This window comes from Zingiber officinale, chromosome 11B, assembly GCF_018446385.1.
Source record: "Zingiber officinale cultivar Zhangliang chromosome 11B, Zo_v1.1, whole genome shotgun sequence".
NCBI classification, from domain to species: domain Eukaryota; kingdom Viridiplantae; phylum Streptophyta; class Magnoliopsida; order Zingiberales; family Zingiberaceae; genus Zingiber; species Zingiber officinale.
The window spans coordinates 68,336,159-68,480,337 of record NC_056007.1 but is presented as its reverse complement, the minus strand read 5'-3'; the positions used below and the strand labels follow the sequence as shown (position 1 = coordinate 68,480,337).

At 38.1% G+C, this 144,179-nt stretch overlaps 6 protein-coding genes, 2 long non-coding RNA genes and 3 pseudogenes across 11 annotated transcripts; 4 read left to right on the top strand and 7 right to left on the bottom strand.

The window, feature by feature from the left end:
- Window positions 1-5,475: 5,475 nt before the first annotated feature.
- On the bottom strand, window positions 5,476-5,619 carry LOC122035462 (annotated as a pseudogene).
- A 1,461-nt stretch (window positions 5,620-7,080) lies between these two features.
- LOC122033603 lies at window positions 7,081-13,343 on the bottom strand (annotated as a pseudogene).
- Window positions 13,344-41,833: 28,490 nt separating this feature from the next.
- LOC122033993 lies at window positions 41,834-42,565 on the top strand. The gene is made up of 2 exons (XM_042593132.1): window positions 41,834-41,932; window positions 42,110-42,565. The coding sequence occupies exons 1-2, from the start codon at window positions 41,834-41,836 to the stop codon at window positions 42,563-42,565; spliced, it is 555 nt and encodes a 184-aa protein (XP_042449066.1).
- A 7,197-nt stretch (window positions 42,566-49,762) lies between these two features.
- LOC122033555 (heme oxygenase 1, chloroplastic-like) lies at window positions 49,763-52,475 on the top strand. Its single transcript, XM_042592597.1, has 4 exons — window positions 49,763-50,263; window positions 51,016-51,239; window positions 52,019-52,126; window positions 52,235-52,475. The coding sequence occupies exons 1-4, from the start codon at window positions 49,858-49,860 to the stop codon at window positions 52,325-52,327; spliced, it is 831 nt and encodes a 276-aa protein (XP_042448531.1). The 5' UTR covers window positions 49,763-49,857; the 3' UTR covers window positions 52,328-52,475.
- A 420-nt stretch (window positions 52,476-52,895) lies between these two features.
- LOC122033556 (ranBP2-type zinc finger protein At1g67325-like) lies at window positions 52,896-55,433 on the bottom strand. Of its 2 annotated transcripts, XM_042592598.1 has the most exons (5): window positions 55,279-55,425; window positions 53,959-54,128; window positions 53,384-53,775; window positions 53,220-53,290; window positions 52,896-53,132 (listed from the first exon to the last, which is right to left on the bottom strand). In XM_042592598.1, exons 2-5 carry the CDS (start codon window positions 54,052-54,054, stop codon window positions 53,119-53,121), a joined length of 573 nt encoding a protein of 190 aa, XP_042448532.1. In that variant the 5' UTR covers window positions 54,055-54,128; window positions 55,279-55,425; the 3' UTR covers window positions 52,896-53,118. The 2 variants fall into 2 exon arrangements, with proteins under 2 accessions (XP_042448532.1, XP_042448534.1); XM_042592600.1 differs by lacking the exon at window positions 53,959-54,128 and having other exon boundaries at window positions 55,279-55,433.
- A 684-nt stretch (window positions 55,434-56,117) lies between these two features.
- LOC122033557 (cytochrome c oxidase subunit 5b-2, mitochondrial-like) lies at window positions 56,118-58,535 on the bottom strand. Its single transcript, XM_042592601.1, has 6 exons — window positions 58,289-58,535; window positions 58,083-58,168; window positions 57,934-57,987; window positions 56,609-56,675; window positions 56,335-56,414; window positions 56,118-56,209 (listed from the first exon to the last, which is right to left on the bottom strand). The coding sequence occupies exons 1-6, from the start codon at window positions 58,461-58,463 to the stop codon at window positions 56,174-56,176; spliced, it is 498 nt and encodes a 165-aa protein (XP_042448535.1). The 5' UTR covers window positions 58,464-58,535; the 3' UTR covers window positions 56,118-56,173.
- A 4,424-nt stretch (window positions 58,536-62,959) lies between these two features.
- LOC122034810 (peptidyl-prolyl cis-trans isomerase CYP95-like) lies at window positions 62,960-73,097 on the bottom strand. 2 transcript variants are annotated; one of them, XM_042594165.1, is made up of 14 exons: window positions 72,955-73,097; window positions 72,121-72,242; window positions 71,930-71,984; window positions 71,511-71,599; window positions 71,267-71,291; window positions 70,139-70,177; window positions 67,871-67,988; window positions 67,239-67,390; window positions 66,724-67,084; window positions 66,480-66,592; window positions 65,625-65,820; window positions 64,687-65,529; window positions 64,519-64,599; window positions 62,960-63,628 (listed from the first exon to the last, which is right to left on the bottom strand). In XM_042594165.1, the coding sequence occupies exons 2-14, from the start codon at window positions 72,196-72,198 to the stop codon at window positions 63,271-63,273; spliced, it is 2,508 nt and encodes an 835-aa protein (XP_042450099.1). In that variant the 5' UTR covers window positions 72,199-72,242; window positions 72,955-73,097; the 3' UTR covers window positions 62,960-63,270. The 2 variants fall into 2 exon arrangements, with proteins under 2 accessions (XP_042450099.1, XP_042450100.1); XM_042594166.1 differs by lacking the exon at window positions 72,955-73,097 and adding an exon at window positions 72,882-72,901.
- A 14,739-nt stretch (window positions 73,098-87,836) lies between these two features.
- Window positions 87,837-90,291, bottom strand: LOC122034401. The gene is made up of 3 exons (XR_006126703.1): window positions 89,902-90,291; window positions 88,888-88,947; window positions 87,837-87,897 (listed from the first exon to the last, which is right to left on the bottom strand). It is a non-coding gene; the product is annotated as an uncharacterized LOC122034401 (long non-coding RNA).
- Window positions 90,292-92,884: 2,593 nt separating this feature from the next.
- On the top strand, window positions 92,885-100,571 carry LOC122034853. 2 transcript variants are annotated; one of them, XR_006126796.1, is made up of 4 exons: window positions 92,885-93,051; window positions 93,154-93,349; window positions 94,515-94,529; window positions 100,340-100,571. It is a non-coding gene; the product is annotated as an uncharacterized LOC122034853 (long non-coding RNA). The 2 variants fall into 2 exon arrangements; XR_006126795.1 differs by having other exon boundaries at window positions 94,515-94,587.
- LOC122034852 (zinc finger MYM-type protein 1-like) lies at window positions 94,596-97,034 on the top strand. Its single transcript, XM_042594216.1, has one exon. The coding sequence runs from the start codon at window positions 95,508-95,510 to the stop codon at window positions 96,492-96,494; it is 987 nt and encodes a 328-aa protein (XP_042450150.1). The 5' UTR covers window positions 94,596-95,507; the 3' UTR covers window positions 96,495-97,034.
- A 15,253-nt stretch (window positions 100,572-115,824) lies between the features above and the next one.
- On the bottom strand, window positions 115,825-120,060 carry LOC122033992 (annotated as a pseudogene).
- Window positions 120,061-144,179: the final 24,119 nt, after the last annotated feature.

Below are 144,179 nucleotides of genomic sequence, written 5' to 3'. Positions count from 1 at the left end.
TTGGATGGATGGACTTATAAAACATTGGGTTGTTGAACTTTGTATCATATTTTCTAGTAGCTTGAACAAGATGGATATTGTAAACTTTGTTGAAATCTTTATATTTCTTGAATTATGAGTTGATCGATGTGTTGAATGTTAAATTTGGATGTGTTGAATGTTAAATTAGGATGTGTTGAATGCATATTATTTGTTATTTGAATTTGGTTTGTATGTATTTGGATTGTATTGTAGAAAGAAATTGAAGCTGGAAAAAATTATTTGAAATAGGGACGAATTTGGCAACGAAAATTATTTGTCCCAATTCTATCGTAATTTGGGACAAAATTATTTTCGTCCCAGAATTCGTCTCAGATTTTGGGACGAATCCACAAAATTCGTCCCAGATTCTGGGACGAATTTTGGGACGAATCCACAAATTTCGTCCCAAATTTCGTCCCAGAATTTGGGACGAATTCTGGGATTAAAATTTATCTGTGCAAAGAATTTGGCAAGTTTTTGTTGCCAAATTCGTTGCCAGTTTTGCAACAAATTTATTATTCGTTGCAACATTAGGAACAAAGATGGCAACAAAAATAATTTTGTCACCGAATTTGTCCCTAAATTCGTTGCAATATTAGGGACAAACTTGGCAACAAAATATAATTTGTCACCGAATTCGTCCCCAAATTTGTTGCAAAAATCATGACAATTTTGGCGGAAAATTTATGTAAATTCGTCCCTAAATTTGTTCCTAAGTTTGCAACAAAAAAAGTTTTCGTTGCAAATTTGTATATTTTTTTGCAACGAATTTGGGGACGAAAATTTTTTTCGTCGTCAAATTCGTCCCCAAATTTGCAACAATCCATAATTCGTTCCAAAAGTTGGCATCAACCATTTTGGGACGAAAAAATTTTCGTCCCAAATTTTGTCGCAAAAATTTTTGCAACGAATTTTTTTTTAAAATTCGTCCCCAATTTTGTCCCGAAATCCTTTATTTTTTGTAGTGATGCTCGTGTCAAGGGGGAGCTCCAATGGTAGATAGGAAGGTAGTCCCTAACTTGATCTTTAATCCTAATATTAATTCAAGTTTTAGAGACGTGCATGCTAGAGATAACAATGTAGGTTATTTACTCATACATAATTTTTGATTTAGGTATAATGATAGGAATAGAATTAACAAGTTGGATAACCCTAGGAAATCATACTCTAAGGTTAGACCTAATAAAAAACAACCCACTTTGCCTAAGGAGAGGAATGTGGTGGAAAACGTTGGTGTTAATCCCAAGAAGGGGAGACATATGCCTAGAAAGGATAGGTCTAGGAGTGTCCACGGTAGATATGTTGATTCTAGGATTAAGAACCTAGAAGTGGAGAATCAATCTTTAAGGAAAAAACTTGATAGGTTAGAGAAATCCCTTGAGAAATTCAATGTTGAATCTAAGGGATTAGGTATGATGTTGGGTAGTCAAAGACCCAATGGTGATAGATTCGGGTTGAGATACTGGTCTTCATCAAACAAGGGGAAGGGAAAGTTACCCATGGATCACTTTGGCAGGTATGCCATAGTAGAGTTCCCTAAGGCCAAAAGAATGTCACATACAATTATTGCAAGTACAAATGACAAGGGGGAATCCTCCAAGGCTAGAGAAGTGTCATATGTTAGGGTAACATATGACTATAGCAAGGAGAGGTAAAGAAATGGCAAGGAAAAGTCATTTAAGGATAAGGAGGAATTAATCAAGGATAAGATGTTTAAGGTAAAGAAATGGCAAGGAAAAGTCATTTAAGGATAAGGAGGAATTAATCAAGGATAAGATGTTTAAGGTTAAGAAAGTCAAGTTTGTAGGTCAAATGTCACCCGAGGTGCACCGTTGTGGCATCATATTTTTAGATGAGTCACTTAGGGAGGTGACTAGGGTTAAGAGCTCTAGGGGAGTTCAAAAAGTCAAATTGGGACTCATGATCAATAGATCTCAAGTGAACCTTGCTTGGGATTCTAGATGGGTCATGGAATGTGTCAAAAGGGTTAGAGATGAGCTTAAGTCTCTAATCTAATTGGTTGGCATATCAGAAGATGAGATTCATGCATAAGAATTTGAATAGAGTTCATATTGCATGATAATTAGTTTTAGATATATAGATGTCATATAAACTAATGCTAGGGATGCGTTATGGTTTAGTATGGACAGATATATCAAGAGAGAGCCAAAACTAGGACTTTAGGTCCAAGTTCAATTGAACCATTTAGACAGTTTTGGATTTTGTGTCAATCTTAGATCCATGATGACTATATTTTTAAATATATTTTTTCCAAATAGATAAGGGTAAAATAGACCTCTTCATAAAATTTGAGAATTTTTGAAGACCTATGAAATTTTTAATGTATTTCTGAAATTTGGTTCAGAATGTAGTTTGGGCTGAAAACAGGTGTCAGTCGATTGACTTAGATACCAGTTGATTGGTAACACTGTTCATTGAATATAGAATGGTTCAGTAAGATTGTTTCGACGAGGGCAATCGACTGGGATCTATGACAGACGACTAATACAGTTTGAAACTGTTTTTCAACAATAGAAAATGGCCAAAAGGATTATGTATATATATGTAATCTAATGAGAGATTAATACATGATAATTATAGTCATAGAGGTTAAAGAGTCCAATAATTAGGATATTGTTGGAGCTCCTTTTGATATATGGTAAAGGGGGGAAATTTAGCTTTAAGTGGGAAACCTAAATACCTTTGCGGGAAATCCTAGCTCAAAGGAGAGCTTAAGTGATTGGAGAGCCTATAATTAGGTTCCATGATATATGCATAAGTAGATTGCATATTTATTTGCATGTTATTGCATTATATATTTTTCCTAACTTAAATGGATTGTCAAACATAAAATAAAAGGATATTGTTGGAACAATCGGTGTACTCCTAGGTTTTGATGTTAGGGCAAAAGTTTAAGTTAGGTTATTATTATATTTGATATGCGCTTGTGAGTGTTCATGATGCATATACAACAAGGCAGAGTCCAAGTGTGATCTTGACAAAAGAAAGTCCAAATATGATCTTGGCAAAAGCAAAGTCTAAGTGTGGAGACTTGGCGGTGTAAGTCCAAGTGTATAGTCTTAGTAACGTAAGTCCAAGTATGACTTGGAAAGGTTGAAGCCCCGAAGCAAGGAGCTCTTGGCAATGGAAGACCTGACAACAAAGGGCATGGCCAAAAGAAGCACTTGAAGGTAAGGCATGAAGAATGGGAAAGCATCCGAGGGATGCAAGGCTAATGGAGGAAGCTAGAAGGCAACGTCGAGATTGTACGAGTGAGGACGAGTGCATGAGAGATTATACTCAGGGTAAAATCCTAACTTTAGGGCTTACCAGTCGATTGGTGACTTTACTAGAAACTAGTGGGAGCGAACATAATATTTCTGTTCTTTCAACTAAAGTGAATCAATCTACTAATCCTGGCACCAGTCAATTTGTATTGAGTCGTTGGGGCATAACGATCGAATTATCATAGAGGTCAGTCGACTGATGACTTTACCAATTGACTGGTAATGAAAAAACAGTTTGAATATTTTCCCCTAAGCTCTATATAATGGAGCTTGAGGCTGACTCGGGAGACGAAATTAGAGATGGTAAACTCCTAATTAGAGTCTCCAAACTCTCATGATCCAAGTGTGTATGATCAAGTTTGTGGCGAGGTTTCTCCACCGAGGAGTCGTTCACTAGCCAGAGTTAGTCGGGGATTGATCCACCGAAGGATCACTGGGATCATCCATCTTAAGGACACGTCGTGAAGTAGGAGCTTTAATTTTCGAACCACATTAAATCAACATATTAGGTTTGCTTTCTTGTTTTAGTTTAACTTTTATATTTTCGTTGTACGCTAACGAGTGTAGGAAGCAAATGAACGATTTAGGGTGGACCGTCTATTCACTCCCTCTTTAATCGGGTCAAAGGTCCCAATACTTTCCCCGCTCTCGGCATCCATTACGACGAGCCTCCCATCCTTCCCTCCCTCCACCTCCAAGCCTGCCTTCGTCTGAGCCAGAGCTCATCAGAATGCAACCGAGAAGCGAGGCGGAAGAGTAGTCAGAGGAAGTAGGGGAGCACCATTTTTGAACACCTCGTGACCCTCCACAGAAAGGTGACCCACCGACCCAAGACTCGGACGCCTCTGCAACATGTCGCCTCCCGGCCTCCGACAAAGTCATGGCCGGTGAGAGGCGATCGTGGTGGGTTGAGCAACGACGTAGACGAATTGTGAAGAAGCATCATTGCGTTGAGTGGGCAATGGAAGGCGTGGCGATGGTCCATTTAAAGTCATGGATCCTGAGATGGAGAAGGTAACTCCACCATCTGTCAGACGAGCAGGCTCATGTCATGGCCACTTAACAGGGAAGGTACACTTGGCGGGTCTTCATTTCATATACAAGAAAGAAATAGTCAACTTCATTTTGTGGCATTGGCTCATGGATTTGTCATTTGTGGCACACTCTGTATTTTATCTCAAAAATATCATCAAAATTAATATATACTAGCGATCGTGCACATGCATGGCATGAATTTGACTTTTTATACCAAGTGAGGTAATATAAAGAGAGATTTGAGGGAAAAATTATTAACCTATAGAAAATAGTTTTAATTTTTAAGTATTGCCCCTACCTTTTTTTAGTAGGGTAAGATTCTAATATTTTTATAATTTTATATACCTCTAGGGGTACTTACAAAAAAACTAAGGTGGAGCAACTGTCCCACCAAAGTTATACGTGGCTCCGCTCCTAGTTGCATGTGTAATATAATACATGAATGCGTGTGGATAATGTACTCTCCTTTATAAAAAAAATTAATTTAATTTTTTATATCAAAGATATTAAATTGATAAAAATAAATACTACACTTAATCTTAGCCAAAAGGTCATCCATTAGGATTGTAAACGAGCCGAGCTGATCTGAGATTTGGGGTGTTCAAGCTTATTTGATAAGGTAACTTAGCCGAGCCGAGCTTAAAATGAACCAAGCTTTTGAAATGATTGTTCAAACTTGACTTGGTTTATTTTTTATGAGCTTGAGCTTGTTTGAACCTTGGCTTGATTTTGGTTGATTTAAATGTTATCGAACTCTCAATTCAAGCTTGACTTGAGCTTGGTTCGAGCTTGGCTTGAGCTTGGTTCGAGCTTAGTTCGTTTAGATATTATCGAGTTCTCAATTCAAGCTTGTTTGATTATTTGAAACTTTTAGTTGTTTGATTGGTTATTGAGCTTAATAATTTAAACTTATTTGTTTATTTTATTGTTTATTTAGTATATTGAAAAAAAATTTATTAATGAATATGATTCATGAACATTGTTCACAAATATTGTTCACGAGCTAAACGCATATGTATTTAAGCTTGTTTGTTTAGTTTAACGAGCTATTCAAGCTTGTTTATTTAATTAATCTTGTGTATATTGAACGAACATAAATAAACTTTTACCAAGCCCTACCACATAAATTGGATAAGAGTGCGGTAAACCCATGCAATAGTGTAATACTAGGGTGACGCTCGAGAATCCTAGCAGCAAGCTACTGTAACAGACTCACCCTTATAAAAAATTAATTTAATATCATACTTGATCTTAGTCAAAAAGCAGAAAAAAGTATATTTTTTAGCTTCTTCGACCCAAAGTATTTATAAAAACTTCTCTACTCGTAGTGTTGTCAATTATAAGATGTGAGACTAAAGAGAACTCTAGATTTCTAATTGATTAATGAGAAAAATTCTCAATAATACGCCGCATCTGAGTCTCGAACACTAGATCTCTATCCCTAATTGATTAATGAGAAAATTTTCTAATAATACACTGCGCCTAAGTCTTGAACTCTAAAATATTGATTGATTAATGAGAAAAAATTTCAATAATATACCAAGTCTTGAACTCTAGATCCATGATTGATGCGTTTATGGAAATTACTAATAAATCTTGAAATTATTTCGATATAAAAAGAAAAAAAAAATATTAACATAATTTTATTTTAAATTTCACTAAAATTAGTTAGTAAAATCACATATTCTTAATAAAATACTAACATAACACACTTTTATATTAAAAAAATATATTAGAATATGTTAAAAATATTCAAATGTATTAAAATAACTTTAAAGATATAGATTATAATATTTTAAAAAAATCGTTAAACAAGATTATTATTTCTAAGTCTAACTTAATAATAAATCTTCTTTAAAATATTATATGTTGATCAATTTAGGAGATCATTCCGTACATGATTTATCTTTTTTATCCTGCTATAAGATCGATGATAAAAGATACTTAGGATGAGTAACATTTATGCTTTAATGATAAAAGGCAGTATTTGGGTGGTAGATTGTAATTGAGAACTAGAATTGAATCCTCAAGGAATAATTCTTTAGAGAATAAAATCTTTCTCATTTAGAGAAGTCACTCAGTCACTATAATTTATTCCCTTCATCTTGCTATAGAATCATCGGTGACAGATGTTTGGAATGAGCAAGTCACATTTTGCCGCATGATAAAAGGGACAATCTTTACCCCGTGATTGGTAGATAAATTTCATAGGATCAGATCAGCTACTACCAGATAAATGAAGGACAGAAATATTTGAACACCTAAGTTTTAAAAATGATAAAAGGGACAATCGCCCTGGGCACAGCAAGTTGGTCAGAGGAGTGACGGCTGAATCTCAACTTCAAATGTTCAATTCTCCAACAGCATATTTATCAAACGTCTATGATGTCGAAAACCTAGTGTGCAGGGCCGCCAGACTATGAACCGACTTATTTCGTAGATTTACTTGATGGACATAATATGAAATTGGACCATCTATTTAAAATTAATCGCATTGTAAAATCTAAATACCTAATATAAACAAAATGGTAAAAAGAGTAATCCAATACACAAAATTCCCACTAATACAGATATAAGGAAGGAGCCCACTGAATCTATTGTACATCATCTTACTTTAAATTTTACAAGATATTATTTCCGTGACATAAAATAATAATTTTACTGTTAAGCAAAGAAAACTCCCATTCGGCATGAATCACGAAGATCGAAGATCTGCCTCTCCCTGAAAAATTCATGGTGCAAAACCACTCGCCCTCCTCGGCCATCAAAATATTATCAATAAAATTCAACAACTTTTTGATACACTAACTGGCAAGTTATTCCTTAAAACAAAGAACTATATCCAAGATGATTATGGTTCTTGATACTTAATGATCACTAATGGCCATGCTAGGCTATCTCAAAAGACAAACCAACATGTGTAGATAAATACATAAATAGATAAACAAATAGTTGGCCAAACACATTAATATCATCATGCACTTAAGTAGTGAGGATGGGTGGAAGATAGTCAGACTTAGTACCAAGGACGGGGGCCTTGGTATCAGGAAAGCATTTCATTCCAGGCAACTCTGTAATTGTACCATCAGCAGTGACGTCAATGGGATAGCTAAGAAGATGCCCTGGGAGGTCACGGTCTAAGTTATCACTTGCATATAAATCCCAGTATTTATCTGCAATTCTATTGATCCTCTGAGCACATTCTAAACTCTCTGGTTGGAGGAAGACATTGTCAAGCATTCCAAGGTGCTCATACCATAGAGCCAGCCGGAAGCCATGAATTTGACCTCTTGCTGGCTCACGAGTCGATAGATGATATGGTTGATATGCCCCCATTGCAATTTCAGAGTCCCTACCTCCATCCATTGACCTCTGGTTGATGTTAGCTGACCCAATTATGATATACTCATCATCCACTGAAACACAAAAGTTTAAAAGTAATTAGGTTCTCATCCGTGTTAAACAATTTAGTGTCAGACCAAAACCATATACAAAATGCTTGACTTGATATGACATAGAAATAGTAGCTTGTTGACAAGACAAAAAATAGTGAAACCCACAACTTTCCCACAGGCAAAAGTCACTTCAACCAACAAAGCATAAAAGTGGAAAAAGTGTAGCGTGACTAGCATAAGAGTTCTAGTTTAAAAGATATTAAGACTTACAGATTTTCAACAGAATGATTTCCAAATTAGAGAAACATTTGTGTCCGGCAATAAAGTGTACCAAGGGAAAAAAAGGGCAGTTCCAAGATTAAGCAAGTGAATAATAAGGGTGGAGAGAAGGTACCTATCATCATCTTTGTATGAACATAAATCATGAACCGCCTAGCCTCTTGAGCCCTACTATAATCAGTGTCTGGTTGTGGTTTCTCTACAGGTTCATACTCTCCACTATTCTTTACCTCGCGATTTCCTAAACAGAAAAATTTCAGATAATCTTTTGGATTTGCTTCAATTCCTTTCGCTTGGAGAGCTTCTATGATGTCATTATACATCATCTCCATTGTTCGCCGTTGCCAATCTAAGATTGCTTGAACTGAAGCACTTTCTGGCACACCCTCTGGCCACATTGGAATAACAACATAGACAGCAAACCGTTCTCCAGATTCAATCTTACTAACAATCTTTAAAGACAGCTCCTTAGGGATAAGATGCAATGCATCAATTTCCTCACGCCTGATGCCATCAGCTTTCCATGCAAAAGAGCTACCAAGGAAGTACTGGTTTTCAATATAGATAAAGTTCTTAGCTCTGCGGATAGCATGTATGTAAGCATCTTGAATACTTCTATCAATGATATGATCCTTGCCACTTACAAGTCCAACTCTAGCAGCATCCTCTGGTTTATCAGGGAAGCCAAAAGCAGCACCTCCATCAATAGACCTGAAAAGTTGCACATTCCAAGTTTCTTTGTCCTCTGGGAACATGACAGGAGAAGGAGAAATTATGATATCAGAGAGATCCCGGAGCTCGACAAGTACATCTTTTCCTCCCTGCTTTCTCCATCTTTGTTCAAGTTATATAAAACATCCCAAGCAATAGGTCCTTCAAGTCTTGAGTGAATATCATGCCAAGGTTCTCTTGGACCACCTTTTCTTATCGATGACTCACCAAAATTTGGCTGATGGAAGTCATCGTGATGAGCAGTGTCCAATGTCCTGAACAGAGAATGATATTGTGTGTCATATCTGCCATCACAAAGATCAATTCCCCCAACAAAGGTCACTATCCTTCGTCGCTGTGAAGCCTTGTTAGGCATCTCATGATCAACAATGACAATCTTTTGATGATGAGTAAACATGGTCGCAATTTGGAGCCCTTTAACAAAGCTTCTACTATCATCAGGATTTCGTGGGCACAAAACACAGTGCACATCTGTATCGCGGAAAAATAATGCAGTATCCTCATCATGGGTTGCCATAAGACCATCTTTGTTTAGCAATCCTCCTGAGGTTCTATCATCCCAAACAAGCATTAGGACCTTCACACCTTCACTAGACTTCCTCTTTAGTAGCTCTCCAAGAGTGACATCTCCACCAGGCCTAGGCCTCTTTAAGTCCCTTAACAATGTAATTTCTGCGTACACAGACCACCCAGCAATGTATATAAGATGTTGAGCATTGCTAATTGCATCAAAAATATCCTCCCAGCATCTACCAGGCATGTAATAGTTCCCATCGGCAAGAGGTATTTGAGGAATAAAGTTGTCGGGGACGTGAGCATCCTGATAAAGAGTGACTTTGCAACCCTGCCTCTGAGAGAAAAATGAATAAGGCACACCAGGATATTTTGAACTTCTGACCCCCTTTGCCCAGTTTTGATCAGTTAAAACATTGAAAAATTGTAGTTTCACATGAATTTTAGCTTCTCCAACTGGATTCTGATTTTGATCACATATCTCAAGCCATCTGTCAACCTCACAACCAGGAAGGATCTCCTTGACAGACAAATAAGCTCTTCCAATTAATGTTGCTCCAATAGGATTGTCAATTTTTACAGTGAAGATGACATTTGCTGCCAAATGGGCACAGTATATGTGAAACGATTCATACCAACGTGGATTAATAGGCTCATCTGAAATTGTTCTGGTTCGACCAACTCGTGCCTTTTCCAAATCGATGGTGGCATAAAGTTTGGTAGAACCCTTGCCTATACCCACAGTGTCCTCAATGCCTTCAACAAGCTGACAAAAAATTCACGGAACAAACAATTGTTGGGAAAAAAAGGAAGGAACCAAAAAACAACATGCTGCACCAATAAGAACACCACGCTGTTGAAAAATGTATTATTGCTAAAAGTTAGCCCACAAAGAAATAGAAAAATATCATCGATGAGAAAGAAAACACAACTAGTTGGGAAGAAAGAAGCAATTTATGAGATAACACCTTGGGTCAAAATAATTTTGGTTTCATGGCTTATAATGGTTTGTATAAAGTGAGTAGAACTGAGAGTTTCTTCAGTGTGATAGACTAGCAGCCTTCACAGGCAGTCAGTTCAATGAAAACAAGAAAGGTGTCCTGGATAGTTGTTGCAGGATTAAGATTTAAGTCTTCAGTATTTGGAAATATACCAGATGACACTTTGGTTTCAAAAAATTTCGAAATTTGGATGAACTAGCATAGAAACTTAACCAAGTTTTCACTATAAAAAGGAAACTTAACCTAGTTTTTCACTATAAATAAATTTCTGATCTCTAAAAATTAATTAGGACAAAAGTCACACTTGCAATTTTTACTTAGAATGTTTCTGTAAAAAATTAGCAAATGTTATAACTATACTAATCAGAAGTGCAATCTAATGAAAGGTAGTATTATCAACCTTTTATATCAATCGCTTACCTTCCTATGTCTTTTGTCTGAGCAGAGAATTACATTCTTAGAAATTAAGTAACTACTAAAGAGATTTGGCTAGACAAAGTTGGTATGTATTTTCTCCTAAATTCCCGTTATGATTAATGGAGACATTGTTAAGGTTTATTTCTTTTGGGTAGCCACCTCTATTTATGTGATTACTTAGTAATCACATAACCAAGGTTATGAGGAATAAAACATAATCAAATGTTATTTGGTTCAACTTAGTAATCCAACAAAAACTTGTTTGTTTGAACGTTTTAATGAATAACCTAGTTTAATATTTTACTGTATCACCCTTACAAAACCAACTATATATTATTATTATTATTATTTAAACTTTACGTCTTTTTTACTTTTTCTTTTTTTAATTTTTTACGTTTCTATTTACTTTTTTCATGTTTTTAATTTTTTTTTTATGTTTTTCTTTTTTATGTTTTTTATGTACTTTTTTAATTTTTTTTTCCTTTTAAAAGTTTTTTTTAATTTTTTTTTACGTTTTTTTACATCTTTTTTCATTTTAAAGTTTTTTTATGTTTTTCTTTACGTTTTTCTTTTTTTTTTCATATTTTTCTCTTAGCGGAGGGTATTTTTGGTAAAAAAAATTATTAACCCCGGAATAAAAAAAAATCTCAATTTTCCGAGATTTCCGATTCCGGGTTGCATGCCCCTTTTGCTGACGTGTCAGACATAGAATATTACTCGGGAATCATCGATTACCTAAACCAAATAGGTTTCATTAATAACCTTGGATGGATAACCAAGGTTATCAAGGATAACCCCCAACCAAACGCACCCTTAGGGATTTCATTTAATGTTGCTCTAATAGAGTTGGTCTATATTATATTATGCAAACCCACCCTGTTGCAGATATAATAAATTGTAGGACCCTAGGAATTTCATTAGCAAATTTGTTAGACGATCGTTGGAGATGATAAATGAGGTAATACTTTCTCTACTTAAGTGACAGCCTTTTCTGTGTTTTGTCTCATCACACATTGAACTAAAAGTTATATGCATGACAACTTGGTTGTCACACTATAGCTTGATAGGCTCATGGGTGAATGTCCTAATTCAGTCATTAGTTATTTGATCAGGCTCATAAATTACTCAGTCCATAGTCCTGTAATCTTCCTTGACACTCAATTTATAGGTGGGACAATTTGCCCAATCATCCCTGTACCCCACAATTAGAAGCTAACTCAGATCTTGAAACAAGAGATTTTTTTTTATGCATTCTTAATGCTCCAGAGAATTCTTAAGGCTGCTTCTTGGTGATGATCACACTAACTGCAAATGAGATGTTTAATCTTGTAACTATGAGTTAAATTTTCCTACTAATCTCTTGTGATTCATTGGGCCACATGCAGACTACGTTGGATAGTGTCATGGGTTCTCATGTGCACCACAAGATGTCACACTAGAAGTGTAGAAATCCTCTGTTATTCACAGATAATGTTGAGATGTGTGATGGAGAAATGTTGCCGATTCACATAAGGAACAATATTTGGGATGCTAAAAGATTGACATGAGGTATCATGGATGAGACTCTGATACCATGTCAGGATTAATGGAGAAATTATTAGTGTTCCTTTTGCAAGGTAGCTCATTCTACCAGTAACTTGGTTCAGTATAGTAAATTTACACTTTACACCCTCCACAATGTGATTTTTACACTTAGGTCCCTAGTCTATAAGAATTCCCCTTTTCCCAATTCTATGAAAACATAAAACAAGGGAATGGACATGACAAGCGAGTAACCAAACCAAAGTAGCAAGGTCTTTTTTTATGTTATTTTAGCGAGTAATGGAAGATTGGTAAACCATCTCAGACATAACATCACAAATGGTTATCAGTTTCAGTGGAAGTTTCAATCTACTTCACAAAAATTGAGGTGGAAATTATTTCTCGTCTTTGGCTGGTTCCAGGTGAGTGATTTTGGTAATGGCCTTCAGAATTAGATGGCTTATACTTTATAGCAAAGTTACCTTCAAGTCAGTTAGCATCTTCTATTAAAATCAGCATTCAGCATCATCTACAAGACTAGCATCGACAAGTAGAAGCAAAGAGATGTCACCAAAAGTACAATTGATATGTGTAATATCGAAGTCATAACTTTGGATCAGTTATTAGCCATATTCAAGGTGGCAGATCAAAGCGAAAAGTCAGTAGCAATCACAAAAACTCAGCAGCATTTGTATACCTTGCGGAGAAATTTAGGAGCACCACCAGAAGCTCTGTATGGGTTTGTAAGGGAATCTGCCTCGTAGATCGTAGCGTGTAGGTTTCCATGTAACAAGATATGCGCCATCAGTCACCTAGAACAAGGACAATCGGATCACTATGGCTGTCCCACTCGAGGTAAAGAGGGGGGAAATGGATCCGAATCGAAACCAAATGGATTCTTTTAATTCTACGGAATGGTAGAAAGAATCGAAGTACGACAAGTTGCGAATGGTGTAGAGTTCTTACCAATCGAAAGATCGGCGAGGGAATCAAGACGACAACGAAACAGACGCGAGATTGGGATTCTGATGGGAAGAAGGTAAGCGAGGATCACAAGTCAAACGAGGCAGCGCCGCAGCGGAAAACTCGCCTGAGAACTCACCGATCATTCCACGACCCCTCCTTGCAATACTGTGCTCATACGGGGCAGTAGAAGTGTTAACGGGCCGGGTCCTGAACATCTAGGAATTGCACCGTGCCAGGTCCGGCTTGGGTCATTTCCGGCCGTGCTCCCACCGGGCTGGGTCCAATCTAATCGGACCCAGAGTCCAACAATAAGTTTAATATTATTTATTTATTTTACATGTTGTGACCATTTTAGGTACGACAGGTTTTATCGGAATGAGGATTATATGTAAAATTCAAGTTGTTGTGATTAGAAATTTTTTTTCTACTTTACCGTTTCATCATTATTTCCATTTTCCCTACCTAACTTTTGTGATTTTAAAAATATATAGCACATTTTTATTATATCTCCATTTAGATTTAGGTACATTTTCTTTATAAATCCATATGAGTTTGTTAAAAATTTACTACTCTCATTTTATAATTTATATGATCGTATTAAAAAGACTTTCATTAATACATTGATTTTTATTTGAATTCATTCCGAATTTTCTAGGTTCGGCAAACTAGCTGATACCATTCATAAATTCAAAATATTAATATCTTTTGAACCCAAAAAAAACTCTAAGTCATTAATAGTGTTAATATCTTATAAATCAGGATAGTCTTAGAAAGTTATTAATAGTATTAATTAGTAAATATCATTATCCTAGGTTTTATAATAATAAATCTCCTTAAATCTTTATAAGTTTTTAAAAATTCACTACTCAATTTATGCTATTGAATTTAGATACTAGGGTATGGATATATTAAGAAGACTTTCAAAAATATATTAATTTTAATTTAAAATATTTCAAAATTTTCTAAACTTATCTCTCAATTGCTAACAAATTGACTAATAGATCTACCTCCTAAATGATAAATCTAAAGAATTCTAACTTATTTCAATTTAAAATCAATGTGTTTTTAAAAATTTTTTAATGTATCCATATTCTCAAATCTGTATTCAACTGCATAAATTATGAGAAATGAATTTTTAAAAAACATACAAAAGTTTGAGAAAATTTATTAGAAACTCCAATGATATTGCCTATAACCATCGTTAATAGATTTTTAGCTCTCAAAAATTTCTAACTTTTAAATTTTTAAAAACTATAAGTCCATTTTGTTGGATCGTGAGAGTTCGATAGAGGGGATGAATATCGATTCGAAAAAACAACGAGTATAAAATAGTTAAGCGCAGCGGAATAATAAAAAACTTAGACAAACTGAACACGATATTTTTTTACTTCGTTCGGAGCCTTTGACGACTCCTACTCGAAGGCCCGTACTCCGTGAGCACTTTCGTTGGGCAATTCACTAGCAATTCGAAATAATGATTACAAAATGCAGTACAAGGAATGCTAATGAAAACTAAAACAAAGCTATACCGACAGAAAGAAAACCACAAGAACAAGAGAACGTTGTCGGAGCTTCGTTGGCGTCGTTGGAGCGCAGAGCAGCAGAGCAAGCAGTCTAAGAGTTCTGAGTTGATTTTGGTCTCTGCCTCCGCCCCATCTTTTATATGAAGCTCGGGGCGCCCTGGATCCCTTCCAGGCGCCCTGGTGAGACGTGGCAAGTCCAACCAGCGAGCTCCAAGTGGCGACGCGCGATCAGGATAATTTTTGCCTCCAGGGCATCCGGGTGCCTCCCGGGCGCCCGGACCTCCGGGCGCCCGGACCACCTTTTTCCAGCGAACAACTTTTCTGCAAAACAAGATTAGTCCGAGACAAAATAGATCCTGTAAAACAAAGTGTTAGCATAATTAAAGTTCAACAAAGTAATAGCAAAGAGTATGACTTAGATTCCGTCTTTCCGAGACCGGAATCTAGTCACGATCTCGACTTAGATATCCGAAATGGATCTAAGCCGGATCGACGCCTAATGTTCCCTTCCCGGGAATGCGTCCTCGCAGTCACTCCCCTCCAGTGACTTACCTCACTTACCTGCCAGACGTCCGGTCAGCCCTTCGACCCATCTGGACTTCTCGCCAGCTATCCAGTCAGCCCGTCGACCTAGCTGGACTTCTCGCCAAGCGTCCGGTCAGCCCGTCGACCTAGCTGGGCTTCGTGCCAGACATCTGGTCAGCCCGTCGACCTGTCTGGACTTTTCCTGCACACTCGATCAGAGTGTTTAGACAACAACAAGCTAACTTAACCTGATTTGTCATTCATCAAAACTTGGGTTAAATCGTTAGTGCAAACCGCACCAACAATCTCCCCCTTTTTGATGAAATGACAACCTGGTTAAGTTAGTGTAAACATATGCATAAACCAACATGCATTTAATGTGGTTTTTAAGTTAGTTTGTATTTTTAAATGGGTTTAGCTAACTTAACCACCTAACCCTCCCCCTTTGACATTCATCAAAAATAAGCATTGATTAAGTAAACATAGATTTTTGAAATGTCAAGATAAGCAGATAAAAAGAATGTCACGATAATCTGGGGGAGTTTAAATTTTTGAAAAACTTGTTTAAAGCATTAGCTTTTAGCTTTTAGAAAAACAGCTTTCAAACATAAGTGTATAAGTTCTAAATTTCAAGATCAAGTTTTAAATTTTCAAAACACGTTTCAACTTTGAAACGCTTTTCAAACATAAGTTTTCAAAATCAAAATTCCAAAACTAAGTTTGAAAAATCTAGTTTTCAAAACTGATTGAAATTAATTTTTCAACACTAAGTTTGTAAAAGATTCAATTTTCAAAATTAAGAAAAATGATTTTGAGAAGCTTAGTTTGTAAACTTAAGTTTGAAAAATCTAATTTCCACAATTTTCAATAACAAAGCAATTTTTAAAACTAATTTTTGTAAAATTTAACTTTCAAATTAAGTACAATCAAATTTTGAGAAGTAGATTTTTAATTTTCAAAACTAAGTTAAATTTAATATTTAAAATCAATTTTCAATAAAAAGTGAAACTCAAAACAACTTGATTGTATAAGAGTTAGTTTGCAAACATGGTTTTAAAATATTCAAAGTAGACAAAGGAGTTTTCAAAATCTTTTTCAGAATCAATTTTTAAAATTTTTTTGCATATTTTTAATCAAGTTGAGTCAAAAATAATTTTAAAGTTTAATTTGAAAAACTGAAGTAGTTTTATTTCTCCCCCTGAACCTGACATTAGATCAAATGTCTAACCATTTTGTTACTGATTGACTTATCAAAAGATAGCAGCTTTCACTTGGTTAGTCAAGTTAAGGTCAACCTTAACTTGATTAATATATATTTTGTATTTAACGCCCAGACTTATGTTGATGCACTGAAATAAGCATCTTAAGTCTTAGGCAAGTGGCCTATGCATCTCACCCCTTTCTATGTTCGTCAAACACAAGCAAGGTAAACCTAGGGTTTTGGTGAGATGCTCAAAACTAGTCCTATGGGTACATGTTCTCTAAGGATTTGAAACTAGTCTAAGGCTAAAAATTTATTTAAAAATCTAAAAATAGGAAAGTTTTGAAAACAGAATATGTTTTAACCTATAGTTTGAGAATAAATATTTTTGAAATTTAAAACTCCTAGTCTATTAAGCACATTCCTAGTTTTCTACGTAAATGGCTAAATTCATTTTCAGGGAGTGGTTTAGTGAATATGTCAGCTAAGTTTGACTTGAACTCAACGTATTGGAGCTCAATGTCACCCTTAGTAACATGATCCCTGATAAAGTGGTGCCTGATTTCAATGTGTTTGGTTCTTGAATGATGCACTGGATTTTTTGTTAAATTTATTGAGCTAATATTGTCAATTAAAACTTTTACATTTGTGATTTTTAAGTTGAAATCTTTTAAGTTGTGCATCATCCATAATAATTGGGCTACACATTCTCCTATGGCTATGTATTCTGACTCAGTTGTAGATAGTGCAACACAATGTTGCTTTCTAATAAACCAGCTAACAAGTGATGGGCCTAGTAGTTGACATCCACCACTTGTTCTTTTGCGATCTAATTTGCATCCAGCATAATCTGAATCAGAATATCCTATTAATTCAAAGTCACTGGTCCTAGGATACCAAATTCCTACGTTTGTTGTTCCCTTAATATATCTAAAAATCCTTTTGACTTGAGTCAAATGGGATTCTTTAGCACAGGTTTGGTATCTTGCACACATACTAACTGCAAATAAGATATCAGGTCGGCTTGCAGTTAAGTAGAGTAGACTACCTATTGCACTTCTATAATATTTTAGATCTACTGGTTTTCCATTTGGGTCATTGTCTAAGATTGTGTTTACTGCCATGGGTGTTTTTATTTCTTTTGTATTTTCCATTCCGAATTTTTTAAGTAATTCTTTAGTGTATTTATGTTGATAAATGTAATTTCCTTCATTTGTTTGTTTAATTTGTAATCCTAGAAAATATGTCAATTTTCCTACTAAACTCATTTCAAATTCTTGTTCCATTAGGTTGATAAATTCTTCTAAAAAGTCTGAGTTAGTTGAACCAAATATTATATCATCTACATATATTTGTGCTATAAATATGTCATTTTTTAGTAATTTAACAAACAAGGTTGGGTCAATTTGACCTTGGTTGAATCCTTTGGATGTTAAGTAAGATGTCAGCCTTTCATACCATGCCCTAGGTGCTTGTTTAAGTCCATATAATGCTTTCTTTAATTTAAAAACATAATCAGGATGTTCTAGATTTTCAAATCCAGGAGGCTGACCTACATAAACTTCTTCTTTTATTAGTCCATTGAGAAAGGCTGATTTAACATCCATTTGATATAGTTTGAATCCCTTATGTGCTGCATAACTTAGTAACATTCTAATGGATTCTAATCTGGCTACTGGGGCATAGGTTTCATCGTAGTCAAGTCCTTCAACTTGACTGAACCCTTTGGCAACTAGCCTAGCTTTATTCCTAGTAATTTCCCCATATTCACTTAATTTGTTTCTAAATACCCATTTTGTTTCTATTATTTTCTTATCTTTAGGTGGTGGTACTAGATCCCAAACTTCATTACGCTCAAATTGAGCTAGTTCCTCTTGCATAGCGATGATCCAATCTGGATCAAGTAGGGATTCAGCTACAGTTTTGGGTTCAATTTTTGAAATCAGGGAAATTTGACTTAGGTTCCTAAAGGATGATCTGGTCTGAACCCTTAGGTCTGGTCACCAATTATTTGATCAGTTGGATGGTTAGGGTTGATTCTTATAGTTCTAGGAGGTTGATTTGCTTAAGTGTGTTCATCTTCTTCATGATCTAGGGATTGATTGGTTTCTTCAGAATTATTATTTTCAACAGGTTGAAGTTGAGTTTGTTCTTGGGTTTCTTCAAATTTTACATTTGTGGTTTCCTCGATTTTTAGCGTAATTTTATTATATATTCTGTAACCCCTACTGTTTAGAGAATATCCTACAAAAATTCTATTTTCTACTTTAGAAGTAAATTTTCCTAAGTGTTCTCTAGTATTTAAGATGTAGGCTGGACACCCAAATACTTTAAAATATTTTATATTGGGTTGTTTGTTATAAAATATTTCAAAGAAAGCTTTATTATATCTTTTATTTAATGTTGTTCTATTTTGCACATAGCAGGCTATACTTACAGCTTCTGCCCAAAAATATTTAGGTAGGTTATATTCATTTAACATAGTTCTAGAAGCTTCTAGTAAAGTTCTATTTTTTCTTTCTACAATTCCATTTTGTTGGGGGCTTTTAGGACACAAAAATTCGTGATGGTAGCCATTCTCAAGACAGAACTTGTTGAAACTATGATTTTTAAATTCTCCCCCATTGTCACTCCTAATTCTTTTAATTTTAATATCTTTTTCGTTTTCAATTTGTTTGCAAAAGTTTGCAAAGATTTCAAAAGTTTCGTCTTTATGTTTTAAGAATTTAACCCAAGTAAACCTAGAATAGTCATCTATTATTACTAAGCAGTATAAGTTTCCATTTATGGATTTGACCCCATGGGAGTCAAAAAGATCTAAATGTAGAAGTTCTAATATCGAGTAGGTTTGTGGTTGATTGGTTGGTTTGTGAGTGGATTTTGTTTGTTTACCTTGTTGACAAGCATTACATATGGTTGAATCTAGGTTAGGTAACTTCGGTAAGCCTCTCACTAGTCCATTTAATTTGCTTATATTTCTAAAGTTGGTGTGAGACATTCTCCTATGCCATAACCAAGTCTCTTCTTTTTGTGTTAAATAACACTTAATTGAAGAGGTGGTTAAGTTGATAGCATAGATGTTGTCTTTTCTAAAACCTTTTAGGCTTATAGTAGGATTATCTAGATGTTTGATTAAACACTCTGTGGATAAAAATTTAACCTTATACCTAGTATCGCACAATTGACTTATACTCAGGAGATTGTATTTAAAATTCTCGACAAGTAGAACATTTGTAATTATAAAATCTATTTTTAGTTCAATATTACCTATTCCGATCACCTTGAGTTTGCCGTTGTTTCCAAAGGCAACTGTTCCTAAGCTTTTGTAGGTGAGTTGAGTGAACTTGGTGTGATCTCCAGTCATGTGTTTGGAGCAATCACTGTCCAAAATCCACTTGGTTTCCTACAATGAGTAGGATTAATGTTAGTCTTAAAAATAGTTTTTCAGGTTAATTTGGTTTTAAAATAATTTTAAAATAGTTTTTTAAAGTTTAAAAATAATTTTTTTAAAATAGTTTTTGAGGTTAATTTGGTTTTAAAATTAAAAATAAATTAATCGTAATTCATTTTAGTTATTTAATTCGAAATTTGATTAGTTCAAAATTTAACTAATTCAATTCGAAATTTAATTTGATTAATTTAATCTGAAATTTAATTTAATTAACTTAATTTGAAATTTATTTAATTTGAATTTTAATTTGAATTTTAATTCGAAGTTTAATTTAATTTGAATTTGAATTTTAATTAATTTGATTTGAATTTGATTTTGATCCTTAGTCATCTCACCTGATCTAAATTTTCAATCAGGGAATCCTATAATTTTGTGAGATGAATTGGATTTTAATTATGGAGTTTGGTTTAACTTGGGTTAGATTCAGATTTAGTTTTGGTCTCTACAAATAGGCATTCTTCGGATAAACTTCTAAGCTTGGTGAGTCACATGGACGTCATTAGAAGTAACCAACCTTTCGAGGTTTTCCGAATAGTCCTATCCACGGAGCTTAGTACTAAATCTTGGTCTAACTAGTTAGGATCCATTTAAGGGTAGCTTCGGTCAGTTCCACTTGGCCAAATGCATCAGATTGAAACCATATCTTTCTAGACATGCGATGCCCAAGCTTCCCTAACGTACTATCATCCAAAAATTTCACCAGTACCATGATTCAAGTTAAACTTGATCTCTTTTTAACTAATCCTAATTACCCTGCCGGGTTAGTTTGTTTAGGTTACCTTGTCGGGTAAGTTAGTTTTGGAGGTGCCAGCTACTCTGGAGCCTCCCCTGAATTATTGGCCTTTAATTTAAATTAGGTTTGTGTCGATTCCTTTTATAGTTATAATTAACTTGGTGATAATTTATATTTTGTTGAGTTTTAATATTTTTAAATTTTGATTTCTTTGATTTGTGTTTTGGTTTTTGATTTAGTTTATTCGAGTTTATATAATGAATTTTTTCTTTAGGTATGTAATATTGATTAATTCCTACTTGCGTGGTCAAACACGCTTTCGGAACCCAAGCTTGATTGGTTGATTTGTATTGGGTTATTAATGATTTAAAGGTTTTATTTGAGTTCGACTTGTATCCAAGTCCGGTTTTATTATAACATGTTTTTTGATTGTTCAGGATTAAGTCTAGATTTTTTGATCTTGTAGTGAATTTTTCTAGTATTTCTTTTAAGTTATTAATTTCTGATTTTAGTGATGAATTCTCTTCAAGTATTAGATCTTGAGTTGGATTTAAATTTTTTATTTGTTCCTTGAGGTCTTGATTTTCCTCAAGGAGTGATTTGTTTTCATTTTCTATTTTAATTAACTTACTATTTAAGCAGGAAATAATTTTAAAAAACTTTTTGTTTAAATTAAAATGTACCTCATCCGGGCCTTCGGAAATGAGTACAGACTCGTGGCTTGATTCGGGTTCAAACCCGTCTTCATCTTCCGACTCGTCTTCCGTTTCAGCTTCGCGGGCCATCAGCGCGAGGTGGCTCTGGTGTTTCTGCTCTTCTGCCTCCGATTCGTCCGAGGAGTCGTCCCACGTTGCTTTGAGGGCCTTCTTTTTGGTTGGCTTCGGTTTGTCGAACTTCAGTCTTGGCCATTCGTTCTTGTAGTGCCCCTTTTTGTTGCATCCGAAGCACGTCACGTTCTTTTGTTCCGAGGGAGAACTGATCTTTTGAAGGTCCTTCTTGCTGAAGCTTCTTTTTCTCCTGGTGAACATTTTTCTTACCAGGTTCACCAGGTGTTCTTCGTTTTCGGTATCTTGATCAGAATCTTCTTCAGATTCAGGCTTGTTCTTCTTTTCTTTGGATGAGTCTGCAAATAAAGCAATACCTTTCTCGGCTCCAGCATTAGTTTGTTCATGTAATTCTAACTCACAAAAAAGCTCGTCTAATTTTAACTTAGATAAATTTTTCGAAATTTTGTAGGCATCTACAATTGATGCCCACAAGCTATTACGAGGAAAAGCATTTAGTGCGTACCTTATTAAATCTCTGTTTTCCATCTGGTGGCCTATCGCGTGGAGTCCGTTGAGGACGTCCTTGATTCTTGCATGCAGTTGACTTGCCGTTTCCCCTTCCTGTATTTTTATATTAAATATTTCATTTAAAAGTAGGTCTCTTTTTGTTACCTTCGCGTCGCTTGTTCCTTCGTGCAACTCAATCAGTTTGTCCCACAATTCTTTAGCATTCTGATGTGGTCCGACGTGATTCAGCTCTTCTCGTGTTAGTCCGCAATGCACCGTGTTGATTGCCTTGTTTTCTGTTGATGCCTTTTTCCTCATGTCCGGAGTCCATTGTTCCGGGTCTAGTGGTTTTCCGGAGTTGTCAGTTGGAGCTTGGTAGGCCTTTATAACGCTGAACCATTGATCGTAATCCGTCTTTAGGTACACCTCCATTCTTTTCTTCCAGTACGAGAAGTCATCCCCGTTGAATAGGGGAGGACGTACTGTGCTGAAGCCTTCTAGTTGAGACATGCTGCACACAAGTAAATAACGAAAAAATATTCCAAGACTTGGTCTTGGATTAGTAGTGCGGAAAAAAATAATAGCTGTATCTAAATTAGTGTTGCACCAATTTAGATTTAATTACAACGAGAAGAAAGAAAAAAAATTCCTAAATTAATAGTAATATCAATTTAGAATTAAGCGAAGAGAAAAAAAATATTTTCACCCCCTGTCTGATTGGTGGTTGCACCAAGTCAGAGCGGTGCCTGCTCTGATACCACTTGTTGGATCGTGAGAGTTCGATAGAGGGGGGGGTGAATATCGATTCGAAAAAACGAGTATAAAAGAGTTAAGCGCATCGGAATAATAAAAAACTTAGACAAACTGAACACGATGTTTTTTTACTTCGTTCGGAGCCTTTGACGACTCCTACTCGAAGGCCCGTACTCCGTGAGCACTTTCGTTGGGCAATTCACTAGCAATTTGAAATAATGATTACAAAATGCAGTACAAGGAATGCTAATGAAAATTAAAACAAAGCTATACCTACAGAAAGAAAACCACAAGGATAAGAGAACGTTGTTGGAGCTTCGTTGGCGTCGTTGGAGCGCAGAGCAGCAGAGCAAGCAGTCTAAGAGTTCTGAGTTGATTTTGGTCTCTGCCTCCGCCCCATCTTTTATATGAAGCTCGGGGCGCCCTGGATCCCTTCCAGGCGCCCTGGTGAGACGTTGCAAGTCCAACCAGCGAGCTCCAAGTGGCGACGCGCGGTCAGGATAATTTTTGCCTCCAGGGCGCCCGGGTGCCTCCCGGGCGCCCGGACCACCTTTTTCCAGCGAACAACTTTCCTGCAAAACAAGGTTAGTCCGAGACAAAATAGATCCTGTAAAACAAAGTGTTAGCATAATTAAAGTTCAACAAAGTAATAGCAAAGAGTATGACTTAGATTCCGTCTTTCCGACACCGGAATCTAGTCACGATCTCGACTTAGATATCCGAAATGGATCTAAGCCGGATCGACGCCTAATGTTCCCTTCCCGGGAACGCGTCCTCGCAGTCACTCCCCTCCAGTGACTTACCTCACTTACCTGCCAGACGTCCGGTCAGCCCTTCGACCCGTCTGGACTTCTCGCCAGCTATCCGGTCAGCCCGTCGACCTAGCTGGACTTCTCGCCAAGCGTCCGGTCAGCCCGTCGACCCGTTTGGACTTCTCGCCAGCTATCCGGTCAGCCCGTCGACCTAGCTGGGCTTCGTGCCAGACATCTGGCCAGCCCGTCGACCTGTTTGGACTTTTCCTGCACACTCGATCAGAGTGTTTAGACAACAACAAGCTAACTTAACCTGATTTGTCATTCATCAAAACTTGGGTTAAATCGTTAGTGCAAACCGCACCAACACATTTTACTAGAAATTAATTGATGATGTTGATTAATGAATAATGATGCGGTGATGAGGGGCCTTATCCTGTGGAAGATAGTGGTCACGGTAGAGGTCAAAATTAAGACGATCAACGCGCAAATAGCATCGGTCAGTCGGGCGAGCATATCCCGACCGGGGGAAGAATGTCCTGGTCCGATCTCGCCTTCAACTGGGGGAGCTGTCAAATCACAGACGCTCAATAGAGTAGGGGACGCCAGAAGGAGGAGTCTATGTGCAAAAGTCGGGCCGAATGGCTATCCCACTCGGCCAGGAAGCAGGATTTGGCAACGGCAAAACAGAACTTCTGCCGAGCAGCTACCCCGCTCAGCTAGGCAGCAGGATGTGGTACAAACACGGTTGAGTTTCGACCGAGCGGACGAGATACAGGAACAGCAAAGTTTCAGCCGATCGACTAGCCCGCTCGGCCTAACAGCATACTCTCTCTGGTATCCATTGACATCCCTTTGGGAGTTAATGCCGACCACACTGGTCATGGACAGCCAAAAGAGCGTACGACGGAGCCTTCCACTATAACCTTAGAGATATGCTCGACCCATTAAGGTACTGTGTCAAAGACACTTTACTGATAAATCTTTTTAAGAAAAACCTTGAGAAGCGTGCTCGCCTTGGGGAGCGTGCACACGCGCTACAGGAGCTCTATATAAAGGGGGTCCAAGCATCGGCGAAGGTATACAGTATGCGATATTCACTGTTTGTGCTATAGTCTTCTTGTTGCTTCACCTTATACTTCATCGTCGATGACTGACTTTAGCGTTGGAGGGTCAATGCTGGAGACCCCTTCCCTGGCTCAGCACTGACGTCATCTGTATTGCTTGTCAGAGCAGAGTCTACAGGTGGTCAGCGGGAGCGCCACATCCCCAGCTTTCCATCTCTTCGACTTTCGAACAGGATCATATTTGACGCTGTTTGTGGGAACTTGACCTGCATCCGAGCCAAGAAGATGGAGGACGCTGGACGACTCACCACCGTGACGCTCACCTAGGAAGAGCTCGACATGCTCGTGCAAGCCCGAGCGACAAAGATGATCGAGTAGTAACAACAACAGGCGTTAGTCGATCGACAAGCGCAGCAGCCTGCGACATCGGCGGCCGAGAGATGAGCGGGGCAGGAAGACCGAGTAGCAAATCTCCGTATAGGGGCAGAATAGAAGGCCGACTGACACACAAGGGGAAGCGCTCGAGCCGATCCCCTTTCATCGTGCCTTGTTCCAAGCCCCCTCAGAAATAGTCCAGGCAAATCAAGAACGGGGATCGTCTTCAGATGATGCTCCCGTTCGGGATGCACAAAAAGGCAAGGCACCGCGAATCAATGCGTCGCCTGAATGGATCAATCGATAGTTATTGAGGAGATCTTAAAAGACCCTCTGCCCAGACATTATACCCCGCTGGCAATCGGGGCATACAACGGATCGACCGATCCGGATGATCATCTAGATAGATTCGATAATGAAGTCATGCTGCACTAGTATACAGATGGGGTAAAGTGTTGGTGCGGTTAGCACTAACGATCTAACTTAGGTTTTGATAAATGAAAAATCAGGTTAAGTTAGCTTTGTCGTTATCTAACACTCTGATCGAGTGTACACGCTAAGTCCAGACAGGTCGACGGGCTGACCGGGTGTCTGGCATGAAGTCTAAGCGGGTCGACAGGTTGACCGGACACTTGGCATGAAGTCCAAATGGGTCGAAGGGCTGACCAAACATTTGGCACGAAGTCCAGCTAGGTCGACGGGCTGACCGGATAGCTAGCGAGAAGTCCAGACGGGTCGAAGGGCTGACTGGACGTTTAGCAGGTGAGAAAAGGTAAGTCACTGGAGGGGAGTGACGGTGAGGACGCGTTCCCGGGAAGGGAACATTAGGCGTCGATCCGGCCTAGATCCATTTCGGATATCTAAGTCGAGATCGTGACTAGATTTCAGTCTCGGAAAGACGGAATCTAAGTCATACTTTTTATGTTGAACTTATAAACTGTGTTAACACTTTGTTTTGCAGGTTATACATTATCTATTTGCCTCGGACTAACCTTGTCTTGCAAGAAAGATGTTCCCTGGAGAAAGGTGGTCCGGGCGCCCGGAGGCGAATTCTATCCTGATCTCGGCGTTGACATGTGGAGCTCACTGGTTGGACCTGCTACGTCACACTAGGGCGCCTGGAAGGGATCCAGGCACCCCGAGCATCATATAAAAGAAGGGTCAGGGCTGGAGCTTTAAACACAACTCTGAATTGAAGAACTCGCTCTACTGTGCTTCTGCGACGCTGCAAAGCTCCGACAAACTCGCTGCTTCTTTTTTTTAAGTCTCTTATTTTGTCAGTATTACTTTAATTCTTTCATTAGCATTTTCTGTACTTAGTTTGTAATATCTTTCGAACTGCTAGTGAATTGCCCATCGAAAGCACCCTTGTGTGCGGGTCTTGGAGTAGGAGTCGCCAAAGGCTCCGAACCAAGTAAATCCTTGCGTTCTCTTTGGCTTGTTCTTTTCTTTTCCGCTGCGCTTATTCATTTCAAAATTTTTGTAATCGATATTCACCCCCCCTCTATCAAATTCACGATCCAACAAGTGGTATCAGAGCAGGTACCGCTCTGATTTGGTGCAACCACCAATCAGACAAGAGGGTAATCTGTTTTAATTTTTTTTTCTTTTTTCCTTCGGATTTCAGTTTTTTGTATAATTCCAAACTGGTATTATTACCTTTTTGGAAATCTTTTTCCGTTGCAATTAAATTGATGCAACACCAATTTAATTCCCTTTATTTTTTAATTCTTTCCGCATTACTAATCCAAGACCAAAGTCTTAGGATATTTTATCGTTGTTTACTTATGTGCAGGATGTCTCAAATTGAAGGTTTCAGTACGGTGCGTTCTCCTCTATTCAACGGAGACGATTTTCCGTACTGGAAGAAGCGAATGGAAGTGTACCTCAAGACGGACTTCGACCATGGCTAAGCATCACAAAACCCTACAGAACACCGGTCGACAACTCCGGAAATCCACTAGATCCGGAACAGTGGACTCTGGACATGAAGAAAAAGGCATCGACGGAAAACAAAGCAATCAACACTTTGCAATGCGGACTAACAAGGGAAGAACTGAACCGGGTAGGACCGCACCAAAACGCTAAAGAGCTGTGGGACAAGCTGATTAAACTACACGAAGGAACCAGCGACGTTAAGGTAACGAAACGCGACCTGCTATTAAATAAAATATTTAATATAAAAATGCAGGAAGGCGAAACAGCGAGTCAGCTGCATGCGAGGATCAAGGATATCCTCAACGGACTCTACGCGATAAGGCATCAGATGGACAACAGAGACCTAATCAGGTATGCATAAACGCGTTTCCACGCAATAGTTTGTGGGCATCGATCGTGGATGCCTACAAAATTTCTAAGAATTTAAATAATCTTAAATTAGATGAATTGTTTTGTGAATTGGAGTTGCATGAGCAGACTAACGCCGGAGCCGAGAAAGGCATTGCTTTTTATGCAGGTTCCTCCAAGAAGAACAAGCCTGAACCTGATGAAGACTCTGACCAAAGCTCTGAAGATGAAGAGCACTTGGTGAACCTGGTAAGAAAGATGTTCACCAGGAGGAAGAGAAACTTCAGCAAGAAGGATCTACAAAAGATCAGTTCTCCAGCTGATTCGAGGAACGTGACATGCTTCAGATGCAATAAAAAGGGGCACTACAAGAACGAGTGCCCAAGACTGAAGATCGACAAACCGAAGCCGACCAAAAAGAAGGCCCCCAAAGCGATGTGGGACGACTCCTCCTCGGAAGAATCGGAAGCAGAAGATCAGAAGCACCAGAGCCACCTCGCGCTGATGGCCCTCGAAGCAGAGTCGGAAGACGAATCGGAAGACGGGTCCGAACCTGAATCGAGCCACTAGTCCGTACTCATTTCCGAAGGTTCTGAAGAGGTATTCCTGACCTTAAACCGAAAGTTTTTTAAAATTATTTCTTGCTTAAATAATAAGTTAGTTAAATTAGAAAATGAAAACAAATTGCTCCTCGAGGAAAATCAAATCCTCAAGGAACAAGTTGTAAATAATAAACCAACTCAAGATCTAACACTTGAGGAGGAAAATTCATCATTAAAATTAGAAATTAATAATTTAAAAAATATGTTAGAAAAATTTACTACCAGATCAAAAAATTTAGATTTAATCCTAAATAATCAAAAAGCATGCTATAATAAAACCGGACTAGGATATAAGTTGAACTCAAATAAAACTTTTAAATCATTAATAACCCAATACAAACCAACGAATAAAGCCTGGGTTCTGAAAGCGTGTTTAACCACGCAAATAGGACATAACCAATATTATATCCCTAAAGATAGAATATATTACGTAAAGTCAAATAAACCAAATACAAAACCAGAATACAAACCTAAACCAAGAAATTTAAAATCTAAATATGTTAGAACTCAACAAAACTTAAACTATCACCAAGTAAAATATAATTATAAAAGAAATAGACATAAACCTAGAACTAAAAATTAAATTAATGACCATTAATTCAAGGGGAGGCTCCAGAATAGCTAGCACCTCCAAAATTAACCTACCCGGCAGGGTAACCCTAACCAACCTACCCGACAGGGCAATTAGGACCAGTTAAAAAGGGTTCAAGTTTAACTTGAAAAATGGTACTGTTGAAATTTTGGATGATAGTGCGTTAGGGAAGCTTAGTCTATGCATGTCTAGGAAGATATGGCTTCGACCTGGTGCATTTGACTAAGTGGAACTGACCGAAGCTACCCTTTATGGATCCTAACCAGTTAGACCAAGATTTTATACTAAGTCCAGTGGATAGGACTATTTGGAAAACCTCGAAGGCATGGATACTCTAATGATGTCCAAGTGACTCACCATAACCTGGAAGTTTATCCAGAGAACGCCTATTTGTTGAACCCAAAGCTAAACCTAAATTTAACACAAGTTAAAAATAAACCCTAAAATTAAACCTAATTCATCTCATAAAATTATAGGATTCCCTGATTGAAAACATAGATTGGGTGAGATAACTAAGGACTAAAATTAAAATTAAATTAAATTAATTTTTTTAACTTAAAATTTATTTTAAAAATTAAACTTAAATTTTTTTTCAACTTAAAATTCTATTTTAAAAATTAAACTTAAATTTTTTTTTTAACTTAAAAATTATTTTAAAATTAAACTTAATTTTTTTTCTTAAATGATTTTAAAATTAAACTCATTTTTTTTTAACTTAAAAATTATTAAACTTAAATCTTTTTTAACTTAAAAATTTATTTTAAAAATTAAAATTAAATTTATTTTTACTTAAAAATCTGTTTTTAAAATTAAACTTAATTTTTTAAATTTTTTCTACTTAAACGTTTATTTTTTTTTAAACTTAATTCTTTTTAACTTACAATTTTTTTTAACTTAAAAATTTATTTTAAAAATTAAACTTAATTTTTTTAAAAAACTTAAAATTTATTTTAAAAATTAAACATAAATTTTTTTTAAAACTTAAAATTTATTTTAAAAATTAAACTCAAATTTTTTATAAACTTAAAAATTATTTTTAAAAATAAACTTAAATTCTTTGAACTTAAAAATTTATTTTAAAAATTAAAACTTAAATTTCTTTTTACTTAAAAATTTATTTTAAAAATTAAACTTAAATTTTTTTAAAACTTAAAATTTATTTTAAAAACTAAACTTAATTTTTTTTTAAAACTTAAAATTTATTTTAAAAATTAAACTCAAATTTTTTATAAACTTAAAAATTATTTTTAAAAATAAACTTAAATTCTTTGAACTTAAAAATTTATTTTAAAAATTAAAACTTAAATTTCTTTTTACTTAAAAATTTATTTTAAAAATTAAACTTAAATTTTTTTTAAAACTTAAAATTTATTTTAAAAATTAAACTCAATTTTTTTAAACTTAAAATTTATGTTAATAATTAAACTTAAATTTTTTTAACTTAAAAATTATTTTAAAATTAAACTTGATTTTTTTTAACTTAAATGATTTTAAAATTAAACTCATTTTTTTAACTTAAAAATTATTAAACTTAAATCTTTTTTAACTTAAAAATTTATTTTAAACATTAAAGTTAAATTTCTTTTTACTTAAAAATCTGTTTTAAAAATTAAACTTAATTTTTTAAATTTTTTCTACTTAAATGTTTATTTTTTTAAACTTAATTCTTTTTAACTTAAAAATTAAACTTAAATCTTTTTTTAAAACTTAAAATTTATTTTTAAAATTAAACTTAATTTTTTTTAAACTTAAAAATTATTTTTTTAATTGAACTTAAATTCTTTGAACCTAAAAATTTATTTTAAAAATTAAATTTAAATTTCTTTTTACTTAAAAATTTATTTTAAAAATTTAACTTAAATTTTTTTAAAACTTAAAATTTATTTAAAAAAAAAATTAAACTCAATTTTTTTAAACTTAAAATTTATTTTAAAAATTAAACTTAAAAAAAATTTTATTAAACTTAATTTTTTTAAAAAAATCTCTTTCAAAATTAAACCTAAGTTTTCACTTAAAAAGTAAAAAAATAAAAGGAAAACCGGAGTAAAAAACCAGGAGAGGACGCCCCTGGTATACTGACCCGGGGCACCTGGAAGGGACTCCGAGCGCCCCGCCCCACTTGACCCCGGGCGCTCGGAATGGATCCGGGCGCCCGGAACCCCCTATATATAGGGGGGCAGGGGCGCCCCCTCCTTTCACACCACATATTTCTCACTTTCGTCAAGGCTCCTTCTGAGCTTTATTACGAGAGTGATTAAAATTAAAATTTTACTTCGTTCTGCGGTTAATACGTTGTGCGAATCAATCGGGGTCGTCATTTCTAAATATATTCTGCGATGGCTCCTCGGTAAAATTCTTGTTCTATGTTTAAATGTTTTTAAATTTGTTGCATGTCTGTTCTTTTAATTAGTATACTGTTGCTTCATAATTTAGGAAACGTTCTAAATCTAGTGTTGGACCCTCGACTCCTAGCATTGACCCTAGGTTTCCCACTGACGAGCTTAGGATTAAGTTTGAGTCGACCATTTACATGGCCATTAGGACTAAATGTGTAGATAGAGCATTCTTTTTACGTTCTTGCGTTCCAGCTATAGAGGCTATAAACCACTATAACTTGCAAAACCTTGTTGAATGTACTAGTCCAGTAAACATAAGTTTGTGTGTCAAATTTTATAACAACCTAGTGAAAGTAGACGACCTTACCTATACTACTAGGGCAGCTGGCACTGATATCACGCTATCCCCTACTACCATCCGAGACTTTTTGGAGGTACGGCCATCTACCTATCCCTTTCAGTGCTATCCTCCCAAAGATCTACCATTTGGAGATCCCTACTCGCATATTACTCTTGATATGATTTATTCGTATTTTTTGGGGGGCGAGCGAGTACCCATTGTGACCCAGTTTAGGTCAGTTGTCATTCGAGTTCAGGACTACGCCCTTTATAGGGTCTTAGTCTTTTGCATTCTACCACTGAGCACTCGCGACATCGCGATGATGCGTCCATTCCACTCTTTTCTTCTCTATGCCCCATGTCATAGGTTAGATATTGACATTAGCCTACATATCTTTTCCACCATTATTTACTCGACCAAATACGTGACTAGTGGGCAAGTTCATATGCCCTACTGTCACATTCTGACAGCATATATGTCCTCTTTGGACATTGATGTCACCAAAGGTGACATCCGCTATATGACTGAGTATGACGTTATAGGAGCTAGGAATTTTTCCCTAGCTGGTATTCATATAGATGGTGAGGGTATCATGACTTGGCAGATGGGGGCACAACACCAGCCTGACCCAGATGCCCAGCAGGAGGAGGTAGAGCAGGATGAGTTTTTTCTCGCACTGTTTCCTGACGAGGCCGCTCCTGCCCCAGCACCAGCTCGAGCACCACGTCACGCTCCTCGCACTCTGGCCGATCGAGTATCCAGACTAGATAGAGCTATGTCGAGCCTCCAGCAAGAGTCCTCCGAGTTTCATCGAGACATACGGCGAGAGGTCTCCGATCTACGACGAGAGGTGCTACAGGAGGTCTCCGATTTGCGATGAGATGTGCGGCAGGAGATCTCCGACCTGCAACGAGACCTACGAGAGGACGACCAGACTCGTCACACTGAGCTATTGACACTGCTTCGGTCGTTGGGTTCTGGACCACCTCCTTCATCATCTCAGTAGTCGTGATTGTTACATAGTTCTGTTATGACTCTATTACAACTTTTGTAGTACATCTTGATCTATTGATTTTCATTTCAGATCTGATTTGTTCTACTCTAATTTAATAGACTAGGGTTTTTCAAAATTCAAAAACTATTTTCAAAAATAATTGTTTTAAATTCTAGGTTAAAATGGTTTTATTTTTTTTTTAAACTTTCCTACTTTTAAAATTTTAAAACAATTTTAGCCTTAGACTAGAAAAATCCCCTTAGAAATCATGTTCTCCTAGGACTAGTATTTGAGCATCTCACCAACACTCTAGGTTTACCTTGCTTGTGATTGACAAACATAGAAAAGGGTGATATGTATAGGCCAGTTGCCTGGACTTAAGATGCTTATGTCAGTGCATCGATATAAGTCTAGGAGTTAAATACAAAACATACATTGATCAAGTTAAGTTATTCAGTTTAGTCAAACACTAACTAATTACAATGCACTTAACTTGACTAACCAAGTGAAAGATGCTATCTTCTGATAGTCAGTAAGTATCTAATTGGTTATACAGCTATTTTGAATGTCAGGTTTAGGGGGAGGGTTAAATCAACCTACTTTTAGCACAAAAACTATTTTCTCCACTTTAAAAATAATATCTTTTCTCAAATTTTTTCAGTTTTGAGTTTGAAACTAAGGTTTTGAAATTTGAAGTTTATACAAACTTCGTGCTGAAAAATCTTAATCAATTTTGTAAAACTAGACTTTTCAAACTTAGCTTTGAAATTTTGATTTTGAAAACTTATGTTTGGAAATTTTTTAAAAAATTAGCTTTTATAAACTAAGTTTTTTGGATTTTTATAAACTAAGGTTTTGAAAACTGATACTTTTACAAACTTATTTTGAAAATTAAAAAAAAAATAGATTTTTCAAACTCAGCTTTGAAATTTTGATTTTGAAAACTTATGTTTGAAAAGTGTTTCAAAATTAAAACTCATGTTAAAAAATTTCCCTAAACTTATACTTGAATATTAGCTGTTAAAAACTTTTTCTTTGAGTTGGCAAATTCATCTAATTTTACAAAAATTACTCAAAATATACTAAGTTATGTTGCTAAATTAGATATTTTTTCAAAACCTAGTTATGTTACAAAGGTTAAAGTACTATATGGTGAAATTTAAAATTCCCCCAAATTAACTTGACATCATTTCTTACAAGTTTTACTTTGTCTGTATTCCGTATTTTTGATTGCTTGACTTATGTCCTTGTTTGATGAATGCCAAAGGGGGAGGGATAGGTGGTTAAGTTAGAGAAACAAAAATGTCAAAATTAAAAACTAACTTAAACCCTAAAAATCATGCTGGTTTTGTTACATGCATACTTTTTCACTAACTTAACCAGGTTGTTATTCCATCAAAAAGGGGGAGATTGTTGGTGCAGTTAGCACTAACGATCTAATTCAAGTTTTGATGAATGACAAATTAGGTTAAGTTAGGTTTGTTGTTATCTAGCACTCTGATCAAGTGTACAAGCTAAGTCCAGACAGGTCGACAGGCTGACCGGATGTCTGGCACGAAGTCCAAGCGGGTCGACGGGCTGACCGGACGCTTGGCGAGAAGTCCAAGCGGGTCGACGGGTTGACCGGACGCTTGGCACGAAGTCCAAATGGGTCGAAGGGCTGACCAAACATTTGGCACGAAGTTCAGCTAGGTCGACGGGCTGACCGGATAGCTGGCGAGAAGTCCAGACGGGTCGAAGGGCTGACCGGACGTCTGGCAGGTGAGTAAAGGTAAGTCACTGGAGGGGAGTGACGGTGAGGACGCGTTCCCGGGAAGGGAACATTAGGCGTCGATCTGGCCTAGATCCATTTCGGATATCTAAGTCGAGATCGTGACTAGATTCCGGTCTCGGAAAGACGGAATCTAAGTCATATTTTTTATGTTGAACTTATAAACTGTGCTAACACTTTGTTTTGCAGGATATACATTATCTATTTGCCTCGGACTAACATTGTCTTGCAAGAAAGATGTTCCCTGGAGAAAGGTGGTCCGGGCGCCCGGAGGCGAATTCTATCCTGATCGCGGCGTTGACACGTGGAGCTCACTAGTTGGACCTGCTACGTCACACCAGGGCGCCAGGAAGGGATCCAGGCGCCCCGAGCATCATATAAAAGAAGGGTCAGGGCTGGAGCTTTAAACACAACTCTGAATTGAAGAACTCGCTCTCCTGTGCTTCTACAAAGCTGCAAAGCTCCGACAAACGCGTTGCTTCTTTTTTTTAAGTCTCTTATTTTGTCGGTATTGCTTTAATTCTTTCATTAGCATTTTCTGTACTTAGTTTGTAATATCTTTCGAACTGCTAGTGAATTGCCCATCGAAAGCACCCTTGTGTGCGGGCCTTGGAGTAGGAGTCGCCAAAGGCTCCGAACCAATTAAATCTTTGCGTTCTCTTTGGCTTGTTCTTTTCTTTTCCGCTGTGCTTATTCATTTCAAAATTTTTGCAATCGATATTCACTCCCCCGCCTTCTATCGAAATTCACGATCCAACATAAAGTGCCTAGTCTTTCTTACTGCCCTCTCCGGATTTGCGCAGTGTTGGTTCAGAAGATTGCTGGACAGATCTATACACAGCTTCAAGGACTTCCGAGCTGCATTCTTACATCATTTCGCCAGTAGCCGACGCTATCAAAAGATGAGCATCAGCCTCTTCTCCCTGAAGCAAGGATCAAAAGAAACGCTCCGGGCCTACATACAACGTTTCAATCAAGTAGTCATGGACATTCGAGATAATGATGAACGCCTTTACTCAGGGGCTCGTCGAGGGAGATTTCTTCAGATCGCTCATTGGAAGCCGCCCAGGGACTTCGACCACATACTCAAGAAGGCCAACGAATATATAGACGTAAAAGAAGCTCAAGCTGCTTAGGGGTGTAAATGAGCTAAGCCGCTCGTGAGCTATTCGAAACTCGATTTGATAAAAGCTCGCTTGAGCTCGTTTAATAAAGCTCGTTAAGATAAACAAACCAAGCTCAAGCTTCACAATATTCGGCTCGTTAGCTCGTGAACATGTTCGTTAAGCTCATAAATCAACTTTTAAATAAAAAAATAATAGTTTTGATATTAAATTATAGATTTTACACTTTATTATGAAAAACATAGACAAATATATTAAATTTATTTATTAGAATAAAATTATAAATTTTAACAAGAATATTATAATTTTTTAAAATATATAATTTAATTTTTAATGAATATTTAAATTTAAAATTTATATTTATTAAGCTCGTTTAGGCTCGATAAAAGCTCGAATAAGCTTGTGAGCCATGAATATATTCGTTAAATAAAGCTCGAGCTCGGATCGATTATAAACGAGCCAAACTCAAACATTTAAGAGTTCGGCTCGGCTCGATTACACCCCTACTCAAGCAGCAAGAATAAAAGAGGCGTCGACCGAACCCTCAGCGACGATCGATCGCCGACCATCGAGCAGCCATTAGTCGCCCAAAGGGCCAAGGGCCAAAGGAGTGTGGTCACACTTGGAGACCAGGACACATGCCGTGCAACATGTGGCTTCTGGTCAGCGGAAGGCGGTAAAAGGCAAGGTGTGGATGCTGATGTTCTGCTCTTTCCACCAGTCGGCGACCCACACCACGCGTGATTGTAGCGGTCGAACACCAATCGTCAGCCGACCGACTCCAAAAGAATACCGTCGCTGATCTCCTTCTCCCGATCAACGACAAAGGCATCGATCTACTAGGCAGCGAGAGGACGAAAAAAGGGTGTTCGAGCGGCACCATCAACACCAGCGAAGGGATGACACTGATGTAAGACCGTTGGGCCGGCTAGAAGGGAGGGGGGTTGAATAGCCCTGAATAAAACACAACACTTTCTCGACAATTAAGATAACACTTGAAAAATAGATTAAGCAGAAAATAAGGCATAAAAATGAGGCACCGGATTTGACTTGGTTACTGTTGGTGCAACCTTAGGTCAAGGTTGACCTGGTTGACCAGACTCGAGTTGACTTGACTCGAGTTGTGTTTTGATGTTTGACGAGTTATGTTTGACAATGTTTGACGTGAACAGAAAAGTTGTATCTTGATGTTTTATAAGGATACAAGCTTGGGGGATTGTGGGTGCAACCCGTGGTCAAGGTTGACCTGGTTGACCCGAGGTGAGTTAACCTGACTCGGAAAAGTCCAAGCAGGGAGCTTGGCACGGGAAAAGTCCAAGCAGGGAGCTTGGCATGGGAAAAGTCCAAGTAGGGAGTTTGGCATGGTGAAAAGTCCAAGCAGGGAGTTTGGCATGGTGAAAAGTCCAAGCAGGGAGTTTGGCATGGTGAAAACTCCAAGCAGGGAGCTTGGCACGGGGAAAGTCCTGGTGAGTGAAGCCAGGCAGTGGGAAAGTCCTGGTGAGTGAAACCAGGCAGTTGTGAAAACCCTAGTGAGTGAAGCTAGGTGAAAGTCCTGGTGAGTGAAGCCAGGCAGTGGGAAAGTCCTGATGAGTGAAGCCAGGCAGTTGGAAAGTCCTGGTGAGTGAAGCCAGGCAGACGGATAAGTCCTGGTGAGTGAAGCCAGGCAGTGGGAAAGTCCTGGTGAGTGAAGTCAGGCAGTTGGAAAGTCCTGGTGAGTGAAGCCGGGCAGATTGGAAAACCCTGGTGAGTGAAGCCAGGTAAAAGTCCTAGTGAGTGAAGTTAGGTGAAAGTCCTGGTGAGTGAAGCCGGGCAAGGGAAAAATCCAGATGGATCAAGGGTGATCGGACATCTGGTGTTGAGAAGGTCAAGTAGGTCAAGGGAGTGACCGGATACTTGACACGAAGAGAAAAGTCCAAGTGGGTCAAAGGGATTGACCGGACACTTGGTGGGGAGTTTTAGCAGGTCAAGGGAGTGACCGGATGCTAAGCATGATGTACCAAGAGGTCAAGGTTGACCTGATATTGGTTTGGACTTGGTTTGGGCAAAAACCAAGACTTGGATCGGTCTGGAGACCGATCAGAAAGCGATCAGTGTGCCTTTGTGAGCTTACTGATCGGTCTGGGGATCCGATCAGAAGGAAGCCTGATCGGTCCCCGGGACCGATCATGGTACGCACAGAGAGTTGGGCAACTCTCTGTGAAAGCATTCTGATCGGTCTGGGGACCGATCAGCATAGAGCCTGATCGGTCCCCATGACCGATCAGCAGCACCCTGGACCGATCAGGGTGGAGCCTGATCGGTCCAGGCCTAGCCGTTGTGACTCAATGACTAGGCTATTTCGGGCTTCTGTGTTCTGGCCTTTTTGCCTTGCAGGTTCGCAGGTTGACTCAGGATATCAGAGGTTATAAAAGGATCGAGAGGCACTACAGAACTGCCGCTACTTCTTTCTCTTCTTCCTACTGACTGCTGAAGTATTTTCTGCTTGAGCTTTGTTGAGCTCTTCTTCACTGAAGCTTCGCGTGAGCTTCCCTCGGCTGGGACTTCAACTGGACAGTTGGTGCTGTGGTTGGATTCCCGTGAAGTTGCTGCTTCATCCAGTCGACAAGAAGGCAAGCTAGGGTTATTACATTTTTGTATTGTACTTAGTTTCCTGCTGTATTATTGTACTCCTGTTTATCTTGCTGTTGCAAGACATTGTGGCGAGGTTTCTCCACCCAGAAGAAGTGTTCTTATTAGCCGATTTTCCGGGGACTCATCCACCGACGGATTGATAGGCTTCGTCCACCTTACGGACACGCCGAGGAGTAGGAGTTTCATCTCCGATCCTCGTTACATCGACGAGTTTGAGGTTTGCTATTCTCCGTTGTCGTTTCTATTGTTTATTTCCGCTACGCTAACCTTGATTTGTAGAAAGAAACGCGAATTTGGGGGCGGCTATTCACACCCCCCCCCTCTCTAGCCGCGACCATCGATCCTAACAGTTACAACCTGGGAGGTTGTTAATCCAAGGAAGATGGTTGCACTAAGAACTCCTTCAGGCGAAGAAGCCTCGTTTACAGCAGTGTAGGCACAAAAAGAAAGAAGCTAATCAAAGCAATGGAAGCACACAAGTGTTGTTACAATTTATGAATGGATGAAAAGCTTCTGGACCAAGGCTATATTTATAGCCTTGGTCGGGACGCCTAGAAGGGGTTCCGGGCGCCCTGGGGGGATAAAATTTTTTCCCCCAACGGTTGGATCGAGTCAAAGCTCGATCCTGTGAAAAAGTCACTTCCGGGCGCCCGGAAGGGTTCCGGGCGCCCCGAACAGCTCCGGGCGCCCCGGACAGTTCCAGGCGCCCCGGAGCCAAAAGTCAACCCAGTTGACTTTTGGTCCGTGCTCTCTTCTCCGGTTTAGCTCGCCTCTGGTCCGGGTCTTTCTGCTCCGGCTCCGCTTTGCTTGGGTGATCTCTGACATCCGGAATAGGGCTCACCCGAACCCAACTTTCGGTTTTCTCGAGCGGGCTTCCCTCTGGCTTCTCGTCCCTCAGAATCGCCACATGTTTCCTTCTCGTCCGCCGGCGTACTCATCCGCAGTCTTCGTCCCTTGGACGCACCGCGTGCCGTCCTTCTCGATAGCTGCGTCTCTTGCTCCCTGAGCAATCTTCCGCTCCGGCTTTCGTCCCTCGGAACCACTACACGCTTCCTTCTCGTCCACCGATGTACTCTTCCGCAGCATCTCGTCTCTCGGACTGTCGTCTTTCTCGCTAGCTGCGTCTTCCGCTCGACTACCTGTGTTCCTAAGCTCCTGCTCACTTAGACACAAGGTTAAAACAAACAGGACCTACCTTAACTTGTTGATCACACCAAAACAACCTTGGGGTTCCAACAACTGATACCTCCCGAGTCCCGGCTGAGCGAAATAGACCCTCCGAGCGGGAAGAAGAAAACAGAAGCAACGCATCCCAAGGAGAAATAGACATGATCGTCGGAGGGTCGACCGGCAGCGACTCCAACAGAGCCAGGAAGTCGTACGCTCGAGGGCTAAAGATCCACGCGGTGGGATGCAGCAAGGAGAAGGTCGAAGGGCCCGAGATCAGCTTCGGCCCCAACGACTTAGAGAGAGTGGAGATCCCTCATGACGATGCGCTGATCATTCGAGCGGTAATCGCTAATTACACTATTCATCGAACTTTTGTTGATACAGGGAGTTCAGTGAACATCGTCTTCAAGAAGGCATTCGATCAATTACAAATTGATCGGAATGAGTTGCTGCCCATGACGACCCCTCTTTACGGTTTCACAGGCAATGAAATGATGCCGCTCGAACAAGCCCAACTAACCATCTCGCTCGAGGAAGAACCATTGAGGAGAACCAGAATCATGAATTTCATCGTGGTGGACGTACCGTTGGCTTACAACGTCATCTTGGGCCAACCGACCCTCAATGAGTTTCGGGAGGTAGTGTCTACTTACTGTCAAAAAATCAAGTTTCCGGTAGACGACCGGGTAGGTGAGGTCAAAGGCGATTAGCTGGCTGCTTGACGATGCTACATCAAGATGGTCAAGTTCAAGGTGAGAAGCGCTCGAAAGAATCCACGCTTTGAGGTGAACGCAATCACTGAAACGCCTCCTACATTGGTGTACGAAGAAAAGGAGGAGGTTCAGATCCACCCCAATCGAGCGAAAGCAACCACCTTTATTGTCGTCGACTTGGAGGTGGAGAAGAAGGCAGAGTTGGTCGCCTATCTTAGACAAAATCACGATGTGTTCGCCTGGTCGATACATGAGCTTCCCGGTATCTCCCCGAGTGTGGCTCAGCATGAGCTTCATGTCCGACCGGACGCTCGGCCGGTGAAGCAAAGAAAGAGGGACTTCAACACAGAGCAAAATTTGATTATCCGGGTGGAGATAGAAAAGTTGCCGGAAGCCAGCCATATTAGGGAAGTTCAATTCCCGAGTTGGCTATCCAATGTCGTGTTAGTCTCCAAGCCTGGCAATAAATGGCGGGTCTGCATCGACTTCTGCGATTTAAACAAGGCATGCCCAAAAGACTTCTATTCATTACCCAGGATAGACCAGATGGTGGACTCAATGGGTGAGCTGCGAGATGATCTGCATGCTCGACGCATACCAAGGGTATCACCAAGTGTCGCTCGCCTACGAGGACCAGAAGAAGGTTAGCTTCATTACGACCAACGGAATGTACTGCTGCAACGTCATGTCGTTCGAACTCAAGAATGCCGGAGCCACTTACCAGAGACTGATGAACAAGGTGTTCCGACGGTAGATCAGACGTAATATGGAGGTATACGTTGACAACATATTAATAAAATCCCTCCGAGCTGCTGACCTGTGCATAGATATCGAGAAGACCTACTGAACGCTGAGGGCTTATGGCATAAAGTTGAACCCGAATAAGTGTTTGTTCAGTGTGAAAAGTGGCCACTTCCTGGGATACATTGTTACCGAGCGGGGCATAGAAGCTAATTTGAGCAAAGTCAGAGCGTTGCAAGATATGTCGCCACCTCGGAATTTGAAGGAAACTCAACGGCTAATCGGTCGGATCACGGTGCTGTCTAGATTCATATCCAAGTCGTCCGACCGAAGCCTGCCATTCTTTAAAGTGCTTCGCCGAGCTACGAAATTCTAATGGGACGCTGAGTGCGATCGGCATTGGAAGAGCTGAAGGAATAACTTAACTTCTTGTCTATATTAGCCAAGCCAATTGTTGGTGAGCCGCTCTGGATCTATTTATCATCCAACGAGTATGCGGTCGGGTCGGCTCTAGTTAGGCATAATGGCCAAGAGCAACAACCTATACACTTTTTAAGCCATATATTGAAGGATGCAGAGTCTCGCTGCACCGGTCTTGAAAAATTAGCTTATGCTTTGATTCACGTCGCTCGGAGACTTTGTCTGTACTTTCTAGTGCACACAATCATTGTTCTAACTAACAACGCCTTGGGACGAGTCTTTCTCAACCCCGAAGCATCAGGAAGGCTAATCAAATAGATGACCAATCTAAGGGAATTCGACATATAATATCAACCCCGAGCGGCAATCAAGGCTCACGCCTTAGCGGATTTCGTCATAGAGGTCCAGAATGTCGAGCCAGAGGCAACATGGAAGATATATGTTGACAGCTCATCCACTCGGCAAGGCAGAGGAATCGACATATTGCTTATCTCACCACGGGAAGACCGGATGCAGCTTTCCGTTCGGCTAGAATACCGCACCACTAATAATGAAGCAGAGTATGAGGCATTGATAGTCGGTCTATAGGCAGCTCGGCATGTGAGAACCGTTAAAATCCTCATCCACTTGGACTCTTAGTTGATCGCTCAGCAGCTATCAGGGACGTTCGAGATAAGCAACGCCTGCCTCAGGCTCTATGCGAAAGCCTTCGAGAAGCTGAAGACAAACTTTCAGGAGCTCATTATACAAAATATCCCTCGATCGGAGAACCAAGTGGTAGATGAGTTGGCAAAATTAGCAGTTGATTATCGTTGATCGTCATAGGACAGCCGATCGAACAGGTCTCGCTTATGGCGCATATTGACCGAATGGATCGAATAACCTTCCCCAACGACTAGAGAACGGCCCTGATAGAGTTCTTGCGATCGGGAACCGCACATGCCTATCCAGAAGAAGCTTGCTTGTTGAAGAAGAGGGTCGGACGATTCACCTTGGTTGGGGACTAGCATTATAAGAGAGCCTTCTCTGGGCCCCTACTCAAATACGTCGGATCGGAAGATGTCGAGTACATTCTGCTGGAGGTGCATCAAGGCTTCTGCAGAGGCCATCCAGGAGGCCATGTGTTAGCTCGAAAGATACCCCTGGCCGGATATTTTTGGCCAACCCTCCAAGAAGATGTCATTCGGACGGTGGCCACCTGCTTGTCTTGCTAGAAGTATCACAACCTTCCGTATCGGCCGATCAAGGAAATGAAGGCGTCCACAGTATCTTGTCCGTTCAACCAATGGGGCATGGATATCGACGAGTTATTCCCCATGACAACCGACCAACGGAAATTTTTGTTCGTCGCGGTGGACTACTTCTCGAATTGGGTGGAAGCCAAGCCGCTTGTAAGAATAACCGAGTAGATAGTCATTAAGTTTGTTTGGCAAAACATCATATGTCGATTCAGCATCCCACGCCGACTCATATCAGATAATGAGAGACAATTCGCCGGTCAAGGGCTCAGAGAGTGGTGCGAGGGCTATGACATCCAGCAGACCTTCACCTCTGTGGCCTACCCCTAGAGCAACGAACAAGTCAAAGTCGCTAATCGGGAGATCCTCAAAGTCCTACGCGCTCGGCTCGATCACGTCGGAGGCAGCTGGGTCGACGAGCTTCCTAGTGTGTTGTGGGCCCTTCACACAACCTCGAAGGAGGTGACCGGCGTAACCCTCTTCCACTTGGTATACGACGGTGAAGCAGTCGTCCCCGTGGAGGTCGGAGTAGAATCCGATCGGGTGCAGCACTACGATAAAGGAAAGCCCGAACGGAGGCTCATGGAGCTCAACTTGGTGGACGAAATGCTGGCAAAAACAACTGTTCAGCTAACGGCGTACCGACAATGGATGAAACATAACTACAACCGGAGGGTGATCCCGAGGTCCTTCCAGGTCGACGATCTCATCTGGAAGAAAGTGAAGTCGATCGGTGATGTCACCAAGCTGGAAGCCCCATGGTCGGGACCTTTCAAGATCGTGTAAAAGCCCCGTTCGGGCGCCTACTACTTGAAGGATGAAGTGGGAAGGCAGCTCAAGAGGCCATGGAGCGCGAATCATCTCCAATCCTACAGGGCCGGATGAGAGGTGCGTGAGTGAATACATGTATTTTTGTATGTTTCCTAAACGCAGAGCAAAATATGAATAAAAAGCGAAGGCCTCTTAAGATGTGTCTCCCTCAACGATCGAGCGGCGACCTTAAACCCTTGTTATCATCAGCGGTTGAGCGGTGATTAAACCCTGGTCTATGTCAACGGTCGAGCGACAACCTTAAACCTTGTCTTTGCCTATTCTTCATCAATGGTCGAGCAACGACCTTAAACCCTGGCTAGGTCAATTGTTGAGCGACGACCTCAAACACCAATCTTCACCTAGTCCACGTCAACGGTCGAGCGGCGACCTTAAACCCTAATCTACGTCAACGGTCGAGCGGTGACCTTAAACCCCAGTCTTCACCTAGTCCACGTCAATGGTCGAGTGGCGACCTTAAACCCTGGTCTACGTCAACGGTCGAGCCGCGACCTTAAACCTCAGTCTTCGCCTAGTCCACGTCAACGGTCGAGCGATGACCTTAAACCCGGGTCTACATCAACGGTCGAGCGGCGACCTTCAACCCAGTCTTCGCCTAGTCCACGTCAACGGTCGAGCGACGACCTTAAACCCTGGTCTACGTCAACGGTCGAGTGACGACCTTAAACCCGGGTCTACATCAACAGTCGAGCGGCGACCTTAAACCCCAGTCTTCGCCTAGTCCATGTCAACGGTCGAGCGGTGACCTTAAACCCGGGTCTACATCAACGGTCGAGCGACAACCTTAAACCCTTTCTCAGTAAGCGGCCAAGCGTTGATGAATAGCCGACCGTGAACTTAGGCTACTCCAAAGCTCAAAGTCTTCAAAATACAATGACCGTTCGGAACTATTCTTCAAAATACTCCTATAACCAATCAGACGGTCACAGAATCATAATGAACTCTGAAGACAAAAAGGATCGATCGGCTGGATAGACTAATCGTGGATGATCGGAGGTGTCACGAGGCCATGAGTTGAAAAAACAAATACAAGGAGATCAAGCTTGCTCGAATGGACAAGCATTCATTAAAACTTCAAAAATTTTACAGGGAGGAACTCTCAACCTCACTCAAGGTAATCTAAGCTGTCATCAGGCAGTGATGCAGTAAGTTTGTCCCGGCTAATGATGTTGCTGGTCAGAACTGCCGATAGGTAGCCTCCCTCTCTGAGTTGGTCGATCGTCCCATCGATCGTCAGGTCAAACAAGCGAAGTGCCCGGTCGACAACTTTGTCATTGAAAGCGTTTGAGCAGATGTAGTTCTTCTTCATAGTCTCGAACCGACCAGCCTCGACATCTTCATAAGTCTTCAAAGCCGCTCGGGAGGCCTCCAGCTCATCCTTCGCGGTGTCCAGCGCATTATCTTTGGCAGAGAGTTGGTCGTGAAGGACAGCTTCTTCGGCCGACTAACTGTTCTGCTTGACGACCAGAAAATCCTCAGCTTCCTTGGGTTTCTTAGCAAGAGTTCGGGCCTCCTTATTCTTCAGGTCGAGGTCTTTAATGGCCCAAAGCTTCCTCACATTGGCCGACTCGATCTTAGTGTCGAAGGTGCTAACTTGCTTGTTGAGTTGAGCCAGCAGAGTGGCCTGCTCTGCACTTTTTCCCCACTTGGCTTCTAGTAGCTGGTTGCTCTTCTCTAGGTCGGCCCTCAGCTTAGCCACTGCAACATTTGTCTGTTGTTGAGAGGAGGATGACTGACCGCTCGATGCTTTCAGTTTCTTCACTTCCTCCTCCAAAAATGCAAGCCTTTAGCACATAGCCAAACTCTCCACCTAGTACTTCAAACAACAAAGAGAATATAAGCGCCGATCGAAAATAAACTATGAAAATGCAGCACTTACCCCAGTAGACATCCGGGTGTGGCTGTCTGCAAGCGCCCCCGGGGGCATCATCGCTGCACGGGTTGGGCATCAACCCATATTTGGGCGAGCGACCCTTGGATGATTATTTGGTGCTCGGGAGCTCGGGATTCAGCGCTCGATTCGTGCCACTCCTTAGTCGGCAGATGCAGTACCGCCGTCATATAGCGCTGGTCGCTCGGGGCTGATTGTGCAGAGGTTGGTCGCCCAGACGGCCGAGACGAGGACGCCGGACAAATACTAGATTTTTTGGCCTTCGATTTTGGTGGCATGAAGGTCACTGGTGGACCGCAAACTGTTCCCTGGGGCAGACCGGACAGGGAAGGAGTCCGATCAAATGACGTAGAAGTTGCCGTCTCTTGAACTAGAGCGAGGCTCAAAGTCTCAACCCTCTCGGCAGATTGCATCACTAAGGAAGCGGAGCGCGACGATGTCTCATCCCGGCACCTCTTGTGCCTGATCAATGGCTCCCATGAGGACAGTGAGCCTGATGCCCCCTCAACCTGGATGACCGATTGTCGTTCGGATGGAGGGCGTGATCCACTAGCTGCTCCACCACTCGCCAAGACTAGAGCTACCTCGCTCTCATCTTGGGGGTCTTCTTGAGAGCCGACCAGCTGAACGCCGAGGCTCTCCAACTCCTCTGTAGTAGCTGCATTGATCGCAACGTTAATTAGCAAGTTTTGCCTTGCAGGCCAAACGCGCGCGTAGCATGACTTCGGCTGTAAAAGAGGAAGAAAAAATAGTTAGAATTAAAGGAAGGAGTACAGCAGTCGCATACCTATGCTGAATGGAAGCTGGGTACGGATCAGACTCAGGCCAAAGATATAAAGGATACCCTCCAGTAGCAACTTATGGATGTCATACTTCTGATCGGCCAACATGGAAGTTGCGTTGAGGTAGTCCGATCGGCTCTTATACTGTTTCAAGGGAGGTTGGGCCGCCATTTCGAGCTGCCAGTGGGTCGGGAAGTCCGGCCGCTCGGGAAGGCGTACAAAAAAGAAATATTTCCTTTAATGCTTGTTGGAGGTCGGCATCTTGTCGAAGAAAACTAAGCCCACTCGGGCTTGAAAAAGACAAGTCCCCGGCTTGAACAATTTCGAATAATAAAAGTAATGAAAAATCCTGGGAGTGAGAGGAATGCTATATAGGTGGAACAGGATCACTACCTTGCACAGCAGCCGAAAGGAGTTCGACACTAGTTGATGAATGGAGATACGAAACTACTTGCATACAATGGGAAAGAATGGTGAATAGGAAATCGCAGACCGACGGTAAACTGATCCTTAAAGAAACAAATGTAGCCAGGCGGTGGAGAATTTGGCCGATTGGAAGGGGAAGGAAGAACAACTTTGTAGCCAGGAGGAAACTCAAATGCGACTATCAAACTCTCAGTGTCGTCGGCGTCAAACCTGGACTCAGTTGAGGTATACCAGAGCCCAGGGACGCCGACAGGTAGTTGTGAAGAGCTTGCCATCGAAACTAAAGTTCAAGAGAAAATAGGGAAGAAAGGCGACTCGGAAAAAAGGACTCTAGAAGCAACAAACAACTTCAATCGAAGGAAGATGAGAGCTTACGAGAGATCACAGAGATTGCCGAAGAAAGGGCAACGGAGCAAAGCGCGGCAAAGACTACGACGACGAGAGGCTTGCAGATGGAGACGACGACATAGAGTGAAGGAGATGTAGGTAGGCGATGCTTATAAACTCCAGGGTCGGTCGATCGGAGTCGTTCGATCTAAGTCGCAGAAACCCAGGTAGAGATCAGACCGTTGAATTTAAACCGCTAAATGTCATATCGATATCTTGTCACGTCAGGCGTATGGCGACAGTGAGCATGATACGTGGCACATCGACACGGGCCGACATTTAATGAGGGCAAATAAAAGGCATGGGGGACACGCTCAGCCTTAATACGAAGAGATTTGCACAATTTCCCAAAAATCTAGGTGATGTAAGCCTAGCTCGCGCTCGCCCAAGACAGTCCAAGAAAAGATTTTAAAGTATAAACCTTCATTGTGGTGATCGGCTTGAGGGAGCAGACCTACGGCCGTACGACAAGCTTCAACAGGTCGACCGGCAGAGGGCGGTCGCATCCCGATTAGAAATCAAGTAGTGCCAAAGGCCGATCGGGTGGAAAACTTCTCAGACAATTGTCTAGTCAATCAGACTTGCAACCTCCTTCGACTAGACTTGAGGGGGAGGCATGTGATGCGGTGATGAGAGGCCCCACCCCGCGGGGTATAGCGGCCATGGTGGAGGCCAAAGTCAAGGCGGTCAACGCGCAGATAGCATCAGTCGGCCGGGCGAGCATGCCCCGACCGGGGAGAGAAGGTTCTGGTCTGATCCCGCCTTCAACTCGGGGAGTTGTCAAACGACCGACGCTCAATGGAGTAGGGGGCGTCGGAAGGAGGAGCCTATGTGCAAAAGCCGGCCCGAGCGGCCATCCCGCTCGGCCAGGCAGCAGGACTTGGCAACGGCAGAGCGGAACTTCTGCCGAACGGCTACCCCGCTTGGCTAGGCTGCAGGATGTGGTACAAACACTGTTGAGTTTCGGCCGAGCAGACGAGATACAGGAACAGCGAAGTTCCAGCCGAGCGGCCAGCCAGCTCGGCCTAGCAGCATACTCTCTCTGGTATCCATCGACATCTATTTGGGAGTTAGTGTCGCCAACACTGGGCATGGACAGTCAGAAGATCGTATGACGGAGGCTTCCACTATCACCTTAGAGATATGTTCGGCCTGTTAAGGTACTGTGTCAGAGATATTTTACTGACAAGCCTTTTCAGGAAAAACTTTGAGAATCATGCACGCCTTGGGGAGTGTACATGCACGCTACAGGAGCTCTATATAAAGGGGGTTCAAGCATCGACGGAGGTACGCAATATGCAATATTCACTGTTTAGGCTACAGTCTTCGTTGCTCCGCCTTATACTTCATCGTCGGTGATTGACTTGAGCGTTGGAGGACCAATGCTGGGGACCCCTTCCCTTGCTCGGTACTGACGTCATCTGTGTTGTAGGTTAGAGCGGAGTCTACAGGCGATCAGTGGGAGCACCACATCCTCGACTTTCTATCTTTTCAACTTTCAGACATGATAATATAATTTTTATACTATTTTTAAAAATTTTATAGACAAAACTAGATAATAGATTTAGAGAACTTTCCATCATTTCATTAATATATCCAAATTATCTATATGAATGAATACTGAATTTTTAAAAATTTATAACAGTTATATAAAGATTTAAAGAGGTATATTCATGGTAAGTAGAAGGGGAATATATTTGCCCCCTAGTGTCTTCATCAATTTATTTTAAAAAATATATATAATAATAAATTATAATAATAAAAGATGATTATATTTATTTCAGATATTTTTCTACGAGTCATAATCTATTTTTAAATTATGTAGAAGTAAATCAAAACATAAATTTATAATCAAACGCGGGATGAAAAGGACGCAGAGAGAATTCCTTTTTCAAATTGTCCGTTAAAAATTAATTTTTTATTTTATTATAATATATCTATCATCTTTGAATAAATCGGACAATCGATATGATTTTTTCATATAAAATAGGTGGAGGTGATCGAAGGAGATCATTTTTGAATTTCGAAAGTTAAAAAGACGAAATAGATACGGAATATAGATAGCGGTTCAGTAAAGTACAACACCACTGTCTCTGACCCTACTGTTGCCAACGATAAGGCATCCCCGTGGTGCTCTCTCTGCCCTTTCATTGCTCTGACGAGCCCATGCTGATCTTGATGTCCCACCTCGTATTAATTTTCAACCAAAAAGAAAATGCTCCATTTTGACTTCAATTTTTTTTAATACAAGGTAGGAATTCAGGCGTTCCTCTTGTTCCTAAATTATATAAAATCAATTTAGGATTAAAAGAAATTTTCTTAGGAAATATATATCTATTTGAACATTCATCCCTATTCCACTATAATAAATCTATAAGTCTCTAATCAACTACCAGACAACAGAACTTCAATTTTCAATAAAGCTTTTAGATCAAAAGAAGATTAAATCCTACACGTTTGTCATTCTACAGCTAAAGACGTCAGATTAAATTTACGGGAGAGTTTCCGTTTCTTTAATTTCTTAATTGAATTAGAGAAATCATGACATAGTTCTATCCGACTACGGGAGCATCATCGCTTCCTTGAATACGGCTCTGCATTTTCTAAAAAGAGTTAAATAATGAGGGACCTTTGTCCTAATATCCTTTATTAGGGATGGCAATGAGTAAGATTTAGGTAGGATTTCATATCTTTCGTATCCATACACATTTATTATATCTATATCCATACCCATCCCCATACTCATCAGGTATTTAACTTTCATACCCATCCTCATACCCGTCGGATTTTCGGGTATCCATATCCTACCCATCACCCTATTACTCCCTACCATTCTCATTTTTAAAAAAAAATTTATCTCAATGTACTTGTCAGCTCTTCCTCGTCTCGCGCTCTTCGATCGGATGAACATTTTCTATAGAAAAGAAGATAAGATACGTGTTGATGACCGGAAAAAGAGACAAAGTAAGTCTTTTTTTCTAAGATAGAAAGCGGGCTAAAGTTTTTATTTCTCAATAAAAAATGAGGCTATATATATATATCAGGTATCGGGTAGGGTATGGGTAGGATTTTACCACATCCGCCTCCATACCCATACCCAAAATACCCATACCCGAATACTCATTTACTATAATCAGGTGTAAAAATATCCTCCATATCCTTCTCCATTCGGATCGGATGTCAGATTATCCATCGAATTCGGGTGAAATTGTCATCCCTATCCTTTACATAAGAGATTACATTTTAGACTCGCTAAACATTTATTTCCAAAATTTATTAAACTAACCATCCAAATATCAACTGATTCAGGTAAATCCGTGCGGCTACTTCTATGCGACTCCGCTGTCCGAAAAGACGAATTCATTAAGTCCACTCGATATACAACCACCCGTGAAGAACCTGCCACGTGCTGTATGGAACGGCTAAGATCCGTCCCTTCTCTGACTTAGGTAGGTAATTGAGGCGGGTAAGTTACGTTATCAAATATTAATTGTTAATTTAACATAGAACCCGTGCGTACCTCGTAGACCCTTTGTGCTCAATCCAATAAGCGCACGGGTAATGTATTAGTATAATATAACGAGTTAATGTAATATCCTCGAATCCTCTCCTCCAATTATTTTATTTTTAATTTCTCGTGCGGAAAAATTATAATAAAAGGGAAGGAAAGCAAGGCCGCTCCATCGTCTTCTTCCTTGCATCACAAGCCCTAGACCAACGCAAAGGCTAGCTTCGCTTTCACCGTAACCACAAGCATAAGTATGGCCTCCTCCACGCTTCCTATCTCCCAATCCCAAGCTTTCTGTGCTCGAGCACGCCTCATCCCTGCCTCCCTTTCTGGTCCGGTTCGTTTCGCCCTCCCTCACCGTCACCGGAGAGACGCCTCCTTCCGGAAGCCCCTGCGCACCATGGTCGTCACGGCGACCACCGCAGAGATGCCGAAGAAGCGGCAGGCCTCCCGGGACCGCTCGTTCGTTGACGAGATGAGGACCGTTGCTATGAAGCTGCACACCAAGGATCAGGCGAAGGAAGGCGAGAAGGAGTCTAAGTCCCCGCCCGTCGCTAAGTGGGAACCGTCCATCGAGGGCTACCTCCGTTTTCTAGTCGACAGCAAGATCGTTTATGATACCCTCGAAACGATCATCCAGAAGGCCGCCTATCCCTGGTGTAAGTTTTGGTTTCCATCTTTGATGAAGTCCTTAGTTGCCTCTACTTGTTAACCTTTTTACGTTTCTATTTTTGGCCTTGTTTAATCGAGGACAGAAAGCACAAACTCTGATAAGCGATCTATTCAATTGGGAAATCAGACAAATTTAGCTTTTGAGATATAATAATTGAACATCATCAGCTAAAGTTTTCGTTGACCGTTCAAAGCTGTTATATTTACTGCTGCTTAGATTTTGCTTAAGTATACAAGTCATCATTTTTATAAATCCTTTGGTTCAACAAGAAAGGTTCAGCTACACTTCTACATAGGATAAAGTTTGTCTGTATCAGTTGATTTTTCTTTTATTAATTCAGCCGTATGGACTGTCAAAAAAATACATCCCAATCCAAACCAAATGAAGGCAGTGGGTGACCTCTTGTTGTTGCGTCGCCTGTAAATTATATTATGTTAAAATTTAGTAGTTGATGGATGCTACAAGTATTTGCAAAATAAGGATAGGAAATTGGAATAAAACAGGGCATTTGTTGCTTTCTAACTGTTAGTCTGTTTTTGTTAGTTTCTATTAGTAACACGCTTGTGCTTGCACGGTAGCTGCTTTTTGGATCTAACGATGAAATAATAAGATAAACTACTATCTATGATATTTTAAAGAAAATTTGATTTTATTTATAGGAACAGGCAAATTGTGGCAATTTACTAGTGTTATGTATTTGGAACATAGTTCAGTATATACATAACCATTGTATTGTAGATGCTGAGTTCAGGAGTACTGGCTTGGAAAGGTCTGAAAAATTAGCTGAAGATCTAAAATGGTTCAAGGACCAAGGGCATACCATTCCCAAGCCTTCTTCTCCTGGTGTTTCTTATGCCCAGTATCTCGAGGAGCTATCTCAAAAGGATCCTCAAGCTTTCATCTGCCACTTTTACAATATATACTTTGCTCATAGTGCTGGTGGGCGAATGATTGGCAAAAAGGTACTTAATTTTTCTCTAAATGTCATTTTCCAGATTGTGACCTCCTGAAAAATTGCATCTCTTGTGCAAAAGTTGCCTTGCCTTGGTCACTTGATGTTATTACTAATGCTTGTGACCATTACTTTTATATCTAGCTTTCCTTCATACGTTCTTACATATGGTAGTAAGATGTTTGCTCCCTTCGCCACTTCCATTATCACTTGATACTGTGATTTTTTCATATGACTTTTAAGGCACTGAATCTGTCTACTTAGTCTATCCAGAAAAGGTAATATCATAGAATCAGTTTAGCTCTTACAAGCAGCATAATTGTTTCCCTTGGTAAGCATTTCATTCACATTATTACAGTTTTGTCCAGTTTGGAACCAAAATCTCGCAATGAAGAGCATCATGAGAGGAGCATAAAAACTACTTAGAGTTTTAAAATATGTTATTATTGAGGATGTTCAATATTTAAGAAATAGATAGATTCACAGCATGAGCGTTCAAATAGACAGGTTCACAGCAATAGACAACGAAACTTGTTCTTCTCAGGTCAATCTGTTATTTTATCTCCTAGAATCTGTAGAAGGGTAATATGTCTTGGCTAACAGCATTCATAATTTGCCATGCCTTTTGTATCTGCTGCAAATCATAGTACGTAACACAATCTCATTTAAATAACCCCTTGACTATGGTTGCATACAGCTTATTTGTAGTGGTGTCTGTACTTCACCATCATGCCATCTATGAAATTCATCTACTCTTTTTCAATCTAACTTCATCTCTGTTTCACCTAGGTGGCAGAGAAAATCTTAAACAACAAGGAGCTCGAATTCTACAAGTGGGATGGTGATCTATCTGAACTATTGCAAAATGTGCGTGATAAGCTGAACAGGGTTGCTTCGGTATGACCCTGGACATTTTCCCCCCTTGCCTATTAAGTTTTTCCTTCTGTTTTTTCTTTCAAATTTTAGACGTTCTGCTTTATATTTCACTATTTTTTTTTTTGGCAGAACTGGTCCAGAGAAGAGAAGGATCATTGTCTGGAGGAAACTGAGAAATCATTCAAATATTCTGGCGATATACTCCGTTTGATATTATCATAGCAATCGAAGGTTTCTTCAGCTTGCTAATTGTAAAAATTACGACTGCTTTGCTGTTTCATCCTGGAAACAACACTAATAAGTTCACACCATGTATTGAATTAATGTACGCTAAATGCTGTTCATATCTATAATTAAGACTGTTCATATCCATAGTTACGTAGGCTTGGCAAAAGAAAGGAAAAGGATTTCAAGAGGGTTCAAGAATCAAGATAGATCATTTAGTTAGGAAACTATCCGCAAACTAAAGTTTCGGATGAACTATGGGATACATTAAATTTGCAAAAGTTATAAAGCTCAATCAAAAGGCGTCATGGAAAAGCATCCTGCTAAAACAGAAAGTAGCAGTGGTGCAATACAAATAAAAACTAAGATGCTTTAAACTTTTGACCAGAGCAATTTCTCTCTTCACATGAAAAATCAGTTCATTACGTACAGAATCTTGATCAAAGAAAGAACATGATTCAGAAGCTATATATATGTCTTTGCGAGCTTATTTAAAATTGGAGGATCGCTATCTGGAAACCACTTGCATTATGAGTTTTAGACCATCAACATTTGCGAAAACATGTGCTACTAGAACAGAGATCTCGCATTAACAATAAGATAGAAAGGAACATAAATATCAAAGCGATCGAAGACACTAATTAAGTAGAAAATTAAGGTGCAGCGACACACTAGTTCGGTAGTACAAGTACATAGACTTCGAAACCAAAGAAAGCAAAACAAAACTAGTAATTCAGATTTCTTCTCATTCATTCATCTCTTCGTCGTTGTTTCGTCTTTGATTCTTCTCAGACTTCAGTGCCTGTCATCACAAGAATGCTGATGAATTCAGATTGGATTTCCCAAGAAAAGAGCATGCAATCTCATGGTTTTGTGATTATTAATATACCAGAATCCCTTGGCGCATTGCAGCGGAAGCATTCCATTCTGCTCGCAAAGTTGTGTTCGTTGCAGCCCGACCTTTTTAAAAATCACGCTCATGATTAGGAAACATTGTGTTTCATTTGTTTAAAATTTAGACGACTGAGAAGAGAGGAATCCATGCATTGACACCTGTTGCAAATCCAATCGCCAGATTTCCACCCAGCACGGCCGCCGCCTCCTCCGAAGCTGTAGCCCCGTGACCGCGGTGTGTCTCCATCGAAGCTGCCGCCGCTGCCGACGGCGGAGTCCTCCTTCAGGGAGGCACACTTGAAGCAGCTGGAGCGGCTGGCGAAGTTGTGGGCACCGCAGGAGCAGTACCAGTCGCCGGGGCGGACGTCGGAGCCAATGAAGCCGAAGGACGAGCCCCCGCGGCCGCCGCCGCCACTGCCGAAGCTGAAGAAGTCGGAGGAGCGGTCACCTCCGGTCGGCCGCGGGTCGCTGCACCGTTGGCAGGAATCACGGCGGCTGAAATTGAGGTGTTGGCAGGACCTACAGGTCCAGTCTCCGGGCTTCCTGTTCATCTTCTCAAACGAAAAAAAACTACAAATTAGATCACGCAACGTTACAATTTTCTTACGTTCGACTACATCAAAGGCCACTACTTATCTAAAGAAGAAAAAAAAAAGTTTTTTTGTCAGTACTACATCAAATCTAGTAAAACAACATCAAATCTAGTAAAACAACCTCAAATCTTTTTCACTTACCTTCACAAGGAGGAAGTGGAGTTGTGAGGTGGTGTAAGTAATAGTTGCTGTTTGCTTGGTGTTAGGTTTTGTGAGCTTAAGGTGTCTTTTATACATCCATTGCGTGGGCCTCAACAATGGAGAATCTAACTCGTATTCTCACTTTTCTTTTTCACTGCACTCCTTGAACACTGGCAAAAGGAGATGAAGAGATAAAGAGCCTGGGGAAGGATGCTAAAGACTTATACTTGAACATGAATCATGTAGTAATTAACATCTTTTGAGACATCCATGAGAGAGGTGAGCATTCGAGTTGCACCTCTCAAGTTTTTTTTTTTCTTTCTTTCTTTTTTGCATGATTCCTAGCAGTCAAATTTGGTTATATACAAGACATGAGATCAAAATCAGGATGGTTAGCATATTGAATAGTTTGTAATATTTGGAGAATTAATTATTTACACTAAATGACACAATTATTGAAGATTTCTAATCATCAAAATTAAGGACTTTGGAAGAGTAGGCCCGTATATGTCCAGTTTCCCATGCCAACGGTCACTTAACTAGCAACTTTAGTCAAAATGATTGAAAGTGAATATATCCAAACTAGAAGAGGAAAAAGAAAATCAAAACATGTAATTTATCCCCCAAAAGAGCACAAAGCAAGATAAGATCATAGTTTTGGTTGGCTTTATTATTATTATTTCTTCAATTTCGATAGTGAATTTCTCAAGAAAGTAAAAGGGGAGGAGGGAAAAAAAAATGGTGGTTTCCAATAAATAAAGCAGGTCTTGGAGGATGGACTTGACCATCTTTTTCATTCGTATCATGTCCCTTGAAATGTTATTTTGCTATCCAACTTCAATATATATCCTTTGCTTTATCTGACAGCTTAAATCAGGGCTCTTCTTTTGCTTTTTTTCCCCTTCCTTCCTTCCTTCCTTCTCCCTTAATTACTTTCTCATGGAGGAGTTGCAAAACCAGAGGATGATTTGTGTTGATGGTTCTCTCGGGTGAAGCCAAAGGAGCATTGGTGAAGGGGGGAACCGTGAAAGAGAGCAAAGGCAAGTGAGTGCTTGTGGTGATTGGATTCTCTTTGGGAAATGCTTTCATCATGCAATGACCGTGACCAAGAGCCAACCAGCAATGTTATGATTAGAAATTGGGCCATAATATCCGATTGCTCATGTACTCGTGATTTTTCTTTATTGAACTGATCAAAATTAAATTTTCATTTTTGATGGGTAATTTTTTCCCCAATGCATGGATTGGATTGAAGTTTGGTTCCAAACTTAACTTTAGTGGAGGAAGAAAAAGAAAGAAACAAACAAACAAAGAATAGACCTCTATTTGCCTGATCGAAGCGAACTTGTTTGCAAATGTTCAAACTGACCCAAATATGAAGCAGAAGCCAACTTGTCTTCACCCATCCACAGTCCACCCCTGCATAAGAAGCAGGAAGCATGTGAAGCGCAAGAAGGGACGAATACAAATGCTCATCAACTCTGTACAGAGAATAAAATGGTGTAAAGTTCAAAGAGCAGGAAGAAAATTTAAGAATTGTCCTAAAGAAAACATTCAATCTGAATGCTCATGTTGTGCGATATCATCTAAGCAAAGTAGAATATAGCACTGGGAAATCGAAAGAACAATGAATTGCCAAATCCAATAACCATGCAGCCATGCTTTAAGACAACCTGAAACCCACATCCTAACGCACAAAAGTGAATTGCCAAATAAACATTAGCCAATCTGAATCTCAAATTCAATATATCGAACTAGTAATTCATCACAAGTTTTCATGTAGTGCCATCAAAACACGTTCAACAAATCAAATTCCGTAATTCAAAAAACATGAACGAAATATGCACAAACTGTACGACCACCCAATTTTGCTTCCAATTTCTTGGCATCCATGCCATTGTTCTTCCCATCTTTTCTCACAAGCCAGCAGATGCTAAAAATTGTAAAGATACAGGGTGTTTATACGAACACAGTACAAAAAGATGGAGTGTAAGTTGTTTATTTGACAATGTACTGATAAATGGCCATCTTAGCCATAGAAAAAAAGTGGATAGGAAACAAAACCCTCACTTGGGCAAGAAAATTGAACAAAGATTACTGAAATTTGTCTGAAGCTACATACAATCACTCATCGCTATTTTTTTCTTCCTTTTTTTTTAAAATTTTTTTTAGCAGAGATCAGCTCCAGATCTAATGATCGCCATCAGCTCCAGATCTAAGGTGGAGGCCCTCCCTTACCAACCACTTCCAGCTGAAAGACAAGGAAATGTATGTGATGGTTCCTCTTCAAAATATACAAGTTGCAGTAATATATTTAAAATTGAATCTAAAGGTTCTTGTTTGTTTAAAATGTTACACGCTTAAAATCACAATTACCACAAAGTACTGGGAGCAAATAGGGCATTCATGTGGCTTGCCTTTCTCCAACCAAAACCAAATAACATGATGTTCATCCTCTGAAACGAAAAACAAAAATTACTAATGTGAGTTAGCAACAAGATCAAGATCTTCCAAGAAGGCACAATTTTTTCACACTATTATTTATCATAAGAAAAAGCAAGTACCACGATAGCCTATTTTATACAAAAAAAAAAGGGCAAAAAAAAAAAACAATGAAGAAGAAAACACTGAGAAGCTTCTATCAACTTACCCCCTTCACCCCCGGGACAGCCAACTATCCTCTTGTCATAACGAGATTGAATGATAGCAGGTGCTTCCTGTAATGATAGGATAATAAACAATTTGTAAATGAAACATATCAACAATAAACACCAAAAACAAATAATATGCTAACCATTACCAGATGAAAAGAAATTAGAATAGTGAAGGAATATAGTCTAGATTCTTTAGAATCAAGTCTCAACTGAATCAAAGGTGCAAGACAGCAACATTTAGTTAGGCTAATTTATGACTTTGCTATAGAAGTTTGCCCTCCACATTCCGAATCACAGGACTTAAATAATACAGGAGAAGATTATGCATAAGATCAGTAGAATGCCCATATAAGTTAAACAAGCTTTACTAAAAATTCCATGTATAGATAGTCAATTAGAATGATTCTATATCGCAGTATATGTAACTTAATCAGCCACAGTAGCTAGTTTTCAGAGTAGGATCAAAAGAACAAAAAAAAAACAATCATAACCAGACAGACATATTGGGTAGCTACATGGAAGGTCAGGAGCAGATCATAACAAGTGTCATCACTCAGAATCCAGTGTAAAAAGCAAGCCAGAGGTTTTAAAAAACTGAACAACATAAGGAATCAAGAATAAAAATGAAACAGGCAAGAAAAAGATAATACCATTCTACCAAATGAATTCTGTTCATCAGGTAAGAAGGATATCATAAAAGTCTATTTTTCTTCTGTGTTTGCAACTGATGGTTGACAAGGGACTTTGCATGCAGATTAAAACCCTAAACCAAACTGAACCAAAGAATATAACTAAACCAGGTCTAAATAATCTACCATGGTTCCATTGCAACTCATTCAAATTGAGTACAAATGGAGCTTATTAATCATAATCACAAGACCCACTTGTCAGACCCATCAAAAACCACAATGCCCAACACAAACTCAAATTGAATTTATTTAAATTATCCCAGCCGCATAACCCCTTAATCCAACCCAAATTGAATTTGTTTGTGTATCACTCTAGACGCAAATAGTCACCTAGATAATAATTCAAATTATCCTCGTTCACTGTCCTCTAATAGGTCACAAATATTGTCGATTAATGTTACTTTTTTTTGTGAATTTTTTTGGAATATAACATTAAGTATGATATATTTTCCTTAACAATCTGTAAGAAAGTAAAAGGGATGTATATCCAGAAACGAGGTTCTCCTGAAGTAAATATTTTAAATAACCTTAGTCCCCCTACAACACGGAAGTTTTAATGAGTAGAGGAAACCGATAGCATCTCAGAAAAAAACAGTGAACATGATCTATATCTTAACATAATAGCTTCCAACCTTGGTGCCGAAAGGACCAACTGGTTCATCTATATTTTCGAAGCGCTTCTTCACCTGAATTCAACACCGAAATATAGTACCGGGTCCAGTCATTCATCAAGCCAAACAAAATATCGTTGCAGAATAAAAAAAAAAAAATGGACGGGAACCTCGAGCTCGGCCTCAAGTTCCACGCGTTCGATCCCAGCGGCGATGGGCATCGCATCCTCGGCCCTCTTCTTCAACTTCCCATCACCTGAACATAGAAGGGAAAACAAGAAACCCAAGAACTCCTGACTCAACAAGAAATCCCAAATGAAATAAAATGCAACGGATCGTGAAGTTGCCAGGGCGGATCGTAAGGAAGCGGGGCTACCGGAATCGGATGAGAAGAGGCAGGAGGTGGAGACAAACGGCGAGGACGATGAAGCGGGAGCGAGAGTGCTTCCGGGGCCGGTCAGGGAGGCGGAGCGGGACCTTGGCAGGGCGGATCGTAAGTAAGCAACGCACGCTCTCCTCCACATCGTATCTCGTATTCTCGCCGATGCCATAAGTGATCTCCGGACGCAGCCGCCCCTTCAGGCTCCAGCCGCTGCCCTTTCTTCTTCGCTTCTCTTATTAGGGACCTCTTCACGAGTTCCCTCGATGCCACGTCACCACGTAAAATCAAAACCTCCTCTATTAAAAAAAAATCTCTAAATAAACTTTGGATCCCACACTTTTATATAGAGGTGTAAATGAATCAAACCGCTCGTGAACTATTCGAATTTTGATTCGATAAAAGTTTGTTTGAGCTCGTTTAATGAGACTCGTTAAGATAAATAAATCAAGCTCAAGATTCGTAATACTCGACTCGTTAGCTTGTGAACACGTAGCTCATGAATCAACTTTTAAATTAAAAAATAATAATTTTGATATTAAATTTATAGATTTTACATAATACTTATGAAAAATATAGACAAATATATTAAATATATTTATTAAAATAAAATTATAAATTTTAATAAGATTATTATAATTTTCTCTAAATATATAATTTAATTTTTAATGAATATTTAAATTTATAATTTATACTTATTAAGCTCGTTTATGCTCGATAAAAGTTTGAATAAGCTCGTGAGCCATAAATATATTCGTTAAATAAAGCTCAAGCTCGGTTCAATTATAAACAAGTCAAACTCAAAACATTCAAGAGTTCGGCTCGGCTCGGCTCGATTACACCCCTATTTTTATATTTGAACTTATATATAAATAAAATTTAAATTCATAAATTATCAAAATAACATTAATAATTAAAAAATAAATACATCATACAAATAACCTAAATAAAAAAAATTATTAATTCTTTTAATTTAAATTAGAAAGACACTTAAAGTTGTGGGTTTGGTTACAGCGTATAACTAAGGGGGTGCTTGGTATATATTTGACAATAAAAATGATAATGGATTTTCATTGAGGGGTTAATGGCAATGGAAATGATTACTGGATTGATGGTGCTTGGTATAGATATTGGAATGAATATTATTCCCATTAATGTTGCTTGATTTGGCTTAAATTATGGAATAAGAATCGACCAAAATTCTCATTTTACGCTTATAAGTAAAATATAAAAATAATCACACAAAGTCATGGACTGAACAATTTTATTAAAAAAAATGCAATATGATGACAACAACTCTGTCAATGGTCTTGCATAATTAAAACATCTATCACAATATCAAAAATGATAGAAGCAAAAAAATATTCTTCAAATCCGACGACATCACAAACATACTATTCCAAGCAACTGAGTATAAAATCTTCAACTTCAGAGGGATCTAAATTGAACAATAACTCAACCTTCACAAGATCTTCACAAATTACTTGAGCAGCCTTGCACTTGTTCTTACCAACGAAACCATACTTATCCAACATCTCAAGAACTTGTGACATTTTTGAGGATTTACCTTGAACCCAAGATGACATTGACTCAAATTATGAGCTAATAGTTTGCATAAATCCCTTGACCTGAGCATTGAGTAACTTGAAGTCAGAATCGACATTTTGCACAGCTGAAGTCTTTATCCTCTTTGAAACTTGTTGAACTCTGTCAACGGATGATTTCTTTTTCTCCTTAAAGTGAGATGCTCTTGATGCAATCCCCTCTTTTCTTGTGCGATAACATTGTTTTTCTTCTTTAGGGGGTGTCACTTGGATAAAGGTATCATCTAAAGCACCTAAACAATCCTATAATAATTTTTAATTATAATAATTATATATTGAAATAAAAAATACAATTAAACTGAAGAATTATAGGCGATTAAAAAATGCTTACCTTAAATGGTTTCCATCTATCTTCTTCGTAGTCATAATGTATCGGTTCAAGTTTCTTGAGCAATATGTTGTGTAGTTGTAAAATTGCTCGAAGACATAGATTGAAATGACAACTCACTGTCTCCCGATTTCATTTAAAAAGGAGACTCATCGTTCGATTTTTTTTATGTTGTGCCAACACATAGAGAAATAAGGTCACAATTTCATCAATAGTGGCATTTTTTGTGGCTTTTAAGCCTCCAACACTTTGAACCATATCACACAATATCCTGAATGTTTTCCTATCCATTCGAAGTTCACTAATACTTATTTCATCGCTCTCTTTTGTAAGGTTGAACATCCATTTCACACGTGCAATCGATTTGTTCTCCTTACTTTTTATTTGACGAATCCTACTTCGACGATATGCAAGTATTGCAATTTGATAAAGTATAACAACCAAACAACTCATGAGCATTCCATACATATTCCACAAAGTGCATAATAATCTACATCTTCTATAATTTAATAGTGGTCGTGCCATGTTTATCTACATCATTTAACAACCGATGTCACAAATAATAAGTCAGAACCAAAACCATATATGAATAAATATCAAACAGCTCATGCATATATAAATAAATACGGAACCAAATCATAACAATGCTCAAATTTCAGATAAAAAACATGTAACCTCATTGACTTATGTCTTCTATCTAGAAAATTGGGTTTAAACAGTGGCTTAAGTTAAATCAAGATATAGAAAAGTGGTATAAATTTAGGCCATAATTAAATAGTTTGTATGTTTTTTTTCTGTGGATTCTTTACTTCACATAAAGTAAAGTATACAATCATTTCAAAAAACATTTATAGAGTAAATGAACATCATAGGAAATAAGAGATGTCATGACGAAGTGATCGAACGAAAATTATAAAACTACATTCATTGAAGAAAGAGATCTCAAAAGCAACGATCGAGTTCCATAGTCCTAGAAAAAGGACCACTGTTGTCACCAATAGAAAATAAAGAACACTAATTCTGATTGACGAAAATTAGGTTAAAAAAGGACGCTGAAATGCGAAAATCAAAAGAGAAAGAAAGACGAGTTGAGGCAACTGGCTCACCTTCAACAAACCAGACTATGGCAAAGAGGCGAGTTGAGGCGCAGCGGCGAGTGAGGAAGAAAGACGTAGAAATGCGAAAATCAAAAGAGAAGAAAAGATTTGGCTCGAGGGGCTGGGTCGTCAAAAAAAATCACATGAATAGGGAAGAATGAGTTTAACGATAACCTAAGGGTGGGTGAGTTATGAAAGTATAGGTATCAAATCCATATTTTGATTTTGATTCCCATCTACCAAGCATCAAGAATGGGAATAAACTAAATTTCATTCTCATTCCAGCATCCAAAACCCGCCTACCAAGCACCTCCTAAGATTATGAGAAATAAAATATAATTTAAAATTATTTAATTCAATCTACTAATAAAAATTAATTTATTTAAAAATTATAATCTAATTTAATATTTTACTATATTATCCTCGATTATAAAACCAATTATATATATTATTATTATTATTTTCTTTTTAAACTTTACGTTTTTTTTTAAATTCTTTTAGTATTTTTTTTACCTCCCCCCTCTCTCTCTATATATCACATATTTTGTTATTTTTTATTTATTTTTATAATTTAAAATAAATTTTCATTATAAAAATTTTAAAAGTATTTTTGTCTCAAAGTGTAAATATTGGAGGATATTTTTGACTAAAAAATTTCGTTAATTTCTAAAATAAAAAAAATCTCACTTTTTTTTTTAAAGAAAATTCAATTTCAAGTTACATGACCCTTTTGCCTATATGTACATGGATCATTAACTAGAAATCGTCAAAGTACCTAAATAAATAAGATTTTTATTTATAACCTTTGAGATTTATAATCAAGGTTAATCCTTAACCAAATACATTCCTATAGTAAAAAGGGAGTTCATTTAAGTTACGTCCATCAAGAGACTCCCATTATCGAGGCTCTTAACTATTTCATTTATAATAAGATTCCGTTTGAAATACATGATAGGATAGAATTATATTTTCAAAAAAAATTTAATCAAACGTTTGGTTGAAATGCATGATAGGATAGAATTATATTTTCAAAAAAATTTTAATCAAACATTTGGTAGAGTTAATGGGAGTCTCTTTACTATTTCATTTATAATAAGATTTCATTTGACATGCATAGGATAGAATTATATTTTCAAACAATTTTTAATCAAGTGTTTGGTAGAATTGATTAGAGGTAGGATTATAAATAATTAGGGATAAGATTCATAATCCTTTGATCTCAAGAAGAATTATTTATCCTACTTTTAATCTTATCCCTAATCAATTCAATCCTATCATATCATGCATACCCAACCGATCCAAGGATATACTTCTCTTATTCAATTTGGGCTGATCTTTTAAGTGCGTTTAATTGGTGGCCCAACATCGACGAATATTTTTATGCGAGAATTTTGCTACAACTGAATTTGCCTTTTTTATTTTAAAATAAATATTTATGAGACGTTATAACGCAAGCAAGGGACCTCATTTGATAGGGTTCTTGAAGAAACACAAGTCTACGGGATCCCCTCCCACCCCTAATTAACTTGAGGATCAATTATAAATTAACTACGTAATCTACCTCCCTTTAGGTTACAAACATAATCACCTCTTATTACAATTCAAGAAACACAAAAATCCATAATTTGCTCCTTGAAGGTAACCACCGTCAAATAAGCAAGGCATCTCATTTGATAGGGTCCTCAAAACACAGAAAAATCCATCAGAATCAAGGTAAGCTAAGTTAGGTAACCGCCAAATATTAAAACAACTGCTCTTGGCATCTTGCTCAGGAATATTAGAGTAAAAGGAAATTTCTCATAGCACATGGTTTAATAGAACATCTGAACAAAACTGCAAAAGCTCCACTTCCTCGTGCATGTGATGTAATGCATTCCTTGACAATCCATTGTACTACCAGCTGCTTGCAAAGCAAAACTAATTCTGCATATGATAATAGCCCTTCCTCTTCTATTTCCCAGCAAAATCAGGCGAGGCATCTCCATATGAAACCAACCCTTTCTTACCGCCAGAAGTAGATGGTGACCTTGACAGGTCCTTGCTCGAGCGCTTTGGAGAGGTAATATCTGGGGAGCGAGACCTGGACCTCGACAATGACCTTGACCTAGAACCAGATGGGCTTCTGCTTCTCGAAATTGATTTCCTTTTCTCAGATCGAACTTTGTCCCAGGCAGCACGTGATCTTGAATTATCCGGAACTGGAGAACGGCTAAGTGCGGGGCTGGGAATATAATCACCTCTTGCTCGACCACGGTAGCCCACAGGGCTGCGAGATATGCTTCTGCTACGGCTCCTCCTACCACGATACCTACACGACGAAATATATCATTATCTAAGAATGAAACAAGCAGATATGATTAACAAAAGATATACAAAGCCAGAGATCCCAAGCTTCTAGACCAACTTCACAAATCAGTGTTAACAGGATACTCCGGTCCGGATCAAATTTAACTCAACACCTGTCTGTCATTTCAATCTATCGGTATTATAATAACTAGAACAACAACCTGAAGAAGCCCCAAGCTGAAATATTCTCTTTAAACCTAAAATACAGAAATGCAAATAGACGTCCTAGAAATGCAAAAGATAGTAATAATCCACCATAGAAGAAAATTGTTCAGATTTATCAGGATGCTTGCTAGGCTTTGATTCTGTATTTCTCAATTGAAAACATTTAGAAGCAAAATTTACTTATGACTTACATCAGTATATTCTATCCAGATTTAATTTTGTTTCAGTTAATAACCAAGTATATGAAACAATTCTTGCAACATTAACTAATGGACAGTGAAAATTCCACCAGATAGATCTGCAAAAGTTGGCAAGCATCGCAAATGACAATGCAGGAGTCCAAGTAACTACTAGTGACACATTAGAAAAAAGAGGATGTTTCTACAATATTAGAAGTTTGAGAAAGCACGTATGGCACTACAAAAGGCAACACAATGAAGTTGGAAATGCAATATTATTTACTCAACGTAGTATTTAATACAGCACCAACTTAATGGAAAATGGCTATCAACCTTCAAGTACCTTTATCTCATCAATCTTCAGCCATAAAATTATAAGTTTTCATCTAGATAAATACTTAACCTTTGTAACAAGTAGCATCTTTTGCTATTTCTCCAGAATTTTTTCAAACTAATTAATCATCTCTAACCTTGAACATATAACAAATTGTTAGACAGTAAACATTACCTTGGTGGTGTTCTTCCCCTGGGAGGGCTCCTATGGCGTCTAGGAGGAGAACGATTGTGATAGGTTCTATAGCCTGAATACCTAAAAAAATTATAAGCATAGCCATAAATGATAATTAAAGAATGATCACAGAGACAAACAAAATTGATCAACATAATGATACACTACCTATCACGATCACTTCGTCCACCAAAACGATGTGATCTAACTGGAGAACGATCAGGAGATGGAGTCCTGTATCTTCTAGCATATGAGTATTGCTGACTAAAACCTCTACCTCTTCTTATGCGCTTAGGAGATCCATCTGGAGAAATACTTCTTGACAAACTTTTGCGGCGATTTGGTGGTGGTGATATTGCCCTACGATCAGGGCTACCTTGGCTCCTATTGAGACTTCTTCTAGAACGAGGTTGCACAGGGCTCCTACTTTTGCTTTTGCTGCTAGCCTTATGAAAAGGGCTCCCCTGACTCCTACTTATGCTTCTTCTTGAATGAACCTGTACAGGGCTATGGCTTTTACTTCTACTGCTAGACTTTATCGGGCTTCTACTTACGCTTTTTACAGCCATCAAGGGACTCCTGCTAGGGCTTCTTTGTTGCAGTGATTTTCCTGAGCTTCGACTAATACTATGTCTTTTTTCATTAACCGAAGTTCTACTTGGGCTTTGCTGTATAGGGACTTTCTCCAGGCTAGCACTGGGGTTTCTCTGCTGCAGGGACCTTTCTGGACTTCTGCTTTTGCTTCTAGTAATATCCCCAACTGGACTTTTCCTAACAGTTCGTCTAACAGAGCTCCTAAGTTTTCTTCCAGATGGACTTCGGCTGATGCCTCTATGAGGCGGGCTTCTACTTATACTATTCTTTCGGGCTTCATTAATAGGACTTCTACTGAGATCCATTTGGGGTGGACTCCTTCCTATTGACCTTCTTGGGCTTGGACTTCGGCTTTCATTCCTTGGACTGATGCTCATACTCTTGCTCACAGAACGGTTCAGACCCATGCAATGATTCCTGTGTTCAAGAATGTAAAACAAAAAAAGCAGTTCAGCAAGAAACTGCAAGCAGTAAGAATAGTTTTAACATAGAGAGAGCTCAGGGACCTATACTTTTTTGTATTGACTTCTAAATTAGGCAATTCATCCTCATTTCTCTCAAATTTCATGGCTGTACTGCCATTGTTCTGAAGTCCAACATTTTCTCTTTGCAACTTTGCCTCCTCTCCAAGAAGTTTCTCTAACATAACAGACTCCTTATCATGAAAATTAGTGTCATTTTCCTTGAGTAATGGTGGCTGTTCTTCATCTGAAAAGAATAAACATTTTAGCAGGTATCACTATTTACGAATTAAAGGAAATTAAGTAAAAAAGAATCAATCATGATATTTGCCTAAATGATCAGAGTCATAGTGTTATTTATTTAGCAGGAAAGTTATTATACAAAGAAAAAGATGTAATACATTGTTAGAATGTTACTTGCAATGGAACCAGCTGTCAATGAACTCTTAGAAGTAATAAAGTACAAAGAAACTTCCAAATACAGACATAAGAGCATCTACTTCCTTTAGAACACACGCCCAAGGAGATGGATATAAGCAAAAGTGACGGAATATAGAATCAAATATCAATGATTTCAAAACAATACCCTAACCACTTCATAATTTCCAGGATATAGAATGACATTCATTTTATACTTGCAATGGTTCAATTTTGACTGGTTTAACGAAGATTACATAAAATTTAAGAGCAAAATAACAGTATAAAATAGAAAGGAAAACATACTTCTTCATGAATACCAATAACACACTGAAGGGAATAAAGGAAGTGTGAATTACATATCCTTCTATTTTGTGTAGTTAAATAGAGCTCCATTCTTATCTTTCTTCGAGCAATGTTCTATGAACTTAACCACCAAAGCTGTGAAATATTTACATGTATTAGCACAATAAAGGCAAGAAACTAAACCTGGAATATGTGAAGAGGCCTTCTTAGACTTCCGTGCACTTCCTTTGTGATTTCCATCATCATCAGAACTGCTTGCATAGGTACTCTTTGTTTCAGATTCACTATCCAGCATCCTTGTATCATTTATGGCAAAATAATTTATTTTTCTGATAAATTAAACAAGAAAATGATGCTTCCAAAGCATCTCGGAAAGATAGAACAATATAGAGCATCAATATTGTATCAACTTCAGGCAGATGAAAACCTTTTTGCCTTGTGCCTAGACTTCCTTTCACGCTTTCTGCGCTTCTTCTCTCGTCTTCTCTCTCTTTTTTGTTTTTGTTTATACTTTTCTCTTCTGGAATATCTTTTCCTTCTGTGACGCCGGTCATCAGTCGAGCTGCTTGTATCAGATGTAGACAATGTATATGAATCCGAATCACTATCAGTTTCTGATGATTGAATATCTGTGTCAGATGAACTATCTGATTCAGATGAATAATATCTTCTTTTCTTTTTCTTCCTTTTTCCTTTAGGTTTCTTATGCCGCCCTTTATGTCGTCCTTCATGACTATCATTAGCATCATTATCCTTAGCTTTCTTTGACTTCATACTTTTGTTTTCGTCTGTCCATAATCCATATGCAACCATGTTGTGAATTGAACCAAAATAAAAAATTGAAGAGCAATAGCAGGATCAGGTAGCAAACGAACAACATATGCTACCAGTGTAAAAAGAAAAACATTAGTGAAAAACATAAGCCTTTCCAAATTATAGTACCATTTTCATGTAAGATGGTCACATTCTCATTAAGCTCCCCACAAGTAACAATCTTCACAGGAACAACAGGTCTGTCACCATCAACATCAACATTCTCAATGCTCCTCAATACTTCATGTCCTAGTATGAGTTTCCCAAAAACAACGTGCTTTCTGACAAAGGGCACAACCAAGAACACATTAGAATCAGATAATCTGTGAAGTACAGTAAGTACGGTGGCATGGACTTTGCAGAATCCAGAAGTTGATGTATCTTTAACAAGTTCATGCACTTTAATAAACATACAAGAAAAAATTCTCATATATAGGCAGATAAGTGAGGACAACTCTGTGCACCATTACTACAAAAATCTCTAATGCCAGCATGGATCTATGTTTTTATGTTCCATGCATCAAAAGAAACAAAATGTGGTACAATCAGTATTAGTAGAAGCGAACATGTGCATATGATAGAATACTTCATGAAGCAAATCATTGTAATAAGAACCACATCATCAGAAGCATCTGCCTATGATGCATCAAATAGGTTCAACTCTTCATGTGAAAATTTATCAGATAAACATATCACGACATAAGATAATGAAAGATGAAACTACAATAGGAACCAGGATAAAGAAAGAACTCAAAACTAACCCATCAAGATGAGGAGCAGACTTTAAAGTGATAAAAAACTGGGAACCATTGGTATCACGACCAGCATTTGCCATTGATAGAAGACCAGGACCATCATGGTCTACAACAAAATTTTCATCTGGAAAAAAGGAATGGCAACAAGTTAAAGATTAAAAAAATAGAACGCCAAAGCAAAACATTCACAGCAGAAGTAAAGAGAAACACCCACATTTGGAACATACCAACTACTACTATTGTCGGTAGAAGAAAAGAAAATAAACATCATGTATGAGCCAAAAGATAAGCATGATGCAAGGACATTTGATAAACTCAAATTGTTTCAGTACGGTTTTTAACTGAGACTTTTCCCATTTGCATACAGGTAATAGTTGCTAAAGAAGGTAGGGTTCCTTTGGCATCTCATCATAAGAACTCCATCTGTAGGGGAAGCTTAACTAGCTATCATTCAATGCTATTATTTCCCAGTATTCCAAATGGCGGTTGAGGCACCGCCTTGAACCGCATCGTCTTGTGTTTAGGCGACGGTAAAGCATTTCCTATTCAGAGCCTGGCGACACGTCAGGCATGTGCGATGAGTCTGAACTCGTCATCGGGCCTAGGCGACAGGTCCGGACTCGCCGTCGGGCTTAGGTGACGCATCTAGACACGTTGCATCTGGCGACGTATTCGACGCCGAAACACCAAAGCCGATCACCGATTAAAATAGGTTTTTTTTTTAACTTAAGATTTAATCAAAACTTTATATTAATAATTTTAATCATAATTGGGATAATTTAAATAGGCCTAAATAAAATTATCTTATTAATTTAATATATATATAATTATTATTATTTATTTAAAAAAATATTCTTCATTATTTTCTCTTAATCCTTGAATGTACTCATGCAATTTATATTTGGCTATCTTATTTATTGAGTTCCAAGTGTGAAATGTGCATTATGAAACTACTGAACCAATTAAATGTGCGTATTAATAATAAAACAGAATATAAGTAGATTTAAAATGGTCAATGCCAGTCCCAAAACAAAATAAAAAAAAAATCAGGCTGAATTAAGTATTGATAGCCAGTGTAAACAGTATTTTAACTAATAAGCATAGCTCTTAATTGTATTGGTCATGCGACATTGACATTTGCCAAAAGGACCAGAAGACCAGAAGCATTCATCACTCAGGCACAATAATGCTAGGATGTGATTCAAAATAAACAAGGATTCTTGAATTGTTGTGGGTTAGTATGGATAAAGAAGCTAATTCATGGTTACAGTATTAGACTAAAAATTTTGATCATAGAAACACACAGTAAAAGGATTAGATTTAGATGCAACAAGCAGAAGAAAATATACATAATATCCTTACAATAAACAAACAGAATTGGAAAGATAAAAAAAAAATAGATAACGCATGTTCTAAAGTGTAAAATACTAGAAATCTTGAATAAAAATGAAGTATTATTGCACATAAGGATGATAACAATAAAGTTAAGAGAATTGCCTATGTCAATTAAGTAAAAGAGATACTAAATGCTATAAAGTGTTTATGCCTTTCAAGTCGGATTCTTTGATCAAATCAAAAAGGAATCTTGAGAGAAATAGAATGAAATGATCCATGGTATATCTATGACAAAAAATGTATATATAATTGGGGTTTTATATGGATTTGTAGGAAAAGTATATGGGTAATACGCAAGTTTTATGAAGGATTTGGACATAAGAAAAGAAATAAGATAGTACAGTTTTGGGTATTACTATAGCCTATGATCTTACGAATTTTAAAACTTGCATATGGTAAGTTGATCATTTGATTAGGTACAAAGTGGTCATAATCATAATTTTTACCAGGAAAGTAAATTAAATTATATGTAAAAATCATAAGATTGTATTAGTGGTTATATTACTAGACTGGGTAAGAGTAACGAATGAGTGTAGACCTGTGTCTCACATGGGCATTTCTAAACACTTCTACACACGATGAATAGGTGTTAGCAGTTCACTAGTGCCGATGTCTGAATGGCGGTAACATTTGCATCCATGATCCAACACACATAAAAAGAGTAGACGAAGAGAAGATCAGGGAATGCTTAATTAATCAAATTATATATATACCGACCTACCACAAGAAGCTCTCATGTCCTTTCTGTCAAACACAAGCAAGATTCATTATATAGCTTAATGGCATATTAAGGCCAAACAGTGTGTTTTAGTTCTGATGAAGACAATTAGTATGCATTGAGAATATGCAAATTCTACAACATTATTTATGTAAACTCACCTGGAAAATTTCCACCATATATGCTCTCACCACGGGTTCCTAAAGCAAAGGGATTATCAATATTCAAGAAAGCAAAATTCATCAGCTAACAAGATGAAGATTACAGACATTATCTGCATTTGTAACTGATGTATAAAGATTAAGTCAAAAAAAAAAAAAAAAAGGGCTGCAATCTGTACCCTAACAACTCAATTGTCATCTTATATAACTGTAGAAAAAATAAAACTGAAAATGATAGATAAAAAAGAAAGATTAGAGAAAACAAGCAACGATACACCAGCTCCTTGTGCATTAGTGCAAGAAGCAACTTACTTCAAATCTAACAAACATGCCAGCTTTGAAAAGTATGGTTCTCCTGTAACTCTTAATTCCAAAAATCTCATTAATCATGCACATCCATTGTCCATGCATATACTAATTCACTAAGAGGAACAAATAAATGCCAACAGTCAAAGAAATAACACAACTCTCTTCCAAAGTACTTATTGTAACATTTTCTTTAAACTTTCAGCAGTTTTGTTAAAAAGGGAATAAAACATACACAACTTAGGTGAACTTAAACTAACCACACCTAGATTTTCCTATATATAGTTTCCTGTTTTTCTATTTTGCATCTGAAAATAATTACATCATTTCAGCAAGCAAGGATAAAAATACCAAGGCAGTCATGCAATTAATCAAAAGAATGTGTGGCAGAACAGAAAATTTTAAGCCAGCTGAGATTTTTAAACAAACATTTGTTTTAACTTTTCCAACTCAGGTTAGACTTTATTTGTCCATCATTATTGCTTAGTTAACAGCCTTCAGTATCATACATCAGTATAACTATTTTACATGATAGCGGATAAGATGTTAAGTCTTGTGAGTCAAAAAAAAAATATGAACAAGAAGGCAGCCTCCATGTAAATATTTTGGAATAAGTATGTTCAGAGTACACATATTTTTATCAAGCATCTGTGCAATCGACATAAAGCAGATTTGCTAGATTCATGGACTTTAAAAATTCTTCAGTAATCAGTTACCAATCAACCAAAGCAAACAGGCATGCTATGAAAAAGTATAAACATTTAGATCGTGACCTAATCTATGATTAAATAATTGAAAAAGGAGAGTATATGTAGGTCATACCATCACGTCTTGAAAAGTCACCACCCTGCCAAGATAATCATCATGTCAAGCACCATACGAAAATAAAATTCAATGGAACAAGTAGGTGAACAAGGTTAACATGAAAGAAATGTTTCATGCAGACTATAAATAATATCTTAAGAATAATCATTTACCATTTGACTACAACTTAAACAAGGGCTGGTAGAAAACAACATTTATAACTTCACAAGTCCAGAAATCAGTGGAAAAAATAATAATGCACCTGTGCCATAAAGCCCTTAATAATGCGATGGAAGAGTGATCCCTTGTAGTGCAAGGGCTTCTTAGTGACTGATCCATATCCCATTTCACCTGTAAACAAGAATGCACCTCTATTAGTGCATGATTGACAGTGTCAATTCAAGCCCAAATATCTCAGAAAAAGAGAGGAAAAAACTTCTAAATGATGAGATAATAAATTTTAAAGCAAAAAAACATACAAGGAGGACACTTTCCCCTGACAAACATGACACAAATCAACAATGATAAAGCTAATGAGATTCATGAACTCTCATGATGCAAAAGAGACAAACAGTGCTGAATTTCTTTTTGCATATAAAAAGACAAAAAGATTGTGAGAATGTGAGCAAACAGTCAGATAAACTCTCACAATGTAATTACTAGTTCCTGACATATAGTTACCAGTGCAGAGTGCTCGGAAGTTTTCAACAGTCCTTGGAACAATATCAGCGTAAAGCTGCAAGATAACAAATTCTAAGCTCAGATTGCGTTGCTTATGCAGGCAAGAGCTAAACATTCTAATCTACATCAAGTAGAGAGTAAGAACCTAAAATAAATCTTATGGCATGTTAAAAAAATTATTAGACGAATACCTCAAACAGCATCCTTCCAACAGCATCTCCATCAATTGTCACATCCATGAAGACAATAGGATTTTTCTTTTTTGCCATTTTACTAACTTGTGCCTTGAGACACAATGAATGGAAGCTTTGATCTGCAGCATTTTAGTGAGCAGGTTGTGAAAGAAATTCATTTCACCTCCCACCAAAAAATAGTTATTCGTAGGAAGCACAGGACAATTATAAATAAATTTGATGAGGGATCAAGATCACCATACAAAGCAGCATGAGCTTACAAATAAGTAAATTTGATGAGACATAAATTGTTTTATTCCTATTCAGAAAGCATAAGAGAAAAACTGAGCCCCACTTGCTAAAACATCCTCCCAAAAAGGATATTGGAGGACAAAGTTGATAACCGTCATATGGGTGGTCGGAAAGTTCAAATTTCACGAACAGCAGTTACAGATTTGCAGATCAATTCACGAGAAAGTTATACCGCCAATATATAATATATTCTGTGAAAATAATTTTTTAAAAAAGTAGGCAGGTAATCGAGTCTAAGTATTTCTTCAGTGATCGGACTCTAAAACCTAGCTTAGTTACGCAAAACCCTACAGCACGGACGAGGTTAAAAGGCAAATTTGGACAGAAATCCAACCAAGTGCCGAAGATTCCAAAAAACCAAAAGACACTGATTGTAACCCATGAGTAAACTGTGAATCTAATGATTGCAACCCATGAGTAAACTGTGAATGCCAAAGGAATCAACGAAGATAGACTCGGCCAAGCACCTGTTACTGGATCGGATGGCGAAAGTGAGAAGGGAAATCTGTGTTGCGACGAGAAATCCTAAAAAAGCTTTACCTGCGCGCTAGGAGTGAGGCATCAGAGAGGAGGAGGAGGCTGCAGCTGCGGCTCCGCCACAAAAAGAAAGGGAAGACGACCACAAGTAAACCTAATGAAAGGTTCACGAGCGGACCTCCCATTTCTTTTGTAACGCTGAGGAACTCAAATTTACCATAACGCCCTCCACCGAGGACTACATTTTCTTTGGCGCCCTAGAGGCGGTGCCGCGGTGGTCTAGTGACTTATGACGTCATACAAGAAGAGCAGTTTGATATATATAACTTCGTAAGTAAATAGAAAGTTTTTCAATTTTTTATTGCCTAAATATCTAAATCATATACCTAATTTTAAAATGATATTTTTTATTCTTTTTCATTTACCTCAATCCATTATTACAATAGATAATTTTTATTTTTTAAAATAGATAGATTTTTTAAAGACGTATTTATATTTAAAAAAATTATTATTATCAAATTAATATTTAAAAGTATAGATATAATTAGGAATTTTAAATGAATAGATAAAATTTAATTCTATATCATTTCGAACTCTTTAGGTCTATAATTAATTTTGACTAGGTTTCGGTTAAATCCAGTTGATGGAGCTAGAGAATTCATAATGACATGAAACCGTAAGTACTCTGGGTTAGTTTTAATGTAATTAATTGAGTTAAGTTAAACTTTGTGTATTTGATGTTTTGTGTCTGAATATGCAAGGACTTAGGAACACAAGAAGTTGAGCAGAAAATACGAGCGAGAATGATAACATGAATGCATCCGAGGGATGAGGAGCTGCGGAAGAATATACCGGAGGAATAAGAAGGACACACGCGGCGCATTTGAGGGACGAGAAGCCGAGAGGAAACGTACTTGAGGAGAAAGCCGGAGTTGGGTTTCAGTGAGCTCAACTTGGTCAATAGCCTCGCAGCAAGGTGCGAGGGCGCCCTCCATGGAGCTTGGAGGCACCCTGGACGCTGCTTGGAGGGTGCCTCCATGGAGCTTAGAGGCGTTCTCAGGCGGATAAGCAGTAGGCGTTGTGGAGTTTATCAACGCGGCTAACTCGACAGGTTGGAGGCACCCTCCATACAGTTGGAGGCGCCCTCAACATGCTATTTAAGCCTGGTTCGAGCAGTAGCTTATACACAACTTGAAATTGCAACTCTTCTTCTATGTGTTGCTCAAAGAATGATCCGACAACGCTATAACTCAACTCCGACAACCAGAAGCATTCAATTCTCATTTCTTACGTGTCGGTATAATCTTTGCATTGATATTGTACTTCAAAATTGTAGTATTTTTCGAAACTATAGTGATTGTCCATCGAAAGCGCTCTTATGTGCGAACCTTGGAGGAATCGTCACAGGCTCCGAACCAAGTAAATCCTTGATGTTCGTATATTGTTTATAGTTTTCCACCGTGTGTTTTACTCTTAACGAACATGAAAGTCACGAGCGCTATTCACCCCCCCTATAGCACTTTCGATCATATAATTGGTATCAAAGCGGAGTCGCTCTGAATCGGTACAACTACTATTCGAGCATTCTTATTCGTCGCTTTTTCGTCCGTTTTTGTTAAAAATAAAACACTATTTTTGAAAACTATCGGTACGTCTCTCATTTTTCCCTCCAAAACTATTTTTGAAAACACTATTTTCATCTTTTCACCATTGGTCGATATTAGTGAAATATCATGTTTTCAAAAATTTGTAATAATATTTTTTAATATTTTATTATTATTAATTTTTTTAAAAAAATAGTGAATTGCTATTTCTATTTTTCTTCCGCACTATTAATCCGAGACCAAGTCTTGGAACATTCGTATTTTTTGCTTGTGTGTGAGATTCTATTTCAATAGTCCATCAAGAAGGCTATAGCACAGCCCGCCCACCTCTCTTCTCCGGCGAAGACTTCGGCTACTGGAAGGGCCGAATGGAGTACCATATGAAGACTCAGGTGGAAATGTGGATAATAATCCATAATGGATTCACATTTCCCACTGAACCCTGCGACAAATGGGATGTACCAACCCGCAAGAAGATTGAAGCCAATGCAAAAGCAACTTGCACTCTCCAATGTGTCCTAAGCAAAGAAGAGATGAACTGGGTTGGTCCTTTCAACAGTGCAAAGGAGTTGTGGAAAAAATTGATTGAGCTACATGAGGGCACTTCCGATACCAAAGTAAGCAAATGAGACTTAATTTTAAATAAATTATATAATATAAAAATGCAGGAAGGTGAGTTAGCGAGCCAGCTTCATGCTCGCATACAAGATCTACTGATCAGACTCCATGTGATAGGACAGAAGGTGGAGAACCGTAACGTAATAAGGTACGCACTAAACGCTTTTCCGAGAAATACATTGTGGGCATCAATAGTGGACGCCTACAAAGTATATGAGGATTTGTCGTTAATTAAATTAGATGAACTATTTTCTGAATTTGAGTTACATGAGCAGACTAATACTACAAGGGTCGAGAAAGGTATTGCCTTGATTACATGTACGAGCAGAACCCGGGAAACAAAAGCAAAAGCAAAGCGCAAAATTGAACCCGAGTCCGAAGAAGAACCAAACTCAGATGACGACGAAAATGAAATCACCACCAAACTAATCATATTAGTTCGAAAAATACTAAAGAAGAAGAAGAAGCATGGAAGAAGGAAAGCCTTCAAGGCAACATGATCCGAGTCATCGAAAGAGCCCGACGAAGAAGAACACGAGCAAGCAAGCTTCCTTACTCTAGAGGTACAAGTGAACGTTGCTGAAACTGAGTACGAGTCTGATATCTAGAGTGAATCAGAAATCGAGTCCAAGCGAATCCATGGATCTGTATTCGTTTTCGAAGGGCCTAACCTCACTATAAGTTTTCTATTCGCCGGTACTCAAGTAGACGATCTAGAAAAGTTAGTTTCATATCTATTAAAGAAATTGGCCAAATCCAACATCTGGGTCAAGTCACTCCAAAAGTAGGTAATAATCCTTAAGGAGGAGACTAACCTAAGTTCTTTGACTAAGCCAGTTCAAATTAGAAGTTCAACTCAAGTCTAACAACTTGAGGAAGAAAATTCTAATTTGAAAACTCAAGTCAAGAAACTTAAGGACACGTTGGAATAGTTCACCTTGGGTTCCAAGAATCTTGATATGATTCTTGGAAAACAGAAAGTCGTCTACAACCGATCCGGACTTTGATTTAAGGCTAAATGAAAATACAAGTCTTACTTATCACTTGTAAATAGAACTGATAGAAAAATAGTCTAAGCATGAGTCCCCAAGTCGAACTTGATTAATCAAGTTGGACTTGGTCAATATTGGATCACCAATGACCAAATTCATTACCTTGATAGACCTTATCAAGGCTATGATCCAGGGGGAGCCAATAAAAAAATCATTTTTTATCATAAAATAGAATTGTTTGATAGTTGATTTACTGTTTTTTTATTATTCATGCTTAGACTATGATAGATAAGGACCTAGGCTTGATTTACACTTGACCAGTTAGACTTAGGAGTTACTATAAGGAGATTTAATATTCAATTTTTTTGAAAGACTTTGTCTATAAGTGGTGGATGATCTCATATCCAAGAAGGCTTAGTGCCTCACCACAGCCTGGAAGCCGATCATCGAAATAAATATTTAATTAACTTATTTTAAAACCTAAATCTAACTCAATTGTAAATCAATTCTTAGATTGGAATTTAAATTGAAGATTAAATTAACCATCTCACAAAACTATTAAGGTTCCCTGATTGAAAATCTAGAAAAGGGTGAGATGGACCTAGATTTAAAGTAGTTAACCAAATCTAAATCTAATTAATTATAAAAGTTTAATTTATTTCAAAATATTATTTACGGGATCATAATTTCAAAATCTAATCAATTATAAAATTTTAATTAATTTCAAAATATTATTTACAAAATCATAATTTCAAAATCTAATTAATTATAAAAGTTTAATAAATTTTAAAAAAAATTTAATTATTTGATTATTAATCATGTTAATTACTTTCAAATAATAATTAAATTATAATGATTTCCAAATCATAATTAATTTCAAAAATATAATTAATTTTTAAATCATAATTAATATGTAAATTTATAATTTAAAACTTAATTAATTTTCAATATATTTTCAAAATCTTCAAAATTTTAGTTATTGCCAAATGCTTAAATCAAACTTATATTTTAAATCTTAATTTCAATATTTTAAAATATTGAAAAAAATTAAAAATAAACTTAACTCCGTCTCACACACACTCATAAGCTAAATATGCTTGATAAAATAGAATGGGTGAAATGAAAAATCAGGAAAAATAACTTTTATGGATTTACTCATGCTTGGATTCTAGAATACCCTAAAACTTAAAACACTCATTTGGCATTAATTAAGGGGGAGTGAAAGGAAGGTTAAGCCATTAATTTTTATTTTTATTATTTCAATTTTTTTAAAAGAAGTTCAGTGTTTAATTTTTTTTAAAAACAAAACCTTATTTGAAAAAGCAAGTTCAAAATTTTTGAAAAATTTTAAGTTTGTAACTATGCTTTTTATCTAAAAATATTTTTTTAAGCTAAGTTTTTTTTCACAATATTTTTAGCTAAAGTATTTTTATCAAAAGAATTTTAAGCTATGTACTTAACTAAGTTTTTATCAAATTTTATTATAAAAGCCAAGTACTTAACAAAACAATTATTTTCAAAATTTAGCTAAGTCTTTATTGTGAAAACTAAGTATTTTCAAAGCTAAGTACTTAACTTAGTTTTTATCAAATTTTTTTAAAACTTAGTTTTAATCAAAATCCTTTTTAAACTGAGTATTTTTAATTAAGCCTTTTTCAAAACTTTCATAAAACTAAGTATTAAAGCTAAGCTTTTATCAACATATTTTTCAAACCTAACTATTTATCAAAATTCTTTTAAAGCTAAGTTTTTGTTGAAAAAGCTAAGTATTTTCAAAACTATATTCAACTAAGTAATTTTCAAAGTTTAAGTTTATCTAAGTTTTTGTTGAAAAAACTAAGTATTTTCACAGAATTTCTAATTTAGCTAAGTATTTTTCAAAGAAATTATTTTCAAAGCTAAGTGTTGCCTTTCAGGGGGAGCTAAAGATTTAAAAATTTATCTATCTTTACAACTTTCTCTCTACTTAGTATTATTTTTTATTTATGTCAAAGGGAGAGAGTAAAGTCAAAGTTAAGAATTTAAACATAATTTTTATTAAAGGCAGAGCATAAGGAAATTTTTATGAATTATTTTAGTTATGCTCATGCTTAAATACCTTAATTATCTATTATGTTTTACTTAACTTTGAACCGTATTGTCATAATCAAAAAGAGGAAGATTGTTGGTGCGAAAAGCGTCCGACGATCGAAACTATATTTTGATTATGTCAAAGGGTTCAAAGTTAAGTTGTCTTGTTATCTAATAAAGTTTATTGAGTTTGCAGGAAAGTCCTAAGTTGTCTTAGGCAAAAGTCCTAGCTGCGGTTAGGCAGGTGGAAAATCCTAGGGGGTGGTAACCCTAAGGGGCGGTAACCTTAGGTCCTAGGGGGTGGTAACCCTAGGTGGTGGAACCCCTAAGGGGTGGTAATCTTAGGTCCTAGGGGTGGTAACCCTAGGTGGTGAAAACCTAAGGGGCAGTAACCTTAGGTTTTAGGGTGTGGTAATCCTATGCTGTGGAAAACCCTAGGGGGTGGTGATCCTAGGTCCTAGGAGGCGGTAACCTTAGGCTGAGGAAAACCCTAGGGGGGTGATAACCCTAGGTCCTAGGGGGTGGTAACCCTAGGCAGAAAGTCCAGTTGGTCTGGAGTATCAATATGGTAAACAAGTAAACTCTCCTGAGTGGAGTAGGTGAGGACGCGTTCCCCGGTGAGGGAATAGTATGCATCGATTCGACCTAGGGTTTTCGGAGGTGAAATCCGAAGTCAGAACCGGACAGTCCGGAGTCTATCAAAATAAGTTTGTATTTATCTTATTTTATTGTACTAATTTTGTTTTGCAGGGTATACCTTGTTTGTAAACTAACATACCTTGCAGGACGGAAATTGCACAAGAAAAGCCTCAGATGAACAGTCCCGAGGTGCCCTCTATGGAACTTGGAGGCGCCTCGGATGACTTGGTCAACATCCCCGTAGCAAGACGCGAGGGCACCCTCCATGGAGCTTGGAGGCGCCCTGGACGCTGCTTGGAGGGCACCCTCCATGGAGCTTGGAGGCACTCTCAAGCGGATAAGCAACGGGCGTTGCGGAGTTTATCAACCCGGCTGACTCGACAGGTTGGAGGCGCCCTCCATGCAGTTGGAGGTGTTAGAGTGTATATTATAAGTCTATCTTTTGTAAACATTTATTTTGAAATAAAAGAATCACATTGGTCAGATGTTTACATTTATGCTAAGTGTAGTTGTTCAATTAATTTATATTGTAGATAACATAGTGTGTGGTGTCACACACAGAAGATCATGTTATCGGTTCTTTATAAATTATAAATAGTAGCTCACGACTAAGATGGAAAGGAACAAACCATTGGAATAGTCGTTGTGTAATTAGGTATTAGTTTATCTTGACTAATAAATTACACTAGCACACTCTGAGTGTATTGAGTAGGATCATTTAAGGTAAGTTCTTTTTATATTGACTTGATAAAAGAACAAGACCTTAGTTATTATGAAAATATGTGCTCTTAATCCTAATATGATGACAAGCACATATATTTAGTATTTATTTCTTTGACTTATCAAAGGGTGAGATTTAGCTCGATAAATCAAAAGGCCCGATAAGTTGGAAAATGATATTACTTATAGAGTGTGTTGTTGATTATAGAAGGAAACTGTGTCATAGAAATCTAGGTTGATAATGTCCCCAAGAGGAGCTCATAAGGATTGTCATGTTAAACCCTGCAGGTGGACTTAGTCCGACATAACAATAAGGTTGAGTGGTACTACTCTTGGACTAAGATATTAATTAAAGAGAGTTGTCAGTAACTCATTTAATTAGTGGGCATTCGACATCTTAAACACAGGGAGACTAACACACTCATAATAAGAAGGAGCCTAAAATGTAATTTAGAATTGGTGCAGTAGTTCAATAATAATTCTTTAGTGGAATAAATTATTATTGATGAAATTAAGTTGTGTGTTCAGGGCGAACACAGGAAGCTTAATTTCATCGGGAGACCAAAACCAATTCCTCCTCTCTGTCCCTATCATAGTCTCTTGTATATAGAGATGTATACCCACCACATACTTACTCCTTACCCAACCCAAGGGGGTCGGCCAAGCTAGCTTGGAGCCCAAGCTAGGGCCGGCCAAGACCAAGAGGTTGAGGCAAGTAGGTGGTCGGCGAATGCTTGGAGCCCAAGCATGGTGTGGTCGGCCACATCATATTAAAAGGTTTTTTATTTTTAAAATCTTTCCTTATGTGGAAGCAATAATTTAAAAGAAGAGTTTGAAAATTAAATATTTCCTTTTATAGTTTTCTACAAAAGATTAAAAGAAAGATTAGATATCTTTCCTTATTTATAGATTGAAAGGAGATTTTAATTTTAGAGAAAACTTTTCTTTTTAGAAATCATCCATATATTTTAATAAGAGAGATTTTAATTTATAAAATTTCCTTTTATAACTTACTATAAAGGGAAAAATTATTAGAGAAATTTTAATTTTAAAATTTTCGAAAACAAATAAGGAAGTTTTAATTTTTTGTTTAAAACTTTCCTTATTTGGAGCAAGGTGATGTGGCCGGCCATAACATGGTCAAAAGGAAAGTTTAATTAATTTTTCCTTAATAACAAAAGGCAGGGAATATAAGGGAATTTTAATAACAATTAAATTTCATTATTTGCCAAGACCAAGGAAATAAAAGAGGGGGTAGAGGTGCCTTCACCACAACAACATCTCTTCTATTCTCCTCTTTTCCTTGGTGTGTGGTCGGCCCTATTCCCTCCTCTTCTTTTCTTCTTTAGTGGCCGGATCATCCTTCTCTTGGAGCTTTTGTTGGTGGCCGATTCTAGCTAGGAGAAGAAGGAGAGAAAGGAGGCTTTGCTCTTGCATCCCTTGGAGCTTGGTGGTGGTGGCCAAACTTCTACATCCTTGGAGGAGTCTTGGTGGCCGAAACTTGGAGAAGAAGGAAGAAGGAGCTTGGTGGTTCTCGTCTCGGAAGATCATTGCCCACACAACATCCAAGATTAGAAGAGGAATACGGTAGAAGATCAAGAGGTTATTTGCTTACAAAGAAAGGTATAACTAGTAATTGTTTTCCGCATCATACTAGTTTTTTCTTCTTTGTATGAATTCCAAACACAAGAGGCTAGTGATTCTAGATTTTCAGATTAGATATTCGAAGTTGTGTTTCTTTTGTTTTGTTTTTCGATCTTGTGATTCGATTGTTCTTTTTAGTTAAACCTAGAGTTATATAAGGAAATTAAATATTAGATTTCTTTGAAAGACTTTGTCCAGGAAGTGGTGGTTGCTCCCATATCCAAGAAGGCCTAGTGCCTCACCATGTTTAACTTGGAAGCCGATTTCTGAAACTAATATTTAATTGAATTTATAACATATGTAGATTTGGATCAATAATGTTAAGCATCGTTTGCGATCCAAATTTAAACTATTAAGAATAGATAAGTTAAATTTGTAATCAATAATGTTAAGTTCCGTTTGTGATTCCGAATTTAATTTCTAAATAACACAATAGGTTATTAGGAAAGGTTTGACACTTGTATAAAATTTTTGTACAGTGGAACCGGTACGATCTTCCTACGACTAACCAACAGGAGGCGCCCTCAACAGGCTATTTAAGCCTGGTTCGAGCAACATCTTATACACAACTTGAAATTGCAACCCTTCTTCTGTGTGCTGCTCAAAGAACGATCCGACAATGTCGTAACTCAACTCCGACAACTAGAAACATTCAATTCTTATTTCTTACATGTTGGTATAATCTTTGCATTGATATTGTACTTCAAAATTGTAATATTTTCTGAAGCTATAGTGATTGCCCATCGAAAGCACTCTTACATGCGGGCCTTGAAGTAGAAGTCGTCATAGACTCTAAATCAAGTAAATCCTTGGTGCTTGTATATTGTTTTTATTTTTTCACTGCGTGCTTTACTCTTAATGAACGTGAAAGCCATGAGCGCTATTCACCCCCCCTCTCTTTAGCACTTTCGATCCTACAAAAACATGACAAAACTAATCGATCTAAGCTAAAAACTAACTATGCTAACAAAGCATTCTAACTAACAAATCACCCTCCCCCCCCTCCTCCCTAACTTCAATCTTTCATTATCCCAATGAAAATCATAAATCTAATATGGAGAAGGTTAAAAGTGAGGGGAGTTACCAAGTAATATGTGCCAAATGTCTGAATTATTCATATTATGAAGTCACCCTCTATCTTACATTCACACTCCTCCTAATCTTTGAATACTACAAAAAGAATATTAGATAATAATAAAAACCAAGTAGGGGGTTAGCATTTAATTAAAAATGATAGAAAAACTTGGGTTGTTTTTCAAGAAGAGTTTCTTTATGGTCATAAGCTTGATCCCCTGTCAATCATATAGAGAAGGCTTAAAAGAAGAGAAAAGAAAAGAAAATAAGAAATCTAGATTAACTAAATTTCTAGTCAACTAATGTTAATCAAAATAATACCTAGCAATAACGCTAAAAACTTATTGTCTAACTGCAAGTGCACAGTTATGTTATCAAGTAATAAAATATCAATCTTGATGGATTATTGATTAAGCACTAACTAAGTTAGCAAAGCAAGTTATCTATACAATCTAAATTATGTGCGGTCATGAGAACAAGAAAAGAAAGAGAGAGAGAGAGTTGAGAGAGAAAGAGAGAAAGGTTTAAGAGAAGGTCTAGAGCAAAGATGATCAAGGGAAGATAAGTGGTCCCATTGAATAAGAAACATTTAAACTCAATAGATTCAGCAAAATAATATTTATATATCAAAAGGACTAATTCCTAACCCTTAGAATCCGGAGATCTACTCCATAGAGAAGGAAATACAATCAAGAGATAAAGAAAATAGCAATCTACAACTCAATAAATGAAATAGAGAGAAGAGAATGATTATCATTGCGATGTCGATGTCTTTGGAAGTATTTTTTAGCTCTGATGGTGGATGGATCATCTTAATGGATGAAGATGACTACTATAGGATTTCCCCTAGAGAGAAAAATCCTCTCCCAAGGAAGGGGGCGGAGCCCACGTGGTCCAAGATAACCCTGATAAAGGTTTCTTTGACCTTTTATATCTGCCCCCAAATTGTCTAAATTTGCCAAATTTGTTAGGTTCTGCCAAAACTGATTTTTCACCCTTTAGACCGAGTTTTCTTGGGTTAGACCTTGAAGTAAACTTGTAGAACTTGAGATTATCATTTTAATTGGTTGTATGACTCGTGGTTCAAATTGAGACGAAAGTTATAATTGTTTGAAGTTTGATTTATAGTTTAGGCCGGAGACTGACACTGTCGGTCCCACTGACACGGCCTGGCCGTGATTAACACTAGAATATAGCTAGAATTGACATGGTCATGCCCACTGGCACATTCGAGCCTTAGTGGAATTCGTTGGCTCCATTTTAACACTATTTTATGCTTGATTTCTTTCGTATGAATATGCTTGTGTCATGAGATATGGCCAGAGTATATTCCTTGATTAAAACTTCATTTTGATGATCTTTTGAATGTCTTTTTCTTCCTGAATACATCATGTGTTGGCTTGATGATGAGGCATGACTAGTCAGTGTTGAGCTTTTTTCTACCTCATTCTTTATCTTTCTTGGCCATAGGAGCATGCCCATGTCATGGGACATAGCTAGAGTGTACTCCTTGCTCCAACTTCACATTCAAAGGTATTGGTGCAATCATCCTCGGGTCAATGTTGACTCGGGTTAGTTCGAGCTTAAGTTTTGATGTTTAACAATATGTGAGAGAGAAGTCAAGTAGGTCAAGGGATGACCGAATACTTATATGAAAAAGTCATAACTAGAGGTTAGAGAACAAAAAGTCTAAACTGGAGGTTAGATAATGGGAAGTCCTAACTGGAGGTTAGACAGTAGGAAGTCCTAGTGGGGCTAGGCAGTGGAAGACCTAGCTGGGAACTAGATAATGAAAGTCCTAGCGGGGCTAGACAGTTGAAGACCTAGTTGAAAACTACGTAAACCTAGTTGGGAATTAGATTAAGTCCAAAGCGGGTCATCTGGGAGCTGAAGACTTGGCGGTTAGAAGTCCAATATAAAGTTGGTATGTAATGAGGAAGTTTCGATATAGCAAATTTCTGAAGGACATAACTTTTGACTCAGATATTAGAACGAGGTAATTTTTGTTGTGAAACAAAGCTCGTTTAGAGATCTATATTTGTCAAACTTAGGTATCAGTCAACTGATAGGTTTGATTAATCGACTGATGGTTTTAGCAGTTGAACAGAAGCAAGTCGATTTAATTGCTAGACTCAACTGATGAAATCAGTCGACTGATGGTTTTTATCAATCGACTGGTGACCTTAGAAAGAGAATAGAAGAGAGTGAGACTCGCGTGCTCCATTCAACTGGTGTAGGATATCAATCGACTTATATCTAATTGAAGAGCATATAAGCGAGTGAGACTCGCGTGCTCCATTTGACTATTATGATCAGTAGATTGATGTTTTTCATTAGTTGACTAATATTCAAATTGAGACAAAATCAAATAAGTTTTAAAAGAATCTGTTGGGGTTGCAAAGTTACAAACATTGTTGATAACCATGATTTTAGCTATATTATTTTGAATCATAATGCATGTTTTTATTGGTTTATTTATAGTTAATCTCAAATTAGCATCATATCTCAATTTGCATTTGATTTTGGACCTAATTACAAATTAACTAATTTTCATGGTATTTGGTGCTAATATTTGATTCTTATTTTGTAGGCATCAAAAGGGTCATGGACCCGATCAGATCAGGCTGCATTTAAGCTCAAATCAAGGGCTAATCAAGTCGATCAAGCCTCAGAGCATTATAGGTCGTTCATCCAAGATTGAACAGATCTTAGCCATCCGTTGAAGATCCGGCTCATCCAACCTAATGAGGGATATATCTGAGCCATAGATGAGGATCCAGAGGTTTTGATCCAGATCTGAAGACATCACAACCGTTGATCAAGCCAGAAACAACATGGACCATCCGATTAGATCTGAGGAGTTTAAAAGGCTTCGCGTGAGAAGCTACAGTTGGGCTCGGTCGCGATTTTATTCTACAGTGCTTCTTCTTCTTCCTCGCAGTGTCGAGTTCCCATTCCATCATTCCAGATCCGCGAGCTTGAGTTCTTCATCGCCGACGATCATCCAGCTACCGACGTTCATCTCCCAGTGATCAGATTATGGCGAAGGGCGTTTCCCAGACCGTGAGCTTGAGTTTCTGATTCACAGTCCGTGATCCAGGCAGAGGGCAATTTCCATGTTCTGCGATCTTCACTAGCCACCGGAGCTCGAAGAGTGTTTCCTAGAAGCTCCGGAATTCATTCCATCTTCACTTCGTCTGCTGCATTCGCGCCGATCTGATCAATTGGCCGAGTAACGTAAGATTCCAGAATTCAGCTACTGATTTCGAGTGATGTGAGTGTTACCTGATCTGTGAGCCCGAAGGGTGTTTCTCAGAGGCTATGATCAAAAGGAGGCACTAGCTGAGAGCTTTGTTCATCACCGGTGGTCTCCCGAAGAGTATTTCTCAGAGGAGGGTCTGTTTTTGGCAGAATGAAGAAGATTTGTTCCGGTTTTGGTTTGAGGAATGCTATAGGTTTAGTTTTTATTATCTTTGTCTTAGATTCATTCTTGAACTCGCTCAGATCTGATGATCTGATTTCGTAGATCTACAATTTAGTTTTGATTTCTTAGCTTGATCATCTTATTCCTTTGAATTCCCGAAACCAATCTCTTATTCTAGTTACTGAATTTGTTGCAGTCTACTTTCGGTATACACATTTACATTCTTAGTTGAATTAAGTCCATTTCTACATCAAAATCATTTTATCTCAACCTTTGATCTTTGTGCTGTGATTGAATTTAAGTATGGAATACTTTACTTGATGAATGGATTGTTTGCCTCTGTCCAATGAAGTTGTGGATGAATTTTGAAATTAATTGATAAATTGAATTGTGATCTATAATAAGATGTTGATTCAGTTCTTATGAGAGAGTCTGAGCTTTTGAGTTTATGGGTCATTGAGATGGAGAGTTGAAGAGAAGTAATTGATACATTTGATTAGATAAAGCATTAGCGTTTGAATTTAATTGTTGTTACTAGATGAAATTAAAGGGAATCATGTTAGATGAGCTTAGCCTCTCTTGTCTCTATTCTTGATTTTATTAGATGAGATTAGTTTGAATTGTGAGTTTAATGGAAGTGCTTAGTTGACTTTGTAAATGTAATAATTCAATTTGAATCAGTTCTAGAATTCACACATCTACTAGTTAACCTTGGAAAAATACGACTCGGGACTCGTTGCTACAACACTTGTTTTAATTTTAATGAGTTTCCAATCTTTATTGATTTGATGCGCCTTGTGACATACAAAAAGGTCGACACCAAATTTTGGCGCCGTTGCCGGGGAGCAACTAACTAGTAGTGTGTGTTAATTTTAGATTGTTTATTTTGGATTTGATTGATTTTATTTGTTAGCATGTTGATTGATTTGATTGCTTATTCTTTTTGTATTTTCATGTTGGTTTGTTCTTGAATTATTAAGTACTTTTACTGTTCATATTTTCATGTGTATGAAACTTTATGCTCTTGAGTCTTCTAATCTTGAGTTTTAGTGTTGTAGTGTAAAGAACAAGAGATTTCTTTAGCATGAATCCATATTTTCAGAATTTTGGAAGTGGAATGGAAAATCAGTACTTTCAGCCTGAGTATTAATATTACCCATACATGGATCAACAAAATAGGTATGAATCATTTCAAAATGGTTTTAATTCTAATTGGGTGGATAATTCATGTTTCAGGTATGAAAGTGCACAAGGATCATTTATTGAGCCATATCCTACCTACCAGAGTTCATATGGGTTCCAAGAAGTTTCAACAAATTTTATGCCACAACCTTTTCAACAAAACGATCCTCAGATGGATGAGTCAACATGGAAACTCAAGAAGATCATGCAACAAATGAGTGAGCATCAAAAGCAACAAATCTCAAGGATACAGAACCCTACAGTTACAGTTAGATCAAATTGTATCATCCATCAATCAGCTGTAAGCACAAAATTCCAGTGGAGAGATGGAAAGTAACGATTCTGTCAGGCCTGACCCTACTCCCATTACTTCGCATGATTTTTCTAGTATTTTTTGTGATAATGATGTAATTATGCAAATTTCTGATCATAATGATTTTGTTGTTGAAGATGTTGTTAGTGAATCAGGTTCTGAATATGTTTTTGAAGATGATTTAAGTGTAGGGGAATGCTTACTGGAAGCATTACCTCAAGAATCACAAAGAATTGAAGATGTAACTAAATTGTCACGCCCCAGAGGAGTCCCTGTCCGAAGAAATTTCGGCAACATCTCCCCTGTACGGGTGACAATCTGAAGCATTACTACATACAAAATATACCTCAGCCACACTCGGCTGAAATATATATACAAAATGAAATAAACACAACCACGCAGTTTATAGCATCAGCCCACTCGGCTGGAACAAAATAAATACAACCACGCAGTTTAACAAGCCTACACGGCTGAACGTAAACACACAGCAGCGGAAGACATAAAACGATACGAACGTAAAACCAACAACGACACTAACAAAAATATCTGTCATCACAGACTTGACCCAAAATTCACATCGACTTATTGAAAAATAGAATACACAAAATCAATATACCACCCCAAACGATAACAAAACTTAAACGAAAACTATCCTCGAGTGTGACGTAGGACCCAGGACTGGCAGCCGACATTTCTCCAAGCATCCATGACTCATCTACCTGTTACCTGGTGAAAGAAAATCATTTTGTGGGGTGGTGAGTATTAGAACTCAGCGGGTAAGGAAAGAGATAGTGCATGAACATGTAAGTAGAGAGTGTCAACAGTATACAATGTCATAAGAGAAATAGCAGATACTACAATAGAACCAAAATAAATGCTCATACCTGAAACCATATCCTAGGCTAGGTATAGTAGGTCAGAACTGATACTAATCTGCTACAATACTGCTCATACTACAGAGGTAATAAGCAAGGTATATACAAATTTTCAATGACTAAACATCTACAATGAGAATATATCTCAACATAAGTAAGCATATCAGCATATGTGAACAACAACAGTAAGCAATAACAGCATATATAGACAACAACAACCAAAGAAAATATAATAACAGCGTATGCACGGATGGTCACTCCCGCCCACCTCTCCGCACCATGACCCCTGTATGATCGAGAGGACGGGTCAGTGACAGATTGTTCACCACTCTAGCTACCACTCACACGAGTGGCCGAGGGGACAGTTGCATAGTAGCTGACTAGCTACATCTGCGACGGGGTCCTTGCTGCTCGTACTCCAGCTACCACTCACACGAGTGGCCGAGTGCGACACGACAGGACAAGCGGCATCAACTCCAGCTACCACTCTCACGAGTGGCCGAGGATACGGCATGCATGCAATGACATGATGCGAACAATGCAACAGTCATCATATATATATATAAGCAGAAACAGGTATGCTACATGAAGCCAACATGCTCAATATCGTACATAAATAAGCAACAGTCAAAACATACAAACATGGTATCTAGTATCTGCTACTGATCATGGACAACAATAAGAGACTGTATGGATATAAAAATGAGTAACTCAAAGGTTTTAAGTGGAAGTATCAAGCATAGGAAAAATTTCGAGTGGAGTCAAGGTAAAGCAGTTCTTATCCAAAATAGCTCATGCACTAAGTTCGAAGAACTAGAGAATCAAAGTAAGAAGTACCCACCTCTAAATGTAGTCTGAATCCAACGTCACCTTTGTCTCAACACCAGCATCGATCCCAGTCCTGCGTCAACGTATCAATTCTTTTAACCATATTCGTATGAATTTAAATAGTCAAACCAATATCCAAAATAGGTAAACAACCCTAGCTCATGATCACTCTCTGCTATTCCCCTTACTGATCTACTCAAAACCAATCCCAAACCTTATTTTATGCCCTCAATTCACACAATTCCCAGCTTTACCTAACCACCATTAGGAATCCCAAACATGAATTTATTCCCTAACTACAAACGAAACGAATACATATTACAATTATTGCATCCCTTTAACAAAACCTAGAGAAATAATTGAAATCATGCCAAACTATTCATACTAATGATGGAAACCGAAACCCCAAAACCATCATCAATTAAGCATAGAATTGCGCAACGAGATTCTAAATTCAGAATTCAAATTTAACTAGCTACCACACCTCAAGAATAAATTTCCAATAATCAGATGTACTCCACACAACTCCCACACTAAAATTTCGGACCAAACAACTCAAGAAACCAAGATCGCAACAGCACTACATCATCACAAAGAATCAAATCACATAGAAAACTCACAACCTATCTGAAACCTTTGTGAGCCGAAAAGGAAATCAACCAAAACCAAGCTTCACTTATCTATCCAGAATTTAGGAATGGTAGGAGAAACAAGAGCCTTTTCAATTCAAAGCCATGGAATTGCATTAGAGTTCACTGCATCAGTTTCCCAAATTCCGTAGCTATTCAAGAAACAAAGCAACATCGTATAGAATCTGAACCCAATCCCTACTCAAATCGTCAAGGAAAAGCCAAACTAAACCACTTCCAATCGTAAACACCAAAATCCATTGAAAAATCTCAAGAGGAAACACAGAACAAAGCAAGATCAAGGAAGGAAAAACAAACTTGAATCGGGACACATTCAATCAATCGGGCAATAGAAAACCCTAGGTTCCAAATCCTTACCCCACTAACCTCATACCTACCTATTAGAGAGTACTTGTCGGATCCGTTGGGGGCACAGAGCGGAGGGAAAAGGATCAGCGGCTATGCTTTGTGAGGTCTCGCGAGAGGGGGATCGATTGGTGCCCGCACGAGGGAGAGAAGACGATTACCGGCCGCTTCGGTGCTCGCGCAAGGAGAGGGAAGATCTGATGTCCGCTCGTGGCCGAAAGATGCTGGTGGAGCTAGGGTTCGTTGGGGTCGGCATCGAGTAGAGGTGGTCGACGCGTCTGTGGTGCTCGTGTGAGAGGAAGAGAGGGCGTCGGCGTCCGGATGCTCGCGGGAGGAAGAGGGATGGTGGCGCGTCGGCTTAGGGCACGGGAGAGGAGCTCGGCGCTGGAAGGGGAAAGAGGAGGTGTCGGGTAGGTTATGAGGGTTGGAGAGATTTTATAACAAATACTTAGGTTTAGTGCAATTAAACCCTAAGTTGATTTCCTTAATCAACTCCTACTTCCGGGTATTTCTAATAGGCTTTTATCTGCCCCATTAGTGCATCCCCTCTAAATACATCATACGAGCTCCAATTAAATCCCAGAAAATTTCTAAAATTTCTAAAAATTCCAATAAAATTATTTGTCAAATAACCCTATTTTTAATTATTATTTTGTTGTCATATTTTACATTCTCCCTCACTAATAAAAATTTGGTCCCCAAATTTACTACTCAACTTAGGGACTCCTCATCCGAGGGTAACAACCAAACAACACACCCGTATACTAGTCCATCATAATATTATGATCGAATCCTTAACCGAAAAGGATGCTTCTGTGGGTTATGGACTTATCTTGCTTCCACTGTGCCACTCTGATATTCTGCCTTCACTTGTTGACACACAGAGAATCAGACTTCAAAGTTCACAATATCGTCCTCTGCATTTTCCCTTTCCATAATTGATATATATACAGGGAGCCTAAGACCTATGAAAGAGTACGTCGATCTCCTACTGATCAGGCTAATAAGAATAAGTCAGTCCTCTACTAACCAAACCAATGCGAGTAAATCTATACTCTATACATCGGGTCCATAAAATATCTAGGGCACTGTAAACCTAAATAGCAATATCGAGGACTTCTCATGTACGTATAACAAACATACCCAAAAATAATATCACTGGCACAAAGTCTGTAATCTAATCTTCAACTAAAATCACCAACTCCATAAATATCAAAGCATTATACTCTTTAAGTTACCATCAACATCGAAGACTAAATAATAGACCATCAAATCTAATATCCACTAATAGGTCATCAAAAGACAACATATCACCATTCCTGATCTAGCCAATGACTGACATCACAAATTATACATGGTATAAACACATGGTACAAATAACTAAATAAGCACACATGGTATAGACAACTAACCAAGTACTAATAAATATGTATGATAACAATTTACAAACATACCTCCTATGGCTTGGAGATGTCCTGTCACTGCCTGATCCCAAAATTCGAAAATCACATCGAGTAACCAAATTACAAGGGAAAATAAAACAACCAAACTACTAAAAAAAATAGGCATCATAAAACTTCACTCTGATATCACTAAATTAGTATCAGATTAACTCAAAAATCATAAATCGAAACAAGATCGAAATCTGAAACACATAAAACCTATCATTTTACAGTATGTGGTATACTATTATTATACATTTCAGTTGTTACTTTGACTAGTTGTTTATACCACATGTGACATGTTGGGTCCGCCATTGCTTAGGTCCTTCAAACCTTAGTATAGATCACTGAATATAGACTTGTAGAATTTCCCTATCATACCATCAGTGTTACTAGTTCTCCTATTACCAGTTGGGGAGTGGATAGTATTTTCTAAATGTCGTGTTATTTCGATTAATAGAGAACCAATTGACCTTTGTTAACGTTGATCAATAGAGCATCGATTTACTCGATTTCATGGAAATTTCAACCGTTGGATTATTGGTGTTTTTGAAGTTGAGTTTAATGAAGTGATTGGGTAAAGGCATAGATAGGCAGATTATTGGGACGTGACTTGTTTACTTGAAAAGGTTCGAGCCAATCTGTACCTTTTTGTCACCTTGTGATAACAATTAAATTACCTGCAAGTAAAATTTCTATGTATATTTTACAAGATTCATAGTACTTTTTGGTTGAGTATTTGTTATAACACGTGAAAGGGCACCTGATGGTGTAATTATGAAGGTTGTAGTTCTGGTTCTGTAGAGTTTCTGAAGTCTTTGCAAAGTTTCTGGTGGGTTGGATTCGAACAATACCTGTCTTGATGTTCCTTTTGTTTCTGAAAGTTATGGGCATTGCTAGGATTAGGATTAGCTTGTGATGAATTTTGTTTTACTACCTGTTGGTATTGCCGAAAATCTAGATGTGTGATCATTCGTGGTTTAGGGTTGAATGATAGATGGGTTTAGTGCTACATGTTGGCATTTAGATTCACAGATAAGCTTTTCCAGTAGGACAAGTTGGGAAGGTTGGGTTTGTACTTTGATCTTGCTGGAATTAAAGTTGATGGAATTGTTGGAATTATGAGCACCGATTAGTACTACTAGAATATTCATTATGAAATATTTATGCTTGCTGAATCTTGTGATAGATTAGTAAATGTTGAAAATCTAGTGTACAGGTTTATGTATGCCCGAATTTGTCGGGAACAATTTTGCATTTGCTGGAATTTTTATAATAGTTTAGGTAGGGCTGGAACTTCCCCATGATCACTTGTGTATTGCTGGGTTTTTTCGTGACCAGGACATTGTTATTATGTTTAAGCTTAGATTGTTATGAGAGGTGTTCTAATTCGTTGTGCTCATGGTTTGACATAGGTGTAAAATGTATAAGTTTAGAGATGTTCATTTGGACCAAGCCCGGCCCCGGAGGAGGGCAAACCTGGGCGATGGCCCTGGGCCTCGATTTTGAGGGGGCCCAAAAATTTTATTTTTTTAATGTTATGTTTAAGTGAAGGAATGAAAATTAGGGCAAAACTTACCTTGCCGATGGAAAAGTCGCAGGCCTGTAGCAACTCGCCGCGACGATATCACGCCACCTCCCGCCTGCGCCTACGGCCTACGAGAAGGACTCAAGATGTCTTCTCCTCCCTGTCGCATCTCTTCTTCTTGCTCACGGCTCCACTCTTCAACGGTTATCTCTGTGAGACTGTGATTATGATGTCGCATCTCTTCTCTTCTTCTTCTACTTTCGCATCTCATCTCTGTCACTTCTCACGAATTTTTTACCGTTATTTTTCCACAGAGATGATGATAAATATAGCCCATGGAATGGAATTAGAATTTTCATTGTGATTTGTGAATTTGAGCTTTGGTTGTCTTGTCTATTGATCACTGTGCTTCCTCCGTTCCTCGCCGGCGTCGCTGCCGGAAAACGCTCGTCCGCATCCTCGAATGCTCGCTTCCCTCTGAAACATCTAGTGTTTCAATTTATAGTTTAGGTATGCTAAATTGCTATTTGCTAACTTACCCTAGTTTCACTTTCAATGGTTTCTAAATTCTAATTTCTGTTGGCATTGTCATTGGCGTGTGGTTTGATGATATCTTCCTAGTTCCCATAAAACCCCTCAAGACCTGCTTCCACCAAAATCCAAATGAATGAATGATTCTTCTCATCTATAGATTTCAAGTATGCAGCACTTGAAGAATTGTTATTTGCCTATTTCTTAATAATTTTACTAATTAGTTTCAATTTGATAATGATTTAATTAGTCATCTATGATCTATGGAAAATTTAATTGTTTGCTGTAGCATGTGTTTGCTATTTTCTATGTAGTTATTTTTATGAAAAAAGATTATTGTTGTAGGAGAGACCTCTCGTAATGTGCCACCTTTCTTTAAATGATGCAGATTTTTTAAATCATAAACTTGACAAGCTTAATCAGGGGCTTCAAATTGGTAGGATGCATTTTGTAAATCTAGTTAGTGGATACGTGAATTCACGGGAATAAACTAAAGATAGCTGCTTGAAATAGGAATTTTGCCTTGTGTTATTGTTTATAATAAAATGCATCCTTTTTTTAAGATTTATCTAATGCGTACCAGTATCATCTGTATTCTCTTGGTTTTGTTTGTATGGTTGGTGCAATTGGATATTTGGATATCATACCAATTTAATGATGTGGTATACTAAAATCAAAATGAAAAAAATAACCAGCTGCAGTTCCAAGCCTTTGATGCTATTAGTTACTTTTGTTTGTAAACTTATTAAATAAACAAGTTTTGATGCTATTTAATTTAATCCTCTATCCACCCACAAAGAAGAGGATCATCAACTGTCCAACTGAATCTTCTCAAAAAGCTCAGTGCAATTGATTTATTAATAATGAAGAAATTATTTCTTAGCTGTTATTAAGAACTTGAATTGTAAGTTTCTGACTTCCATAAAAATTGTAGCATGTGTTTATAACTCCAAATTGTTTAAAGTCTTAAGGCGCAAATTGATTTGTAAATCTGCTTGCATCACGGAGACCATGGATTGATGGAAAGATAACCAATAGGCTAAGATTATAACTTGTGTTGTTATAATTAATATTGTTGTTTCTTTAAGTATCATAATTTCACTAATTAGTTTTAATTTGATAATGATTTGATTTTTTTTAACAGGTGTTGTCAGATGAGGTGCTTAACTTAACGACCTAGGATATTTCCATTAATATTGAAAACTATCATATTTCAGGTGCTATTATTCCTTTACTAGTGAAATAATTTGAATTATCTATTTTTTTTGTAATTGTTGTAGTTTTATACATTATAATATGTTGCCTAAAAAACATCTTTCCGGATGTGAGAAAAGGAAAAAAAAAAGAAAAAACTAGAACAATTGACTGAATCACAAAGAGGTGCTATTAATAAATTCTTTATTAAAAGTTCTCATGGAAATCCACAAAATTCAACTATGACTGTGAATGATGTAGATGAGTGTCATGAGATTCATGATGCTAACGAAGAAAGGGAAAATTTGAGTGAGCATGAAAATATTTTAAATAGGGTAGATAATGAGAATATTGACATTGATGAACAATTTATTTCTTCACTTGATATATATGATGCAAGAAATTGGGATAATCTTGATAACAATGCACGTGATATTTTAGTTGAAAAAGGGCCTATGAGAGAAATGAATATTGTATATCCTTTGGACGACACTTCTAGGCATTTTTCTTGTGCTCATTATTCTAGACATTTAAGCAATGGAGAAATAAGAGACCGAAAGTGGTTGGTTTACAGTAAATATGTGGATAAAGTTTATTGTTTTTGTTGCAAGTTGTTTAAATCTGAAAACAATAGAAGTTCACTAGCAAAGGATGATTTAGAGATTGGAAACATCTTAGTGAACGACTTAAAGAACATGAAAATACTATTGAACATATAACTAACATGAACACTTGGAATGAATTAAAAATGCGATTAGATAAAAATCTAACAATTGATAAAGACCTACAATGAGAAATTTCCAAAGAAAAAGAGCGTTGGAGACAAGTTATAACAAGAATAATAGCAACTGTAAAATGTCTTTCTAAACGTTGTTTGGATTTTCGAGGATCTAATGAAAAACTTTATCAAGACAATAATGGAAATTTTTTGGGGTTGATTGAAATGATTGCTGAATTTGATTATGTGATGCAAGATCATATTAGACGTATTCAAAGTAATGAAATTCATTATCATTACCTAGGTCATAAAATTCAGAATGAGTTAATTTCTATTTTAGCTAACAATGTTAAAAGTGTTGTCATTAATAAAATTAAAGAAGCAAAATATTTTTCAATAATTCTTGATTGTACCCCAGATATAAGTCATCAAGAACAAATGACTTGTATAGTACGATGTATTAATATGTCAGGTAATAAAGTGAAAATAGAGGAGTACTTTTTAGAGTTTCTAAAAGTAGATGATACATCAGGTTTAGGACTTTTTAACGAATTACAAAATGTGTTAAAATCACTGGATCTTAGTATTGAAAATATTAGAGGTCAAGGTTATGATAATGGTTCCAATATGAAAGGAAAACACCAAGGAGTTCAAAAGAGGTTACTTGAAATAAATCCAAGAGCCTTGTATATGCCATGTGCTTGTCATAGTCTTAATCTAACTCTTAGTGATATGGCACATTCTTGTGTTAAAGCTGTTTCTTTTTTTGGAATAGTGCAGCGCATATATACATTATTTTCAAGTTCTCCTAAGAGATGGAAAATTTTACTTAATAATGTGAAGGGATTAATCGTCAAATCTTTGTCGAATACTCGTTGGGAAAGTCGTATTAAAAGTGTTCAAGCTATTAGATTTCAAATTGTGGAAGTGAGAGCAGCTTTACTTGAATTAAATAATATTTGTGATGATGCAAAGTCAATAAGTGAAGCTGAAAGTTTAGCTAATTCAATCGAAAAATTTGAATTTTTACTTGGTATAGTCATTTGGTATGATATCTTATTTGCTATAAACATGGCGAGTAAGAAATTACAATCAAAATCTATGTGCATGGACTCTGCCATGAAACAATTAGAAGGTGTAATCTCATTTTTTGAAAAGTATAGGAATGATGGTGTAATCTCATTATTATGCTGCAAGTTTGACTATTGCTAAGAGTCTTGCATTAGATATGAATATAGAGCCAATATTTACAACAAAGCGTCGTATTTTTAGGAAAAGACAATTTAATGAAAGAGAAGATGATGAAGTTTCACTATCATTAGAAGAGTCTTTTAGAATTGATTATTTTATTGTTGTTGTGGACATGACAATTGCTTCTTTAAAATGTAGATTCGAGCAAATGAAAACCTTTGAAAATATATTTGGCTTTTTATTTGATTCAAAAACATTAAGAACTTTGAATGATGATGAATTAAGAAAATATTGTGTCAATTTAAAATCTACTCTAACTCATGACAACTCATCAGATGTTGAGTTAGATGATTTATTTACTGAATTAAAAATATTACAAACGACTTTACCAAATATGATAATGTCTGCAATTGATATTCTTGAATTTGTTCAAAGTGTAGATTGTTATCCAAATGTTGCAATTGCTTATAGAATTTTATTGACTATGCCTGTTACAGTAGCATCGGCTGAAAGGAGTTTTTCAAAATTAAAATTATTAAAAATATATATGAGATCATCAATGTCTCAAAAAAGATTAAATGGATTGACAATTTTATGTATTGAGAAAGATATCTTAGAAATTCTTGAAACTAATAATATTATAGAAGATTTTGTAAATAGAAATGCTAAAAGAAGTTATTATAGATAAATTATGTATTATTAGAAATTTATTTGGGGTCTCATCTTATTATTTCGCCCAGGGCCTTTTCAATCGAAGGACCGGGGCTGATTTGGACTAGCATTATGATGTTCGTTTAGGCTTAGATTAATTTGGTTCATGTATAAGAATATGGTTCAGCTGTACAACAGATATGTATGGGTAACCACAGTTAGGTTATTATGGTTAATTTATGTTTTAGTATAAGTATTAATGCATGCAACCAAAAGAGCAAACTGCATAATGCCAATGCATTTGGAAGTGCCACGAGTGACATGGCAATGCTTTGGCAGCCCTGATATGCAACTTGTTAAAAAAAGAGTTCCAAATTAGTTTTGTCTTGGCAATCTTATTCTCTAGCTCAGGACTCTTAATATCTGAATAACACTTAAATAAGCTTTGGTGGATCACCTTGGTGGTATACAAGCTAAGATAAAAGAATTAACGTAGGATTAAAATTCATATACCGATCTTGGCGCACCATGTAATGTACCTAGGCGTGCTGAATGATCATACTGTTACGTCGAGATGCTAAAACTCCATCATTGAATGATATATTAAACCTTACAACTCCACATCGTCTTTCTCAATGTACCTCTTGTCTTTCTTTGTCAATCAACTTTGTTTCTTCCTTTCTACCTTGGATCCACAGTTGGCTAGACAGCAAGTTGGAAGCAGCGGAAGCAAGGTGAACTCATAACCCACAGAGTTATCTCTTGCGGTTGGAGATTTTGATCTAATATTAGAATGAGTTAGTATATGAGTATGTTACTTAGTTGTTACCCTTAAATGAGGATCCTTGGGTTGAACAATAAATTTGGGGACCAAATTTTTATTAATGGGGGAGAATGTAAAATACGGTGCCCAAATAATAATTAAAAAATAGGGTTATTTGACAAATAATCTTATTGGAATTTTTAGGAATTTTTAGGGATTTTTCTGGAATTAATTGGAGCTCGTATAGTGTAGTTTAAGGGGATGGATCTATTGGGCTTGGAGAAAGTCTGTTTGGAATATCAATTTATATGGGAGTTGATTGAATTAATAAGCCTAAGTTTTCTATTAAAACCTAGGTTTCTTATTCTCCCTAATCTCCTTGCGCCGAATCCCTCCCCTCCCCGTGTCCCAGCTCCTACATCGCCAAAACCCATCTTCTTCCCCGAGCCACCTCGCGACGCCGCCACCGCTGCACCTCCCTCTCCTCCACCAAGGGTTGGCGGCTTCATCCTTCATCGCCGTTGGACGTCCGACCCTCTCTTCTCCTCTCCCTCTCACGGCACCGAAAACCTGCTTCACCTCACCAAGCCGACTTCCTTTCCCTTCCCCGTGCCCTGAGCCCAACGCCGACTTCTCCCGATCTTCTCTCCTCCTCGCGCGCGAGCACCGCAACTGCCGACGATTTTCTTCGTTCCCTCATGCGGGCATCAATTGATCTCCCTCTCTCGAGATCTCAAATACCACAGCCGCCGATCCTACTTTCTCCAAGCTGGTGCCCTAGCGTTGTTGCTGTTCATCTACCACGGTCCTGACCATGGGCCACTGCCGATTGATTTCATCTAGATTTCCTTCTCCAAGTAGCAAAAGATCAGTTTAAGGTAAGATCTGAATAGTACTTGGATATTAGAGTGATTTTTCTATCTCGATATTAGATTGGATGTGTGAATTAGAATGTTGGAAATGAAGGGGCAGCAGCTTCATTGTAATTTTAGTTATGACGTTCAAACAACAAGGGGTTTCTGACATGTGGCTGATTCAGGAGCAAACATATTTGGGTAAGTTTGGAAGAAATTCTCGTATAAACTCAATTGAATTTAGTTGTACAATAGTTGGGTTTTATCCTAATTCGATTTTGTGAGTGATTGATTTATTTAGTTGCATGGTCAACTTTGGGATCATTGAATTGTTGTGGATGAATTAGGTGTGTATTGATCTTAGAAGATGACTATGATTAAATTGATTAACTCATGAGTGAGATTGAAGTGAAGAAATGGTGGATTGGGTTAGACCTAATTGAATTAATAAATTAGGTTAATTATTTCGATTAGGATTTTCCTAAATAGGTTCGGGATTTTATTTAGCTATTTGCTATATATGTAATTAGCTAAATACATATTGTGATCACAGGACTTGGGACGAGCGTCTCGACGTGAGACTACTTGACGCGATCTACGTATAAAGGCGGGTACTTCTTGCTTTGTTTTCTTTTAGTACTTTGACCTTAATGCATGAATTATTTTGGATAAGGACTGTTTATCTTGACTCCACTCTTACTTTCCTGCGCTTGATACTTCCACGCAATCTTTGAGAAATTCGTTCCATATCTATACAGTCTCTTGTTGTTGTCTATGATCAGTAGCAGATACTAGATACCATGTTTGTATATTTTGACTGTTGCTTATTTATGTACGATATTGAGCATGCTGGCTTCATGTAGCATACTTGTTTCTACTTATATTGGTATGATGACTGTTGCAATTGTTCGCATCATGTCATTGCATGCATGCCGCATCCTCGGCCACTCGAGAGAGTGGTAGCTAGAGTTGATGCCGCTTGTCCTGTCGTGCCACACTCGGTCACTCGTGTGAGTGGTAGCTGGAGTACGAGCAGCAAGGACCCCGTCGCAGATATAGCTAGTTAGCTACTATGCAACTGTCCCCTCGGCCACTCGTGTGAGTGGTAGCTGGAGTGGTGTACAGTCTGTCACTGACCCGGCCTCTCGACCATACAGGGGTCATGGTGCAGAGAGGTGGGCGGGAGTGACCATCCGTGCATACGCTATTATTATATTTGTTATGGCTGCTGCTGTTTATATATGTTGTTATTGCTTACTTACTGCTGTGGTTCGCATATGTTGATATGCTTGTGTTGAGATATATTCTCGTTGTCGATGTTTAGTCATTGGAAATTTGTATATACCTTGCTTATTACCTCTGTAGTTATGAGCAGTACTGTAGCAGATTAGTACCAGTTCTAACCTACTATACCTAGCCTAGGATATGGTTTTAGGTATGAGCATTTGTTTTGATTCTATTTTAGTATCTGTTATTTCCTCTTATGAGACTATATACTTTTGGCACTTTCTATCTGTATATTATGTTTATGCACTATCTTATCTTTACCCACTGAGTTCCAATACTCACCACCCCACAAAATGGTTTTCTTTCGCCAGGTAACAGGTAGATGAGTCTTGGATGCTTGGAGAGATGTCGGCTGCCAGTCCTGGGTCCTGCGTTTTATCGGTTTTATTTCCTCTTTACTTGTATTTTGAGCATACAACGATGTTAGTATTGTATGAATTGGTCTGTGTTTGATTCAAGGTGTTTTTGCTTTTCGTGATCTTGTGATTGTGTAAGCTTAATTAGCTAGTAATCTTTAGTGGTGGATTATGAGTTTTCTCTTCATTTTTCCGCTGCGCTTATATTCTAACTGTGTGGGCTGTGATTTAATTGCGTGGTTGTGTTTATTTCGTATATATTCCAGCCGCATGTGGCTGATGTATATTTTGTATGTAGTAATGCTTCAGATTTTCACCCGTACAGGGAAGATGCTGTCGGATTTTTGTCTGGCCAGGACTCCTCTGGGGTGTGACAATCTGCACTACAAGCTTAATTAAAATCTGCACTATAAGCCTACATAAAAATCTACACTATAAGCTTAATTAAAATCTGCACTATAGGCTTAATTAAAATCTGCAGTATAAGCCTACATAAAAATCTACACTATAAGCTTAATTAAAATCTGCACTATAGGCTTAATTAAAAATCTGCACTATAAGCACTTCTCATGCTTCGAATTCGAGAAGAACAAAGGTCCAAAACTACCCCTACTGCAGGTGAGAAGCACTTACCTTTGCGTTCTTGGGCTTACAACCGGAAAGAAAACTTCTAGGGTTTGCGGGAATTGCAAGCTTCGACCCCTCCTTCGTGCTCACGGTTTCCCCTTGACGAGAGGATCACAACCATGTGAAGATCTCCCGGAAATCTCCCTTGGCCGGCCGCCGGAGAGGAACCCTAGATCCCCCCCCTTTTTCCTTCGCCCAAATAGGAGACGCTGTGCCGTTGGGAGAGAAAAGGAGAGGAGAGGTTTAGGTTTTGGAAAATAATCCCTAAGTTCTCCCTTTTTATAACTTAATATTTCTGTTAACTATCTTAAATAAATTTTGCTACATTTTCTAAACAGAACCGCCTGCTTGACCACTTGGTTAGCCAGATTTGCTTAAGGCTTGGTTCGGCCGGAGGTTGCAGGTTCGAATCTCGGTTAATTTTCTTTATTTTTTGCAACTTGTTTCTTTTGGTAAAAATACCAAACGAACTCCAAAAATTGCATAAAAATACTCTAAAAATTTCTAAAATTTTTCTAAAGCATTTCTAAATATTTTTAAGTACTATTAGGACTCGAAATGAGGAAATTTGGGTTGTTACAATTCCCTATACCTTATAAAAAGTTCGTCCTCGAACTTAGAACAATTCTGGATATTTCTGCCTCATGTTGTTCCTCACACAAGAACTTTTATCTAGCTTAAGCACATATAAATAAATACTTCTAAAGATTTCTCTTTACTGTAAAAAAAGAAAAGCATACTAAAAAGAATTTAAGTACTTTCTTACTTGAAGACGGCAAGGCTGGTGCTGATGTGTGATGCTGGAGAATAGGAACTGCTCTGATACCAACTTGTAACACCCCACCCTCCTCACTACTGGACTGTGAGGGCGGAGCGCTACTGGACTACTAACTTTACTTAACTATCCTTGTTCACATGTTGATAGACATTCCTAAAACTCTCGGAGAACTCAAAACATACAATTAACTAGCAGCGGAAGACTAAATGACTCATCTAATACATTCTTAATAAATGACAATCTTAATAAATTCTTATGCTAGGTCCCAAGGCTTCTATAGTCCAGGCTTCACACATCCATCCGCACCTCCTTGTCACCTTCCTTTGCTATAACTTTTCTTTTCCTTTATCTGCAGTAAGAGGAAATGCAACTATAAGCAAAATTGCTTAGTAAGCGCCATCTAACTCACAAAACTCGAATATGCATGTAACTGGAAGAAATCTAAAACTGAATGCTCAGAAAGAAATACTACTCATACTCATCTAACAGCAAAGGAAACAAAGCATACTGGAATGCTAAACATGTAAAGCAAATCTAAACAAACATGCTAGCATAAAAGAAAACTAAACTTGCTGGATTTTAAACTTATGTGAAGCTTGTTTTACTTGTTTAAAAACTTATACTTTAATACTTCAAAATAATAATCAACTTCTCTTGGGCCCAACAACTTTACTTGCTATGCGCGCATCCCTAACTAGACCCGAGGTAGCTAGTCCCGAATCTAGTAGAGTTTACTATTGTAAAGCCCGACCCATTTGGCGGCCCATTTGGCGACTCTCGGGTCGTCGGCCGTCGACCGTCGACCATCGATCGTGCCGTTACTACTAGGTTATCTAAACCTAGGGACGACTATGGGAGCCCAACCCAAGGACAACTGAGAGTCCAGTACAGTGCCACTGATAAAAGTAAACTACTTGTTATCTTTTAATACTTCTAATATATAATGCCTCGGCATTTTAACAAGCACCTTGTGTGCCACAAATTTCTAAAGTCTTGACTTTGGGATCTACTTAAGGTCTTGACCTTTTTCTTTCTTTTCTTTATCTTTCTTATACTTGTTAATAATTCTAATAAAAGAATGCTGCTTTAAAAACTGAAATGTTTAAACAAATTCTAACTTTGAAATGCATAAACAAAAATCTGCATACTATGCTAATCAAAATTCTGCATACTATACTAATCAAGATTCTGCATTCTATGCTACCCTATTTCCGCATACTATGCAAATATAAATTCTGCACTATAATACTTAACCAAACTGCACTATAATCTTTTTCTTTAAAATCTGCACTATAAACTTACATAAAAATATGCACTATAAGCTTAATTAAAATCTACACTATAGGCTTAATTAAAATCTGTACTATAAAAATCTGCACTATAAGCTTAATTAAAAATCTGCACTATAAGCTTAATTAAAATCTGCACTATAGGCTTAATTAGAATATGCACTATAAGCTTAATTAAAATCTGCACTATAAGCTTACATAAAAATCTGCATTATAAGCTTAATTAAAATCTGCACTATAAGACTACATAAAAATATGCACTATAAGCTTAATTAAAAATCTGCACTATAGGCTTAATTAAAAATCTACACTACAAGCTTAATTAAAATCTGCACTATAAGCCTACATAAAAATCTGCACTATAAGCTTAATTAAAATCTGCACTATAGGCTTAATTAAAATCTGCAGTATAAGCCTACATAAAAATCTGCACTATAAGCTTAATTAAAATCTGCACTATAGGCTTAATTAAAAATCTGCACTATAAGCACTTCTCATGCTTCGAATTCGAGAAGAACAAAGGTCCGAAACTACCCCTACTGCAGGTGAGCAGCACTTACCTTTGCGTTCTTGGGCTTACAACCAGAAAGAAAACTTCTAGGGTTTGCGGGAATTGCAAGCTTCGACCCCTCCTTCGTGCTCACGGTTTCCCCTTGACGAGAGGATCACAACCATGTGAAGATCTCCCGAAAATCTCCCTTGGCCGGCCGCCAGAGAGGAACCCTAGATCCCCCCTTTTTTCCTTCGCCCAAATAGGAGACGCTGTGCCGTCGGGAGAGAAAAGGAGAGGAGAGGTTTAGGTTTTGGAAAATAATCCCTAAGTTCTCCCTTTTTATAACTTAATATTTCTGTTAACTATCTTAAATAAATTCGCTACCTTTTCTAAACAGACAAATCCAACATCAACTTATCCCTTTTATAATCCAATATTCTGTTAACTATCTTAAATAAATTCGCTAGCTTTTCTAAATAGACAAATCCAACATCAACTTATCCCTTTTATAATCCAATATTCTGTTAACTATTTTAAATAAATTTTGCTACCTTTTCTAAACAGAACCACCTGCTTGACCACTTGGTTAGCTGGATTTGCTTAAGGCTTGGTTCGGCCGGAGGTTGCAGGTTCGAATCTCGGCTAATTTTCTTTATTTTTTTACAACTTGTTTCTTTTGATAAAAATACCAAACGAACACCAAAAATTACATTAAAATACTCTAAAAATTTCTAAAATTCTCTAGAATTTTTCTAAAGTATTTCTAAATATTTTTAAGTACTATTAGGACTCGAAATGAGGAAATTTGGGTTGTTACAAAGTGTAGGGACTTGTGCTATGGAGCCAAGCACCCAAGAATCACTACATGAGGATGTACATTCACCAGAACAAGAGCTTGAGCCATATCTTAATGAAGAGGAGGTAACAATCACCACTCCAGGTACCTTTCAAAATGACAAGGTGAGTCTTATTTGTGATTCATCAGAAAATTTAATTGAGGTACCAATTGTTGACTTTATTAGTTGTGATTCATTGATTGATATATTTTCTACCCACACTAATGTTCTCCTATTTTCTTTTTATCCCTTATGTGAGTGGAAGGGATTGTATTTTAATGATGTTGTAGGAGAATACAAGCTTCCAGAGTGGATGCTTGAACTGAATCGCCTCAGACCTCCAGAAAGAATTTGCAATGGAAAAATGATTAATAAGAAGAATTTTAGTGGAACAACGATTACACCTCTACCGGTGTGGATTTTGTTGCTAAATCTTCTTCGACCGCCGGAATTAAAGGGGAGTTGGTTCTAATTTAGTTTTTTTTTGCATTTTAATTCTTGCTTTGTTAATAAATTCTTTTTGAACGACTTTCTTTAGTTCATACTTTAAATTTGCATTTTGTTTTCACTTTGTTTTCACACTTTGCATTTTTGTCTAGTATATATAGCATTTCAATTGGAATAAGATTCTTCATGGGAATTTTCTAAGTGATATCTCTAAGATGGTAAAAGCTTCTTAAATTTGATCATCAATTTTAAGTCATTTGACATGATTGGATGTTTTTCTTACATGATATTGGTTAATTTGGTGGTGGATTCCAATTTGATCAATTGAGCATGATTGCATAAAAATTACCTAGAGAGGACCACCTTAAGCCTAAACACTATTTTATCTTTGTGTGGCATGCACTCATAGCAAATTAAACTCTAGAACTTGCTTAGCTTCTTTTCAAAGTCACAATAGCATATGTATGCATGGAAATGAGGGATATTTATCATTCTTATTTGCTCATAACTTCCCATTTCTTTCTCCATAATTTTCTTGAAACATTCTCATCTAGCATTTTAATCCTTGATTATCTTTGCTTGTCATTCTTTCATTGAGAGTTTTGGTTGAAGTCTTGATGAGTTAGAATACTAAGATGGAGAAAAGTTTTAAGTGTGGGGGATTACATATGCTCAAAGTTCATGGAGATTAGGAGTTTTGAGATCAATATGCTAGATTGAATGTGCTAAGTACAATGCAGGATAAGAGGCTAACAATTCAGTTGAGAGGCACAATTTGGTTGGTTTGTTGGAATGATACATTAATGGAAATTTTACAGAAACAGAAAAAAACTGGAAATCAATGAGTCTGATTTCTGAAATCAGACTTCTTGTGATGAGATATGGATTGAGAAGGCTGAGGTTACTGATTCCCAGGGTTTGCTCGACAAATGAATCAATTTAGTTGTTTGTCATTTTCATACGAGAGTAAAAATCGAAGCTGCAGATTTTGGGAAGAGCAGGATGTTAGGTTACTCTTCTCGGTTCCTTGTGTGTAAACTCTGAAAATTTTCAGAAATCAAAATGTTTCTGTATCTAAACAATTTATTGCAAGTGCATGGTGTTTTCTTTGATGATCACCATTACAATACAGGCCATGGCAGTACTGAAGCAACAACTTATAGATACAGGCACCAATTGTGGGAAAATCTGAATTATTGATGCTGGAATAGAATGCATTTCTGAACTTTGAAGTGCAGAATTCAGTTTTAGCAATAAGAATGTAATTGTTAAGATGTTAAGATGACAAGTTCATTGACAGAAAAGAGTGCAGAGAAATGGAAGTCATAGAAACTGATTTCTGGAAACAGATTCTGTTTTTGAAGCTATGTATTAATGACTTTTTCAAAACTTGTTGCATGCCAAATGTTGTTCCAGTATTTGTCCATTGAACAACTGAGCTTCATTGACTGTTAATCTATAACCTGAACCCCAAAAAAAAAAAAAAATCAAAGTGCTGATACTTAACCTAGAAAACGTCTTGCTGGAATTATAGTGCACAGTTTTTGAAATTTTTAGAAACTAAACTTAAAGTCTTATATATATTCTTGTTCAGTGAAAAGTTCAATTGCTGTTGAGGAAGTTTTGAAATGGAATTGGGAGTTTAGAATTCGTGTGAAATTCAAAACCTCTCAACTGAGGTAGTTCTAATTTTCTCAGTTACATGAAGCTCATATTCTATTGGCTCATTATTTAGTCATCTCATGCTAGCTCTAGACATCAGCAGATAGAAATCTACTCTTATCACTCTAGTACTAATGGATACCTTATAGTGAGCCTAATTTGAATGACTTAAGCTTGAAATTTATAAGATTCCAAATTCGGGAACTCAAGCTGTTAAATAAACAGAATCAAGAGCTTAAGTTCAATTTTGAAATTCTTTGACAGTTTCAATGATTGGAATTCAGGAAGGGAAGGGAGAGTTTCGATTACTATGTGCCAAGTTCCGTATGGGGCTTCGTGATCAATGAAAAGACCAATAACTGGAATTACAGCAGCTATATTTCAATGTTATAAATCTGTTTCTCTGAGCAAATCAAATCGGCTGAAGCATCAAAGGATTACATAACATCTATAGAGACATGGCTGCAGGAATCAACTGCTAAATCCTTGAATTCATTTTCTGAACTTTATTGTTGAGCTGTTGAAATGAAAATAGAAATTTTATCAGAGGAAGCCCTTTTGAGTGCCAAGTCCATTTGCTGCTCTTGTTCAGTAACATCCTAAATTAGACATCTGTTATTCCAGTGCAAATTCCTCCTTGAAGTCCACAGATTGAAAATGAATTCAGAAATCAGAATCAGTTCATTTTTGTTCTGCAGAAAATGATTCTGATTTTGATTCTGCAGAAATGGAACTCCATTAAGTTTGAAACTTAATATGGTGATGCACATTAAGAGCTAAATCAAAATTTGTTCCTTAAAATTGAGCTTGAATCTGAAATATAAACACCTGGACCATTTGGAATCCTTAATTCTTTGAGCTAGAGACTAAATTTGATGTGCAGGAATATATTAGTTTGCTTAATTCTTGAAGTTCTAGAACTTGAGTTAGCTGTGATGCAAATTTGAGGAGAAAGCTTTCAAAAATTTGACAAAATAAGCAACAAAATGATGTTGAATTGATTCATGAAGGTATACAATTTCAGGATAAATTGTAGTGAGTTTCAGAGACAACTACTGGAAATTATGTCAAAACAGTTTGGATTTCTATTGTAACTTTGCTGCTAGCAGAAACTCTTATTACAAGGATTGATGGAAACAATTTTATGTGGTTTCATGAAGCTCACTTCTTCATGATTAAATGCCTACAGAATTACATGAGGGTATAGAGGAAGAATTCTGATAGAAGGCTGATAATATCAATACTCAAATTTTGTCAACAGAGCTTGTGGAGTGTGATTTGTTGCTGATTGTTGATGTATTTTTGAGTAGCTTAATATGGAATTTGAAGTATATCAGTGACATTTTGAAACTGAAGCTGCAAAATGCAATTTATTTACACTGGAACCTGAGGATCTCAATTCAAATATAGGCATATGAGACAGAGTTGCAGAGAGGCTGAAATTGTGCCTTCTACTTTGAACCGGATTGCCTTATTCAGAATTTTTGGAACTGTGAGGTATCAGAATTTTGTAACATGTCTTTGAATCTGATTGCTTCGCTGATTGTCTGTAGCTTTGTACCTTGAGCATTCTGCATGCTGAAATAAAAATGTGTTTTGTTATCAAGACTGTTGTAAGAGTCCATGAAGTTTGATTTGGTTTTCCAATAACTTCTCTGTGCACCGAATTCAGCAATGAGCTTTGAAATATTAGAGAAGAAGTAATAGCTGATTAGATTTAGATTGTTGTTCAGTATCTTAAAAGGAGTAACTAAGAAAGATTGATGTGGCAATGTGTGTATCAAAACTCTGCACTGGAATAAAATCTGGACAGTATTGATATGGCACAAAAATTGAAACTGATGTTGGGATTTATTGAGGAGCTGAATGGTAGATTAGATCTTTATTATTGTGTGCTTTATGCTGGTTACAAGTTATTAATCATTAAGAATTTGATTGAGAACATGCTTGCTGATTGTAGCTGAATTTCAGAATCTAGAATTCAGCATTCTTGTGGCTGCTAGGATACATTGTCATGGTCAGGTTTTATTGGAGATCTGATAGGAGCTGTATTGTTCAGAAATGGAGAGTTTTCTACTGCTGCATTGGGAGACACTTGTACCTGTTGGGACCGAAAAGTAGCTAGAGGGGGGGGGGGTGAATAGCTCGTCGCGTGCTCGTGTGCTTCGTTGCTTGTTTCTTCAAGGATGTGCAGCGAAAATACAAAGAAACAAAAGCATACAACGCTAACAAATGGATTTTACTTGGTATCCACCTCATAAGAGGTGACTAGTCCAAGGATCCACGCACACACACACCCTCCACTATGAATAACACTCCTTTATGATAATTACCAAAGGCGGAGAAGCCCTACAACACTCTCAATACAAGAAGAAGGAAAGGAAAACAAAACACAAGCAAAAGCTTACAAGTTATGCAGCAAAAACCCTAACCCTAACTTCTTGTTGTTGCCCGCCTCTTGATCTTGGATCACTAGCAAACCTTGCTCCAAGAACCCTTCAAGAACTGGCGGTAGAGTGGAGAAGAAGTGTGGAGAGCTGCTGGAGAGGATCGGAGATGAATCGTAAAGTTTATACTGAAAGAAACACTCGCCTGCAGCTAAATACGACGCCAACGGTCGGATCCCGATCTATTGGATTGCTCCCAATCGATCGGGGAGGCTTTGGATCTATCAACCGATCGATCCAGAGTACCTCCGCGCTTTCTGGAATAGCCTGGATCGATCGGCTGATCGATCCAAGGCTTATCGCGCACAAACAGCAGCTCCCAATCGATCCACTGATCGATTGGGACCTCTGGATCGATCCACCGATCGATCCAGAGAGGTTCTGTTCCCGGGGACTCACCCGATCGATCAGCCGATCGATTGGGCATGATCCAATCGATCGGCTGATCGATCCAGATCTGCTGGATCAATCGGCTGATCAATCCAGATCTTGGTTTTTGCCCAAAACCAAGTCCAAAGCCCCCTAAACCAATATCCAGTCAACCATAACTTGTTGGTACATAAAACCTAGTATCCGGCCACCCTTGACCTGCTAGGACTCCATCACCAAGTGTCCGGTCAATCCCTTTGACCCACTTGGACTTTTCTCCTTCTGCCAAGTATCCGGTCAATCCCTTTGACCTACTTGGACTTTCCAACACCAGATGTCTGATCAACCTTGACCCATCTGGATTCCCCTTGCCTAGCTTCACTCACTAGGACTTTCCAACTGCCTGGCTTCACTCACCAGGACTTTCACCTCGCTTCACTCACTAGGTTTTCACCTGGCTTCACTCACCAGGATTTCCTTCTGTCTGGCTTCACTCACCAGGACTTTCCTTCTACCTAGCTTCACTCACTAGGACTTCTCTTCTACCTGGCTTTACTCACCAGGTCTTTTCTCTGCCTGGCTTCACTCACTAGGACTTCCTTTGCCTAACCTCCAAGTTAGGACTTTCACCTGGCTTCACTCACCAGGATTTTCCACTGCCTGGCTTCACTCACCAGGGCTTTCACCTAGCTTCACTCACTAGGATTTTCAACTGCCTAGCTTCATTCACCAAGACTTCCCTGTCAAGTATCTAGTCAACCTTGACCTACTTGACTCTTCTTTAATTAACCTTTTATTGTCAAACATCGAAACCCAAACTAAGACTCAAGCTTGGTCAACCAGGTCAACCTTGACCTAAAGGATATTGCACCAACAGTACCTACAATACACCACAAAACCAGAGGGAGGCAGAGATCAGATTCTGCAGAATGCAGAATGAAAATAAGAAGTGTGCCTGTAAGCGTTTCAGTTAGTTGTGATTTGTTGAATTGTCCGAGATGGACATTGATTTAAGTGTGGGGGAGAGGCATCTTCTTCATAGAGGCATCTTCTTCATGATTTGAGATTATTTTTGAGCTTCCAAATGCTGAAATTTAAGTGGAAGAACAGTGAAAAATAGAAAAAAAAAAAAAAAGGCACATCAAAAGAGTATCAAATATGGAAGATAGAGTATCAAGATTATATGTTTGCCATCAAATTGAAGGAGAGGTTAGCTTGATATGTTGAATTGGTAAAAACAAATGGTATTCATCTTTTTACACATCAAAATAGGTCAATTCATCAAGTATATTCCTCCAATACTCTCATCTTCTCAATTTCTTCATTAATGCCTTTTCTTTTGCTACTTCATTCATTTTAATTGCTCTTTTTACTTCCATTTCAATTCTTGTTGATAAAATCCTTTTGATTCATGTATGCTATGTTTATAGTGGTGGAGAATTAGAAAATAAGCAAGCTTATGGTAGTGAAATGTTGTGAGTTGCATTGAGTTAGCTCCACTAAAATGTATTTTTGAGTGTGAGGGCTAGAATAGGTAAATCCTTTGTGAGATTGCATCTTGCTTAATTTTTCAATTGGATTGAAACTACCATACCTACTGATTATTGTTTGGATTGTGTTCATGATTGTTTGTGATTTTTAAGAAGACCTTAGTTAATTACCTTTTACTATCTTCTAGGTATTGCTAGGGAATTTGTTTGGAGATGATTTTTAGTTTTCTTGACTTAAACGGGACGTCCAAGGCTAAGTGTGGGGGATTTGATAACCATGATTTTGGCTATATTATTTTGAATCATAATGCATGTTTTTATTGGTTTATTCATAGTTTAATCTCAAATTAACATCATATCTCAATATTGCATTTGCTTTTGGACCTAATTGTAAATTAGCTAATTTTTATGATATTTGGTGCTAATATTTGATTCTTATTTTGTAGGCATCAAAAGGGTCATGAATCCGATCAGATCAGGCTGCATTTGGGCTCAAATCAAGGGCTAATTAAGTCGATCAAGCCTCAGAGCATTATAGGTCGTTCATCCAAGATTGAGCAGATCTGAGCCATCCGTTGAAGATCCGGCTCATCCAACCTAATGAGGGATAGATCTGAGCCATAGATGAGGATCCAGAGGTTTTGATCCAGATCTGAAGACATCACAGCCGTTGATCAAGCCAGAAATGACCTGGACCGTCCGATTAGATCTGAGGAGTTTAAAAGGCTTCGCGTGAGAAGCTACAGTTGGGCTCGGTCGCGATTTTCTTCTACAGTGCTTCTTCTTCTTCCTCGCAACGCCGAGTTCCCATTCCATCATTCCAAATCCGCGAGCTTGAGTTCTTCATCGTCGGCGATCATCCAGCTACCGGCGTTCATCTCCCAGTGATCAGATTATGGCGAAGGGCGTTTCCCAGACCGTGAGCTTGAGTTTTTGATTCACAGTCCGTGATCCAGGCAGAGGGCGGTTTCCATGTTCTGCGATCTTCACTAGCCACCGGAGCTCGAAGGGTGTTTCCCAGAAGCTCCGGAATTCATTCCATCTTCACTTCGTCTGCTGCATTCGCGCCGATCTGATCAATTGGCCGAGTAACGCAAGATTCCAGAATTCAGCTACTGATTTCTAGCGATGTGAGTGTTACCTGATCTGTGAGCCCGAAGGGTGTTTCTCAGAGGCTATGATCAAAAGGAGGCACTAGCTGAGAGCTTTGTTCATCACCGGTGGTCTCCCGAAGAGTGTTTCTCAGAGGAGGGTCTGTTTTTGGCAGAATGAAGAAGATTTGTTCCGATTTTGGTTTGAGGAATGCTATAGGTTTAGTTTTTATTATCTTTGTCTTAGATTCGTTCTTGAACTCGCTCAGATCTGATGATCTAATTTCGTAGATCTACAATTTAGTTTTGATTTCTTAGCTTGATCATCTTATTCCTTTGAATTCCCGAAACCAAGCTCTTGTTCCAATTACTAAATTTGTTGCAGTCTATTTTCGGTATACACATTTACATTCTTAGTTGAATTAAGTCCATTTCTACATCAAAATCATTTTATCTCAACCTTTGATCTTTGTGCTGTGATTGAATTTAATTATGGAATACTTTACTTGATGAATGGATTGTTTGCCTCTGTCCAATGAAGTTGTGGATGAATTTTGAAATTAATTGATAAATTGAATTGTGATCTAGAATAAGATGTTGATTCAGTTCTTATGAGAGAGTCTGAGCTTTTGAGTTTCTGGGTCATTGAGATGGAGAGTTGAAGAGAAGTAATTGATACATTTGATTAGATAAAGCATTAGCGTTTGAATTTAATTGTTGTTACTAGATGAAATTAAAGGGAATCATGTTAGATGAGCTTATCCTCTCTTGTCTCTATTCTTGATTTTATTAGATGAGATTAGTTTGAATTGTGAGTTTAATGGAAGTGCTTAGTTGACTTTGTAAATGTAATAATTCAATTTGAATCAGTTCTAGAATTCACACATCTACTAGTTAACCTTGGAAAAATACGACTCGGGACTCGTTGCTACAACACTTGTTTTAATTTTAATGAGTTTCCAATCTTTATTAATTTGATGCGCCTCGTGACAAGCCCCCATTCCATCATTCCAGATCCGCGGGCTTGAGTTCTTCATCGTCGGCGATCATCCAGCTACCGGCGTTCATCTCCCAGTGATCAGATTATGGCGAAGGGCGTTTCCCAGACCATGAGCTTGAGTTTCTGATTCACAGTCCGTGATCCAGGCAGAGGGCGGTTTCCATGTTCTGCGATCTTCACTAGCCACCGGAGCTCGAAGGGTGTTTCCCAGAAGCTCCGGAATTCATTCCATCTTCACTTCGTCTGCTGCATTCACGCTGATCTGATCAATTGGCCGAGTAACGCAAGATTCCAGAATTCAGCTACTGATTTCGAGCGATGTGAGTGCTACCTGATCTGTGAGCCCGAAGGGTGTTTCTCAGAGGCTATGATCAAAAGGAGGCACTAGCTGAGAGCTTTGTTCATCATCGGTGGTCTCCCGAAGAGTGTTTCTCAGAGGAGGGTCTGTTTTTGGCAGAATGAAGAAGATTTGATCCGGGTTTGGATTTGTGGAATGTTAGGGTTTAGTTTTCATTTTCTTTGTCTTTAATTTTCTTGCTATTTCTCTTGTTTCATGTTTTCTGCAAATTTGTTTCTAAGTTCTTGCTTACCATTCCGATTTCTTGAATTACAGCAATCCAAATCTTGTTCAACTACTGATTAATTTGCAATCCAGTTAGTGTTTGATATTAGACGTTCTTGTTAGCATTAGTTTATTAGTTTTGGTTATTTAATTAGCAAAGTTTTTGTTCGGTTCATTGGATATGCTATGATTGTGCCATGCCTTTATGTTGAATGCTTATTTTGATGTATTGATTGCTACCTCTGCTCAATGCTATTATGACTGAACGTTTGAGCTTGACTGTGAAGTTGATTGAGATTATTCATTGGATTTTGTTCTGGATTCTACAAGTGTGTTTGAACCTTGAGTTTAATTAGTGCTATGCTTGTAAATTGAGGATATGATAATTGATTTATTAGATTAAATGATGCATTAGAATCTGAACTTAATTGATACCAATTTGTTGAGATGAAGTGGATCATGTTTAGATGAAAACAACATTTCTTTGAATCCATTTTACTTTGTTCTAGTGCATTCTTAAGAACTAGATATATTCAAGTTGAAATAAGGATTTGATTGGAATCAATTCTAGGGTTAACACACATTCACTAGTTTGCCCTTGGAAAAATATGACTTGGGACTCCTTACTATACGTGTTTCATTTAGTTTATGTGAGTTCCAATCTTTATCAATTTGGTGAGCCTTGTGACATGCAAAAAGGCCAACACCAAATTTTGGCGCCGTTGCCGGGGATAATATTCAAATTGACTAATATTCAAATTGAGACAAAATCAAATAAGTTTTAAAAGAATCTGTTGGGGTTGCAAAGTTGCAAACATAGTCCCATATTGAAAACACATGGGAAAGATCATGAGTTTATAAGAGAAAAGATATCTCCATTGATATGAGACCTTTTGGGTAGAGCCCAAGAACAAAACCATGAGGGCTTAGGCCCAAAGTGGATAATATCATGCATTTATAGAGATATCTAAATTCTTTTTGATCCTACAATTAATATCAAAGCCCGGACTGCCAGAAGGACTAACCGCCGACTATGCACAAGAGTCATGGTCCAATCGAACCATGTGGGTGGAATATTGACCTCGAACGAATAAGTGGGGGCTTCCGTGTCCGAATTAAGAGAACCAGACACTAGGAAAGAGGTCTTAGTTGTGGCTAGGCAAAGAAGTCCTAGTAGGTCGGGTGGACCGAGGGGCAAGAAGTCCTAGTGGGTCGAGGATCGGACATTAGGGAGCTTATGGTCCTTTGTTTGAGGGGGGACACATGGGAAAGATCATGGGTTTATAAGAGAAAAGATATCTCCATTGGTATGAGGCCTTTTGGGTATATCCCAAGAGAAAAACTATGAAGACTTAGGCCCAAAGTGGATAATATTATGTCATTGTAGAGATATCTAAATTCTTTTCGATCCTACAGAATCAGAGACCGGTTAATGGTCAAAAACCTCATCAATCGACTAATGGATAAAATCAATCGACTGATAGGCAGAAATCAACCCCGATCTAATAACTTTAAAGTAGGGGTTTTGAGGAGTTTTTCGCCGCTAATTCTTGGGGATTTTGGAGGATAGTGTTGCTACATTTTTGGACCAACAATAGGTATTTCCAAGCTACAATAGATCAAGCAAGTAAAATTTTGGTTGTAAAGTCGTTTTCAATTATATTTGACTTTGTTTTCTTGTTTCTTATTGTATTCTTGTTAGAACAAATTTGTACGAGCCTTCTCCTCCTTCGGAAAGTTTCCGAGAAGGATATTATTTTTAGTGGATGTGATCGCTAGGAGTGGACCCTTGGATTAGTCACCTCAAGGAGATAGATACCAAGTAAATTATAGTGTTGTGCATGTGGAGTCGAGATTGAAGCAAGGTTTCCGCTGTTCATTCAACGATAAGCACAAAGCATCGAAGAGAGGTGATTGAAGTTATTCATCCCTCCCCCTCGCCCCTCCCCTCTAGTTCACACGGGTCCTAACACAAGAGATTTATGCTTCATTTTTCTCTAAAAACACATCCTATCAATAAAAATAAGTAAAGAACATATCTCTAAACTAAAAAAGTTAAAGTAAAGAAATCATATAAAAATATGATGTGCAAATATAAATCATGCTCATGAAATATAACAAAATATTTGCTAAATGATACTTAAGAATAGGTATAATCTACATATATCACACACCAACATTAGTATATATATAGCACAGTGAAGAAGGTATATGATGAGAAGTTTAGTTAAAATAAACATAATAAATCTTTAGCAAATATAGATTCAATCAACCCCGGTCCTTCGATTGAAAAGGCCCCGGGCGAAATAATAAGATGAGACCCCAAATAAATTTCTAATAATACATAATTTATCTACAATAACTTCTTCTAGCATTTCTATTTGCAAAATCTTTTATAATATTATTAGTTTCAAGAATTTCCAAGATATCTTTCTCAATACATAAAATTGCCAATCCATTTAATCTTTCTTGAGACATTGATGATCTCATATATGTTTTTAATAATTTTAATTTTGAAAAACTCCTTTCAGCCGATGCTACTGTAACAGACATAGTCAATAAAATTCTATAAGCAATTGTAACATTTGGATAACAATCTACACTTTGAACAAATTCAAGAATATCAATTGCAGACATTATCATATTTGGTAAAGTCGTTTGTAATATTTTTAATTCAGTAAATAAATCATCTAACTCAACATCTGATGAGTTGTCATGAGTTAGAGTAGATTTTAAATTGACACAATATTTTCCTAATTCATCATCATTCAAAATTCTTAATGTTTTTGAATCAAATAAAAAGCCAAATATATTTTCAAAGGTTTTCATTTGCTCGAATCTACATTTTAAAGAAGCAATTGCCATGTCCACAACAACAATAAAATAATCAATTCTAAAAGACTCTTCTAATGATAGTGAAACTTCATCATCTTCTCTTTCATTAAATTGTCTTTTCCTAAAAATACGACGCTTTGTTGTAAATATTGGCTCTATATTCATATCTAATGCAAGACTCTTAGCAATAGTCAAACTTGCAGCATAACCATCATTCCTATACTTTTCAAAAAGTGAGATTACACCTTCTAATTGTTTCATGGCAGAGTCCATGCACATAGATTTTGATTGTAATTTCTTACTCACCATGTTTATAGCAAATAAGATATCATACCAAATGACCATACCAAGTAAAAATTCAAAATTTTTGATTGAATTAGCTAAACTTTCAGCTTCACTTATTGACTTTGCATCATCACAAATATTATTTAATTCAAGTAAAGCAGCTCTCACTTCCACAATTTGAAATCTAATAGCTTGAACACTTTTAATACGACTTTCCCAACGAGTATTCGACAAAGATTTGACGGTTAATCCCTTTACATTATTAAGTAAAATTTTCCATCTCTTAGGAGAACTTGAAAATAATGTATATATGCGATTCCAAAAAGCTTTAACACAAGAATGTGTCATATCACTAAGAGTTAGATTAAGACTATGACAAGCACATGGCATATACAAGACTCTTGGATTTATTTCAAGTAACCTCTTTTGAACTCCTTGGTGTTTTCCTTTCATATTGGAACCATTATCATAACCTTAACCTCTAATATTTTCAATACTAAGATCCAGTGATTTTAACACATTTTGTAATTCGTTAAAAAGTCCTAAACCTGATGTATCATCTACTTTTAGAAACTCTAAAAAGTACTCCTCTATTTTCACTTTATTACCTGACATATTAACACATCATACTATAAAAGTCATTTGTTCTTGAAGACTTATATCTGGGGTACAATCAAGAATTATTGAAAAATATTTTGCTTCTTTAATTTTATTAATGATAACACTTTTAACATTGTTAGCTAAAATATAAATTAACTCATTCTGAATTTTATGACCTAGGTAATGATAATGAATTTCATTACTTTGAATACGTCTAATATGATCTTGCATCACATAATCAAATTCAGCAATCATTTTAATCAACCCCCAAAAATTTCCATTATTGTCTTGATAAAGTTTTTCATTAGATCCTCGAAAAGTCAAACAACGTTTAGAAAGACATTTTACAGTTGCTATTATTCCTGTTATAACTTGTCTCCAACGCTCTTTTTCTTTGGAAATTTCTCGTTGTAGGTCTTTATCAATTGTTAGATTTTTATCTAATCGCATTTTTAATTCATTCCAAGTGTTCATGTTAGTTATATGTTCAATAGTATTTTCATGTTCTTTAAGTCGTTCACTAAGATGTTTCCAATCTCTAAATCATCCTTTGCTAGTGAACTTCTATTGTTTTCAGATTTAAACAACTTGCAACAAAAACAATAAACTTTATCCACATATTTACTGTAAACCAACCACTTTCGGTCTCTTATTTCTCCATTGTTTAAATGTCTAGAATAATGAGCACAAGAAAAATGGCTAGAAGTGTCGTCCAAAGGATATACAATATTCATTTCTCTCATAGGGCCTTTTTCAACTAAAATATCACGTGCATTGTTATCAAGATTATCCCAATTTCTTGCATCATATATATCAAGTGAAGAAATAAATTGTTCATCAATGTCAATATTCTCATTATCTACCCTATTTAAAACATTTTCATGCTCACTCAAATTTTCCCTTTCTTCGTTAGCATCGTGAATCTCATGACACTCATCTACATCATTCACAGTCATAGTTGAATTTTGTGGATTTCCATGAGAACTTTTAATAAAGAATTTATTAATGACACCTCTTTGTGATTCAGTCAATTGTTCTAGTTTTTTCTTTTTTTTCCTTTTCTCACATCCGGAAAGATGTTTTTTAGGCAACATATTATAATGTATAAAACTACAACAATTACAAAAAAAAAACAGATAATTCAAATTATTTCACTAGTAAAGGAATAATAGCACCTGGAATATGATAGTTTTCAATATTAATGGAAATGTCCTAGGTCGTTAAGTTAAGCACCTCATCAGACAACACCTGTTAAAAAAAATTAAATCATTATCAAATTAAAACTAATTAGTGAAATTGTGATACTTAAAGAAACAACAATATTAATTATAACAACACAAGTTATAATCTTAGCCTATTGGTTATCTTTCCATCAATCCATGATCTCCGTGATGCAAGCAGATTTACAAATCAATTTGCGCCTTAAGACTTTAAACAATTTGGAGTTATAAACACATGCTACAATTTTTATGGAAGTCAGAAACTTACAATTCAAGTTCTTAATAACAGCTAAGAAACAATTTCTTCATTATTAATAAATCAATTGCACTGAGCTTTTTGAGAAGATTCAGTTGGACAGTTGATGATCCTCTTCTTTGTGGGTGGATAGAGGACTAAATTAAATAGCATCAAAACTTGTTTATTTAATAAGTTTACAAACAAAAGTAAATAATAGCATCAAAGGCTTGGAACTGCAGCTGGTTATTTTTTTCATTTTGATTTTAGTATACCACATCATTAAATTGGTATGATATCCAAATATCCAATTGCACCAACCATACAAACAAAACCAAGAGAATACAGATGATACTGGTACGCATTAGATAAATCTTAAAAAAAGGATGCATTTTATTATAAACAATAACACAAGGCAAAATTCCTATTTCAAGCAGCTATCTTTAGTTTATTCCCGTGAATTCACGTATCCACTAACTAGATTTACAAAATGCATCCTACCAATTTGAAGCCCCTGATTAAGCTTGTCAAGTTTATGATTTAAAAAATCTGCATCATTTAAAGAAAGTTGGCACATTACGAGAGGTCTCTCCTACAACAATAATCTTTTTTCATAAAAATAACTACATAGAAAATAGCAAACACATGCTACAGCAAACAATTAAATTTTCCATAGATCATAGATGACTAATTAAATCATTATCAAATTGAAACTAATTAGTAAAATTATTAAGAAATAGGCAAATAACAATTCTTCAAGTACTGCATACTTGAAATCTATAGATGAGAAGAATCATTCATTCATTTGGATTTTGGTGGAAGCAGGTCTTGAGGGGTTTTATGGGAACTGGGAAGATATCATCAAACCACATGCCAATGACAATGCCAATAGAAATTAGAATTTAGAAACCATTGAAAGTGAAACTAGGGCAAGTTAGCAAATAGCAATTTAGCATACCTAAACTATAAATTGAAACACCAGATGTTTCAGAGGGAAGCGAGCATTCGAGGATGCGGACGAGCGTTTTCTGGTAGCGACGCCGGCGAGGAACGGAGGAAGCACATTGATCAATAGACAAGACAACCAAAGCTCAAATTCACAAATCACAATGAAAATTCTAATTTCATTCCATGGGCTGTATTTATCATCATCTCTGTGGAAAAATAACGGTAAAAAATTCGTGAGAAGTGACAGAGATGAGATGCGAAAGTAGAAGAAGAAGAGAAGAGATGCGACATCATAATCACAGTCTCACAGAGATAACCGTTGAAGAGCGGAGTCGTGAGCAAGAAGAAGAGATGCGACAGGGAGGAGAAGACATCTTGAGTCCTTCTCGTAGGCCGTAGGCGCAGGCGGGAGGCGGCGTGACAGCGTCGCGGCGAGTTGCTGTAGGCCTGCGACTTTTCCATCGGCAAGGTAAGTTTTGCCCTAATTTTCATTCCTCTACTTAAACATAACATTAAAAAAATAAAATTTTTGGGCCCCCTCAAAATCGAGGCCCAGGGCCATCGCCCAAGTTTGCCCTCCTCCCGGGCCGGGCCTGGATTCAATCATTGTTCAAAGATGACAGTCGTGGCTATGGGTGAGTTAAAAGATGATAAATTTAAAAATATCGATTAATTCAGATAATTTTATCAAACTCGATTTTAAAAATCTAAATTTGATTAAATTGATTAAACTTAAAAATAACAGTGGACTGCTGTTTATTAGCCGTCATAACAAGTCATAACAAACTAAATATAATATTTAACAATGGAGTATTGAACTCAACTTTGGTGAAAATATGGATCGATTAATGGAAAATTAGTTATTAAATTTTCGAATGAATTAATTGATTTTTATCAAGTTAAGTTTATTCAGTTTTTTTTTAAAAGTTTGGTTGATTTAATTAGTTCCAAATTTAGAAATGACGGGATGACGTGTTCGAAGAAAACCGAATATAAATAAGTTCAAAGTTATTATTCTTTTAATTATAATTACTAGCGAATTGGATTAAATAATAGTGGTATTTAGCCTTTATTTCCTTTGGATTTAATAATTGTGGAAGGTTGCGAATACTCCAATTGTTGGATTATTTAAGAATGTGTATGTGGTTACCAGTCGAATATCCACTAAATTGTTGAATGAAAAAACTCATGTATCAAACCGTTTTAATTGAAATTGGATAAATTGTTTTTTTTTACTTAATAATACCGTTCAAATTTTTATAAAAATAAACCGAACAAATTGAATTAAGAAAACATAAATTAAGTGGGTCGAAAATTGAAATAATCAAATTTTAGATTAAATAGGAAACTTGAGAGAGAGGAAAGTCACAAATTAAATCAAGAAACTAGAAGTTTTAAACTCCTAATTAAATTCAGACATAACTAAATTTAATTTAATCGAATTCAGATTTTTAAAATTGAAATCGAACTAACATGATTAAAATAATCAATAATTGAAAGAAAAAAAATGAATTTTTGAATTAACTAAATTAAAATTTTAATTTTGATTAGTTTAATCAATTAATTCAATTTAACGACTTTTTTACTCATTTTAAATATATTTTTATGTTCGTTTGTTATATAGTATTTGTAAATGGAACGAAAATGTTGTCATACTGATTGTCTTTTTCTCATAACTCTTAGTTCCAGTTTTTAATTAGATGATTTTAATTTAATAGATTTTTTTTTTCTAAACATCATGCATACCTTAAATATCAATTACTTATCTTAAAAAATAATAATGTGTTTACATACATAAAATAAATAGAAGAAAATATAAATAAATAAATAAATTTACAAGCCTTTTCTATATTTACTTAAAGGAAGAACAAACTTAATTCTATTCTTGACCACAACGGAGCAACATAATTATTACGGCAATTTACTGAAAGATATATTTAGGTTTTTAAATTTATTTAAAAAAAAGTATATTACTTTGTTATTTATGAAAGGACATTTTTTTTATAATACTTTTCCTATTTTACCCTCCTGATAATTTTTTTTTTTTATTATCTCTGTTATTTCTCTCTCTTCTCTTTCCTCCTATGCATGTAACATTTATTCTCTTCTCTCTCCTCTTTTTTCTTTCCTCTCTTTTACACGTCAATTCTTCTAAAAACATTTTAGCACCCCCCAAGAAACCAAAATAAACGATAGATAACATATTTGAACTCATTGCAACCCAAAAAATTCACAAGAACTGAAATAAGTGCAATTGGAGCTCTCTGGGTTTATTAGTGAATTTTGACAAAAATCCATTGATGGACCTAGAGATATCAGGTTGCATCCATTTCAGTTTCCGTGGGTTTCTGGAGTTGCAAAGAGTTTAAATAAGCTATCCATTATTTATTTTACTTCTTGGAGGTGTTAAAATGTAATAAGGAAGAATCCCAAAAAATCTCCACGTTAGGCCTATATATATCATATCAGACTTAACGTGAGCCTGATATGAAATCATATTAGGCCTAACATGGGCATGATATGGAATGATATCGGGTCTACATTGGGTCTAATATGATTCTATATCAGGTCCAACATGGAAAATTTTGACGATTCTTCCTTATTATATTTTAACTCCTCTGAGAAGCCAAAATAAACAATGGACAGTATATTTGAACTCCTTGCAACTCTGGAAATCTACAGGAACTGAAATGGATGCAATCTAAGATCTTTAGGTTCATCATTAGATTTTAACTGAAATCCACTGATGGACTTAAAGAACTCTGATTGCATTTATTTCAGTTCCTGTGGATTTCTATGATTGCAAGAAATTCAAATATACTATTCATTGTTTATTTCGGCTTCGCAGAAGTATTAAAATGTAATAAGGAATAATTGTCAAAATTCTCCATGTTGGGCCTAATATGAGTTTATATTAGACTCAATGTGGAGAATTTTGATGATTCTTTCTTATTATATTTTAACACTTTCGAGAAGTCGAAATAAATAATGGATAGTATATTTGAACTCCTTGCAACTCCAAAAATTTATAAGAACTGAAATAAATGAAATCGAAGCTTTTTAGGTTCATTAATGAATTTTGGTCAAAATTCATTAATGGATATAGAGAGCTCCGATTGCACCCATTTCAGTTTTTGTGGATTTTTGGGGTTGCAAAGAGTTCAAATATATTATCCATTATTTATTTTGGCTTGTCAGGAGTGTTAAAATTTTTTTAGAAGAATCGATGTGCAAAAGAGATGAAAGAAAAAAGAGAAGAGGAAAGATAAGAAAGAGAGAAACAATATAGAGAATAAAAAGAAAAACACTCAAATTTATTAGGAGGGTAAAATGGAAAGAATACTATAAAAAGATATGCCCTCTGATAAATAATTAAGTAATATGCCTTTTAATAAATTTAAAAAATCTAAACACACCTGTTTAGTAAATTGTCAAAATTACTATCCTCACTTAGGGGAATTGAAAATTACAGATTATATTAATAAAAAATTTGTTTATTATATTTCATTCTAATTTTTTTATAGTTTAACAATATGCCTTATTTTTTATAAAATAAAAACTTTTTATTATAAAATCTTAATTATTTTAATTAAATATGACTTATCCTTTTTTAAAAATAAAATACCTTTTATAAAATATTTCAACAAACTAAAAAAATTTGATGACTTAGCTAATGTGTCTATATATATATATATATATATTTAGAATAAATGAATATGTTTTTTTTCCTTTGATTGAATGGGAAGTGGAATATTTGGGAAGGAAAACAGACTTTTTAATGATTTGGTTGTTAGTTTATTTTTTTTATCAGTACTGTCAATGTATTTTCTTATTTATATTAATTTTTAAAAATAAATCGATAGCTTTCTAATTTAGTTTATATGTTTCAATTTTTAAATTTTAAACCGAATATAAATAAGATCAAAGTTATTATTCTTTTAATTATAATTACTAGCGAATTGGATTAAATAATAGTGGTATTTAGCCTTTATTTCCTCTAGTTTGGATTTAATAATAGTGAAAGGCTGCGAATACAGAATACTCCCATTGTTGGGTTATTTAAGAATGTGTACGTGGGTATCTGACGAGCATCCACTAAATTATTGAATGAAAAAACTCATATATCAAGCCGTTTTAATTGAAATTGGATCAATTATTTTTTTTACTTAATTGTACCGATCAAACATAGTAAAAATAAATCAAATTAATCAAATTAATAGCACATAAATTAAATGGGCCGAAAATTCAATTTTCGATTAAATCAGGAATTTGAGGAAACTAGGGATTTTAAACCCCTAATTCTGGTTCACGTAACTAAATTTGGTTTAATCGATTTAACTGAATTTAAAATTTTAAATTAAGACAAATAATCAATATTTTTTTTAAAATAAAATTTTAAATTAAACTTTCAACTTCGATTAGTTCCATGATTAATTCGATTTAACTTATTTGTTTTACTCACCCTGTACGTGCTTTTCTTTTTATTTATATATTATTTGTTAAATGGAATTGTCATATTGAATGTCTTTTTCTTAGCATAACTTTTGGTTAGTTCCCGTTTTTAATTAGATGGTTTTAATTTAATGGAGTTTTTTTTTTTCTAAACATCATGCATACGTTAAATATCAATTACTTATCTTAAAAAGGAAATAATAATGTGTTTATATACATAAAATATAAGAAAATACAAATAAATAAACAAATAAATTTGCAAGCCTTTCTATCTCAGAAGAACACAACTTAATTTCATTCTTGACCACAACGGAACAACAAATAACTATCTTCACTTAGGAATTGAATATGAGTTAAAATCAAAGCTGTCAATGCTAGGGTATAAGTAAGGTTTGATCATACCCGAGCGGAAGGTGGTTCATCTGTCGATTGGAAGGATCATCATCCGATCGGCCACTTGAGTAAACCAGTGTGGTCAACTCGATCGACAGGAGAGCAAATTGAGCGGGCCAGGAGCCCGAGTCGAGTAGGTCATCCGTCTGACTTGAGGTATGGCGTTGGCATTGTACACACAATGAACCGATAAAATAATAAAAGAGGAAAAGATAAATAAAGCCAAAGAAACCAAGACAAAGATGTCTTTCGTCGGTAATTAATATTATCATTAAACAGGGGAAGATGGAGGGTCACTAAGAAATGTATAAAAGAGTATGTCAGGTATGAAGAAAGACAAGCTGAATCTCTTTCCCTAGTACTTTCACTTTCTCTTCTTTTTCTATTCCTGATTTGAGCGTTGAAGGGTCAATGTCAGGGACCCCTTCCTTGGTTTTGGTTTTATTTTGCAGAAAGAAACGAGGTCTTCATCCAGTCAGCGGAATTGCCACCTTCCCGACTTTCCAGCTTCACACCTTCGGACAGGATCATTTTGGCGTCGTCTGTGGGAACGTAGCTTGTATCCAAACGAGAAGATGGAAGACGCTGGACGACTTACAACAACGACACTGATACAAGAGGATCTCGACGTACTAATACACGTTCGAGTGGCGAAGATATTGGAACAACAACAACAACAAGCGCTGGCCAATTAATAAGCGCAGGATCCTGCAGCTTCCACGGCAGGACGCCAGGCTGAGCGAGGGGACCGAACATAATAGCTTTCCAATCGGGACCCGAACAAGAGGCCGATTGTAACCTAGGGGGAAGCACCTCATGCGCCGGTCCCCTTGCACCGAGTGCCATTATGGACCCTAGCAGAAGAGATAACCCGAGCAGACAGAGACCGAGGATCTTCCTCGAATGAGGCACCCGCCCGAGATACAAGGAAAAGGAAGGCATCCAGAGAGGATAATTCGTTCGAGCAGGTCAATCAACAGTTTTCGGAGGGGATTCTAAACGACCCTCTGCCGAAACATTACACCCCACTAGCGATCAGGGAATATAATGGAGCAAATGATCCCGATGACCACTTGGCTAAGTTTGATAACACAGTCACACTTCACCAATACATAGATGGGGTGAAATGCCGAGTCTTCCTCACCACGTTATTAGATCAGCATAATGTTAGTTTAAGCGGTTGCTGAGCAACTTGATCTACAGCTTCAAGGACTTCCGAGCAGCCTTCCTACATCACTTTGCTAGAAATCGCCGCCATCAGAAGACGAGTGTAAATATCTTCTCACTGAAGCAGGGGCCCCGAGAAGCATTAAGGGCCTATATTCAACACTTCAATTAGGTGGCGATGGACATCCCGACAGTCTTCTCGGACGTGCTAGTAAACGCCTTCACCCAAGGGCTCACTGAAGGAGAGTTCTTCCGGTCACTCATTCGGACGCTGACAAGGGATTTTGGCCACCTACAAAAGAAGACTAACGAATACATCAACGTAGAAGAAGCCAAGATGGCAAGAAAGAAGGAGACGCAAGCTGAACCCTCAGGAGTATTTGAACGACGTCAGCCGAGTAGCTATAAACCTCCCAAGAGGCCTCGATCAGGAGGAGCCCCGCCACACAAGCCTCGGACACATGCCGTGCAGCATGTGGCGGCCGCTCGTCCTAAGGCTGCAAAAGGCAATGTGTGGATGTTGATGTTCTGCTCCTTCCATCAGTTGACAACGCACAACACTCAGGACTACTATTACCTTACAGCCAGCAGGCTAGCCCCGTGGGGATACCGCCTTTAATCACCGTCACCTGATCGGCGACAAAGGTGTCGATCAACTGTCCGAAGAGAGGGAGAAAGGACAACGCCCGAACCATGCCACCATCGGTCCCAATGTGGGAACAATCCAAGTCCCACCCGGTGCTTCTTCGAGCGGAACGAACTGTCGGCATAGGAGGAGGAGAATCGGAGTAGCGCCGCACAGGGGGGAGATAAGTATGATCGTAGGGGGGTCGACCGGTGGAAATTCTAACCTAGCAAGGAAGTCACATGCTCGGTGACTCGAGATCCACGCTATGAGCTGCAGTAAGGAGAAAGCTGAGGAACCCGAAATCAGTTTCGATCCTAAAGACTTGGAGGGAATAGAGATCCATCATGAGGATGCACTGATCATCCGAGTGGTAATTGCCAATTATACAATCCATCAAACTTTTGTTAACACAGGGAGCTCGGTGAACATCATATGCAAAATGGCATTCGACCAGTTGCAAATCAACCGGAGCAAACTACTGCCAATGACGACCTCGCTCTACAATTTCATGGGCAACGAAGTATTGCCGATCGGCCAAACCAAGCTAGCCATTTCACTTGGCGAGGAGCCCCTGAAGAGGACAAGGACCACAAACTTCATTGTGATAGATGCACCGTCAGCATACAACATTATATTAGGTTGACCAACTTTAAATGAGTTCTGAGTTGTGGTGTCCACCTACTGTCAAAAGATTAATTTCCCGATAGATGACAAGGTGGGAGAAGTCAAAGGTGAGCAATTGGCCGCTCAGTGATGCTACATCGAGATGGTCAGATCAGAAGCAAGGACCTCTTGGCAGAACCCACGTCTGGAGGTTAACGACATCAATGAGAAGCCCTCGGCGATGGTTTATAAAGAAAAGGAAGAAGTTCAGATTCACCTGAACCGATCAGATGCAACCATCTTCATTGCCGTCGATCTAGAGAGCAAGAAAAAGGTGGAATTGTCCGCCTGCCTCAAGAGGAATTATGACGTGTTCGCCTGGTTGACCCACGAGCTCCTTGAAATCTCACCAAGCATCTCCCAACACGAGTTTCATATCCGACCAGATGTCCGACCTATAAAGAAGACGAAAAGAGACTTCAGCGTGGAGCAGAACTTGATCATTCGGGCAGAAATAGAGAAATTACTGAAGGTTGATCACATTTGGGAAGTTCAGTTCCCTAGTTGGCTCGCTAATGTCGTGCTGGTCTCCAAACTAGGCAACAAATAGCGGGTCAGCATCAACTTTCACGACTTGAATAAAGCGCGCCCAAAGGATTTCTATCCGTTACCCTGGATAGACCAGATGGTGGACTTTACAACCGGCTGCAAGTTAATCTGCATGCTTAATGCATATCATGGCTACCACCAAGTGTCGCTCGCCCGAGAGGATCAAGCAAAAGTCAGCTTTATCACAACCGACGGAACGTTCTACTACAACATCATGGTGTTTAAATTGAAAAACACTGGCACCACCTACCAAAGGCTCATGAACATGGTGTTTCAGAAACAGATTGACTACAACTTGGAGGTATACGTCGATGACATATTAATAAAGTCAGTCCGAGCTGCTAATCTGTGTGTAGATATCGAAGAAACATGCTGAACCTTGAGGATATACGGGATGAAGTTGAACCCGAACAAGTATTTGTTTGATGCTAAGAGTGGACGCTTTCTCGAATACATCGTCACTGAGCGAGGGATCGCGGCGAATCTGAGCAAGGTAAAGGCACTGCACGACATGCCCCGCCCTGTAGCCTGATAGAGGCCCAACGGCTGACCGGACGGATCACAGTATTGTCCAGATTCATATCCAGGTCATCTGATCGGAGTCTACCATTCTTCAAGGTGTTGTGCCGAGCGACAAGATTCTAGTGGGACATGGAGTGTGACTGGGCGTTGGAAGAACTCAAGGAGTATCTTAACTCCTTACCCGTGTTATCTAAGTCGAGCGCCGGGGAGCCGCTTTGGATCTATTTGTCGTCCACCGACTATGCGATCGGCTCGATATTAGTCAGGTAGAATGGCCATGAACAACAACTCATGTACTTTTTAAGCCGTATATTGAAAGATGTCAAATCCCGCTACACTGGTCTTGAAAAATTAGCTTACGCTTTGGTGCTTGCCACTTGGAGACTCCGCTTGTACTTCCTCGCTCATCCGATCATCATCATGACCAATAGTACCCTGGGAAGAGTCCTCCTCAACCCAGAGGCATCTGGGCGATAAATCAAATGGACAACCGAGCTAAGCAAGTTTGATATTCAATATCAACCTCGAATAGCAATCAAAGCTCAAGCCTTGACTGATTTTGTCATAGAGATCCAGAACGCTGAGCCAGCAGTAACTTGGAGAATATATGTCGATGGTTTGTCCACTTGAAGAGGACAAGGACCACAAACTTTATTATGGTAGATACGCTGTCATCATACAATGTTATATTAGGCTGACTGACATTAAACGAGTTCCAAGAGGTAGTGTCCACCTACTACTAGAAGATTAAGTTCCCGGTGGATGACAAGGTGGGAGAAGTCAAAGGCGACCAATTGGCCGCTCGGTGATGCTACATCGAGATGATCAGATCAGAAGCAAGGATCACTCAGAACAATCCGTGTCTAGAGGTTAACACCATCATTGAGAAGCCCCCGGTGATGGTTTATGAAGAGAAGGAAGAAGTCCAGATTCACCCGAACTGATCGGATGCGACCACCTTCATTGCCTTTGATATGGAGAGCGAGAAAAAGGTGGAATTGTCTGCTGCCTCAGGCGGAATTATGACGTGTTCGCCTGGTCGACCCACGAGCTCCTCGAAATCTCGCCAAGTGTCGCCCAACATGAGCTTCATATCCAACCAGATGCCCGGCCTATAAAGAAAAGGAAAAGAGACTTTAGCGTGGAGCAGAACCTGATCATCCGGGCAGAAATAGAGAAATTACTAAAGGTCAGTCACATCCAGGAAGTCCAGTTCTCGAGTTGGCTCGCTAATGTCGTGCTGGTCTCCAAACCAGGCAACAAATGGCGGGTCTGCATCAACTTCCGTGACTTGAATAAAGCGTGCCCAAAGGATTTCTATCCATTGCCCCAGATAGACTAGATGGTGGATTCTATGGCGGGCTGCAAGATGATCTACATGCTCGACACATATCAGGGTTACCATCAAGTTTCACTCGCCTAAGAGGATCAAGCAAAGGTTAGCTTTATCACGGCCGATGGAATGTTCTGCTACAATGTCATGCCGTTCAGATCGAAGAACGCCAACACCACCTACTAGAGACTAATGAACAAGGTGTTTCGGAAACAAATCAGCCGCAACTTGGAGGTATACGTCGACAACATATTAATAAAGTCAGTCCGAGCTGCTGATTTATGTGTAGATATCGAAGAAACATGCTGAACTTGAGGATATACGGGATGAAACTGAACTCGAATAAGTGTCTATTCGGTGCTAAGAGTGGATGCTTCCTCGGATACATCATCATTGAGCGAGGGATCGAGGCGAATCTGAGCAAGGTAAAGACACTGCAAGACATGCCTCGCCCTGTAGCCTGAGAGAGGCCCAATGACTGATTGGATGGATCACAACTGTAAAATACGGTGCCTAAATAATATCTAAATAATAAGGTTATTGGATAAATAATCTTATTGGATTTTTCAAGAATTTTCAGAAATTTTCTGGGATTTAATTGGAGCCCGTATGACATACTTTAAGGGGATTAATTATTGGACAACGAGAAAGCCTCTTTGGAATACCCATTTAAGTGGGAGTTGATTTGGGAATGAACTTAGGCTTTAATTAATCTAACCTAGGTTTTATTTTATTTTTATTTCTTTTCCTATTCTCCTCCTCGAATTCGCTCGAACTCTGCCCCCTTTCCCCGATCTCCTCTCCCGAGCTCTCTCGCACGACTTCGTTTCCCCGACGCCGATCGCCGGCCATTAGACCCCGACGTTGACACTGAGCTTGTGATCGCCGGCCCCTCCTTTGTGTGAGGCTAGGGCAACGACTCCGGCTGCGTGAGACCAGTTGATGCTCTCCCTCTCGCGACGCTCTCTACCTTCTCTCTCGGGCTTGGACAACCCGACACCGACGGCTTCCCTAGCGATCTCGTCCTCGTCGCACCTCCGGAGGAACGCGGACAGGTCTTAATGTTCTGATGTTGTTCAGACCATCTCCAACGGAGCGATCGCCTCTTCGGCGGTTTTCTTGCTCGGGATCGATGGTGGTTCGGCAACTAGGCATTGCAGGAAGCTTGCCTTGTGTTGTTCAGAGCCCTTCGATCCCCTCCGATCCTTCTTCTTGATCTCCTCACTGGCGGATGATGTGTTGCTCCACATCTGTTGGATCGAAGCATGTGACACCACCAGGAAGAGTTTAATCGAGGTATGCCTATCTCGCATCATACAGTTTCAAGATCTTGATTGATTGACCTTCTTGGTGATATTCTGCCTGTTTTGGATTGGAGGAAAGCATCGGATCAAAGTATGGTGGAGGTCCCTATTGTCGATCATTACCCTCTCCAATTCCTGAAGTGTGGAGGCCACGGGTGAGGATGGAAGGTTTGTTGAGGTAAGGTTTGATCTGTTTATTTATGGTTCAACTATTTTTTGCTGTACACAGTCTAGTTTTGGATTGTTTTGGAAGGATGGGTGTGTGTGCACTCTTGTAGCTTATGGACAAGGAATTCATGGTGGTTTAGTTGCATTGGATTGATTTCATTATGGAATTGGAGGTGTTAATTGAGGGCAGAGTATAGATTTATTATGTGTTTGGAGGTTGGTTTGCCTTTGGGTGATGTAGTGCTTGATTGTTGATGATGATACTGGATTAATATGATCGTATATCAGATTTCATTTAAGTTGTAATTTGTGTAGTTAGTTGTGCTAAGTCATGGATTGAATGATGGATTATTTTGGGTGGATGAATATTGTAGGCTTGATTCATAATGCCTAGTAGATGGTTTATTGGATTGTGGGAATAAATCAAGTTATTTTGGATTGATTAATGGATTGTAGATAATGAGTGGAAAAAATTGAAGGATTTATGATAAGCTTGATTAGTGAGAATTGAGGAATTTGTTGGTGAATTAAGAATGAACTCATTATCTAATTGGATCTTTAAGTGGAATTAAACAGGGTTACCTAATCGATGTAGGATTAGGTTTAGGGTTTGGTTAGTTGCTGATTATGTGATTAGCTAAACTATATAAATATCATGTAATTTGCAGGACGGTGATTCGAGGCGAGCGTCTCGAAGTGGGGGTTGTATTTTGCACGATCTACATTTAAGGCGGGTATTTCTTGCTCTATCTCTTTAGCACATTGATCTTAGTGCATGAGCTATATGTTTAGTTGGCTACTATGTTTATCTTGACTCCACTCTTATTTGTCCTGCGTTTGATACTTCCACTCAAGCTTTGAGCTACTCGTTTCTGTATCTATACAGTCTCTCGTCGCTATTCATGATATTTAGCAGATACTATAGTACTAGGTATTGGGTACCAGATACCAGACATTAGATAGTAGGTATTGGATATATGGACACCTGATACCATGTTTACCTGCTTTGATTGCTGTTTATTTACACACCTTACTGAGCATGCTGGTTTCATGTAGCATACCCGTCTCTGTGTTTATTTACACACCTTACTGAGCATGCTGGCTTCATGTAGCATACCTGTTTCTGTTTATATATATATGATGACTGTTGCATTGTTCGCATCATGTCATTGCATGCATGCCGGCGACCATGTCTCCCTTGTGGTTGAGAGGGTCATTGGCTAGGGCCGCACGCTCGGCCACTCATGGGTAGTGGCGGCTGGAGCGTGCCGCTTGTCCTGTCGTGCCACACTCGGCCACTCATGGGTAGTGGCGGCTGGAGTCGTGGGCAGCAGGGACCCCGTCGCAGACGTAGCTATTCAGCTACTATGCAACTGTCCACTCGGTCACTCGATAGTAGTGACGGTTGGAGTGTCGTACAGTTGTCATCGATCCGGCCTCTCGACCATACAGGGGTCGTGGTGCAGAGAGGTGGGCGGGGTGACCATCCGTACATACGCTGTTGTTATTATATCTGCTGGTTGTTTACTTATGCTGTTGTTGCTTATCTATGCTGCTGTTACTAGCTTATGTTACTGTTGTTTATTTATGCTGTTATGTTTACATAGGTTGAGATTTATACCTGTGATATGTGTTTAGACCCTGGCCTACTTACTGTTGACATATATATACCTCACATGATACCATGTAGTTATGAGCAGTACTGTAACAGGACTTTGCTACACTTTACCTTCTACCACTAGCCTATGATATGGTTTCAGGTACGGACACTTATTATGATATCACTGTAGTATCTGCTATTTCCATACGAGACTGTATACCTTTGCATCTCTAGTTTGATTTACCATACTCATGCACTATCTATCTATTACCCGCTGAGTCTTTATACTCACCACCCCGTATATTGGTAATTTCACCAGGTAGCAGGTAAAGGATTTATGGAGTCGCCTGGAGATCCTGTCCGCCAGTTCCACGTCACATTCGAGGACGACCTTACGATTTCGGTATTTCTTACGTTATTTGTATTTTGGGTTTTTGTACTTGTTTATGTATTTGTATTCTCTTGTATTTGGTTTGATATTATTGTGTCAAGCCGAGCCGGCTCGCAGTTAGTTACTTTATGTTTTGTGATCGTTGTTTGTGATTTCCGCTGTGTTGATTTAGTATAGCCGTGTGGGCTGATTCATATATTTATATAACTGCGTGGTTGTGTTTATTTCTGTCTCAGCCGAGTGGGCTGCTTATATAACTGCGTGGTTGTGTAGATATATTCCAGCCGTATGTGGCTGATGTATATTGTATGTATGTATGCCTCAGATTGTCACCCGTACAGGGGAGATGCTGCCGAAATTTTTCGGTACGGTCTCCTCTGGGGGCGTGACAACAACATTATCCAGATTCATATCCAGGTCATCTGATTAGAGTCCATTGTTCTTCAAGGTGCTGCACCGAGCGACAAGATTTCAGTGGGACGTGGAGTGCGACCGAGCATTGGAAGAACTCAAGGAGTATCTTAACTCCTTACTCGTGTTATCTAAGCCGAGCGCCGGGGAGCCGCTTTGGATCTATTTGTCGTCCACCGACTATGTGGTCGGCTCGGCATTAGTCAGGTAGAACGATCTGTAGGACCGTTGGGCCGGCTAGAAGGGGGGTTGAATAGCCTGAAAAAAAAAAAACAACAAAGACCCTTCTCGGACTTTCAACAGAACACTTGCATAAAGTAAATTAGCAGTAAATAAAAAGCAGAAAGAAGAGGCTCACAACTTGACTTGGTTACAACCAAGGAGGTTGTTAATCCAAGGAATGAACGTGCACTAAAATATCTCCTTCAGGCGGAGAAGCCTCTTACAGCAGTGATAGCACAAAAGACAGAAACTAAACTAGAACAGAATCGCACAAGTGTTTGGAATGTAAATCTCTGAGATGATGAAAAGCTTATGGACCAAGGCTATATTTATAGCCTTGGTCGGGGCGCCTGGAAGGGTTCCGGGCGCCCTGGGGGGATAAAACTTTATCCCCCAACGTTCAAATCGAGTCCCGGAAGGGTTACGGGTGCCCCGGATGGCTCCGGGCGCCCCGGACTGTTCCGGGCGCTCCGGAGCCCAAAGTCAACATCGTTGACTTTTTCGTCCGGGACCTCTTCTCTGGTTCAGTCCCTCCTCGGTCCGGTTCTTCTCCTCCGGATCCGCTCGCTTGGGTGATCTCTGCCATCCGGAAAAGGGCTCACCCGAACCCAACTTCCGGTCTTCTCGAGCGAGCTTCCCTCCGGCTTCTCGTCCCTCAGAATCGCTGCGTGTTTCTTTCTCGTCCGCCGGCGTACTCATCCGAAGTCTTCGTCCCTCGGACGCACCGCGTGCCGTCCTTCTCGCTAGCTGCACCTCTTGCTCCCCGAGCAATCTTCCGCTCTAGCTTTCATCCCTCGGAACCACCGCACGCTTCCTTCTCGTCCGCCGGTGTACTCTTCTGCAGCACCTCGTCCCTCGGACTGCCGTCCTTCTCGCTAGCTGCGTCTTCCGCTCGACTACCTATGTTCTTAAGTTCCTGCACACTTAGACACAAGGTTAAAACAAACAGGACCTACCTTAACTTGTTGATCACACCAAAACAATATTGGGGTTCCAACAATCTCCCCCTTTTTGGTGTGATCAACCCAAGTTAAGCTAGGGTTAAAATAGACATAAAATTGACTTAAGTACATTAACTTAAATTGCAATTTAAGTGCAAAAAGATTGAAAAAAATTAAATCTATCTACCTCCCCCTAGACTTATACTTTCCCTTCTCCCCCTTTGATCACAAAAAAAATGGGGTTCCAAGAAAAATAATCTAAGGGTTAAATACTTAGAAAAAGTATTTCTAAAAAAATCTAAGTTTTTAAGAAATTTAGAAAAAATTTTCTAAGTAATTAAAGCTGAGAAAAAAAGATTCTTAACTTAAAAAAAAGATGATTTTTGAGAATATTTAAAAAAATTCTGAGTAAGTAAATTTGAAATAAAATGTTTTGAATAATCTTTTTCAAGCACTAATTAATTCTTGTATTAATGCTTCATTAGTAAGTTAATTAAACATTTATTTCAATATTTTGGCTTCCAGGTCGTGGCGAGGCACTAGACCTTCTTGGTTATTGGAGCAACAACCACTTCCTTAGATAAAGCCTCATAAAGAAATTATTTGTTTAATTTTCTCACTTAAAGCGCTAATTTTAATTTTAAAATTAAGTTAAGCATGATTTAGGAACCCAATATAGGTTCCAACCTACTGGATTAATTAAAAAGCTTTTAGGGACATATTTTCTTGAAATGTTCCTAATTTGTCCCGGGTGATATTTAAAGTACCAATTTAAATTATTAAATCTTCTAAAATTGGTTTTAGGTGAGCATGCATAGTTTTTCAAGTTATCTACTTGAATTTTCAAATCATCATTTTCAAGTTTCAATTTTTCATTTGCTATTTTTAATTTATCTAATTCTTCTATGGGACAAGACTTAGCTAGAATTACTTTTAAATTTTTATTTTCACTATCTAATTTGCAGCAATCTTTTGTTAAAAGTTTAACGAACTTAAACATTTTATCGGGAGGAAGAGATCGTACCTGACTTACCTTGTCGATTTCGTTGTCCGTTTCTCCCCCTGAACTGTTGCTTTCTTCCGACGTGTCTCCCCCTTCATCGATGCTCTCGATGCTCATTTCGGAAGAGCTTGAATCGCAGTCGTCGTCTTGATGACTCGCCATCAGTGCGAGTTCGGAGAATGCTTCGACTTCCGATTCGGACGACGTATCGTCCCACGTCGCCTTCAGGGCCTTTCGTTTTTGGATAGGCTTCTTACCCTTTTCCTTGTCTTTGTTCTTCAGCTTGGGACAGTTGTCCTTGACATGCCCTTCTTCGTCGCAATGGTAGCAGCGGATCGTTCTTTTCTTTCTACCCTGTGGATGGTTAGTTTTTCTAGAATTGTATAACTTCTTAAATCGTCTTACCATCATTACCATTTCCTCGTCGTCGAGAGAAGATTCCGATTCAGGTTCGTCTCTCGAAGCTTTAAGGGCGACGTTGTTCTTTGGCTCCCTCATTCCTGCACATCTTAACTCATGCACTTCAAATATTGAAAAAAATTCTTCTAATGAAATTTTTTCTAAGTCCTTCGAAATGTAAAAGACATCTACTAATGATGCCCATTTTGAATTTCTAGGGAAGGAATTTAAAGCGTACCTGAGCGAATCTCGGTTACTTACCTCTTCTCCGAGATTCGAAAGTCCGGTGCTGAGCTCCTGTATCCTCGAGTGTAGATGTACAATTGTTTCACCTTCTTCAAGATGGAGGTTGGTGAGCTGGTTGCGAAGTAAGTCCCATCTCGCAAGCTTGGCTTCGGATGTTCCTTCGTGTAATTCAAGGAACTTCTCCCAAAGCTCCTTTGCCAAATTGTACGTGCCGACACGGTTGACTTCTTGTGGCGGAAGTACGGTTAGCAGATGGAATTCTGCTTTCTTGTTTGCCACGTACTCGGCCTGCTCTTTCTTTGTCCATTGATTTTTTGCTTTGCCCTCGGGAGCTTCAAAACCGAGTTCCATTATTAGTAATAAATCAAAATCGGTACCGAAAAATACCTCCATGTGCTTCTTCCAGCTTGCAAAGTCCCCCTCGAATTTTGGCGGGTGGATGTTAGATCCGACCATCTCTTTGCTTCGTTTGGCAGTTAGTCCTCCTGAAGCGTCTCGGCTCTGATACCACTTGTAGGACCGTTGGGCCGGCTAGAAGGGGGGTTGAATAGCCTGAAAAAAAAAACAACAAAGACCCTTCTCGGACTTTCAACAGACCACTTGCATAAAGTAAATTAGCAGTAAATAAAAAGCAGAAAGAAGAGGCTCACAACTTGACTTGGTTACAACCAAGGAGGTTGTTAATCCAAGGAATGAACGTGCACTAAAATATCTCCTTCAGGCGGAGAAGTCTCTTATAGCAGTGATAGCACAAAAGACAGAAGCTAAACTAGAACAGAATCGCACAAGTGTTTGGAATGTAAATCTCTGAGATGATGAAAAGCTTCTGGACCAAGGTTATATTTATAACCTTGGTCGGGGCGCCTGAAAGGGTTCCGGGGGCCCTGGGGGGATAAAACTTTATCCCCTAACGTTCAGATCACGTAAATCGCGATCCTGGTCAAAATGAGGGTCCGGGCGCCCGGAAGGGTTCCGGGCGCCCCGGACTGTTCCGGGCGCCCCGGAGCCCAAAGTCAACATCTTTGAATTTTTTGTCCGGGACCTCTTCTCTGGTTCAGTCCCTCCTTGGTCCGGTTCTTCTCCTCCGGATCCGCTCGCTTGGGTGATCTCTGCCATCCGGAAAAGGGCTCACCCGAACTCAACTTTCGGTCTTCTCGAGCGAGCTTCCCTCCGGCTTCTCGTCCCTCGGAATTGTTGCGTGTTTCCTTCTCGTCCACCGGCGTACTCATCCGCAGTCTTCGTCCCTCGGACGCACCGCGTGCCGTCCTTCTCGCTAGCTGCGTCTCTTGCTCCCTGAGCAATCTTCCGCCCGACTTGCTCCCCTAGGAACCTTCCGCTCCAGCTTTCGTCCCTCGGAACCACCGCACTCTTCCTTCTCGTCCGCCGTCCTTCTCGCTAGCTGCGTCTTCCGCTCGACTACCTGTGTTCCTAAGCTCCTGCACACTTAGACACAAGGTTAAAACAAACAGGACCTACCTTAACTTGTTGATCACACCAAAACAACATTGGGGTTCCAACACGATCATGACAGCAACTCGTGTACTTTTTAAGCCATATATTGAAAGATGTCGAATCTCGCTACACTAGTCTTGAAAAATTAGCTTACGCTTTGGTGCTTGCCGCTCGAAGACTTCGCTCGTACTTCCTCGCTCATCCGATTATCATCATGACCAATAATACCCTAGGAAGAGTTCTCCTCAACGCAGAGGCGTCTGGACGACTAATCAAATGGACAATCGAGCTAAGCGAGTTTGATATTCAATATCAAACTCGAACGATAATCAAAGCTCAAGCCTTGGTTGATTTCATCATAGAGGTTCAGAACGCTAAGCCAACAACAACTTGGAGAATATATGTCGATGGTCCGTCCACTTGACAAGGCAGCGGGATTGACATTCTACTCATTTCACCACGGGAAGACCGAATGCAACTTTCTGTTCGGTTGGATTATCAGGCCACCAACAACGAAGCTGAATATGAAGCCTTGATAGCCGACTTACAGGCAGCGCAGCATGTTGGAGCAACAAAAGCCCTCATTCAGTTGAACTCTCAACTGGCCGCCCAATAGCTATTAGGGATGTTCGAGATTAGCAGCTTCTGACTCAAGTTATATGCAGAAGCTTTCGAGAAACTGAAGGTAAATTTTCAAGAGATCACTATACAGAAGATCCCCCGATTAGACATTTAAGCAGCAGATGAATTATCTAAGTTAGCTAGTCAATTATCACCGATCATGATCGGCCAGCCAATCGAACATGTCTCATTGGTGGTGCACATCGACCGGATAGAGGGAGTGATCTTCTCAATCGACTGGAGAACACCGTTGATTGAGTTCTTCCGATCGGGTAGCACGCTGGCCGACCGGGAGGTAGCGCGACTATTAAGAAAGAAGGCTGGACGGTTCACCTTGGTCGGAGATCAGCTGTATAAGAGAACCTTCTCTAGACCCCTGTTCAAGTGCGTTGGATCAGAGGACTCAGAGTATATCTTACAGGAAGTACACCAAGACTCCTGTGGAAACCATCCGAGCGGCCATTTGTTGGCTTAAAATATTCTCTTGGCCAGATACTTTTGGCTAACTCTCTAAGAGGATGCCTCTCGGATAGTAACCACGTGCCTGTCCTACCAAAGATATCACAACATCCTGCCATGACCGACCGAGGAGATGAAGGCATCCACGATAGCTTACCCACTCGACCAATGGGGCATGGACATCATGGGACCCTTTCCCATGGCAACTGGTCAGCGGAGGTTCCTGCTCGTCGTGTGATGTGCGTAGATTATATACCTTTGTTTAGCATGTTTTGACGCACATGCTTTGTCTACGTATTTTCATACTTCCAGCTTTCCTTTTAACATATTTACTCTTTTTGTTCGGAGATCTATTTTTGTGCATTTTCTGTACATATGGGTCGAATTTGGTGAAGGATTCATGTTCGAGGCCAAATCAACAAGCGAAGCTAGAGAGGAAGGCGTCATTTCTTAATCTCACACGACCCTGCCATGGGGGGTTGCCCAGGCCGTGTAGAGATCTCTGGCCGTGTGGCTGTAGCAGAGGTGGAAGTTGCCACGGCTGTGTGAACCTTACACGACCGTGCTAAGATTTGAAGCCAGAAAGACCATGGCCGTGTACACTACACAGCCATGCAAGCCATCCAGAGCTGAAGCCCTACACAGCCGTGTAGATCTACACGACCGTGCAAGGTTTCCAGAGACCAAGAAGACCCTGGTCGTGTGCACCATATGACCGTGCGAGATTTCCAGAGGCAGAGGCAGTGCAAGCCGTGTAGATCTACACGGCTGTGCAAGGGAAGCAGAAGCAGTGTGTGTCACGGCCGTGTATCACACACGGCTGTGTAAGGTAGGCAGAGAAGGGAGTGGCCTTGGCCATGTGAACCTCACACGGCCGTGCCTCGGGGCCGTGTGGCGCTCAAATCCCTCCTCTATATAAGGCCTTCTTCAAGATTTGAAAGGGGATCTTCTCCCTTTTGGGGGGAATTCAAAAGTTGAGCGTTCCTCCATCTTCTTGGAGGGATTTCGGGCGATCTAAGGGTAGATCTTCATCGTTTCGACTCCGGGGAACGAGGATTGGATCTGAAGATGGTTCTTCATCGTAGATAAGCTTTTCTTCCCTCTCTTTCTTGGATTTGGGATCAAGATGCTTGTATTTTCTTTATCTTTGGATTTCTTTCCTTGTTCTATGGATTAGATCTCTTGTTTTAGGATGGAGGGAGTATTTGTAATGGAGATTTGATGTAAAACTCTTTTGGATTTGCCAAATTCCTATTTCAATGATTTTGCCCTGTTTATATCCATTTGATCTTGTGTGGATTGTTGTGTTTGGATCTAATTACCATGCTTGGTTGAATGTTTGAATATCTTGTGGATCTTGTAGAGATTGTTTCTCATTCGATTTTTCGAGGGACGTTCGTGACAGGTACAAGCCCGTGTAAGGACGTTTGAGGGGTAATCTTGAAGGGGAAATTATGTATTTCAAGAGGGGAGGATAGATTGTATACATTAATCTTTATATCTTAATGAGGTTGAGAAGTGATGAATTCTTATGTTGATTATCCGAGGGACGCACGTGACAGGTAAGCCCGTGTAAGGATAAAATATGGTTCATTCCTAATCGATCACATTTAGATATATTTCAGTCCTAGGCCGGTTGTCTATTGCAAGAGAGAACCGGAAACCTTCTACAAATGACGAACAATTGAGGAATACGATTTGGTAGATCATTACATTGAATAACATTACAAAGAAACCAAAACTCCTAGAACATACCTTTATCATTGCCCTTATTCTTGTTTCTTATTTTTTTCTTTTCTTTATTTACTTTGCATAGTTGCATTTAGCTTTTGAAAACCAATTGATTAGTTGTTTAGCTAATTCACGTTGAGACATCTTTAGTGCTTATTCCAGTCCCTGTGGATACGATATCTTTTATTATTACTTACGACGTTTTCGTACACTTGCGGAGAGTCAATAAGTTTTTGGCGCCATTGCCGGGGACTGCGCTATAACATTAGGGATTATTAATTGAGTTAGACTAAACATAACTTTTCTTTTCTTTTCATTTGCATAGTTGAATCTAATTTTTAGATGTCTGTTTTCATAACTTTTTCTTGTATTCTTTTCTACTTCTTGCTTGTTGAAATTCTAATTTTGCACTTTTAATTTTCTAACATTCTAATCTAAATTTTTCTCTACTTTTCTTGTCTTTGATTCAGTTTCATTCTTCTTTCTATTTTTTTCTTTTGAACAACTATCATTTTGCAATCTTGTTCTTGTGTATGTGAAGATCTAACTGTAGGTGCAGCGGAGACCAGCAAGAGGGGGGTGAATTGCTGTAAACAAAAAATAAAACTACCCTTCTCGGATTTTAACTCAGAACAAATGCAGTAGTAAAATAATAGAGACAGAAAATAAAAACAGAAACAGAATTTTAACCTGGTTACAACCAAGAGGGTTGTTAATCCAGGGCAGTGAAAAGCGCACTAAGAAAATTCTCCTTTGCTGAAGGCGAAGAAGCCTTTTACACTCTAATTGCTCAGAACTACTGCTAGGAATTGCTTACAGAGTTGAATGTAGAAGTTGTTCCTAATTCCTAGCTCCAGGGGGCTTTAAATAGCCTCTGGAAATCTGATCTCGAGGCCAAGACGCCTCCAATAGGGGTCCAAGGCGCCTCCAAGAGGTGAGTGGATAAAACTTTATCCGCGGCTTGAAACGGTCACTTTGACCTGTTGAAGGCGCCTTCAAGCTGGAGGCGCCTCTAAGCTGGCAGCTCTAATTCCAGCTTGGTTTCTTCAGCTTTCGACGCTCCGTTCTTTTGGGTGATTGCGGCCAACCAGAATAGGGCTCACCCGAACCCAATTCCCGATCTTCTCCTCGAGCAGCCTTCTGTCCCGGCTTAACGTCCCTCGAACGTAGCGCACGCTCTTCAAGTCCACCGGAGTACTCTTCCGCAGCTCTCTCGTCCTTCGGACGCACCGAGCTCGTCGGCTCCCTTCCCGTGCCGTCCTTCTCACTAGTTGCGTCTTCCGCTCGACTTCCTGTGTTCCTAAGCTCCTACACACTCAGACACAGGGATCAAACACAGCAGGACCTAACCAACTTGGTTGATCACATCAAAACTTCCACGGGGTCTAACAATCTCCCCCTTTTTGATGTGCATCAACCCAAGTTCAAGTTAGGGTTAAAATAGACATAAATAGTAATTTTAAAGGAAATTACTAAACTAACATATTTAAGCATAAATTTGCAATAAATAAAAATAATAAAAAGTTTTAAATTTCTAATTTTCCTAACTTCCCCTAAACTTGTACCTTTCTCTCCCCCTTTGATCACAGCAAAAATGGGGTACAAATAAGAGAATCTTAAGCAAATTATTAAGGAAGGGAAAAAATTCTGAGTAAAAATGAATTTTTAGAAAAAAATTTCTAAGTTAAATTGAATTTTCAGAAAAATTTTCTAAGCAAAAGTGATATTTTTAGAATTTTAAAAAAAATTTCTAAGATAAACTTAATTTTTGAATGTTAAAAAAACATCAAATGGCGTTTTCTAGAATATTTTAAAAAAATTCTAACAAAAAACAATTTTAAGTTAGAATTTTCAAAGAAATTTCTACATAAAAATTTTTTTTGTTTATTTTAAGGAGTGTTTGATAAACTTTCAAAGCATTATTTAATTCTTGTTTAATGCTTTTTCAGAAAGTTAATTAAATATTTTTTTTCAATATTTTAGCTTCCAGGTCGTGGCGAGGCACTATGCCTTCTTGGTTATTGGAGCAACAACCACTTCATTAGACAAAACTTCCATAAAGAATTTCAATGTTTAATTTTCTCACTGTAAGCTTTCAACTAAAAGAGAAATTTAACCCAACAAAGATTTTGGAATCCAATAAAGGTTCCTACCTACAGGATTAGTCAAAAACTTAGGGGGTATATAATCCTTAGGAATTTTCCTAAGTTGACCCTGATGCTTCCTTATATACCAGTTTAATTTTCCATAAATTTTAAGTTTTGATTTTGAAAAAACATTTATCTTTAAACATGCATCAGATTTCAATTTTTCAATTTCAAATTTTAAATTTTCATTTTCAGATTTCAAAGTTTCATTTTCTTTTTCTAATTTATCTAATTCTTTAGAAAGAGCTTTAATAAATCTAAAAGATTGATTCGGGATTAGATTGCGTACCTTACTTATCTGATCTGGTGACGCTCCCCCTTCACTGCTGCTTTCTTCTTCTAATGTTCCTTCCCCTTTATCCATGCTCATATCTGAGCTTGAGTCTTCTTCCGGCTGATGGTTCGCCATTAGCGCTAACCCTGAGAATTCTTCAATGTCTGACTAAAAGGATGACGAATCTGACCAGGTAGCCTTCAGGTTCTTGTGCTTGGAGGGTTCTGGTTTCTTGTATTTTGACTTTTCCCTTTCTTTCTCCTTTCTCTTTAGTTTTGGGCAGTCATCTTTGATGTGCTCTTCTTCGTTGCAGTTGTAGCAACGAACCGTCCTCTTCTTTCGATGATGCCTCTGCGATTTAAATTTATTACTACTGAAAAACTTATTGAAGCGTCTTACCAGTAGTGCCGCTTCGGATTCGTCGACTGAGGCTTCGGAGTCAGAACTGTTCATTTTTGCCATTAAGGCAATATTCTGACTGGTCTTCTCTATTCCATTGGGCTCTGAAACTCGAGATTCGCGAAGTTCAAAAGTAGAAAACAATTGTTCTAAAGTATTTACCTTGAGGTCCTTAGAGATGTAGTACGCATCTACTAAGGAGGGTCACTCTGGAGTTCTCGGGAAGGCATTGAGCGCGTATCGGGTAGAATCCCAGTTGGTTACCTCTTCTCCAAGGTTTGTTAGTTGCGTTATCAACTCCTTGATTCTCGCTTGGAGTTGCGCTACCTTCTCGCCTTGGTTCATCCGGAGGTTCGTCAACTGGTTTCGGAGGATGTCGCGCTTTGCTAGCTTTGCTTCAGAGGTACCTTCGTGAAACTCCATGAATTTTTCCCAGAGATCTTTCGCGGAGTCGTAGCTTCCGATCCGATTTACCTCTTGAGGCGGCAGAACACTGAGTAGGTGGAACTCAGCTTTTTCGTTGGCGATGAAATCTGCTTGCTCCTTTTTCGTCCAGGTATTTTCCTCCTTATCTTTCGGAACTGCATAGCCATATTTCATTATTAAAAGAATGTCAAATTCGGTTTTAAAAAATACCTCCATTTTGCGCTTCCATGTGGCGAAGTCTCTGTCGAACTTCGAGGGATGGATGTTCGCTCCGGCCATCGTCTTGATCGTAGTGCTTCAGTTGGCGGTTAGTCCTTTTGAAGCGATCAGGCTCTGATACTAATTGTAGGTGCAGCGGAGACCGGCAAGAGGGGGGTGAATTACTGTAAATAAAAAATAAAACTACCCTCCTCAGATTTCAACTCAGAACAAATGCAGTAGTAAAATAATAGAGACAAAAAATAAAAGCAGAAACAGAATTTTAACCTGGTTACAACCAAGAGGGTTGTTAATCCAGGGCAGTGAAAAGCGCACTAAGAAAATTCTCCTTTGCTGAAGGCGGAGAAGCTTTTTACACTCTAATTGCTCAGAACTACTGCTAGGAATTGCTTACAGAGTTGAATGTAGAAGTTGTTCTTAATTCCTAGCTCCAGGGGGCTTTAAATAGCCTCTAGAAATTT

Excerpts from the sequence above, each read along its gene's own strand:
- LOC122033993 (XM_042593132.1), top strand. The coding sequence starts at position 41,834 with ATGGATATCGACGAGTTATTCCCCATGACAACCGACCAACGGAAATTT. Across the intron at positions 41,933-42,109 it reads GGGTGGAAGCCAAGCCGCTT|AGCAACGAACAAGTCAAAGT; the intron begins GTAAGAATAACC and ends GCCTACCCCTAG.
- LOC122033555 (XM_042592597.1), top strand. The coding sequence starts at position 49,858 with ATGGCCTCCTCCACGCTTCCTATCTCCCAATCCCAAGCTTTCTGTGCT. Across the intron at positions 50,264-51,015 it reads GAAGGCCGCCTATCCCTGGT|ATGCTGAGTTCAGGAGTACT; the intron begins GTAAGTTTTGGT and ends ATTGTATTGTAG. Across the intron at positions 52,127-52,234 it reads AGCTGAACAGGGTTGCTTCG|AACTGGTCCAGAGAAGAGAA; the intron begins GTATGACCCTGG and ends TTTTTTTGGCAG.
- LOC122033556 (XM_042592598.1), bottom strand. The coding sequence starts at position 54,054 with ATGTATAAAAGACACCTTAAGCTCACAAAACCTAACACCAAGCAAACA. Across the intron at positions 53,776-53,958 it reads TCCACTTCCTCCTTGTGAAG|ATGAACAGGAAGCCCGGAGA; the intron begins GTAAGTGAAAAA and ends TCGTTTGAGAAG. Across the intron at positions 53,291-53,383 it reads GGCGATTGGATTTGCAACAG|GTCGGGCTGCAACGAACACA; the intron begins GTGTCAATGCAT and ends ATTTTTAAAAAG.
- LOC122033557 (XM_042592601.1), bottom strand. The coding sequence starts at position 58,463 with ATGGCATCGGCGAGAATACGAGATACGATGTGGAGGAGAGCGTGCGTT. Across the intron at positions 56,415-56,608 it reads CTGTCCCGGGGGTGAAGGGG|AGGATGAACATCATGTTATT; the intron begins GTAAGTTGATAG and ends TTTTCGTTTCAG. Across the intron at positions 56,210-56,334 it reads TTTGCTCCCAGTACTTTGTG|CTGGAAGTGGTTGGTAAGGG; the intron begins GTAATTGTGATT and ends CTTGTCTTTCAG.
- LOC122034810 (XM_042594165.1), bottom strand. The coding sequence starts at position 72,198 with ATGGCAAAAAAGAAAAATCCTATTGTCTTCATGGATGTGACAATTGAT. Across the intron at positions 71,292-71,510 it reads TTAAGGGCTTTATGGCACAG|GGTGGTGACTTTTCAAGACG; the intron begins GTGCATTATTAT and ends TTATCTTGGCAG. Across the intron at positions 63,629-64,518 it reads AGGGGAAGAACACCACCAAG|GTATCGTGGTAGGAGGAGCC; the intron begins GTAATGTTTACT and ends TTCGTCGTGTAG.
- LOC122034852 (XM_042594216.1), top strand. The coding sequence starts at position 95,508 with ATGATTGCTGAATTTGATTATGTGATGCAAGATCATATTAGACGTATT.